A 144,179-nucleotide genomic window follows, 5' to 3' on the forward strand; every position below is an offset into this window, starting at 1 on the left:
AGCGTGATAACTATTATTATATGCAAATTCAACCAAACACAGGTGTGAATCTCATTCGCCTTTCCAATCGAGCATACAGGCTCACAACATATCCTCTAGTGTCTGAATAGTCCGTTCTGATTGACCATCAGTCTGAGGGTAAAAAGTTGTACTGAACTTCAACTTCGTACCCAAAGCAGACTGCAACTGACCCCATAGTCGCGATGTGAACCTGGGATCATGATCAGAAATAATCAATCTCGGCACACCATGCAATCGTACAATCTCTCTGACATACAGGTCAGCTAAGCTCTTAAGAGACTGACTGATCCTGATAGGTAAGAAATGAGCAGACTTGGTGAGTCTGTCGACAACTACCCAAATCGCATCATGCTTGCATCTTGTTCGCGGTAACCTACCACAAAGTCCATCGTAACATATTCCCATTTCCACTAAGGAATCTCAATCCTCTACATGGAACCACCAGGACGTTGGTGCTCCACCTTGATCTGCTAACAAGTCAAGCATCTCAAAACGTACGCTGCTATCTCGTGCTTTATACCATTCCACCAATATTTTTGTTGCAAATCCTTAAACATTTTCGTTCCACCTAGATGAATCATATATCTCGACATGTGAGCTTCATTAAGTATCTCTTTCTTCAGTTCAGGGTCGCTCGAAATCCAAAGTCGATCTCTCATATGAATACCGCCATCGTCTGACATACTGAGGAATGTATCTTCTTGCCTTGCCAAGGCTAGAAACTTACCATGATGGTCATCAAGCTTCTGAGCCTCCATAATTCTAGGCAAAAACTCTAATTGAATGGTCAGACGAGACAATCTGATCAATCCACTACCAACCGAAAAAGGCTTCCAAGCTAGAAAATCTTCAATCAGTTTCTGGATCCACACGAGACTAGTCAGAACACCACTCCTCTTGCGACTAAGTGCATCTGCCACCACGTTCGCCTTACCAGGATGGTAAGACAACGTGAAGTCGTAATCTGTGATAAACTTGAGCCAACGTCATTGTCTCATGTTCAACTCCTTATGAAAGAACAATTACTTGAGACTCTTGTCTCATGTTCAACTCATTCAGAGAGAACAATTACTTGAGACTCTTGTGGCTTAAAAAACCTCGAACGATTCTCCATACAAATAATGTTGCCAAGATTTTAAGGCAAACACAACTGCTACTAATTCCAAATCGTGTGTCGGGTAATTTCTCTCATGAATCTTCAACTACCTTGAAGCATAAGTAATCACTTTGTCGTGTTGCATTAGCATGCAACCCAAACCTGTACCAGAGGTGTCTGTATACACCATAAAATCACCTCTATCTGAAGGTAAAGCTAACATCGGCGAGGTTGTCAGCTTTGACTTCAAGATCTGGAAATTGTCTTCACAAGCGCTATTCCACTCGAACTTGATGCCTTTACATAAAAGCTTCATCAATGGCAAAGCAATCATTGAAAAGTCTTGGATGAATCGTCGGTAATATTCTGCTAACCCGAGAAAACTACGAATCTCTAAAATATTCTGAGGTTGTTTTCAGCCTAGCACTGTTTCAACCTTCTCTAGATCGACTGACACTCCATCCTTGGATATCACGTGACCCAGAAACATAACTTGCTCAAGCCAAAACTCGCACTTGAAAAACTTGGCATACAAATGATGCTCGCGAAGTATACTCAAAATGATACGCAAATGTTCTCGATGCTGCTCAAGATTCTTTAAGTAGATCAAGATGTCGTCAATAAATAGGATCACAAACGTATCCATAAATGGACAAAAAAATTGGTTCATCAAATCCATGAATGCAGTTGGTGCATTTGTGAGGCCAAAAGGCATCACCACGAACTCGTACAACTCATACCTCGTTCGAAAAGCTATCTTCGCAATATCTTCCTCTCTAATACAAAGTTGATGATAACTTGACCTGAGGTCAATCTTTGAGAAAATCTTTGCTTTCTTTAACTGATCGAAAAGGTCTTTGATCCTGAGTAACGGGTATTTGTTCTTAATCGTCGCTTGGTTGAGCATCCGGTAGTCAATGTGCAACCTCAAAGATTCATTTTTCTTCTTTACGAACAACACTGGTGCTCCCCAAGGGGATGCACTGGGTCGGATAAAACCTTGTTCCAAAAGCTCTTCCAACTGTCGCTTCAATTCTTCTAGCTTTGTCTGAGCCATATGATAAGGTGCCTTGGAAATAGGAGTAGTTCCAAGCAACAACTCGATACAAAATTTAATCTCTCGCTTCGAAGGTAAGCTGATCAATTCCTTTGGAAACACATCGGGGAACTCCCAAACTACGTCTAAGTCTTCGATCGGAACTATCTCATGCTCAACTGGGGTGATACTAACCAGAAACACAGTACTCCTGTTTCGTAAATACTTTTGGGCTTTAAAAGCAGAAATCAAACAGCTATCTCGCAATGGTCGAGGAAGCTTGATCTCCAAAACAAGATGGTCTGGCTGAAAGAGAACAACCTTGCCTTCTCGACAGAAAACTTGAGCATGATACTCAAATAACCAATCCATGCCTAAAATGACGTCAAACTCAGTCATATTTAGCAGGATTACTTTAGCTGGCAAGTTTTGCCCTGCCACTGACACCTCGATGTTCAAAATGTAGGAATCACAAAATGATTGATACGAACCTCCAACAGGTAATTCAAAGACTCTACGGTCAAAGGCAATGTTCTAGCAAATCTGATAGATATAAAGGAATATGAAGCACCACAATCAAATAACGTAAAAGTTGTATGTCCTGTAACTGGAATAGTACCTTGGACCAACTCGCCTTTGGTCACTTGTTCCACAGTTGCTGCATAGGCACGTTCTGCGATAGTCTTCTAGTTGCCTTGCTTTTGTTGATGTTGTTGTTGCGGCTGATGTGGTTGAGGTTGTCTCTGCTGCACTGGCTGAGATGTTCCTGGTGTATTCCTCCTTCGATCATCTGATTGCTTCTTCCAGCAATCCTTTATGTAGTGGCCCATCTTGCCATAATAGAGACATTCACCTGTATCACAAGGGCAAGGTCAACCCAGATGATCGACAGGACACTTTGGACAACCCGCTGCTACTATGATCTGCCTTTGAGGTTGTTGATACTGGCGCTGCTGCTGTTGGTACTGGGGTCATTGATTCTGATATTGTTGCTGCTGGTTATGGTTGTTGTTGTTTCTGTTCTTATTTGAAGGTGGATGAAATTTCTTCCCACCTTGGTGTCTCTGAAATTGATGCTTTTTAGGCCAACTCTTTTGGCCTTGTTGTTGTTGTTGTTGTCCTCTGAAAGCTGGTGTCCTCTAGGACTCTGACCAATCCTGTTCTAAAAGTGAGGTTGAGTACTGAGAGTACTGAGGAGAGTCTGGGGAACCACGCCTATCTCCCTCCTGACTGCCCACTTCAACAATTTTTGGTCCAGTGACCGAGGATACATCATCAATATTGTTGGCATTGCTCTTCCAGAGCTCATCTCAAAGCTTTGTTTAACATTCTTCTTCGATATGCCTCTGAAGACCATAGTAGGGAAAATCGCTCAACTCACGGGGACAGATCTGCCCTGCGTGATTCATAAGACACCTGGCACACGGAGGTGTCTGTTATGCCAACATGTGAACACCATGAGCTAGGTGTTGCACAGCTCTACCAAAGGACTTCCCGCCTCGGACTAAGTCTTGAAGAGCGTCCAAAATCTTCTCGTAACTTGGGTTTGTTGACATCTAGCCCATGCACATAGAATCAAGCATACAATTCTAACTAAGAAGTAAGGAACATACAAATAACAAAAATTTAAATTTAAACATACTTACAGTACAATGGACGATACACGCTGAAGTCTCGGACCACACTTAAACACTCCTTTGATACCAATCTCTATGGCACCCCAAACCCCAACCTTGAAAAAAACTTTGAATTTCTATGAAATTTTTTTTTTAAATGGTTTTACAATAAACAGTGGAAAGCAAGGAAAAGGGTAGCTACGTAACAAAGCCGCAAGTCTGAGCGGACCACAGGTAAGTAAAGCATACATGTCTATCATACTAAGGAAGGGTACAAACTCAAGTTTAAAGGGGTATACAACCCATCAGTTTTAAAATTACAAAATGAGAAAAGTACTACAAGTCTATCAATCTCTCAACAATAGGGAGAGCATCCCCTTAAAACCCAAAACCAAACAGGAGCAGGATGCAGCTAAGTGTGGGTCCCCAAGCCTCCATCAGGTGTCGTCGCATCGTTGTTGTACGTATTCATCACCTGAATCTCCATAAAACGGATTCAGCACTCTTGCGAGGTGGTGAAGAATCAACAACATATCATATATCTCAAGGAAAAACAAAAAGCAAGAATAGGAAACAGGTGAACAACAGATATATGTGTCTGTGTCAAGTAAGTGCACGTGCAACAAACGATAACAAGGTAAAGCAATGAACATAACTGAACAACTACTAAACGTGAGTAGTGTAAACACCCCAAATTTTCACCCTCATCCAGTGTTTGTCCATTTCATATGTAATTGCATATCGCTGCATACATTTTTGCATATCATTTCATCGTATTGCATAGCATTGCATGTCATTACATGTCATTACATGTCATTACATCTCATTTTCGAGATCCAGCACTCTTGTTTTCAAAACATTCAATCCAGATTTGAGTTTTAAAACTTTTCTTTCAAAAACAATTTTAAAACCTGGGTTTTTATTCAACATTTTGTCATTTTCCAACCCCCGGGATCTTATATTTTGAAATACTTTCTTAGAAAACGATCTGGATTCATTTCAAACTCAATTTCAATTTATTTTAATTCTCAGATGAGGCCCATTTAGGTGGTGTCGCTTCTGGATTCCTTCACTTATCAAAAATCTCAAAAATCTTAGAGTCCTAGTTGGATAAGGACTCTTTTTCCAGAGTCCTAGTCGGATCAAAACTCTACTTTTCACTACCTTTTTACCTGTCTTTGAAGAAAACCTTTTAAAATCTTCTGTTTTGGCCAAAATCTTAGAGTCCTAGTTGGATCAGGACTCTTCTTCAAGAGTCCAGTCGGATCAGGACTCTTCTTCAGAGTTTTAATCGGATTAGAACTCTAATCTTTCACAACCATTTTCAATCAAATCTTTCAAAATCTTTCAAAATCTTTTAAAATGAGTCAGAAACTCAGAGTTTTAGTCAAAACAGGACTCTGTTCATAGAGTCCTAGTTGGATCAGGACTCCGATCCTGATTTCAAAATTTTGAAAGAATCTTTCAAAAATCTTTTCATCTATCAAAACTGTTGCGCTTTTATCAAAGAATTTTAAAATTTTGAGGTTTTATCTCAGAGTCCTGATCAAATCAAGACTCTACCCCAAAGTCCTGATCGAAGTAGGATTCTATCCAAAATTGATTTTCTCACTTCATTTTCACTGGTTTTTAAAAGCTTTGCTTAAATTCCATCACTTACTTATCAGAAAATCCAACAATATAAGAGTCCTAGTTCAATCAGGACTCTGTTCTCGGAGTCTTAGTTGAATCAGAACTCTGGTTTATTCCAATATTTGTTATTATTTTAACTGTTTTCACAAGTTCTTTCGTCTGTTTTTCAGAAAATACCAAAAAAAATCTAGAGTTTCAGTCCGATCAGAACTCTGCCCCAGAGTCCTAGTCCAGTCAGGAGTCTGTTTTGAAGTCTGTTTTTATTTCATTTTTATTGTTTTCAAAATTTAGGTCATTTTACAGAGTCCAGTTAATTCAGGACTCTATTTCAGAGTCCTGATTGAGTTAGGAGTCTAACCCTGACAGTATTTTCTGACTTATTTCAACATTTTTGATAAAATCTTTTCAAAAACTCCCTCATTTGGATTTTAAAACCCAAAATCTCAGAGTCCTATAAATCCAGGACTGTAGCCCAGAGTTCCAGTTCGCTTAGAACTCTATTTTCAAAACTTTGAATTTCAATTGTTGATTTTAACCCTTTTTTTAAAGCCATTTTAATATTTATTTCAAGTTTTTCAAAACTTCGATGTGGGGCCCACCCCGTTGGCGCCGTATCTAGAGGAGTTCTGACTCAGTCAAGACTCTGTACCATTTCAAAACTTTCAATCTCAAAGTCTACTTTTGAATTTCTTTTCAAAAACCTCTCATTTTCAAGTTTTGAAATCATTTTTTGAAAATTCAAGTGGAGCCCACTCGGGGTGGCGCCACATTTGAATAAGTCAAGATTAGACAAGGGTTAGTCACTGTCCTAGTTAGGTTAGGGGTTTAGAGGAGTCAAAATCAATTTTAAAAATCCATTTTATTTAAGTTTTAAACCATTGGTTTTTAAAGGTTTTAAATTCAAGTTTTAAAAACCAAATGTGGGTCCATACTAGGTGGTGCCACATTTGGACTTTTTAGGGTTTAATTAGGTGTTAATTAGGGTTTAATTAGAGTTCATTTAGGGTTAGAAAACCACAAAAAATCGTTGCCCTTAGTGGATTTATTAGAAAGAGTCCTGAAAAAATGAAAAACCTCTTAATTAACCCTAATTAAGTGACTTTTTGAAAAACTATAAAAAGGGACCTAAGAGGGGCTCCTTTTCTCTCAAATTTTGGTGGCTTCTCTCTCCTCTCCAGCACCTCCACCTTCTTCCATTGCAGCTGCAGCCCCAAGGTGAGTTTATTTAATATTATTTTATTTTATTTTTATTAGTTTTTATGATTTTTCAATAGATTTCACCATGGAAACTCTTGTGTTCATGAATTTAACCATGGATTTCATCCAAAAACCCCAAAATCGACCCAAAAAGATGATCTAACTCAGTTTGAGGGTGAGTTCAAGGATTCTAATCCATTAGAATTGATGAGAGGTACGTTTTTCATGTTCTTAACCGACGAAACATGAGATTTACCCGTTAAATGGGTTAAATCCATGATTTCAAAGGTGAAAGCAAACTCCAGCCATGGATTCCCTGTATTTTATTTATTTTTTTGCTTATTCATGTTTATTACACGTTTTCCAATATAGAAATAAATTTTATTTTAGTGTTTTATGGTTTATTTTATTGTTTTTCATTAGTTAATGCATATTTTCTCAAGTTTCTTAGATTTCTGTGTGTTTTTAGTTTAGAACAGAAAAGAGCATGCTATTTGGGATTGAAATATGTGTTGTTAATTTCTGATTTTTTTATATGTGATGCATGCATATCAAAAGGAACTACTGTAAAAAACTCAGAGGTTTTAGACTTCGGAAACCTTGTCAGAAAAATCAGACATCAAGTCGGGTTTTTAAAACTTTAAAATCGTTGTTAAAATCAAGAAGGTAACTTTCTGTGATGATATTTTTCTCATCCTATATCCGATTTTAGATATGTAAAATGCCATGGATTCATATTGATTAGATCTAGCTACTGTGAAATTTTCAGAATTTTTATTACTGTTTAGTATTTTTCCTCGGTCAGAGACTCTTATTTTTAATTTAAAACTCGTTAGGGTTTACCAAAACCCTAATCAGATTTGTGTTATTCATAAATCCCAAACCACAGATCCGATTCATGATCTGTAAAAAATGAGTATTGTTATTTTTCTGTCTACTGTTTACTTATAAAATATCAGATATTTTAGATTAGTATTTATATTTATCCCAAAATTATTAATTGAAAGTATCTCTTTTAACCCCTGTTAGATTTGTTAGATTTTAGTTCAGATTGTCGGAAGGGTTTCTCCCTAACCGAAGATGCTTTTTCCGATCTGTAAATTGAAAAATCTTTGTTTTTCCTCCTAGTTTGTCTCTGTAAAATTTCATAGATTTTCATGAAATATTGACCCCTGATTCGGGTCTAATTCTGAAACTGGTTGGTGAACTAGGTCAAAATAGCATATTTTTAGGGTTTGATACAATTTTTGGGTTAATTTAATGTCAAAAAAATATTTTTATAATTCTAATTCAAAATTAGGGTTATAACAAGTGCCGGTACCAATTTTGAGGATTTTTAGAATCCGTTTGATGTTTGAATGGCTTGAATTGCAAAACAGAGTTCCTGAAAGATCCAAAAACACTGCCAAAGTCATGATATTTGGGATATTTCTTGATTTTTGTGTGTAATTTCATGTTTTTAGGGTTTAATCATGTTAATAATCATATTAGGATGCTTTAGGTTTAATTTGATGCTCATTTGATTTCATTTAGTGCATAAAACCTAAGTTTTTACCAAAATCTATTTCAGAAAACCCTGATTTCAAGGCCATAGTCTTGCTATCAGGGGAAATTTGGTCATTTGACCTCAATTTCGAAATCCCTGACCTTAGTTTTCATGTGTTTAAGTATGTCATATCATATTTTAGCCTAGTTTATTTGCATTTGAATTTCAAAACTTGCATTTACCAAATATCTTTCTGAAAACCCTAATTTCAAGGCCATAGTCTTGTTATTAGCGGTATTTTGGTCATTTTGACCCCAATTTCGAAATTTCATATCTTATATTCATGTTTATTCAATTTTATTTCATACTTTATCATTTTGATTTAAGGGAATCATGGCAAAAAGGCTTATATCTAGCAAAATCCGGTAATTTCTAGATATTACTGGATAAATCTAGAAAAGCCAACATATATTCACTAACCAAGCTTTCTAGTTTTGCAGGTACATTGAAGACTTTATTTTTCATATATTTAAATTCAATAGTGATGTAAATTAAATTAAATTTGGAATAAGAATTTCAATTCCTGCTTAGCTTAGGCAGCATTGCATATAGTTTATTTTTTTAAATAATGTTAATGTGTGATGGATGATGATTCATGCACAATTTATAAATTCACTATGGTCTACACGAATGGCACATACACTAGCTTTTATGAAGTTTATAAACTTGGTGGAATTCGTATTTATGGCCATAGTCAGAATATGAATGATACCCAGATTTATGATCTTCATATTAGCCACATTCAGCCTACACTCTTAGGCTAACTTCAAAATGCACTGCATTTCTCAAAAATACAAAGAGATTTTCTCAATTCCTCAAAATCATATTCATTCATTTCATGAATTTCCCAATGCCAATTCAAATCTCAATTTAAAGAAATTCATTTTCTCAAAATTTTCTAAGTCTTATTCAAAAATCGATTTTCTCAAAATATGGATTTGCCAATGATATTTCAAGTATTTCCCAAGTTCCAAATTCAATTTTCTAAGTTATATTTTCAATTTCAAAGTTTGAATTCAAAGAAATCAAGTTATCTAAAGTTATTTCACATTTTTGAAAATCGATTTTCACAAAAATCTCTTGTATACTTCAGAAATCAATTTTCACTTTCTCAAATACAGCATCTCAACCCTAATTCACGATTTTCCATGTGATATTCTTTCCAAGTACTTCAGTTATTCAAAGCAAACATCATGTTTTCAAATATACATTTTCAGAAAATTCATAGCACATGCCTGATTCTATGTGCATTTAGAAATTAGAATATGATTTAGATAAGTTGAATAGAGCAGAGCAGTAGATTGATCCTTGGTTCAATTACCCCTGTTAAAGGTGGCAGGAATGGTTGAACCTCGTACCGACAGGCGAGTCCCATTCTTCAGAATAATCCCGCATTTTAAAAACGGAGGCGAGTTATTTTCAAAAACTTTTTCAAAGGTCAGTTTGACTCGCAAAAGTTAAAAATTTTTGCGATGATAACAGGTTTGGCGACCGTGATGGGACCTGTCTTTGCCTGATCAATCTAATGCTCTACTTAGTTCAAATTGTCAAAATCGATTTTCATGGAATGTCAGCTTTGCTTTATGATATCATGTGAACCTAGGAGCCTAGACTTGAACCCAGCTGACATGGAATGCATATAGACTAGGTATGGTTTGGTAGGACCATATTGAGGAGAATTATTCATGCTCACATAGACTTAGGTCTAATACAACACTCCTCAATTTAGGAATTGTATGAAAACAATGTTTGCTTCTTCAAATATTTCAAAATTCTATCTCTTTAGGACTTAGAGCCCTCTGTTTTCTTGCATGTGCTCATATTTCAAAAATCACCCTATCTATATTGTCCCGGTCTTCACGTTGCTGGGATCTCTTCCAGAACCATAGTTCGGGACAGAGCCTCACAACTGGGCCACCTATTTGGGTGAAAACCCCCCTGCCACGTACCAAGGGCCATAGTCCAACGTATATCGGCAGGTGCTCAAGGATGTTGGGAAACTTGAACCTAGAACCGGAGAAATTGATTTTATGCCATGTACATCGAGCCTTGGCTTGAGTATATAGGCATAGCATGATTGGACACAGTTGATCTGAACCTTAGAGTTAGGATTAAGGTCCTACAGCTATTTCAAAATTTATGCATCTAGAGTCAGCTTTTAGGGAATGTTGTATGTGCATACTTGTTTGTGCAGGATGTGATTAAATGTGTTGTAGTCATGTCCTTTTTATTTTCCATATTTTCCCAATTTTCTAAAAAAAAAATACTGGACGATTTTTCCAAAAATCCCCAATCCATGTCTATGTACTGTCCATATTTTAAACCCTGGACGATTTTCAAAATACTTCATTTTATGAAGTACTTCCTTATATTTCATTAAACCCTGGACAATTTTCATAAAATTCCTCCATTTTTCTCAAAACTCCAGGTGATTTCTCATCTTTTCTGTCTTCTGGATCTCGAATTTCCTGTGAAGTCTTTATTTTTCATATATTTAAATTCAATAGTGATGTAAATTAAATTAAATTTGGAATAAGAATTTCAATTTCTGCTTAGCTTAGGCAGTATTGCATATAGTTTATTTTTTTAAATAATGTTAATGTGTGATGGATGATGATTCATGCACATTTTATAAATTCACTATGGTCTACATGAATGGCACATACACTAGCTTTTATGAAGTTTATAAACTTGGTGGAATTCGTATTTATGGCCATAGTCAGAATATGAATGATACCCAGATTTATGATCTTCACATTAGCCACATTCAGCCTACACTCTTAGGCTAATTTCAAAATGCACTGCATTTCTCAAAAATACAAAGAGATTTTCTCAATTCCTCAAAATCATATTCATTCATTTCATGAATTTCCCAATGCCAATTCAAATCTCAATTTAAAGAAATTCATTTTCTCAAAATTTTCTAAGTCTTATTCAAAAATCGATTTTCTCAAAATATGGATTTGCCAATGATATTTCAAGTATTTCTCAAGTTCCAAATTCGATTTTCTAAGTTATATTTTCAATTTCAAAGTTTGAATTCAAAGAAATCAAGTTCTCTAAAGTTATTTCACATTTTTGAAAATCGATTTTCACAAAAATCTTTTGTATACTTCAGAAATCAATTTTCACTTTCTCAAATACAGCATCTCAACCCTAATTCACGATTTTCCTTGTGATATCCTTTCCAAGTACTTCAGTTATTCAAAGCAAACATCATGTTTTCAAATATACATTTTCAGAAAATTCATAGCACATGCCTGATTCTATGTGCATTTAGAAATTAGAATATGATTTAGATAAGTTGAATAGAGCAGAGCAGTAGATTGATCCTTGGTTCAATTACCCCTGTTAAAGGTGGCAGGAATGGTTGAACCTCGTACCGACAGGCGAGTCCCATTCTTCGGAATAATCCCGCATTTTAAAAACGGAGGCGAGTTATTTTCAAAAACTTTTTCAAAGGTCAGTTTGACTCGCAAAAGTTAAAAAATTTTGCGATGATAACAAGTAGCTAAGGAAAAGTAAAAGAAACGTGACAGGTACTGAAGCAGTGAAACAAGTAAAACAACTACTACAGTATGTTAGTTGTGATTGGTTAGTCTTTAAGTTCTTCTGATTACTCCTTTGGTTATGCGAAGTAACCTCGCATTCTGTGAGTCATGCACCCAGTGTCTGTTATTCAAATTATAAGGTGGTAATCAGGGATGCTACAGACTGAGTAAACCTTATGTGAGCGGCACGCAGCTGAGAGAGATTCTCGCATAGGTGAGGATTGCAATACGTACTACTGCAGTAGTGAGGTCCTAAAAAGGTAACATCGACCTTCCTGACTTTGAGTGACTGGAGGTCAAAGGACGCTACAGCTCCTGTCAAAACAAGTGTCGTAGTAATGATAAGTCACTCAAAGTTGTACCATCCACCCTCTCCAAGGTGAACCATTTGTGAATGGGGCGAAGCAGGTTTATCTTTCTTAGGTTCATGAATCAGTTATACCTCCTTTCGAGGTGTTTATGCCTCGTGGTCCCCACAGGGTACGCAAATGAGAACTTTGCCTGCCCATCCACGTGCTCAGTCTCACGCGGCTATCAAGAGCACATCGCTCGCGAAAGCGATCAAAACGCCATATTATTATTTTCATATCTAGGGTATAGACATGCGTGAGTTCACTCACGAACAAGGGGCCCTCGCCCAGAGACTCCAACAGAGTCCAAGCCACAACAGTGCTACTCATACCCTATGGTGTTCAAGTTTTTGTGTGTCAATCTTTTCATTACACGAACAAGGTCTCTAGCACAAGTCTCACAATGTACCAATCGAGGTACGCACTAAGCATTATGAGTGTCAAGTTGTGCTACGTGCAGAGTGCGACTAAGTACTACATGATTTTAAGTTACTCGCACAGCATAAGCAACAGAGGCATAATACAAGTGCATAACTGAGAAACAATAATGCAATTACATGATAATGTGTGTGTGAGTGTGCAATTTCATAATTTCAAGAGGTATGCACATACTATGAATATATTTGTGAATTCATTAAGTTGGAATAGGTATTGCCAACCTTTAAATTTCACATTTCAAGTAGTTAGAACTACGATGTCATAATTTTGGCAATTCTTACCCAGAGGCCACTCACATTGAAAAGATTCATGATCTAGGTACATTCAGGTGTTGGGATGGAAATCTAAGTGATTCACATAAGTATAAGAATCACAACATCGTCTCACGGAGTGTTGCCGCTCTTGCCCGAGAACCAATGTATTTACATCACGAAAGACATGCATATGCTTTTTACCTCTCTCGGTCACGTAGTTTTGGGTGTTGCGTATGCAGAACCCGCTAATGATATAATGAAAAATTCTTAGTTTCATAACTGGCAAAAAGGGCTTTATGCATGTGTGGATGGCACAGAGCTCCCCTGATTTCTCATATTAAACTATTGAAACGGAAACCAAGGAAGGTACGAGGTTCACTACGGTCTCATGATCAAATTTGGGGCCATCCGACTGGGCAGCCACAAGGTATAACACCTACATGGCACAAACTCAAATTGGAGTCTAAGGGGTTACTGCCGAAAACTTTTGGACAAAGCACAAGGTTGCCATGTATCCGACTAGGTTCATCTAAGCAGCGGACCTTCATTGTTTGACTAACATATATATATATATATATATATATATATTCGTGTGTGTGTGTGTGTGTGCATATATATATATATATATATATATATATATATATATATATATATATATATATATATATATATATATATATATATATATATATATATATATCCAGCTGAACCACTTTCTGTCCATTACATCTGCGGTGCCCTAATCAAATGCAGCCCGATCAATAAGCAAGGGCGCAAAAATATGGAGAAAAAGGTTTCGAGTCTGGCCCTTTGGACTGGACCATGGCCAAGACAAGGTCCCGGGTCTGAACCCCAAGGTTTGGACCAGGTGGTCACCGAAAGTGACAGCAGCCCAAAAAGGGGCGCCTAGCCCACAGAGGACCCGGGTGCAGTTGGCACCCGATAGCCTATTGCAATGCCACTGCAACAGGTTGGGTGAGTGTGGGTCTGGTCCTCCGGACCAGCCCATATGGGACTGACCACCCTCTGGTCTGAACCCATGGTTCAGACTGCCAACAGTAGCAGTCGACCAAACAGTTGGGCACCTGGGTTAGCATCCGGCAGCTCACTGTTGTATAGGGGTGAACCAATAGGGCCTAGGTGCGAGTCTGGTCCTCCGGATCACACCACTAGGTCTGACAAGGGTTCTGGTCTGAACCCAAGGTTCAGATTAGATGCCTATGTTAGGTCGGGCAAGCCCAAATCGGGGCTACCAAGGCGGCTAACACCCTATTGCCATTACGGCGCCAAGGCAAGTAGGAAGAGGTGTATGTTGTGTGCTAAGGCTAAGAGAACAAGACTGGGCCATGGGACTGGTCCTTTGGACCTGACCACCTGGACCAGCAAGACGATCTGGTCTGAACCCTCGGTTCAGACCAGGCACTATCGTGTGACAATGAACAGAACTGGGCGCGTAGCCCGGCTGGACCACCCGAGTGTGTCCAACACTCGGTGACTCGTGCTGGAAGAGGAAGAGGTTGAAGGTGACTGGGTGCACCTGGCAGAGCCTTGCTTGGGCCAGGGTGCACCTAGTAGGGTTTGTCCCAACAAGTGGACAGGCCAAATCGAACCCTAAAATCTCAGAAAAAACCATAAAAACAAAACAAAACACTTAAGACAAGCTTGAATGATCCCACACTACTCCAATGGAGCAACCACCCTGAATGCATGTGAGCTCATATAACAAAACAAACAAACCAAAAGAAAAGGGGAAATCAAAGGTAAGAGTAACAGCAAAAAAAAAGGAAATACAAAAACAAAAACCTTGAATCGATTTATTTGAAACACCCACAATTTATATTTTTTTTGTTGAAATCCTACTCGAGATTTCGGTTGGTACTTTTCTTCTCCTTTCATGGGATGAAAGGGAAAGGAAACTCCAACCTTACCCCCCCCAAAAAAAAGAGAAACCTCGAATCCACCACGAGCCATGCATGCACGCAATGCATTCGGCTCTTCTTGGTTTCATGTATCACCCCGTAAGCAAAATGCCAAGAGAAGGAAAAACAAAAAAAATGAAAACATGAAGTCATTATTCTTCACCTTAATACGGTAGGGAGATGGGCTGGGATACACGAGCTCCACAAGGGTGGTGGCTGAACTACAGTCCACGACTGGAGGAGACTGGAGAGGAAGTGAGTGAGAGAGAGTGAGTGAGTCTAAAAAAAATTTGCCCTTTTGGGCTTCTCGTTTTTTCCAAAGAGGTTTAAGTAGGTAGGTGGGTTGAATGGACGGTTAGGATTTGCTTATTAGGATGAAGGGTTGGGAGTGGGTCATGACTTCCCATAGCCGCCCAGCTCTTCCACCAGGAAAACGAGTTTTGAAATGGTCTTTACAAATTGCAAGGGTGCCATGGGGTTGCCGCGCCATGCACCCAATGAGGCGTCACTACCCTCATAATGACCCTTCCCTTGGGAAGAGTCATTGGGATCTCATGAATCCCAAGACTCATGGCCCCTCCCAACGTCATGATGGTGCCCCCACTTGTGCCATCCATGAAGGGGATATTGACCTCTATTTTTTTTTTTGGGTGTGGGTAGGGCCAATTCTTGCCCTCCATTAAAAAAAATTTGGCCCCCACATATTACCAACCTGCCACTACCCCAGCTGGTCAACTTGATCAGCTGGTCTCATGGCCAAAATTGTCTCAATGTAGTCCTAAGTGGTCGACCAAGGGCTTGGTCAACCCTTGACTAACTATCTCAAAAAAAAGAAAGGAAGTTTTATAATTTATTTTATTAAGTAAGATTAAAATAAACTATGTCGTATACCTTATTTCGGTTTTAAATTTTCAATACCATTATCTTTACAAAGCCTACCCAAGAAGAAAATTTTCTCTTCTTACGAAATGGCTCCCGTATAGGCCCTCGTTAAATCGCTAGGCGATCTCCCGTAAATCACATGCACTGGCGGGGGTTTTCCATCGTTTAGGTCTCAAATTTGGGGACAACCTAAATATACGTATAATAAACTTGCACTTAAAATTTCGGAGGTTAACTCATCACAGATTTTCCTCAATTGCTATTTACATTAAACTTACGCGATTTTCAACTTCGTATATTTTCAAAGATACAAAATGAAAAGTTTGCGAATCAAATAAGAAATTTTCATTCACAACAACACTTCACATAATGTTACCTCAAAATCATCGAGGTCTTTACAGAAAAGGTAAGTGAAGAAACCTCTTGTCCAAGGTTTAGGCATAACAGTCCTAACATGATTTGTACTATCGATTTGTAAGATATTGTATCGATTTACATATATTGATTCCTACACTCTGGCAAATTGCTCAGCATTGGGTCTTATACATGATGGATTTATGGAAAAAAACTATGGTGCTATAACTCATTGGACTTTCACACTGGTGTAGAATGTGACATTATGAATTTGGTAAGTTTTCATCTATAAGTGTATCATATCTTATACAGTGTCCCGAAATTTACTTGCTTCTACATTAACCACTGGACGAATTCGTCAAAGACGTTTTGGGTGTCGACATTGGCGAATGGAGGTTTCGCTCAACACACGATGCTCCTTTACAAAATAATGGCATTGATTATGGAGTATTTGTAATGAAGTATATTGAAGCAATATACAATGGACGAGAACCTGATTTTGACGTTATATGCTCTACACTTAGATGTGTTTTATTATCCTCTATTATTGGAGATTCAATTTATGTATTGGTGTCATATTGCCTTTTTGTTGCAGGATGATATACTTAAATTCCGTAGAGAACTATGCCAAAAATTGACATAGTTTCTAATTGCGGAAGAGAAAAAAACTCAACCAGCAAGAATACCTAGAAGGCAATGAACGACGCGACCCCCCCCCCCCGCTCGGAGTAATATGATATACAGAGACTTCTAATAGATTTTGTAAACTGTATATACAAATTTTGTAAGATTGTGTATACAAATTATGTAAATCTCTCTGAGTTGAAATAAAATTTCAATTTTACTAAACATGCCAATAAGTTGGATTGTTAATGCGGAGGAGAAAAAAGAAGAAGAATAGGTTGCGCTGCAACAGAAAAGAGAAAGAGAGGTTAAATAGATTAGGGTTTTAGACCTGGACAACGGGTCGGGTGGAGTTTTACATAGAATAGGATTTTATAGAGATCTATATTAGGGTTTTACATAGATTAGGGTTTTACGCATGTGTACCACTTCTTCTTCTCTTTTGTTCTTCTTCTTATGTCATTCATTTTTCTTCTTCTTTATTATTCTTCTTCTTATGGCGTTCTATTTTTTCATCTTTTTCTTTTTCCTTCTTCTTTGTTCTTCTTTGTTTCGTCTACCTATGCATGATAGATGGGGGGTGATGCGGATAACCGAGAATAGATTTGTTTTGTCTACTTTGATATACTTCATGACAAATATGTCAGATTTGGTACCTCTTCATTGCCTTGGTCATGCTTGACCATTGGATCAATTTTAAATGGCATGTCAGGTGGAATGTTGACATATACTTCAAGGATAAAAATATCTATGTTTTCTTCAATGATGATGATGATGATGATAATGATGATGACGATGATGGCATCTTTTGTGTAAACTTCGATGATGATGGTCATGTATTGTATCTAAGTCAAACCATTTGTCATGATGTATTGTAATTGTAAAGCGATGGAGTATCTAAGCCAAACCATCTGTGTTTTCTTTGATGATGATGTTTTAACTTCGATGATGATGGTCATGTATTGTATCTAAGCCAAACCATTGGTCATGATGTATCTACGAAACGTTTATGGTTGTAAATCGCGCAGATAAACTATGATATTTGTTGCAACATCTATATCTCATAACTAGATTGGATCTATACATGCTACTTGGATTTGCAAGCGCAAGTTAGCATGTTACTTGATGACTTTAAAGTACAAGTCAAAAATGAGTTGTCCTATCGTGATTTACACAATGACTGATAAAAGGCAAAAAAAGAGAAAGAAAAAATAAATCAACACGTTGTTAATTGGTAAAGTACAAATTGAGGTAAATGAAAAGGAGCAGTATGTGAAAAGGAGGTTGTTGCTTATAAATGAATACAATTATATTTTAACAATAAGCATTTAGGATATAATTACTCTGAAAATCCAAACTATGCATTTTAGAAAGTTCTGCTGAATTTGTTGTTTTTGCATAATTGATGGATTGAATTCTGAAAATCAGTATGTGTATTGTTTCACCTTTTTGGGGGATCTTTATATTTTTTTTTTTAGTTTGATGTTGATTTTAATGGTTTTTTATTGTTCTATAGCGATTTACACAATGACTTCTTCAACAACACAAATCAACGTCCCGTTTAGAATTAGTAAAGTACAAATCGAGGTAACTTCAACTATATAAATTGAGTTAACTTATTAAATACAAATTGATTTTGTTCACAAAGACAAACAAAGACATATTGTTCTTACCGTAACTTTGTAACTACAACCACATGATTTACAATTGTAACTTTGTGATGATATTTTCTTTTTTTTTATGATGTTGGTCATGTATTTTATCTAAGCCAAACCATTATGGTCATGTAAAAAAAGACTGTTTTTTTGTAAATGATTGTGGTTGTAAATCACATCGATTTATAGTTTTGAAGTTACCACGACAACAATATGTCTTTGTTAGTCTTTGTGAACGAAATTGATTTGTATTTATAAAGTTACCTCAATTTGTATCGTTGAATTATTCTTGATTTGTACTTTACTAAGTCTATACATCGTGTGGCTTTGTTTATTGTTTTTCTTTTCGGCCATTTATTAATCAGTCATTGTGTAATTTGTTTCATGGCCAAACCATTAGTCATAATGTATTGTAACTAGATACTCATATTTTTGGTAAATGAATGTGGTTGTAAATAACATCAATTTGTATTTAAGAAGCTACCGCGACAACAATATATCTTTGTTTGTCTTTATGAATGATATCGATATATAATATCGTGATTTACTCATATCGATTTGCTATAAAATGTAAATCGGTATCATGCTGTAAATCATGTCGAATTTACCTTGATTTTTTTCATTGAATTTCATGTCGATTTGTATTTATGGGTTTAGGTGGGGGAGTGATTGGATTGGATTGTACAATGATGTGTATATTTGAAGGCTAGGTGAGACAACGATTTGTCTGTGCACTTTTGTCGTGATTTGTACTCATACACATTATGATTTTCATCCATTTATGGTCGACATAGATGTCATTGTATATATCGCAATAGGACACTACATGGTATAACGATTTATATACCAAATAAATCACTGTATGGACTATTTACTAATTATGTAAAAATTAGGCAGTTTATTTACAAAACAACTTTTTGCGTAACGATTCAACTATAGTATATGTATAACAATTTATATATGTTAAGGCTAGATGAGACAATGGTTTTCACTAATGGTATAAGCACTGAACAACGCCGATTTACCTACGATATCAAAATTATAACGTTGTAGGCTAGATAAGACAACGATTTATACATGTGAAGGATACATATTATAATGATTTATACATATGAAAGATATATTACTAAACAGAATTCACACGTGATTCTTGTGTTCCATAACTCACTTTTGAATTGATATTGAACTGAGCCTGTCATGAAACAGAACAATATAAGACACTACATTTAGTTTCATAAGAAATGCAAGCATCCTCCTAACATTAATTACATGCCAAAAGACTTGTAAAACTGAAGCTATCGTTTAGAAAAAAACTGGCTAGGAGGATTGAAGGATCCAACGTTGTAGTGCATGTCTGTAGGGTATTGCTGCATGTTAAAAATTACACAAGTTAGATATTGATAAGTTGCACGTAATGCAATTTACATGGGAAGCAATATAATGTATTACATATTTGTTCATGCGAACGGCTTGGTTGCTTTTGTTTAGAGGTTAGTTGTTTATTAGACCTTTTCTTGCGAACCAATTTTATTGCACCCATTGTCCTTCGATGCCTGCGATCAAAGGCAGGTTTTCTTTTGATACCCTTCGCTAGGTGAATTTTTTATCATAATCTACAACATTGACTCTTGACTTGTTGAAGATGATGTTTATACTCTTTGGCGCAACTTCTCATGAGTGTCAAGAGAAACATGATTTTCACCTTCATTGTTCGCTCCTATTTTCTTGGATTGATCTTCATGAGCTGCAACAGACCGATGGTGAATTAACTACACATTTTCAAGTAACTCCCTTAACACTTTTCTCATGCATACATAGGCTTCTTCACTTTTCGATGCCAAATCTGCAACATGCATAAGTGACCTACATAATTGTTGGTAATGGGAGGCTATGTCACACTTCTCATCAATACCAGATTGACTGACATTATCTGTATCCAGCAGTTCAATCTTTGCTTGTCTCGTCCATCTTCGCATTAAATATGACTCAGGTATTTCTTGTATTTTCTCTTGATTAAGTGTCTTTAATGCATGACGACATAAAATACCTTTGAATTCAAACATTTTGCGCATACATTCAAATGTTTTATTGTCAACATTATACATAACATGTGCTTCTTGACTTTTCGAATGCTCTTTGCCCTCCCATACAATATGGTATTTGTGCATATTCTCGGTTTGCATGCATCCTTCTATATTGCAATTCATGACCTGTATAACATCTTTCTTAATTCATTCAAATATAGTTAGTGTATACAGATCTACAGGTCGCATCAATATTTTCATGCCTTAAGTTATAGGGCATGTATTGAAGCATTTCACATCTTGTTCATGCTCATTATGTTTAAGATCGTCTACAAATAATTCATATTGTTCCATGAAGCGAAACATTGTTAAACATGAATACATGCTTTTCTTTAGTGTGGCATGCATAGATTCAGCTCTTTGTGTACTTATCATACCTGCACAAAAGTATTGTCTTCCATATGCCAATGCCTACTTCTCTTTTAATGCATATAAATTTTGTAACCACACACAGTCTTCAAGGTGGTACATCTGAATCATTTTCTCCCAATCAGACATAAAGGTGACCTCATCTACGCTCTTAAGTACACACCTTATAAACTTTTTGTCAAACCCTGTCTTCTAATTAAATATGTGTCCTATGTTCGCTACATTTTAAAAGATATACCATAAACATAGATGATGATGTGCATCTGGCCATACATGATATACTGCACCTATAATTGTGTGATCATCATTTGTAAGTACAGCTTCAGGATGTTTCTCATTCATTGACTGTGTAAATACTCTGAACAACCACTCAAAGCTTTTCTTGGTTTGGTCATACAAAAAAGTGTCACCTAATATATAACTCTTTGAGTGATGGTTCACTTCGACAAACTGCGCAAATGGCCATTGTTCAGTATTAGTCTTCACTGTCATATAAAAAACAAGCACATCATTGAATCATTCATAATCTGCTCTTGACTTTGAATATGCCCAAAACATATTCATAGCAGATTCATCTTCATCCAATTGCATTGCACTAAAAAAACCAGAGTCAATGCTTGATTTCTTCTGTAAGTAATCAACCAAAGAACATATTTCTCCATTCTTCATGTTATTTGTTCTCTTCCTTCTCAAGTGGTTTCTTATATCTATAGATATGAATGGCACATTCTCGCGACCATTATCTATGTGCGCGCACAAATTGTATGTCTTCTTTGGTGCAATGCCGGTGCTATCAGCTATTTCAACAATTACAGCATATGCTTCAGTTATTTTACGATGTGACCTTGACATAGGAGTCATAAATGAAGGTGCTAAATCATGGTTATGATCGTTGATTAAAGTACGAACTACATATTTCTTATTCGAAAGTCTTCTTAACATTATTCTCGTTGGACATCCACATCTTGAATTTGGCTTGCTCCTTGTTGGATTTCCACTTAATTTCTTCTAACCTTCCTTAGAACAAACATATGTCTTTCTCACCATGACACCCTGTGCATTTTTTGACCAAGAATACCTTATAACACTGAAGCTAAGTTTTAAGGCATAATCATTGTAAAATTTATATGCAGCCTCCTCATTATTAAACTGCATTCTTTCTACAGGAACAGAGTCAAGTGTACTATCATGTACATTCTCAGTGCTTGCACCTTTATCAAGTGTAATGTCATGATCGTCTACCTCATTATCGAATTGCATTTCTTTTGCTGGAACATTCAAGACAAGAGTGAATCCAATGCCTACACCCTTCTTTTCATATGCATCATTAGTGCACACGTTCAATTCTTCAGGTGCGTCATTAGTACAGAAGTTCACTTCTCCATAACTTTTCAATGGTTGAGATAGATCATCTTCACTACAACCAGATGATAAGCTCACAACTGTCATAAAATATATATCAATTTGCATTAGCCAACACATATGTTTACTATAATTTATTCAAGATGCATATAACAATAGATACCGATAAGGTTAAGCAAGTCAAAGAAGCGATTGAATAAATGATAGTATAAAAGCAACAACAATTTGTTATTTACTTATACTAAGCACCGAGTTGTTATTTATCATGCCAATAAAAGAAACGATTTATCGTATATGTGTGTTGACGATAACGATTCACGTGATAACGATTCAATTATATCTACGACGTTGTGAAGTGATTTCAATAGAAATCGCTAAATGAGAAACAATTTGAATACGAAAATCACCACCGCAAGCACGCAACAATGTATTTCCGCACGCACACGTTTTAAAATTCTTTCTACAAATATCTTACAAATCGATACTAGAAAACATATAATATCTTACAAATCGATATACATATCGCATAATATATTACAAATCGATACAACAATTCAGCATAATAGCTTACAAATTGACACTACAAAACACATAATATCTTACAAATCGATATACATATCATAAAATATATTACAAATCATTACAGAAATACAGCATAATAGCTTACAAATTGATTTAACAAACAAAACAATATCTCACAAATCGGTAATATGTTACTACAACCGTGATTTGCAATACATTACATATACTTAGTGAATGGAAGATACTGGATGGGGTAGAGGCCCTTCCTCGCATATGTACACAAGCATTCTTGTCAACAAGTCCCAACATCTTACAAATATCTTTAATTTTCAAACCGTCAAAAAGACAAGATCCACCTCCAATAACAAAACAATGCCTTAATGGCACTCACGACGACATACATTCTTCAACAATAGCATGATGACATGGAAAGGTAATCACGACGCCTTAATGAAACTTGTTGGAATGTTTGTGTCATTGCTTTTTCCATACTGTTTAACGAAAACGAAAAAGAAGAGAAGACTGTAAAAAGAGATGGCGAACAAATGCCCCTATGATGCCCACCAATGATTGAACCAGTCGATTGATTTATAGTTATCTCCACGAGGTAGGAACAAACCTGAGAATGTTTTGTAACACAAGGCAGGAATGAGAAGACGACAATGTGTTGTAACACAAGCTAAAAACCAAGGCAGAAACCTGGACTCGAGACGGCGACAAAGGTTGTTCTAGCAGTAGCAGACAACGGTAAAAAGTGCATCGTCAAAGGGAGCTCCTATTACAGTAGATGGTGTAAAAGTTTACTGCTTAGGGCAAAAACAGAACGTTTGGACTTTAAAGAGTTAACATCATCCTCGACTTTCTGGATGGAGGACATTTTTGTCCTTTTCTCGAACCATCGTTTTATGACGAGAATGGCGAGAAATGGTACTTAAGTCTTTGGAATTGCACCGGACTCCGATGCTAAGTGATGCTGACACACACGGGAATACGAGCCCCACATGCTTATATACGTGGCACTCATTCAGACCCCCGAACATGCACTGTAGCAAACAGTGCATCTTCGGGGGGAAACATGCAACACCCTCCCAAGGGGACAACGTCCATTTAATACTTAGAACATGAAGGTCATAAACAATCTGGTGCATCAAACTAGGGTCGAGTGTTTGTTTGTTTTTTATAAAAAAGATGGGGTTAGGCAGACCCCTACCATAACAACGGCCGCCCCATATGGAAGATGGATTCGATCCTGGGCCTTCAGCTTGACAAAGGACCCTGCTCACCACATCGGATACCACCTCAGTGGGTCAGTTGCCCATAAGGCCTCCGCTCATCTTTTAAGACCGACTAGTGAATGTCACCAAGTTGATCAGAGGTCACAAGTTTGAATCGTGGTGTCCCTTGCCAAAATGTCAAAGCTGGGTGTACTCCCTAGTGCGCATGAGGGACCTACCTCAAGGGTTTTACCAGCTGGAGGCCATCCAATGTGCAATCAGCGGTAGGGATTTTTCCCTTGAAATATTTATAAAACAAAAAAATCTTAAGGTCAGTTGAATAAGTCGTAGAACAGAACGGGATATAGACCAACTCGATTGGTTCCATTCATCTCCTATGTTATCTCTCTTGGAACCTCATTGATACCAGTAATTTTGATCAAATCTGATGTGATTTACATACTTCATTTATCAAGCATCGGCATTTGAAACATCGAAATCTCCCCAGTGTATGATTTTCTGGTGATTAAAAAATTAAAAAATGCCAACAGTTGTTGATTTTAAACAGTCGTATTTTTTGGTAAAAATATTTGCAATCTAAGGATGGATTCCATCTATGTAGGGATGGCAGTGGACCCGGGGAAATGGGGCCCCTCCCCACCTTACCGCATTTGGATCGGGGATGGAGGACATTAAAAGGGATGGAGGTTAAAATCAAAACCTGTGTCGGGATGGACTTATGCTTTTCTCTGCCACACCCTGTGTCGATCCTCGTCTTGTCCCGCCTCGCCCCATCCTGTCCCCAATTATTCTTTAGGGTTGGCAATAGACTGAGGGAAAACGTGGCTACACCCCACCTTGCCCCATTTGGACTGGAGACAAAGCAGGTTATATGTTCCCCACCCCCGAAGAGGGTCGTTAGCTACATCTTGTGTTCGGGGGTCCTAATGAGCACCACGTATGTAAGCATGTGTGGATCGTATCTCTATGTTTGTCAGCATCACTTAGCATTGGAGTTTGATGCGATTGCAAAGACATAAGTACCATTTCCTTCATTGGTGCCAAAAAAATGGCGATTCTAGAAAAGGAGTGGTTGCAAACACTTAAGTACCTCAAAGATGGTTATGTAAGACCCAGTCCCTGCACTGCAGGATTATCCAAGAAAGGAATCCCCCTTGAAGAAGGCCATGAACATCAACCCTCTCACTCTCTCTCTCCATTTTCTTTCTGCTTCTATAGCAGACGATCCAACATTGCTCCATCAAGCACCGACTGACCTGCACACTGACTGTAACATCATTCAACTTGATGAGTTGTGGAGCCTGATTCCGAGTTTTTGCCCTTACAGGAGGGGGGGGCGGGGGGTCCCCCCGGTGCGGGTTCCGCTGCGTGGTTAATGGGAGGGGGTTCTGGGGGGTGCCTCTGGCGGGGGGGCTCGGGGGGCAACGTCGCCCCTCCCCCGAACTAATTTTTTTGGGGGCTTTGTATAAATTTTTTCTTTTCTTTCCCTCTTGTAACTATTGAAAAAGAGCAATAAAGTGTTTTGTTTAATCGTGGTGCTCATGTTTCCTTCGATTGTTTCTTGCTCGAGGTTTTCGTAACACCCTTTCTCACAATCTTTCTGCTTTTCTTTTCGCTATGCGATTTTCGTAAATCGCTACTTAATTTTCCATTTTTTTCGTTGTGCTACTCGATTTAGCGATTTGCCATTTTTTTCGCTACGTGGTTTTCGTAAATCGCTACTCGATATAGCGATTTACGAAAATCACATAGTGATTTGCCATTTATTTATTTATTTGCTACGCGATTTTCGTAAATCGTTACTCGATATATCGATTTACGAAAATCACATAGCAATTTGCCAATTTTTTTTCTACGCGATTTTCATAAATCGCTACTCGATTTTGCGATTTGTCATTTTTTTGTGCGATACGATTTTCATAAATCGCGATGTCGAACACCACCCCATTGAGCACAATCTTCGTCGTGATCAGGTTGTAGTCGTCAGCCAGCCCGATGGTAGTCTTGAGGTTTATGATGGGGAAGCCGGAGGCTGTACTCCGTTGTAGGTGTACTGGAGGAAGATTTCGTTGTAGGTGTTCCTCGAAGGCAGAGGAGGAGCCGCCATAGTTGGTTGCCTGTTGGACGAGAGCAGCATTCCAACCATTGCTAGTAGAAAGAGGATGACGAGTTTTACAGTGTTTTACGGAGAAGGAAGAAGAAGAAGATGACGATAAAAAGTTCAAACAGACATTTTTAATGGCTCAGTTTCATTTCGCCGGATCACCATCGAATCGCTGGCTTAAGTTCGTTTCGCTGTTTAGACTTTGAAGAGTCATCATCATCCTCGACTTTCTGAATGGAGGACATGTTTGTCCTTTTTTTGAACTATTTGTTTTCTTTTTTTTTAATGAACATTTTTGTCATTTTCTTAAATCATTATTTTATGGCAAGAATAGCAAGAAAGGGTACTTAAGTCTTTGCAACTGCACCAGACTCTGATGCTAAGTGATGTCAACATAAACGAGAATACGAGCCCCATGTTCTTACATACGTGGCGCTCATTCGGACCCCCGGATACAGACGTGGGATTCAGTGAATCATCGGAGGAGAACATACACCACCCTCTCGACTGGAGATGGAGGACATGAAACGGGGATGTTAAAATCAAAACTCGTGCTAGTATGGAGGCAGGAATCAAAAGCAGGTTAAAATAAGAGCTTGTTCCCCGCCCCGATCCACTGTCATTCCTACATCTATGAGGTCAGATTCGATCAAAGCTTGCATCAATGAGATCCCAAATGAAATATGACGATACAATGGGAAGAGTGGAACTGAATATAATATAGTCAGTAGAAACACAAAAACAGTGGTACTTTCAACCAAATCTCTGTATTGAATTTTTAAACTTGCATGCATCTACATGGATACGGGACATTCACTTATTTAGTGATAGGCTACAATATTTCACTCTTAAAAATGATGAATATCCAAAATCCGTACATACTTATGCATTGAATATGATTATGCGCACAATCACTTCCAAGATTAACAACAATCTCCCGCTCAATAGTGAGTCTTATCATTTGAAGCATGTGTCTTGCAAGATATCTGAACTGCTTATTGCTTAATTTAGTAGTGGCAGCTTAAGGCTACAAATAGGGGTGTCAATGGGTCAGGTTTACCCGATTGATACCCGAGTATGGTGATAAATAAGAAAACCTGAGTCCCGACCCAATGGTCCCATTAATACATGGAGCTGGGGTACAGTTTGTGAAATTTTATAGTAGACCGGGGCCCAACCCGAGTTCCAATAAGACCTGCAAATTTTCAATGTAAAATAATAAAATTATTATTTTACCGGGTGGGTCTGGTTCATGTAGTTCTTATCGGGTCCGGGTATGGGTTTTCTTATTATGGGTCTGATTAGACTCGGGTCCAGACTCTATACCATACCCAAAAATCGGGATCAGGTCTGGTTTCACTGGGTCCAAACCAAACTTGACCCGTTTGACACCCCTACTCACAAATAGGTTGTGTCCAAAGGCACTTAGGGCTGTCAACGGGTCGGGTCTGGGTTGATATAAGTAATAACCGGGTTTGGGGGTTTATTGGATCATGATAATAAAATCCCAAGTTTGGACTCGCATATTTAAAATTTTATTTTTGTTAAAAATATGTATAAAATACTCAGGTCGAGTCAGGTACCCAGCAAAAAAATCGAGCCGGGTCAGGTACTCCAAAAAAAACAGGACCCAAATACGGCCCACATATTGATCAGGTCGACACAAATATTATTTGGGTCGGCACTTTCCCTGCTGAGACCCGAAAAAACATACCAAAATCTAAAAATTAACGGTGTCAATGGGTCGGATCTGACCCAGACCAAATCCATACCGAAATCTACAAGGCCAGATTCTAGTCATAAGGAGGTTTGATTATAATCTGGGCCTGACTCAAAAGGTCCGATTAGTATATGGAGTTTATGAAATTTCATACTAGACATGAGTACAACCAGAATACCGATTAAGACCCATGATTTTTCAATGTAAAAAAAGATACAAATATAATTTTATCAAATATAAATCAGATCAATTTTTCTCGGATCCACTTAGATCCGAACTAAGCCGACCCATTGACACCCCTACTAGAAGTGCTTGAAATGTACGTTGATGAGCATCTGCTAATCGTGATAACAAAAAGTGTGGCCTGTCACATCTGCACTCTGCAGATCAGCTTTGTCTTAGGCAAGTTTAGGATCAGCATGACAAGTTCGTAAACTGTCATAAAATGAAAAACCTCTGGGAAATGGTAGACCGAAGATTAATCTAAGTATCTTTATTTATTTATTTATTGGTCATCATCAGTAAACCCATAGCCCATGTTATATATATATATATATATATATATATATATATATATATATATATAAAGAGAAAAATGAGTCCGTGCTAAACCCAGTTGGTGGTTTACCCTGTACTAAATGGGTTTTTCAGGCTTTTTTCATTTTATTTTTAAATTCTAACCGTTGTGACTTGATTTTGATTTGATAGGGATCAGCTGTTGAAGCGTTGGATTCCAATACATGAGTGGGTTTTCATAAAGTTTGAAAAATTAACATCCAAATTCTTTGTAAAGTTTTGAGGCTCCAAACATCATTTTTTTCATCGAAAACACGTGATCCAGGTGTGGATTCTTAGTAAATCAACCATGTTCAACACATTTATGGAGCCTGAAGCCTATAAAAATCCCAGGAGAAGCCCGAAAAACCCATTTAGCATGCAGTTTAAAATCAAATGGGTTTAGCACGGACCCATTTTCTTTATATATATATATATATATATATATATATAGATAGATAGAGAGAGAGAGAGAGAGAGATTTCACTTAGGTAAACGAATTGAACAGGCTGAGTTTGAAGTGTTCAAGCTAGGCTCATTCTTGTGGCCAATCAAGCCAAGTTCAAGCTCATAATTAGTTAAATGAGCTAAGTTCAAGCTGGCTTATTTATAAAAAAATATATTTTATAGAGGAAAAAATAGGATTAAAAACCATATAAAATATATCTAAAATATGTTTTTTGCTACCTAATGAACCTATATGAGTCCATCCAAGCCAATTACCCATTGTTCATATTCAGCTTGGAGAGCCAATTTTACAAGTTTGAACAAGCTCTTTACGAGCCAAAACATGAGCTGGACCACAGGAGGCTTAGCCTGTTTACAAGCCTAATTCTAATGTTCTTCGAATCAAATGATCATGGCCAAATTTCTAAACATTAAAATAAGGAGCAAAAGGCCAAAGTTCTTAAGTTTGAAAGGTGGGAGTTTTTCTGTCTTCTTCTTGAATGATTTGAATGATGAGATACTCTCCTAGCTTGTGCCCACCCATTCCACATGCATCTCAACTGCACAACATTTCTTCCTTTTCAATCATATAAATGTGAATGCATGCATGCGCTTCAGTGTGAGTAAATGCGTTGAAATTTTGCCTGACAAAGTTGAGGCCCAACAACCGTGCATGAGATTTAAAAAAAAAAATAGGGTAGTTGCCTAGCCACCATGCATGGATGCTCGACCTTTTTTGTTCTGTATGAGTCATGCAAGTTGGTCTGCAGGAATCCACCGTTTGAAGTGATGTTTATTTGATTGCATTTTTCTTATTCATGTTTGTTATACTGGCACTAGATAAAACGTGTTAGTATAATAAACTTTTTTTAGCCCAGACAGAAAGTGTGCCAGTAAAAGTATTTTTTTCCAGCACAGTAAAAGATTATGCCAAAAAAAAAAGAGCTTTTTCTAGTGCGAATAAAATGTACATGAGAAAAAAAAGTTTTTTCCTATGCACATAGAAAGTACGTTAGAAAAAAGTTTTTTTTGACGCATATAAAAAGTGTGCCAATAAAAAACACACTTAAAAAAAAACTGGCTCGAGCCCTTTTCACTCTCTCTCTCTCTCTCTCTACAAAGTCTGACCACTAGACACCAACGACTCTCTCTCTCCACGAAGTCCAACCACCGGACACCGACGACTCTCCCTCTCTCTCATCCGACTATGCTCCCATCTCCGACATGTTGGAGTTACATACCTCACGACGTCTTTCACTGAAGGTACTCTCTCTCTCTCTCTCTCTCTCTCTCGCCCATGCTAAATTCGATTTTTTCATGTATGTTTTATATTTTAGGGGTTTTATGTTTTAATTCATATTTTTATAATTTATTGAGTCAATGAATACTAAATCCAATTTTTTTTCATGTATGATTTAGATTTTGGGGGTTTTGTATTTTATTATATATTAAATATATGTTAAATCTGATTTTTTAAATATATATATGCCTTAGATGTTAGGAGTTTTGAATTTTGATTTATATTTTTGTTATTTATTTAGTTAATAAATGCTAAATCTAATTTTCTTTCATTTATTATTTATATTTTAGAGATTTTGTATTTTAATTATTAGTTTTGTTATTTATTCTATGAATACATGTTAAATCTATTTTTTTCATATATATAATTTAGATTTTAGGAGTTTTGCATTTTAATTCTTAATTATGTAATATATTCAGTGAATGCATGCTAAAGCTATTTTTTCTTACATATAATTTAGAATTTAAACATTTTATATTTTAATTCTTAATTTTATAATATATTTAGTTAATGCATGTTAAATCTGTTTTTTTTCTTATATATGTTTTATATTTTAGGGGTTTCACAGTTTTAATTCTTAATTTTGTGTAATTTATTTAGTAAATGCATGATAATTCTTTTTTACAAATGCATGATTTTGATTTTTGGAGTTTTGTATTTTGGTTGTTAATTATGTTATAAATTTATTGAATGCATGCTAATTCTTTTTTTTCTCATATATGATTTATATTTTAGAGTTTTTATATTTTAATTTATAATTATGTAATTTATTTTGTGAATACATGTCAATTTTTTTTCTCATGTATGATTTAGATTTTAAGGCTTTATATTTTAATTATTAATTTTGTTGTTCATTCTATGAATGCATGTTAATTTTGTATTTTTTTCACATATATGATTTAGATTTTAGGAGTTTTGCATTTAAATTCATAATTTTATAATCTATTTAGTGAATGCATAATAAATCTCATTTTTTCTTATATATGATTTAGAATTTAGGGGTTTGCATTTTAATTTCTAATTTTGTTATTTATGTTGTGAATGCATGTTGATTCTATTTTTTTCTCATATATGATTTAGATTTTAAAGGTTTTGCATTTGAATTCTTAATTTCATAATCTATTTAGTGAATGCATATTAGATCTATTTTTTTATTATATATGATTTAAAATTTAGTAGTTTTTTATTTTAATTTCTTATTTTGTGTAATTTATTTTTTAAATGCATGTCAATTCTATTTGTTTTCTCATATATGATTTAGAATTTAGGAGTTTTGAATTTTAATTGTTAATTTTATTATTTATTGAGTAAATACATGCTAAATTAATTTTTTTTTAAATATGAGTTAGATTTTATGAGTTTTATACTTTAATCGCTGCTTTTATAATTTATTGAGTGAATGCATGCTAAATTTATTTTTTATAGTGTGAGTTAGATTTTAGAGGGTTTTCATCTCATATATGACTTACAGTTTAGGGGCTTTGTATTTTAATCTATATGTTTGTAATTAATTTAATATATATGTGCATATATATTGATAAAAAATTTTGAGACTTGCATTTTAAATCTCAAAAAAAAAAAAAAAAAGATATGGGGATGTTCAAACTTCGACCGTCCTTCGCCAAAGGGAAGGTAAGGTTGTAGCACGCATTTTGATTCTATAGTACAACTCACACAACAGATGATGCAAATAAACAAAAAAAATCATGTAAGTATATCTTCTAAACTAATAAAATTAATTAAATGAATAAAATAAATAAATAAAAGGATGAAAAGGGAGTAAACACATCTTTTTCATGCTCGATGTTTGCTTTTAAGCTTTAAAGTTATTTTTATCTTTTGGCAACACTTTGGCAGGAAAGTCAAGGTTTTCTGTAGTTATTCTGACAGAACCTCTGCGAAAGTAAGGAAGATCGAAGAGGTGGGTGGCTAAAGTCTTGCGTTCGTTCTTCTCAGTGTCAGTGCTCGGATGTTTTCTCTTTCTCCCCTTTTATCATACGGGCATGCTCTTATTTGTATGTATTCAAAATGAATTCAGATCATGAGACTTTTTGAGTTTGGATCTAGTCCAAATGGATATGTACTTCTCTTGGATAAAAGATTGGGAGGAATCCTTCCTAAGAGAAAGTTTATTCGAGTTTGCATGTTTTTTTTAAAATATGCAAAAGTGGTTGGAGATGAGACAAATATATCTCATTTACTTGAACTGGTTGGATGACTAAACTGGTTGGCCTGTCCGAAAAATGGATGATTAAACGGGTTTAGCCATTCTCTGAAGACATGATAAGCCAAATATTGAATAAAACTAAGATAGTCATCGAGTGTGAGATAGTAATCTATGTAAGGCCCCAATTTTGAATGAATGAATATCAAAGCAAGTTTATTATTGAATGAATGTACGAGAAAGTTATATGATAAAAATATTAAATTATCAAAAAAAAATATTGTTTTGCATTAAAAAAATATAAAAAAGAGGTCTTTTTTGGTGCTAAAATAGCACCAGAAAACAAAATTCAAAGGCCATTTTTTAGGCATAAAAAACCAAATTTTTTTTGTGCAAAAAAATGGCATTAGTAAAGGCATTACCGACAACACCACATACTGGCACCACTTTAGTGCTAATAAACGTCTTTTACTGGTACTAATGAGACCTTTACTGGCGCTATTTTAGTGTCAGTAAAGGTCTGATTTTTTGTAGTGGTAGATAAAGTAGTTAGAGACCCGTGAAACTCAATCGGACTATCCACAAACTGATCTAATTCAATCTACTTTTGGATAGAACAGTTAGAGACCTGGGTCCAATTAAGTTAATGTCGGTCAGTGTTGGACTGTAAACAGATATCATACTGGGTCAAGTCCCAGGTAGGTCTGGGCTCATCTGACTTTGAGTGACCCTTGATGGATCCAGGTGAAGGCCGACCCGAAAATGAAACTTTTTAGTGCATCGATCATCTGTTCTTTCTCACTATCTATTTGCATATGCTAGAGGAACTGGACCTAGTTCACTCACCCAAATTAGAGAGTGGAATGCTGAAACCAGGTCAAGGTCTGACACTGACTAGGAGTGGACCATACCCACCCGAGTTACCCGAGGAGAAGGTGAGAACCCCTTCGTCCCAGGTTTGAATCCCACCTGGTGTGCAGGTGTCTTTAACTGGTGGGCTCCGTAGGGCTCGACTGTCGGTGATAGGAATAGACCCACTCGGGTGAGTCAAATCCGATCATTATCATCTCTGAAAGAGTTAATCTCAGGTAAGACCCTAGCCATTGAGGAGTTTTGAGTGCAACCAATTGATTTGGTGACTCATGGAGGAATTCTAGCCAGCCATCATTCAAGGAACGGATTTGATCATTACGGGGGACAACGACCATTTAATACTTAGAACACTAAGGTCCTAAACAAACAGGTGCGTCAACTTAGGATCAGTTTTTTTTTTTTTTTTAAAGGCAAGCTGGGGTTAGGCCGACCCCTACCAGAACAACAGCCGCCCCATGTAAAAGAGGGATTTGCTTCCGGGCTTTCAGCTTGACACAGGATCCTACTTATCACATGGGATACCACCTCGGTGGGACAGTTGCCCATAAGGCCTCCCGCCATCATTTAGGGGGCGACTGGTGAATGTCACCAATTTGATGAGACGTCACAAGTTTGAACAATGGGTGTTGTCCTTTGCCAAAATGTTGAAGCTGGGTGTACTGCCTGGTGGGCATGAGGGACCTACCTCAAGGGTTTTACCCGGTGGAGGCCGGCCAATGTCGGTGGTAGGGTTTTTTCCTTGAAATATTTATAATATATATATATATATATATATATAGAGAGAGAGAGAGAGAGAGAGATCAAATTCATTTAGCGAGCATCGGATTTTGAAACACCAGAATCTGACCAGTGTATGATTTTCTGGTGATTAAAAAATTAAAAAATGCCAAGAGCTGTTGATTTAAAGAAGTCATATTTTTTGGTAAAAAGAAAAAATTGCAATACAAGGGTGGATTCCTACTATGCTGAATCCATGAATGGAGGGAGATTTGATCAAAGCAGCTTGCATTAATGAGATCCCAAATGAAATATGACGATGGGGACGAACATAGGGGAATGGTGGAACTGAATCGAATATAGTCAGAAGAAACACAAAAACAATGATACTTCCAACCAAATCTCTGTATTGAATTTTATACTAAACCTTGAAATATTTAAACTTGCATTGATCTACATGGATATGGGACATTCATTTATTTAGTGATAGGATACAATATTTCACTTTTAAAAATGATGAATATCCAAAATCCGTACGTGCTTATGTATTGATTATGATTATGCGCATAATCACTTAACTTCCAAGATTAACAACAATCTCCCGCTCAATAGTGAGTCTTATCATTTGAAGCATGTGTCTTGCTAGATATCCTAACCGCTTTTTGCTTAATTTAGTAGTGGCAGCTTAAGGCTCACAAATAGGGGTGTCAATGGGTCAGGTTTACCCGATTAATATCCGAGTATGGTGATAGATAATAAGACCCGAGTCCAGACCCAATGGTTTGATTAATACATGGAGCTGAGTACAGTTTGTGAAATTTTATACTAGATCCGGACCCAACCTGAGTTCCGATAAGACCCACAATTTTTCAATGTAAAATAATAAAAAATATTATTTTACGGGGTCTGGTACATGTAGTTTTTATCGGGTCCGGGTATAGGTTATCTTATGGTGGATCCAATTCGACTCGGGCCCAGACTCGATACCATACCTGAAAATCGGGGTCAGGTCTGGTTCCACTGGGTCCGAACCAAACCCGACCCATTGACACCCCTACTCACAAATAGGATGTGTCCAAAGGCACTTAGGGCTGTCGGGTCAGGGTTGATATAAGTAATAACCGGGTTCGGGGTTTTATCAGATCACGAGATAAAATACTCAGGTAGGGTCGGATCTAGCTGGATCCAGACCAAAATCATATCAACATTTGGATTGGGGTTGGTTTGACCGGATAATAATCTTAGGATTGGTATTTTATTCTAGTATATAGAAATTCAGATTTGGATCGGGTAAGTTTGGATTCCCTATAAAGACCTGACCCATTGACACACCTACATATATGCAAATTATTTATAGCTCAATTCCATACCCGGGACAACTCATTATGACTCGACTCCTTCATGAACAGATGAAACTGAGGCTTAGCCGAATCGCGTGTGGAGTGGCTGGCTCAATATGTGAGCCTCTCTCTCTCTCTCATGTACTCTTTTACATTTTTGTGGACCTCAAAGAATGATATTTGGATAAACCTTGTCAAAAGGTGAAGTGTTCCCTTCACTGTTGCTGTCAACAATTAATTAAGGCATTGTTGGTTGGTGCCTCTCCATATATGGTTTTATGTCGACAAGAATAGCAAAGTCAAAGCATTGCTTAATGATCTTCGTTTAATTGATGATGTTGAAAGTCACAGCACTTTAGACATTTATCAAATGATATGGAATTCACTTGAGTTAATAGTAACAAACTAGAGATGACTCCCCGGTAAAGCCCAAGCCAAATGGAAAACTATCTCCAGTGGGCAGGTGAGAATATCACTGCCGACACTGCTCCATGGTCAATGTCATGCCTCTCGGTCATAATGAGACGTCCAAACCATAGCAGTGGTCTCATCATGCTAATAAAAAAAAATAAAGAAAAAATAAATAAAGAAACCTGGACTTTAAAAACTGCTTCGATCTTGACTTGGTCCATGCGATTGTCTTGGTGTTGCATTGAAACTAGAAGATCAGCACGACTGGTATGGGTCTTGATCAAGGTGTAGGTGTGACCTAATCTCTTAAATTGGAGGCTTTTTCTTGTCAATAAGTTTGGACTTCTGTCCTATTCAGGTTAAAAGACATAAATTGTTGATGCAAGATCATGCACTTGCCGAGATCATAACCCTAGCGGGCTTATTAGCAGGTCTAGACAAGTCTTATCAAGACAGGCTCCTGTCAAGATCCTACATTGTCACAAAGACGTGAATGAGTGCGGGTAAATGATTCATGGATAGGGGTATGGATTAAAAAAAAAAATTTAACATATATATATATATATATATGAATTTTTTTTGGTGTTTTTTTCATAATTCAGAATGCTTAGATGTGTTTGGATCATAAATTTTGGATAGAAAAAATGGTATTTGGAGCCTCAAAAATTTATGAAAATTATATCGAGTTGATTTTGAAACTTATAAAACCTATTCATGAATCATAATCAAATGCTCCAAGAACTGATTCCTATTAAAACATGCATATGTATCACATCTGTACGTTCAAATTTTTTGAAAAAAACAACAAAAATCTAATAAAATGTCTATTTGAGAGAGTTTTTCATTAAGGAGGTTTTCATTTTCATATATATATGAGTAATATTTTTATATCATAGGTAAGAAACTCTTAATGAAAATATGTAATATTTTTACCTTTTTCAGTTCATTTGCACATCTGACCTTTCGCTGTGATCTACATATTAAATTTAGTAGAAATTGACCTTTGGATCATGTTTTTTGGACATGTCTGGTTTTACTAAGGCTGAAAAATCAATGGCCTACAGCCTACCAAATTTTCAAACCACAAAAAAAGATATTATTATATCAAAAAACTATGATTCAAAAATAGTTTTATGCTATTTTGACTATGTTGAACACACCAATGAGGTCAGATTTGGTCAAAATAACATCACTTATGAGTTCCAACTACAGAGTTTCTTACAAGGGTAGCAAATGTTGTTCCATATATAAACCAAGCAGTAGTTTACTTTATGAGTTTATTTATTACCATGTGGCTTCACTAAGTTAATAATATAATTTGAATTAAACATTATTGTCTAACAGGATTTATAACTTGGCCAAATCAAATTAATGTACGGATTGTGTGGTCCAGTTGAACCCTCTTTGTCGATCGATCTTGGATTAAGAGCAAAAAAACCATATTCATTTTAAAAGAAGAATAGGACCTCAAACGAGTCTCATATGCATGAGTTTTAAAACCATTTTTAAAAGACATGGTGTGTGAAGTAGGTTGGAACGTTACTGAATGGTTCCACAATCTTTTTGTTTTTCAAACATGAAAAACTAGTATGATACGAGAGGATCACTACAAAAAATCTGACCCAGTAAAACCTTTATTGATACATTTTTTTAGCGCAAAAAAGTATCACTTTTTTGACACTTTTTTTTTGTGTAAAAAAAACCACTTTTTTGTTGCTTTTTTAGAGTCATATTTTTCTTTTTGCTATTTTAATTTTTTCTCATATAACTTCATCATACATTCATTCGGTATTAAACATGCTCATATATACATTTATTTCATTCATTAAAAATGAACATACTCATTAATTTCTAAATAAACCTGTACATTCATTCTTTACATTCAATTTAAACTAACTCTTATAATCATTCATTCATCACAAAATGAGCATGCTTATATATATTTATTGTAAAATGAACATGCACATTGATATATTTATTTGATTAATTCAAAATAAACTTGCTCATTTTTTTTCCATTAAGTATGAACCAAATCTTACAATTATTCATTCACTCATTCATTACAAAATGAATATTCTTATACATACATTCATTAAAAATTGAACATGCTCATACATACATTTATTTCATTCATTTGAAATGAAACTGGTTATTCATTTCTTGCATTCACAAATAAACATGCCCATACATACATTATTTTTTGCATTCAATATAAATAAACTCTTACAATCATTCATTCATTCGTTCATTCATCCCCAAATGAATATATTTATACATACATTTATTAAAAAATAAATCTATTTATACATACATTCATTTCACTCAGTGTTGTGAGAGGCGTATGCCTCAGTACCTGAAGCGTACGCCTCAGAGGCGAGGCACACGCTCAAGGTACTGAGGCGTGCTGTGATGCGCAAATAGACCCTCATAAACCTCCAGAACCCCCTCCTTCATCCCCAAGTCTTCCTCCTCCGCCCGATTCGTCTGCTGTGCTAACCCCAAGTGTCGGTGGATCCACCGTCACGTGCCGGCCAACTGCTCCTCCACCGCTCCCTGCCTCCCCTCCCAACGCTTCACTTCCATACCAGTTGTGAGAGGCGTACACCTCAGTACCTGAGGCGTACGCCTCAGAGGCGAAGCGCAGGCTCAACGCCTCGCTTCGCCTCATCGCATTTAACAACCTTGATTTCACTCATTCGAAATGAAGACCTCATTCATTTTATTCATTCATAAATGAACTTGCTCATACATACATTCATTTTTTGCATTAATATTAAAAAAACTCTTACAATCATTCTTTCATACATTGATTAAAAAATGAACACACTTATACATACACACAAAACTATATATTTATTCATTCAACCCTCCGTAACTCCAATATTTATAGTTAAAGCATGCAATAACACAATTATATATAAATTCTTTCAACCTTACGTAACTCTAACATTTACATTTGAAATTTATCAAGAAACACAACATTTAAAGCATATATACACACAACTACATATATTTATTTATTTTGGTTCCATATATTCTTATTTTTTAAAAAATTGTGTTTTCAAAAAATCTTCACAAGTGGCATCCTAAAGAGCCTAAAATTAACCTCACTATAAAATTATACGATTTTTTAGTCGAAGCATCCGCTTCAGGATCATATACCTAGTTGCGTTGGGTTTGCCTGCGATACTTACCATCATTGTCCTGGCATCGTAAAACTTTGAGGGCTTACCTAGTGAGATGGAGCCTAGACCGTTTGATGGGCAGTCTAGGTTCAAATCCCATGAGTGTCACCCTTGCATAAGCTGAAGCTTGGCGACTTCCTTGAGTCGAGGGATAAGCGCTCAAGTTTTATGACGACATGGACAAAGACCATAACTACGATGGGCTGAGCCAGCATGGCTAGGTCTTTGCACCTGGAGCGATTTCTTTGAGTAAAAAAAAAAATTCACATCGAGATGAATAAACACACACACTTCCGTCAGGCATGCCCACTAGTAAATACCAGCGATACTTTGAAAATATCATGAAAGAAAAAATGATATTTTGGTTTGCCAATTTAAACGGCCAAAATATCGAGAAGCTTTATCATGATTTTTAATTAGTTATTTATTGGAATAAAAAGGGTTTAATATTCTCTTTGGCGTATAATTTCTGAACTTTCTTGGTTGTTTATTTTCCATATACCTTGCCAATGAAAACCCAGAAAAAAGGTTCAATTTTTCTTAAGAACTGTGCTGCCATTATTTTGCCGTTTAAAATTTGTGTCTACTTACACTCGAAGCCATCTACTGGATTCGATTTGGATTTTTTAAGATTCTGCAAAGCAGAGCCAGCGAGAGAGGAGCGGGGCTACTTGACCACCGCCGCTGCTACGGTAACAACGCTCCCGTGTTCTTCCCTTCCTTGCTGCTGCATCATGGACGCGGACAACAAGAACGTTGAAGATTGATGGTCTTCTTGGCTCAGAAGGGCCACCAAGAGTCTCACTTCAAGGAAACCACAGGAAACCAACAAAGCATCCGCAGAAGAGACCGACAAAGACACCCTGATTCGCTTCGGCATCACCGACCAATTGCAGGAATTCGTCAAGGAATTCACCTTGGACACCTTCAAGGGGCACCAACTAGACGATGGTATCCCTCCGAATCTTGGTTCTCCCTTTCGTTTCGCTTCCTTTTCTCTGCAATTTGTCACTACCACCGTCTTCTTTTTGTCTTCAATTTGTGGATTGGTAGGTGGAGTTGGTGATTCGGAGCACGCCCCGTTGGTTGGTAATGTTAGGCAGGACCTCACTGAATGGCAAGTGAATCATGCCAATCTTGTGCTCCCTAATGTCAAGGTATTCTCTTTGTTCCTGCTACCGTATTTGTGTCTTTTGGGTTTTCTATTCTTTCTATATCTTTTGTTGTTTTTATTTTGTTTTCGTTTTACTTCATCTTCTAACGGCGTTACCTTTTTGGGCATGTCTCTTTGTGTGATTAGTTTTTCTCTTTAATTGGAATTCGTCCTGTTCATTAAGAATGGACACACAACAGGATGGTTGATGCTGTTGCAGCAGCTCTGCTGTTGGGTTTGGTGGTTGGAATATTGGGGTTTTTGTTCAAGTAACCACCATTCAGCACGATGATGATGCTCTGATTTCCTATATGGTCTCAAGTTGTTTGATAGTCTGCGATCCTTTTTACGTTTACTTATCTACATTTCCTTGCTTTTATTTGGTTCACTTGTCTATGTTTCCTTGCTTCTGTTTGGGTTTACTTGTTTATGTTATGTTGCTAAACTAAAGCTCTTAGGCAAGCTGTGACCACTTCATGTTTTTGCTCATTAGCTGCGTTATGTGCATTGCTGCCTTTGCTGCAACCAAATGATTGAACCATGAAAATATTAAAACATAATGTGGTGCAAAGGCTACTCTAGAATTTGAAATGTCTGTTCTCTGAGTCAATAGTTGTTCCTCAATATCCATTTGTTGTCTAGAGCCAACAAAATGTGTAGGAAAATGAACAAGAAAGTGGAAAAAACAAAACTAACCAAGCTTAAACACACCAAATGCTCTCCCTAATAAAACCTAACAAGTCTGATGCAATTAACTAAGCTTTACCGCACCAAATACTCTCCCTAATGAAACCTAGTAAGTCTGTTGCAATTAACCCTAATTGTTTCACAAAATATGGATATTCATTGAGTTTGGATTCTGCATCAAGCTTATAAAAAATGTTTGCTCAATCAGAGAGTTGGATGGCTGGATATAAATCTTCATAGCTAAGTTTGGATTTGCAAATTAGATTCAGTGTCTCACTCTTGGTCCTCATCATTCTCTCCGAGTTAAAATAAACTTGTCCTCAAGCCTGAATCTTACTTTTGTACTTCTAAACTTAGCCACTTTTTCAAATAATTGACAAATATTTGGCACAAATTTCCATTGATATAGATCTACCAGAGGCAATTGTCAATGTTAAGATCCAATCTGAGTGAACACTATGTTATGAAATCAAGAAGCCTCAACACACCTCATACAAGAGGTACAAAGAAAATCCTCAAAGAGGTATAAACCAGGGTTACCAGAAACACTATAGGACATGGGGAAGTGCCCTTCCCCGAAACGTGTTTCGAAAGCGCAAAACACGTTGCATTCGAAACGCGCGGGGAAGCGAAGGACACTTTTTGCTCGAATATCAGGAAGTGAGTTTTTTTTGGGAGTCCTGGAGAATTATCAAATTTTTTTGCCCAATATTAGGAAAACTCGATTCCTATTCGCTTCCCACTCGAATCATAGGTCTCTTCCCTCTTCGTTTCCTCTTCGCTTTTGGTTCGCTTCCTAGATCACTTTCGGTTCGCGTCCCTTCTCGTTTCTGAGACGAATCCATGCTTGCTTTTAAGTTGTCCCGTGCTTCCTGCTTCCTAAAATTTTGGAAGTGCCTCACTTCCCGCTTTTGCTTCTCAAATTGTTTCCCGCTTCCGCTTCCTCGACTAACAACTTTGGTATAAACACAAAAGCCACTTAAGAGCTAATAAAGAACACTCAAACATAAAAAATATATTCTTTATTGATGAAAAAATGCACACAAAAATGCATTAAATACAAGGAACTCAAGGTCCTATATTTATACACAAGAGAGGGAGTGAGGAGCTCCCAATATAGTTGTTGGGGGCTCCCCAATGGCTAGAAATCTAGTCGCTGGGTGCTCCCCTATGTCACATGGGTGCGGGTGCGGGGGTGCGGCAAAAAAAATTATATATATATATATATATATAATTTTTAAGTTTTAATAGTTAACAACATTAACACTAATGAAATAAAAAACAATTATCACAATATCATCAAATCAATTCATCATCATGCATGCAATAAATCAAATTAACAATCTACAATTCTATTCTACATCATAATAACCAACACCACAATTATAAAAACAATCAAACAAGTAAAGCAGAAAAGAAGTAAATTATATAGTATACTAACAAAAGAAACAAAAAATGCATAATTACATACCAAAACTATATCTTACACAATGTATATGACGATGAGGTAATGAATCCTAATAATTTTCTTCTCCATCATCAAATGTATCGGTAGAAGGAAGACTGAGCTCAGATAAATCCATGTTTGTAATGTTGAAATCATGTTCTCCCTCTAAGTCACACTCTTCTGGGTTTACATCAAAAAATTTGGATGATCTTTGTCTGCATTACAAACCGAATTTGAAAATGTTAAATACAAGTATATTTAAATGAAAAAACTAAGAAATAGTTAAATAACTAAGTGAGCAAATTAGTACCTGTATTCATCATTGGTTCGCGAAATTAGTCGAAGATTTGAATGAACATATACTAAATCCTCTGCACACTTTCTGGTGAGTTTGTTTCTCTTCATGTTGTGGATTTGAGAATATGTGCTTCAATTTCTTTTACAACATGATGAACTTTCAGGTTGAGATAGCAATCTCAATGCAAGACATTAGACAAGAGGTGTTTCTGATCCAAATGTTGACCACCATGTAATAAAATCTATATTATCTTCCTCTCTCGCGAGTAATGCTTGTCCATATAATCTCGAAGATGCAAAATTTTCAAACTATTATGTGACTTGATTTAGAATATGTGATTCTGGATAAAGTCTTGTCATACACATATTTCTATGCCTTGATAGCTTTGGGTCTAAATTTGGAGGGACACGACCAATACCACATTTCTGCCATTTTTTTTACATAATATTTTGGATTAAGAGAATATGTTATGCAATGCAAAGGAGTGTTGCTCTTATCTCATCTTCTAACTAAAACTGAATGAATATGGTTAAAAAATTCTGAATCATCCAATGCAGGATTTTTTTCTTCATGCTTGAAAACTACAACTTATATTTTTTCAATCATATTATCCTACATTTCATAATCTTTGTGAAGCATGAACTCATCCTTATCAACTTCTCTCAACATTTAAATTGAAGGAAATATACAACCCTGTCCCAAAACTCATCATCAACAATAAATTTCTTAATTTCTTGAGCCTTGACATCATCATAAGCACGCTAAAATGTCCAATTGTCATCAGCCACCATGCTAACAAAAGCATTCTTCACTTCCTTAATCCTCTTTACCATCACAATGATGAACACAAAACGTGTTTCAACGACCTTCAATAATTTCATGTCAGAATGCCTATTAAATATAGCATTAGCATGATGATGGTTAACACCAAAATCCTTAATGCTTTTGACATTTTTTTTAATTCTTCAATCCATGAACATAGAGCACATGTTGGTGAATTTTCTTTTTCTTTGGGGTTGCAGATGCTCTTGAGGGCCAAATTCAAGCTGTGTGCTACACATGGAGTCAAAAAAATATGAGGATACTCACTCTCCAAACTCAATGTTGCACTTTTACAAACTGGAGCATTATCTGTGATGATTTGTACTACTTTCTGATTACCCACTTCTTTTATTGCTTCTATAAACAGTCCCTTCAAATACTCAACATTTTTATATACCCCCGATGCATCAACTGCTTTCAAGAATACTGGGCCACTAAGCGAAGAAGCAATGAAATTGATTAGTGAACGCCTTTGAATATCTGTCCACCCATCAAAAACAATGAAAACTCCATTTTTCTCTCATGAATATTTTTTAATTTCTAGCAATCTCTCAATATTTGCCCTCTCTTTTGCAAGAAGTGTGGTTCGTATTTTTTTTGAGCTTGGAGGTACATAGCCACTCAAATTAGAATTTTCCAAAGAAGTAACTAAATCCTTCTAATAAGGATTTTTAGCTGCATTAAATGGGAGTAAACTAGAATAAAAATACCTCGCTACTTTTCTATCCATCTCCTCCCTTCCATATGTATTGAATGATGCTTGTATCGTTCCTCTTCCGCTACCTCCTACATTCACTTTTCTTTTTTTTTTAGCGTCTTCTTGGTGGCTTAAAAATGACACACTAATTGCACAATAATCACTCATTGTCTTCCTCTTCTCATATTCTTCCTGTATTTTCTTATATTGTTTTCGCATTGCCTCATCAACTTTTTTGCATCCTGAAATGCCATGTCCTGGTATCTTCAACAAATGAGCCTTAACTCTTGTGTAAGACCCCAAAAAATCTCTTTCATAGAGCTTACATTGAAATCTCTTGTTTTCACCACCTCCTTGTCCAGTTTTTGCAAGCTTATTTACATATACCCATAGTGGCCCCACATCATCACTCACACTACAACTATCAACAACACTAGCAACAGAACTCACATGTGGGGATGAGGATGACGCAAGTCCTTTCCCTTTATCCGTCATTTTTGTCCTGAAAATACAAAAAAATTATATTAAAATCAATTATGCACACAATCAAGATTTATAATATTGAGTGCAAAGTCAATAACTTATACAATAAGTTCAAAAAAATAGAAAAAGGGAAATGAAAAATCAAGTAAGTGGATAAATAAAAGAGTAAAAGCAACGAGACAATGTGTTCTGACACCATTTTGATGGCAATAGATGAACCATCCTCAGAAGCTCAATGAAGCTAAGCTCTAACTCGTGCTTTATTGGAGAAGAAGTGGAGAACTGTGAAATTTTTATTTTTGACCATGGTTTTAAAACTCGCCGAGTCAACTCGGTGACTCGGTTGACTCGGCTCGGCTCGGCCCTCCAGCGAGTCAACCCAGCAGGGTAAACTCGGCTTGCCTTGACTCGGCCTGACTCGGTCTGACTCGGCCGAGTTCTGGGATATTTGAAATTTGATTTTTTGGGTATTTCAAAATAACAGTTTAATAATAAATAATAAATTACAAGACAAACCAGTTCAAAGATACAATAATCTATCAATCTTTATGTGTTGATTAAACATATTGGCAAAAAAAAAATGATTCAAAGATCTAACAAAAAAGCGAAGCATACACGTATCGGTGCTTGTACTTCATGTTCTGGTGTTGGGTGCCTTTGAGTGTTGTTTTATGAACACATATCATATCCTTCATTGTATATAAAAATACATTTTTGTACAAAGTCTGTATCACACCTGTGCATAACAATCTGTACCATGTCATCCTTATTTTTTGACAGAAACACCCATATCATACCAGTTGTGCTGATCTTGTACAGTATGCTTGTACATGTATCCATGTGACAACATTTCCCTTGGTCATAATTGAAATTTCTTCTGGTGATTCATTCTCTTATTGTTGTTTTACCTTGTTGCAACTAATTCAATCTGCCTTTTTATGCAAGATGATGTGTTGCTGTTCTCAATGAGGTGAGATCACTAGAAAGGAAAGCTAACAAAAGCTAGGGTGTCTTATGGAGAAGTTTAGCTGAAATTCCTAAACCATTCTATTTAGAAACTTGAGTTTAAGTATGTTTCTAGACTCAGTTACATGGGGCCTTCATTGAATACCAAAGACATGCTTGTTATAAAGAAGTTTCTTCATGTAACTTGATCTCTCCATGTGACCTTGTTATGAAGAAGTTTGTACTTTTTCTACTCTGAACTTGCAATTTTTTATTGTCAACTCTTTAGACTATATGTTTACTGAAAAACATGGTTTGAGACAAATTATATATTTTTTTTCTTTTAAAATCAAAAGTTAACAAAACCCAGTCTGAGTCACCGAGTTGACCCGCCGAGTCACAAGTCAATAAAGAACGAGTCGAGTTCCGAGTCACGGGTTTTAAAACCTTGTTTTTGACTATTACGTGAATGTGCAAATGTAATGCAGGGGAGGGGCCGAGCCCCCCTGCGCCCTCTTTGTGGAGGGGAGGGGTCGAGCCCCCTCCCTGCACTCCCTGTTGGCAGGGGAGGGGCAGAGCCCCCTCCCTGCGCTCCTTGTTCGTAGGGGAGGGGTCGAGCCCCCTCCCTGCGCCCTCTTTGTGCAGGGGAGGCATCGAAGAGGAGAGGAGGAAAGGAGAGGGAGTCAGAGAGGAGAGAGAGTACCTGAGGAGGAGAGGTCCGGCGGAGCGGTCGGTGGCGGCGTCGGGGTCCGGCAAAGAGGTCGATCAGCGTCGACTTTAGGAGGAGAGGTTGGGAGGAGAGGAAGGGAGGATTAGGGCAAATTTTTTTTCCCTAATCCTCCCCTCCGCAGCCCATTTCATCGGGCAATTTTTTTTTTAAAGTCTAAAAACTGGAAAAAATGACCCTAGGTGCGTTGACCGCACCTAGGGTCAGGTTGACAGCACCGGGTGCCGCACCCACATGCGCACCCACGTCGCGTCGCATCACGTCAACGCGGGTGCGACACCTGGTTGGCCGAATCCCTGTGACTTAGGTGCTCCCCAATGGCTAGAAATCTGGCCGCTGGGTGCTCCCAACAATTATATTGAGGTTATATTGCCAAGGACAATAATGCCATTGCTAATATAACAAAGGTAAAAAAAAACAGTTCAGCTTCTAATGGGTGATTCTTATTATAAGGGTCAAAAGGCCAAAATGCCCCTAGAGGGTAAATTATAGTAAAAAAAATATACCTATATATATATAAATATAAAGAGCACCTATATTTTAACACTCCCTTCAAACTCACACAATCACAATTGAGAGTTTGCCAAGAAGAAAGTGAAATTTGGGTGAGGGCAATGCCTTAGTGAAGAAATCGACCAGTTGATACTCAGATGGTACATATGGTGAAGTGATGATTTTCATCAGGAATTCTTCGGGGACATAATGACAATCCATTTCAATATGCTTTGTTCGCTCATTGCTTGCAATATAGACTGTGTTTTTGTTATCAGAACATAATCTTAGGGTTCAATTATGTAAACTTACAAGTCTTTAGGTAGCTGCCTCAACCACACAAATTTAGAAATCATAGTGGTCATGATACAATATTCGGCTTCTGTAGAGGATAGGGACACATTTTGTTGCTTTTTGCATCTCCAAGAGATCAAGGAATCACCTACAAAAATATAAAATCCAGTGGTTGAGTGATGATCATTTACATCTCCCCCCAATCAGAGTTTGAATATGTAAGAACATTTAATGGAGTTGAAGATGATAAAAATAAGCCATGATTAATGGCATTTTTAATATATCTAACTATCCTCATTACAATACTCATATGTACTTTAGTTGAAGAATACTGAAATTGACTAGCAGTGTAAATAACATGAGCAATAGCAGAATGAGTAATAAAAAGGTAAGTTCGGGCACCTATCATTTGGCGATATGGAATTGGATCTTTCAGAGGTTCTTCATTATCTTTATTGATTTTTGCATTGATGACCTCTGATGTGTCAACTATCTTTTCATCAGTAAGACCTGACCTTTCAATTATCTCTTCTTCATACTTAATTTGAGACAAAAAATACCCATGAGGTTAATAAGCAACTTCAATTTCAAGGAAATAACGAAGAAAACCAAGATCTGTCATATCAAAGTTGTTTTTTGAACATTTTTTATATGACTAACTCCCTGTTTATCACCTCCTGTGATAATCATATCATTCATGTAGAGGAGTAAAATACTATGCTTGCATCTGAAGACTTAACAAATTATGCAGTGTCAGTGTAACAAGATTTAAAACCATCACATTGTTAAAGCGATCATACCAAGCCTTAGGTGCTTGTTTTAGACTATACAATGCTTTTTGCAAATGAAAAACTTTTCTATGTTCCAACCATAATTTGGGAGGGGGTTTCATATAGACTTCTTCATTTAGATTCCTATTAAAAAAGACATTTTTAGCATCTATTTGAAATATGAGTCATTTTCTAATAGATGCTATAGTGATGGGAATTCTAATGGTGGTCATCCTTGCTATGGGGGCAAAGGTTTTCTTATAGTCTATCCCATACTCTTGACTAAACCCTTTCACTACTAGCCTAGCTTTGTACCTCTTTAGTTATCCATTACTTTTAGTTTTGATTTTGTAGATCCATGTACATCATACGATTTTCTTTCTTATAGGTAAAGTTTGAATTTCTTAAGTTTTAGCCTTTTCTAAAGCTTTTAATTCGTTGTTCATGGCTTTAATCCATTCACAATGATTTTTAGCCTCATTATAGGATGCTGGTTTTACATAGGAGTGAATGATCATTAGGCAAACTTTATAGTTTGGTTGAAATGATTCATATGATATGAACCTACTAGGTGTTTTAGATAACCTCATAGATCTTTTAAGACTAGTTTGATCTATGTCTTGATTTTGATAGTATCTCTCTAAGGCACATGGAAGAGGATCTTGTATCTGACGAGAATAAACTTGTAATTCATTGTGAGGTTCAACTATATTGATAGGAACATCGTTCTTGTATGCGTCATGAGTGTCATCATTGTCACTTTGTCACTCATGCACATTTTTGAATATCATCAACAACATTATGCTCAACAATATTATCATGCATCAAGTCAAACGAAAACACAAGGACTATATCCTTAGACTTAATTTTTTCAAAGCCATTTTCTTTTTCAAGAAAGATCGCATTTCATGAAACATAAAGTTTATCTTTTTCAATATCATAACATCTATATCCTTTTTGGTTTTTGTCATAGCTTATAAAAACATAAGGAATAGCTTTGGTGGAAAGTTTATCTCTTTTGTTAGAAAAAACAAAACATTTACAACCAAAGATTCTTAATCTTTTATAATCGGGAGGAGTTTTAAATATTTTTTCAATAGGAGAACTGTTACCAATAATAGTAGAGGGCATTCTATTGATTAAATAGACCGCCGTTAGAGTAGCTTCGACCTAAAAATTTTTTGGAACATTTTTAGAAATGAGAAGGGTCCTAGTGGTTTCAACAATGTACCGATGTTTTCTTTTGGCCAACCCATTTTGTTGAGGGGTATAAGGAAAAGATTTTTTATGAACTATTCCTTGTTGATAAAGGTAATTTTTGAAATTATTAGATATGAATTTTCCTCCGAAATTGGTTCTAAAGATTTTAATGAAGGCTTTAGGAAATAGTGGGACACCAACAAGGGAATTCATTTTTCTTGAAACAATATCATTTTTTGGGAGGATTTCTAAAGGGTCTTTTTAGAGAACTACTTTTCTCTACATGCAAGGGATAAAAAGAAGGTATAATTTCTCGAGTTAAGTAAAGGAAATATGAACTTAGTAGATTACACCAAGGTTTTAAAACCCGTGACTCGGAACTCGACTCGTTCTTTATTGACTTGTGACTCGGCGGGTCAACTCGGTGACTCAGACCGGGTTTTGTTAACTTTTGATTTTAAAAGAAAAACAATATATAATTTGTCTGAAACCATGTTTTTGAGTAAACATAGTCTCCAAATGTCTGTAAGAATATAAAAACAACTGCAAAGAGCTATAGAGGTTTGCTTGAATAACTGAATTTGATATCTATACAAGCACTTTGACTAATTCAGGACTTGAATTAGAGGATTTGGTCACAATGAGTTCAGTCTGCTACTACCTAAGGTTCCTAAAATGGCCAATCATATATGCTAGCTTGTTTTTAAAGTTTTAATTCCCTCTCTAACAAATCCATAAATGTAAAATAGGGATATATGTGCATATTGAAAGTTTACAGAATGCCCAATATCAACATAAATAAGCAATTTTCTCATGTATAAAACTATGCAGGAAATATATTAATGGCACAACTATAAAAAGACTACTAATATTTGAATATGTACAATGCTTGTTCACATAACAAATGGATGATGAAACCTAAATGTGACTTCCCATAGGCACTGTTGACCCTCCATATATAGTGAGAATCATTTCTTTAAAATATTTTGCTAGAATAAGTTGATAACACAGGGTGAACAGTAGTTCAAACAACATGGCGATTCTATTCTATGGATTTAAATGCTTTTTTATCTTTAAATGATTTTTATTTTCTTTTTTATACAAAATCTGGGGGTAACCCTTGTTAAAATATATGTACTTATATATTTCGAAACTGTAATTTGAAACTCAAAAAACAAATTTCAAACATCCCAAAACTCGCCCGAGTCAGGCCGAGTCAAGCCGAGTCAGGCCGAGTCAAGCCGAGTCAAGCCGAGTCAAGCCCGAGTTTTGGCAAACCGAGTTTGCTTTGCCGGGTTGACTCGCTGGAGGGCCGAGCCGAGCCGAGTCAGCCGAGTCAACGAGTTGACTCGGCGAGTTTTAAAACACTGGATTACACCACTAGGTACCATAATTTGGAGAGGTATTATCCTAACGTATTTGCCGACGATTGTGAGAGAGCGAACAAGTATGTCAGGGGACATAAGGAAGGGCTTCACTTCAGAGTCTTGACAAGTATGTCACAAACTTTTCCTGCAGTCGTGGCTGCCTGCCTTATTGAATGAAGAATATGAGCGGTTGAAGGGAAGTTTGAAGAAAAAAAAGACAACAAAACAAGGAGGAAATGGCATGAGGCCGTTTCCTGTTTTTGACATAGCTATGAAATTTTTGAAAACAACCAAATACTTCGGATTTGATTCTAATAAAATAAATCCATGCATGTCTAGTAAAGTTATCCACAAATATCACATAGTAGGATATACTTCCTTTAGATATGATTGGTGCCAGTCCCCGTACAACTGAATGTATCAATTCAAATGGTTCTTTAGAAATAAAATGACTAGTTCCAAAAGGTAGTGATTTTAATTTGCCAAGAATACAATCCTCACAAAACAGTTCTTTTTTATTACAATTTTTAAGAAATGAAAACAAATACAATTTTGACATTCTTGGATGTCCTAATCTCCGATGCCAATTTTTAATATCATTCTTTTCAACAAAATTACAAAAAGTTTGAATTGATAGTTCTAATTTGTCCATGTAGTAGAGATCGCCTCTTCTATGGCCACACCCAATCGACTTTTCAGATCGGAGATCCTAAACTAAGCAACCATTAGATGAAAAGGTAATTCTAAATTCATGGTCAGTTATTTGAAAAACGGATAGGAGATTTAAATTTAGTTTTGGTACAACTCTAATGTTTGAAACAAAAAAATTTTGGTCATTTTTCAAAGTACCAAAACTTTTGAATTTTAAAGCGGTTCCATCGGCAATTGAGACATTAGAATCTTTTGAATTATTTTGACATTTGTATAATATGGACTTATTAGGAGTCATATGAAACGAAATGTTGGAATAAAAAATCCAAGAAGTCTTACCAAGATCCACACAAGCGGAGATGACTAGATCGAAAAGGGAAGATGATTGGCTCTTGATTAGTTGTGTTAGAGTCTCCATAAGTTGAGCAAGGGGCATGTCTCCAATGTTTTTGGAGCTTTGATCAACACCACTTCTATCGAATGATGACCCCATAGAGGCCACTCTCTTGTCTTTTCTTTTATCTTCTCTTTTTCTTTTAGGGCAAAAGGCTTTATGCGTCCTGGTTCATTACAAAAGTGACATGATTTTCTTTTTGAAATCAGTCATTTTAATTCTTTCCAAATTATGGAGGTTTGTATATCTTTGTATGATATTCGAGCCTTGACATAGCAAGCACATATTCTTCATCTTTGGAGGAAGAATATTTCTTTAATCTATTCTCTTCTATAGTCAATTATTCTAGAGCTTCAACTATGGTAGAAACACCTCCTTTATGAAAGAGAGTCGATTTGATTTTCTTAAATTCGGGTCTAAGCTCATTAACAAATTAGTAAAAATGCTCTGTTTTGATTTGATTTTCATGGAGTTCTAAGTCTAGAGGGTAATGCCACTTAGGCTTTAAAAGAGCCAATTCATCCCAAAGAAGAGAAAGGACATTATAATATTGCCTAATGCTAATTTCTCCTTGGGTTATGGTTTTAACTTTATTTTGCAAATTACATACATGAGCTATGTCTTTTAGACAATACATATCCTTAAGATACTACCATGCATCACTAGCAAAATCAAACTTTTCCAAACTCGAGCACTTCTTGATGTCAACACTATTGATGAGCCATCCAATGATCTTGAAATGACTCATCCTTCCTTCTTTCCATCTTTCGTAATATCCTTAAGATACTACCATGCATCACTAGCAAAATCAAACTTTTCCAAACTCGAGCACTTCTTGATGTCAACACTATTGATGAGCCATCCAATGATCTTGAAATGACTCATGCTTCCTTCTTTCCATCTTTCATATTTGGCAACGACTTTAGACATTTCTTTTCCTTGAAGAGCTACTTGCTTGCCATTTTTTATCTTGGTAAGCATAAGCTTAGGTTCTCTTTCGGTGCCTTTAACTAAACCCTTCTCCCATATTTTATGTTTTACTATGGATGCCCACATCACATAGTTTGTATCATTGAGTCTCACGAGAACGAAGATAACAACTTCTCAATCATTCTTCATTTTTACAAAGAAGATAGAGAGAGAAGGTATAACGAAAGCGAAGTACTCTTTGGACACTATGAGCCCACGATCACACAATCCACACCCTCATGTCCACACGCACAAGTTCTTAATCGATGGCTCTGATATCATGTAATGAAATCAAGAAGCCTCCACACACCTCATACAAGAGGTACAAAGTAAATCCTCTAAGAGGCATAAACCCAAAAGCCACTTAAGGGCTAATCAAGAACACTCAAATAAAAAAAAATTCTTTATTGATAAACAAATGCACACAAAAATGCATTGAATACAAGGGACTCAAGGTCCTAATTTATAAACAAAAGAGGGAGTGAGGAGCTCCCAATATAGCTCTTGGGGGCTCCCCAACGGCTAGAAATCTAGTCGTTGGGAGCTCCCAACAGCTATATTGAGGTTATATTGTCAAGGACAATAATGCCCTTGACAATATAACAAAGGTCAAAAATAAAGAAAAATAAAAATAAAAAAATAGTTCAGCCCCTAAAGGGTGATTCCTATTACAAGGGTCAAAAGACCAAAATACCCATGAAGGGTAAATTATATTACAGTTGCAAAAATATACCTATATATAAAGAGCACCCATATTCTAACACACTAAGCGTTTTAAGCTTGTTGATCTTCTCAAAGATTGATATATTGCTTTTCTTATCTCAGGTAGTCTCAAGTAGAGAAATAGATCACAATTGGCCATAACCTTTATGGGATGTAGATGGAATCAATCACAATTCAGAGGATGAGTTAGGTTCCACTTTTACAGGGCGTGTTTAAGATACCATGTATCTTGATACTATGGCCAAGATTGCAATATGTGCAGTAAAAGTGATCTATTTTCTAAAGTGGATCTTATTCTGAAACCCATAGTCAAAACTGATGAAAGCTGTTGTATGTAGATTGCTCAGGCACAATAAAGGACAAACAAAGCATGCATCATAGCCCATCAATCTCTAGCCTGAATTTGATCCTGATCAATATTCATGTGAATTTAATATTTTAGGCACACAAGTCAAATATTTCTCACTGTAATTAGAAAGGAACTAGGATTCTGAATCTGGTCTTTAAACATATTGGAGCCCTAGTTATTTATGTTTTTGATGCATGCCTCGGCCCACGGGTTCATAATGGGTTCAACTAAGGGACAAGGTGGGTTTGACTCGGGTAAAAGCAAGGTTTGATTTAGTTTGGATCTCACAGAGTTTGGGAGAAAAATTAGTTCTCTCAATCTACCGCACAGAAAATTACCAAATTTTAGGACAAGGTTCAGGATACGTGGAAGGAGATCCTGTTAAATTTTCAGGGCAAACTCCACGGGGTTTGGGAGATATGAGCTTAGGAACAGGCGATTGGATTTAGGGTTTAATTGGGTCAGGACTATGTTTTGTCTCTCAGAGGTTCGGGTATAAAATCTGGTTCTCTCAACTGGGTTGGTTAAATTTTTTGATTATGGGAGGGAAGGCAGGGGACACGTGGGAGAGCCTAGGGTTAAAATTTCAGCCCTAAATTCCCTATGGTTTCTGGTCGAGGTGGGTGCCGAGTCCCCGTGACCGCGTAAAATCATGCTTGTGAATGACACACAAAGCCATTTTAAAATATTTAACAATATTAAAAAAACAAAACAAAGTTCAATATAACAAAAAAACACAACTTTGAAGTCATACATAAGAACATGTTTTGACATTTATAACCATGAAGCTCTCAAATAGAGCATCTAAGTGCCAAAAAACACATGCTCAAGAATGCTGGATCATATACATACATAATGAATCCAAGCCATACATCGATCACGATTCTTTTGTGAAGCACAAACTCGAACCAAAGAATCCTAAGACCCTAAAAGGAAAAAAGTACCAAGAAAAATTTCTTTGCTCTGATACTATGTGATGAAATATGCAGAAAAACAAATACAAAGTGCACATGCACTATTACAAGCCCAATAAATAACAAAACAAAGTCACTAAGGCACTACACAAGTACAAAGTCCATATACAAGACTTCAAAAAGTCAAAACAATAATACAAGAACATAAAAAATATCATCTCTATTGAGTAGAATGCTTAGGAAAAACATTAGAAACAAATGGAGGTTTTTAGAGGTAGTCTCATAGTCACCTGTATCGTTCAAGATAATTTTTCGGCGAGAGTATTTCTCGAAGAGATTTTCAAAAGTTGATAAATCTCGGAAAAATCTTGGGTTTAAAAAATTGAAAAAAATAAAAGTAACAAAAAAAGCTTAAAAAATAATAAGTTTTTTGCATTATTTTTCTTTTAAAAATATAAAGAAACATGTTTTAAAGGTTTTAAAATATAAAAGAAACAAAAAAATAGGAAATGCAAACTTAAAATATATATATATATATATTTAAAAAATATCGTGATATTATCGGGATATTTTGTTCTTGGCGATATTTTGAAAATATCGCTATATATTCCCGATATTATTGGCTACCTTGAAATAGCGGATAATATCGTGATATTTTTAAAATATTGTCGATATCGGTGACAGTGGTATATATACATATTAACATGTATGAAATGATGCAAATGCCCCTACATGAGCAAAACCTATTACAATAATAAAACAGTTAAAAAACATATAATATATAAATTTATTATTTACAATGGACCAGATTATAAGCAATATATCAGTCAAACTAAGCACCAAGGGTTGCACGTGTGGCCTCATCCAAGCAAGAACCTGTTGCCGACCCTTCCGAACCAGCCTTCGGTGGTGTCAACCCCATCCAGCCCTGCAGACCAGTTGTTGGCGTCATCCATCAAGTATCCTTGACCCCAGTAAGTTAGCCCAGTCATCTACCTTAACCCAAGCCCCTTTGTGCGTGAATCACACAAAGCGGCTTGGGTTAAGGTAGATGACTGGGCTAACTTACTGGGGTCAAGGAGACTTGATGGATGATGCCTACAACTGGTCTGCAGGGCTGGATGGGGTTGACACCACCGAAAGCTGGTTCAAAAGGGTCGGCAACCAGTTCTTGCTTGGATGAGGCCACACGTGCAACCCTTGGTGCTTAGTTTGACTGATATATTGCTTATAATCTGGTCCATTGTAAATAATAAATTTCTATAATATCTTTCTGTGTATTTTCTTTAGACATGATTTAATTTAAATTTCTATGATCTCTTACTGGAAGTTTTCTTTAACATAATTTAATGTTATTAATAATTTTATGGCTCTTTAAATTTATCTTCAATATGCCCTGACATTGTAAGGTGCTACAAGGGTAACTCTCTCTGTTTTTTCAGGAAATTGCACACCTTAGATATGTTTTGTGTCCTCGTCATCTGAAGGAGAGGCAGTTCTGGCATATATATTTTAAACTAGTCAAGAAATATGTGGCACAGTAAGTTTCTCTCTCTCTCTCTCTATATATATATATATACATACAATAAACTTTTAATTTAATTAGAAAAAATAATAAAAGAGTTGCTTTATGTTAAGATGTCACCCTAAAACAAGGATTAGATGAAAACTATGTCACATAGGTGCGGGTGGGGATGTGTCACTTTAAAAAAAACTTTGGGTGCGGGGAGGGTATATATATATATATAATTTTTAACAGTTTTAAGTTAACACTGTGTATGTGTGTACATTTATGTATTTATATATAATATATATAAAACTAGATTTGGTTAGGGCAAACTGAATCTACTTTTGGACAGAATTGGACCTCAGTGTGGTTGACTTCACCTGACGCAAAGGAAGCCATGTCCAAGTGCCTGCACCCTCATGGGTGCGGGTGAGACACGCCCTGTTAGAAGAGTTCGTGTTATATAGGATGGAAGTATGAAAAGGAATTTTTTAAATGACTGTTGTGCTATGTCACAGGGATTCAGCTAGCAGGGTGCCACACCCGCGTCGACTCGACGCGGGAGCGGGTGCGGGTGCGGCACCGGGTGCGGTCAACCCGATCCTGGGTGCGTTGACCGCACCCAAGATCATTTAAGTCCATTTTTTTTTGGATTTTTTTTTTTTTAAAATTTGCCCTATGAAATGGGCTGCGGATTTTTTTTTTAAAAAAATTCTGCTGACAGCTACTGACAGCTGCTGCTGCTCCTGCCTTTTCAAAATCCTTCTTTTTCGTAAAGGATTTTCTCTCTCCATAATAAATGATAATGATGGTGGTAGCCTTCGTAAAGGATTTTCTCTCTCCATAATAAATGATAATATGATGGTGGTAGCCTTGCTGGCTATTAGCATTCACTGTTCTCCTGACGAACTCTTCTCCTGACGAGATAGAAGCCACAGTAACCAAGATCTGCTCTTAAGCATGAACTTGTTACGGATCGACGTGGCCTATGAAGACTAATAAACTTGTGAAATAAAATCTCACAAACCAGCATCCAATGCTAGGGCTGCAAATGGATTGGATTTGTTTAGATCTCTGATCCAAATCTGACATATTATTCTTAGACATGGATTTCAAATAACATCATATTGGGGTTGTACTCAGATCTTCATGACCTGGTGCGCTATCATGCAACTGTATATAAAATGAAATTTGAAAAAACCCGCGTCGGGGGAACCCCCGACCCCCTTATATATATATATATTACATTTTTGCCCCTGCCGCACCCCCGCACCCGGGTTTTTTGGAAGTGCCGAATCCCCGCACCCGCACCCGCACCTGCGCCCGCGCCCGCGCCCGCACCCGCACCCGCACCCGCACCCGCACCCGCACCCGCACCCATGTGACATAGCTGTTGTGCCAAATAATGGTTGTCCCTCACCGTTGCTGTTTATAACTGTTCAATTGGTCATCAACTCTTATCCATCTGATGTCATGAAGTTCTAGAGGTGGCTGTGAATGCATCTATGAAGATCAATATGTACATTCTTACTCTAAGGACCTTTTTTGCAACCAAATAAAGATCAATCTGAAGACCCCTCATAGAGGAAAAGTATTTCGCAAAGCTAACATTCCACAATTCTAAAGAGGTTCATTTCATCTACCCTGCCAAAGAGGCAAAGACAGCAATATGGATCATGTGGACTGCTGACGTGGTTAGTTCTGTCTCAATGTGTGAGATTCCTTTGAAGTGCTTTGAATAAAAGTCTTAATTCTATGTGCTCTTTTTAAAATAAAATTAATAACTTTACCAAACCAGTCCCAGTAAGCCAAGTTTGCAGCTTTCCATGTCTCCAAATGATCATATAGTTAACTGAAAGTAACAAATGTAAGCATCCCAAACACAACAGGCTAGCTAATAAAGCCTCTAACAATTTCATATTCCAGGCTAACCTACTTGCATCTGAGCAAACTGCTGTACCACCTGACATGCTCCCAGGATCAACAGTCATGGTTAATGAGGCTTCACCGTGGAAGCTTGAGCAGCAGAAGTTAAGAGACTAACTGACTAAGTTGAAGAAGGTGGCCCTATTTCATCCATTAATGTGGATGCATCAAAATGCCCAGTGCGTCGGTGTTGGTACTAGTGCCAGTGCAACTGTTTATTGCAAGCTTTTGCATATCCTAAAAGTTAATTTTACCATATGCATTTTTTAGAAGTGGGAAGCTAGGCGCTTCTGATGCTCCCTTCTCATGTTACGGGAAGAACACTTTTCAAACATGGAATTTGGGATATGATATTTGTATTTTCATTAAAAAATTATTTGAATGATAACTCATTTTATAAAGTTAAAACCTAAGTTGGATGTATTCATCTTTAATAAATTCTAAGGTCCTTTTAAACAATTTATTTAAAATTTTAAGTCAAGAGAAAAGTATGGACACCTGCCTATCTATCTTCTTTATCTATGATTCAAGTTGGTTTCATCTCCTACCTATGAAAGGGATGTATTTATTGTAGTGAAATACAAAAGTGCACAAGCAGATGCCACTAAGGCTTTACACAATTACAAATATGTGCACAAGTACAACAAGCCTCTTTTGGGCCAATACGAATCAAGAGCACAAGACACTTAAAGGCAAGAACACATAAAAATAAATAAATATATTAATAAAATGCTTAAGAAAAGCATAAAGAAAACAATGGGAGAGATCCCATATTTATAGAGTTACAAGAGGTAGCAGGCTAGTCCCAATGACTAGAAAGCTAATAAAAAAATAAAAAAATAAAAAAATAAAAATAAAAAAGATGTTTTACAAAACTACCCCTAATGGGCAGGTCCTATTACATAAATAGAAAAAGACAAAAATGCCTCTAAGGGCATTACCTATTACATGCATACTGTTGAGAATAGATGGTTATTTGTTTAAGTTATTTTATATTAAAGGTTTTATGCTCATAAGGACTTAGATGTAATTTTCTCTTTTTGCCTCTCTCTATTTAATATAGAGAGAAGCCCTAATTAATGATGTTAACGAGTTCTATTCTCACAGTCGTCTCTTTCTCTTTTTTCTCTCTCTCTCTACCTAGGGTTCGGGTCAGCTCTTCTCTTCTTGAACATGGTATCAGAGCTGACGATCTAAGGAGCGTGATCGATCTGATCTCTGGAACGTGATCTACACCAAACATCAAGTACTCGAACCAGGTGTGGATTAATTTTTTTTTTTGATCTGATGACAGATCTGGCCTAGATCTGTTATCAGACCTAACGAGCATCGTGGGAGTGAGCCCTCAGGTCTGGCAGTCGTAATTTTTTTTTCTCTTGGGTTTTCACATGCCGTGACTTTTGGGTGTGGCAGCTGATAACAGATCCTATCTTCGTATGGCTATGTCTGCTGCCATGATGTGTTTATCGTATCCCTATCGTGACTGTTTTTTTGTCCTTTGAAGAAAGGAACTTCCTGTTTGTGGCTGTCGTGATTTACAACATCTGTCAACATGATTTCAACAACTGCTGTCGTGATTTTAAGCCTCTGTCGTGATTTCAGCATCTGCCGTGATTCTTCATGCTGTCGTTATTATTTTGTTGTCGTGATTGCAACTGTTGTCGTGACTTCAGCATCAAACCCACATCTGCCGTGACTCTTCATGATGTAGTTATTGTTTTTCTTGTTGCTGTCGTGATTAGTTTCAGCATCTGAAGCTCTGTAGTGGAAACAACACGTTTGTTTTTCTCTGCTGTGCTGAAAATCATGTTTATGTGAATTTTTTTTTTTGAGGGAGTCTGTGTTGAGTATAAGTGCTGTCGTTGGTTCTAGCTGATGCGTGATTGTTATGTGCGTGGGCTGCTGTTCAAGATTCATGTGTGTGGGCTGCTGTCCACTACTGTCGTGGAAATTGCAGACTTGATTCCTACGGTGCTGGGGAAAATTCTCCTTTTGTGGCCTGTTGTTCCTTACTGACGTGGTTTCTTTTTGTGAACAACTGCTAGGTTGCTTGAAATCTGTCCAGATTTTTATCTCTGTTGGAACAGAAATATTTTGTTAGTATGGCTGAAACTTCAAAATGTGATTCCAAATTAGAACATATTGGAGAATATAAAGCATTTGCCAACCCCTTCTCGTATGGCTCTTCCGTAAGGTTGAATGAAACCAACTATGCCAGGTGGTCCAGAACTTTTATGATGTCGGTATCTGGACATCGTCGAAAACATATTTTGTTGGAAGGCGAACCTACTGAGAAATTGAGAAAATATGTTACTTGGGATGAAGATAATGACATAGTTATGTCATGGATCATGAATAGTGTCGAACCCCATATTGCAGATGGATTGATCTACTATAATACAGCCAAACTGACGTGGGACAATCTTCGTGATACATACTCACAAGAAACGAATGTGAGTCGTATCCTGCAAGTCGAACAAGAAATATATAATTTGCAACAGGGAGATCAAACCTTGGCCCAGTACTATGCCTCTGTCAAAGCTGCGTTTGAAAGACTTAATGCTCACAGGCCCCTGTGTTGCTCGAAGCAAAAGGATCATCAAGAACAAACCATGGTTGCTCGTTTTCTTACAGGTCTTTCTTCAGATTTTTCTGTTGCAAAAGTTCAAATGTTGACTGGATCAGATGTTCCCACTCTTGCTGATGCTTACAATCGTCTGAGTAGACTTGCGATCTCTCTGCCACAATCTCAGCCTGTGACTCAGTCATCTGCTCTTGTTGTTCCATCTAGTTATGGGCGTGGAAATATTCAAAATATCAGAGGACGAGGACGTGGACGTGGACGTGGTATGGGAGGCAGAGGAAAGCTTCAATGTACATTCTGTGGAAAATCTAGACACTTAGAAGATCGTTGCTGGGATAAGCATGGTCGGCCAACCTCTACTTCATCAAAGTCATATACTCCTAAAGCAAATGTTACTACTATCGAGGCAACAAATGTACAAGAAAATATCATTGCAAATGAAAGCAGTATCACCCTTAGTCGTGCGGAATATGATGAATTGATCGCTCTTCGACCTTTGAGTTCCACCCCTCCTGTAGCTGGTGTTGCCTATTCAACCGAAAATTATCTTCATCCGACCGATAGTAAGTGGGTTATTGACTCTGGTGCATCCAGACATTTGTGTGAAAATTCACATGTTTTTTCAGATCTAAAGGATATTAAGGCTCAGCTTGGAGTCTCCTTAGCCGATGGGAGCTCCTCCCCGGTTGTTGGTCAGAGAAATATTTCTATATCCTTCTCATTACAGTTGAAAAATGCTCTTCATGCTCCAAACTTTCCTCAAAGTTTACTTTCTGTTAGTTGCCTTATAAAAGAACAAAACTGTAGAGTCATATTTGATCCAATGGGTTGTCATTTTCAGGATTTGCTGACGGGGAAGAAGATTGGTGGAGGCTACGAAGAAAATGGAATTTACTACCTACATCATCCAATGGGTTCTGTTCATGCTGCAGTGGAACATTCATTCAGTCCTGTTCAGTGGCATCGTCGTCTTGGTCATCCTTCATTGTCAAAGCTTCGGTCGGTATTTCCTCAGATTCCTTCCACCACATCATTTCAGTGTGAAGCATGTCAGTTGGGCAAGCATCATCGAAGTTCGTTCCCTTCGAGTCAGAGTCAGTCTAGTAATAAAGTTTTTGAACTTCTTCATGCAGATGTATGGGGTCCTAGTAAGATTCCTACTAGGACTCAGTGTCGTTATTATCTTGTTATTGTTGATGATTTCTCTAAGTTATCATGGGTATTTTTAATAAAAGAACGATCTGAAGTTCCAAGTATTATAAAATCCCTAATTCTTGAAATAAAAACTCAGTTTGAATCTATTGTCAAGATTGTTCGCACTGATAATGCTCTTGAGTTTAAATCAAAAGGTCTGTTACAATTTTACCAAGATCATGGCATCCAACCCCAAACTTCCTGTGCCTATTCATCTCAACAAAATGGGGTGGCTGAGCGAAAACATCGGCACCTCCTTGATGTTGCCAGGACCATTATGATTCAATCCAATGTTCCTGCGTTATACTGGGGTGATGCGATTACCACTGCTTGCTATCTGATCAACCACATGCCTTCGTCTTCTGTGGGTGATCAAATTCCATTACATATCCTAAAACCTAATGCCCCACTTTTTTCTTTCACACCAAAAATATTTGAATGTGTTTGTTTTGTACACAAACTTGACCCTGATCGTGATAAATTAGCCGTTCAAGCTACAAAATGCATATTTATCGGTTATCCAAAAAATCAAAAGGGCTATCGATGTTATGATCCTATCTCTCGCCGAGAGTATGTCAGTACGGATGTATCTTTCCTGGAATCCTCTCCATATTACTCTAGTTCCGGTTCCCCGTTGCAGGTTGATCCAGCTGAATCTTTTCCATTACATATACCTCCTTTTCCTTTGGAATCTGTGCCTACATTACCGAACCAAACTTCATCCTCTTCCAGATTTAATAATCCTCCATTGGTATCTGTGCGTAGAGCTCCACTTCCGCAAGAGCCTTCATCTTCTTCTTCTTCTCCTGAGGTAAGTTCTACTGACAATAGTGATCTTCAGGATGATGATAACAGGCCTATTGCTCTATGAAAGGGGACAAGACAATGTACCTTATATCCCATATCTCATTTTGTCTCCCATGCCAGAATTGGACATCAGATGAAGTCTTTTATTTCAGCCTTGTCTGCTGAAACTATTCCTCTGAACTATCAACAGGCAACACTTGATAATCGCTGGAAGTTGGCTATGCAAGAAGAAATGACAGCTTTAATGTCTCAGCATACCTGGGATCTAGTTGATTCCCTAGTAGATGCTGACATTGTTGGATGTAAATGGGTATATACAATAAAGTACAAATCTGATGGTTCTATTGAAAGGTACAAGGCCAAATTAGTCGCGAAAGGGTATACTCAGACATATGGAATTGACTTCTTTGAAACTTTTTCTCCTGTTGCACGGATGGGTACCATCCGTCTTGTTCTCTCAGTAGCTGTTCAGCATGGTTGGAGCTTATGCCAATTAGATGTGAAAAATGCATTTCTCTATGGGGATCTATCTGAGACCGTTTACATGCAACAACCTCCAGGCTTCGAGGTTGAGGGGGAGTGTCAGAAGGTGTGTAGATTGAGAAAAGCGATTTATGGCTTGAAACAAAGTCCTCGTGCATGGTTTCAAAAGTTGTTTGAAGTAATGTCAAGCTTTGGCTTTAATAGATCAACAGCAGATCATACACTTTTTATAAAGAAAACTAGCTCTGACATAGTTGTTATGGTGGTATATGTGGATGACATCATTCTTACAGGAGACGATGTGAAAGCTATTGCTGCCACAAAGGCTCATCTTCAAAAACACTTTGTTACAAAAGATCTTGGTTCACTCAGGTATTTTCTGGGTATAGAAGTTGCTAGGAGCCGTGAAGGGATGGTTTTGTCTCAACGGAAGTATGTTCTTGACTTATTAAAAGAAACATGCATGTTGGGAGCTAAACCAACAAATATTCCCATGGACCATAAAGTTCAGTTGTTTGAAGAAGGGTCAAAACCGGTTGATAGCAAAAGCTATCGCTCCCTAGTAGGAAAGTTATTATATGTAACTGTGACCAGGCCAGATATTGCTTTAGCAGTAAGCAAAGTTAGCCAGTTTATGGACAAACCGACTGAGGTACACTGGAATGCAGCCATAATGATTCCTCTGAACTATCAACAGGCAACACTTGATAATCGCTGGAAGTTGGCTATGCAAGAAGAAATGACAGCTTTAATGTCTCAGCATACCTGGGATCTAGTTGATTCCCTAGTAGATGCTGACATTGTTGGATGTAAATGGGTATATACAATAAAGTACAAATCTGATGGTTCTATTGAAAGGTACAAGGCCAAATTAGTCGCGAAAGGGTATACTCAGACATATGGAATTGACTTCTTTGAAACTTTTTCTCCTGTTGCACGGATGGGTACCATCCGTCTTGTTCTCTCAGTAGCTGTTCAGCATGGTTGGAGCTTATGCCAATTAGATGTGAAAAATGCATTTCTCTATGGGGATCTATCTGAGACCGTTTACATGCAACAACCTCCAGGCTTCGAGGTTGAGGGGGAGTGTCAGAAGGTGTGTAGATTGAGAAAAGCGATTTATGGCTTGAAACAAAGTCCTCGTGCATGGTTTCAAAAGTTGTTTGAAGTAATGTCAAGCTTTGGCTTTAATAGATCAACAGCAGATCATACACTTTTTATAAAGAAAACTAGCTCTGACATAGTTGTTATGGTGGTATATGTGGATGACATCATTCTTACAGGAGACGATGTGAAAGCTATTGCTGCCACAAAGGCTCATCTTCAAAAACACTTTGTTACAAAAGATCTTGGTTCACTCAGGTATTTTCTGGGTATAGAAGTTGCTAGGAGCCGTGAAGGGATGGTTTTGTCTCAACGGAAGTATGTTCTTGACTTATTAAAAGAAACATGCATGTTGGGAGCTAAACCAACAAATATTCCCATGGACCATAAAGTTCAGTTGTTTGAAGAAGGGTCAAAACCGGTTGATAGCAAAAGCTATCGCTCCCTAGTAGGAAAGTTATTATATGTAACTGTGACCAGGCCAGATATTGCTTTAGCAGTAAGCAAAGTTAGCCAGTTTATGGACAAACCGACTGAGGTACACTGGAATGCAGCCATAATGATTCTCAGATATCTAAAATCATCCCCTGGAAAAGGGTTATTGTTCAGGAAAGGTGGAACTCTGGAGATAGTAGCCTATTCTGATGCTGACTATGCTGGATCTGTAGTAGATAGAAAATCTACCACAGGATTCTGTGTGTTTTTTGGGAGACAACTTGATTTCATGGAGAAGTAAGAAACAAAATGTGGTTTCCAGGTCGAGTGTAGAATCAGAATATCGGGCTATGACCCAAACAGCTGCTGAATTGATGTGGGTTTGCACTGTTCTTCATGACCTCCAGGTGAAGGTTCTCTCTCTAATGACCATGATGTGCGATAACAAAGCAGAAACATATATAGCAAACAATCCTGTATTTCATGAGAGAACAAAGCACATTGAGGTTGATTGCCACTATGTAAGAGATATGATTCAAGCTGGTCATATCACTACCAAATACCTAAAGTCGGAAGACCAAGTTGCAAATATGTTTACAAAGCCTCTTGCAAGGCCAAATTTTTCAAAGTGTTGTGACAAGCTGAGCATGATTGATATCTATGCTCCAGCTTGAGGGGGAGTGTTGAGAATAGATGGTTATTTGTTTAAGTTATTTTGTATTAAAGGTTTTCTGAAATTTTGTCCTCATAAGGACTTAGATGTAATTTTCTCTTTTTGCCTCTCTATTTAATATAGAGAGAAGCCCTAATTAATGATGTTAACGAGTTCTATTCTCACATCCGTCTCTCTCTCTTTTCTCTCTCTCTCTCTCTCCCTCTCTCTCTTTCTCTACCTAGGGTTCGGGTCAGCTCTTCTCTTCTTGAACACATACAAAACACAAATGAACACACACACACATATCATACAAGTTAACACTTCCCCTCAAACTTCCAGTATGATCACCGAAAGTTTGTTGAAACTAAGGTGATAGAAGCACCTTGTTGAAGAAATCAACCAACTAATATTCTGAAGTGACATAAGGTAGAGTAATAGACTTCTTAAAAAATTCTTCACGCACATTGTGGCAATCCATTTCGATATGTTTAGTCTTTTTGTGAAATGTGTGATTGTCAACTATGAATATTGCATTCTTGTTGTCACAACATAGTCTTGAGAGTATCTGCAAGTAAACACCCATATCTTCAAGTAACCTTCTTAGATATGCGATCTCTGATGTTATGATAGTCGTAACATGATATTCTACTTCAATACATGACAAAGATACTTTGTTGCTTTTTGAACTTCTAAGATACCAAAGAGTTGCTTAAAACAATACAAAAACAGGTAGTTGGATGTCTGTCATTAGGATCTCCTTCCCAATTTGAATTGGAATATGCAATTAATTCAAGTGGGGAGGATGAAAATAATGAAAGACCCTTAGAAATAGAACACAACACTCATGTTCATAGTAGTAGGAGAGTGTTGAAACTAGCTTGCGGTATGCACTGCATGGGATATGCCTGGTCAGGTAATTGTCAAATAGGTGAGTGCTCCAATCATCTGATGGAATTGAATGGGATCTTTCAGCGGTGATCCATTATTTATCTTCATTTTGGCATTAATTACTTTTGGAGTATCCACCCTCTTTTTATCAGTAATTTCAGACCTGTCAATGATCTAAGTAGCAAACTTGAATTGAGTCAGTAAATAACCACAAAGGGAATAAGCTACATCAATTCCAAAAAAAGAATCTAAGAAACCTAGATCAATCATTTCAAAATTTTGTTTAAGAATACTTTTAATATAATTAAGTACTTGTTTGTCTTCAATAATGATCATGTCATCAATGTAGAGGTAAAACAATAATACATGTATCAGACTTATTAACAAACATTTTAGTGTTAGCTAAGTTTGATCATAACATAACAAAACCTATAATACCAGGCTTTAGGAGCTCGTTTCAAACCATACATTGCTTTTCTTACATGAACTTTTTCATACGGAACCTTATATACAGTTTGTGGGTCCATGTAGATTTTTTCTTTTAATTCCCTATTCAAAAATGCATTTTTGATATCCATTTGATAAATGGGCCAACCGTTAACAACAACTATGGTCATGAGGGTTCTAACATAGGTCATTCTGACTACTGGTGCAAAGGTTTCATCGTAATTTATACCATACTCTTGGAAATAGCCTTTAACTACTAATCTAGTTTTGTATCTTTTTGAGGTTTCACTACTCTTGGTTTTTACTTTGCAAAGTCATCTACAACCTATGGTCTTTTTCCCTTTAGTAAAGTCTTCTATTTTTCAAGCACCTCTAATTTATCATTCATGATACTTATTCCATTCAATATAATTTTTGGCTTGGTTATATGAGGTAGGTTCAAAAGAGTATCTTAGCTAAACATTCTCTATATTGGGGAGAGAATGATTCATATGATACAAATCTATCAGGTGTTCAAGAATATCAGATCTTTTAAGAATACTTGGTTCTTGAATTTCTAGATTGGAATACCTTTATAGTGCACTAGGTTGGCTATCATCCATTTTTCTATTATATTGGAAAGCCATAAGTTCACTTCTGTCTATGTCATCACTTACACCACTTTGAATATTGAGTTGAGGTTCTTCATCAATAATATCTTTACTCAAAGATTCATCATTGCTCTTAGGAATCCATTCCAACAAAAATCAATAATCATTAGCTTTCTTAGGCACATTTTGATCAAATAAGCTTTTCTTTTTCTATAAATGAGACATTCCTTGAAATATAAAGTTTATTATTTTTGAAATCATAACATCTAAATCCTTTTTGGTTTTCACAATATTCAAGAAAAACACAAGGTATTTTCCTAGGTGATAGTTTATCATTTTTGTTTGTAAGAATAAGACATCTACATCCAAAAGTCCTTAATCTTGAATAATCATATGAAATTTTATAAAGTTTTTTTGAAAGGAGAGATATTTTGAAGTTTAGCAGATGAGATCCTTTTTATGAGATATACGACAATAAGAGAGGCCTCGATCCAAAATTCTTTTGGAGCATGTTTTGAAATAAGTAGAGTCGTAGTGGTTTCTATTATATGTTTATGTTTTCTCTCAACCAATCCATTTTGTTGAAGTGTATTGGTGCAAGATCTTTGGTGCAAAACACCATTAGTCTCTAAATATTTTTTGAAATCATTTGACATCATTTCTTTCCTTGAATCCGAGCGAAAAATAGATATATTTTGTTTTGAATAAGTTCTTAACAAGCTTGTAAATTTTTTTGAAAATTTCAAAAACTTTGTATTTTTACATAAGAAAATAGATCCAAGTATATCGAGCGTAATCATCCACAAAAATTACATAATAAACATAACTACCTTTTGAGACAATAAGAGCTGGACCCCAAACATCTACGTGTACTAATTCAAGTGGTTTAGTAGAGAAAAAAGTCCTCTTTAAAAGGAATAACTTTCACGTTTCCAAGAATGCAATTAGTGCAACAAATGTAACGAAGTATGTGAAAAAATAAATACAAAGTGCACAATCACCAATACAAGTCCAATAAAGAACAATACAGAAGCACAAAGTGCATATAAAAGACTTCCAAGAGTCAATACAATAACACAAGAGCATAACAAATATAATGCTATGTCACATGGGTGCGGGTGCGGCGCAATTTCAAAAATTTTGGACACGGGGACTCGACTATATTTAAAATATATATATATATATATATATATATATATATATATATATATATATATATATATATATATATATATATATAAAAGACTCGGTCAAAGTTGTGCCCATTAGGAGACAAGTGATGAGTTGTGAAGCCTGATTCAGGGTTTTTTTCCTTACAGGAGGGTGGGGGGGGGGGGGGGGGGTTCCTCCGACGCGGGTCCCGCTGCACGGTCAGCGGGCGGGGGTCCAGGGGGGGCCGTCCCTGCTGGGGGGTTATAGGGGGGGCATCCCCCCCTCCCCCCTCAAGATTTTTTTTTTAAATTCTGTAGCACAAAAAATTCTAAAAAATGGACCAAAATGACCCTAGGTGCGTTGACTGCACCCAGGGTCAGGATGACCGAGTCTGAGCTGCACCCGTGTCGACGCAGGTACGTTGACCTTGGACCCGAGTCCGTGTGACATAGATATAATGTTTATTGAGTAGAATGCTTAGAATAACAACAAATGAGAGGGCGATCCCCTTTTATACACAACAAGAGGCTCAAAGATCCCCTTTATATATATACATATACATGTATACATATACAACTTAACTCTAACGACCCCAACTCATCCCTATTGAAAAGTGATTTTTTTAAAACAATTGTGGAAACCAAAACCCAAGGATCTGGGGCTTCACAGACTTAACAACTTCCAAATCACAAGGGATCTTTACATTGAACCATCCAACAAAATAACTAACTTTATTAATCAATAATAAAAGTCTGAGAATGAAAGTAAATTAAAATTTAAAACCATTGAGCCACACTGTTCAAAAATAGTAGAAGTAAGTCACGCAGACTCGTAAGCTCCCTGTAGCAGTCCTCCTCCTCACTGAGCTTCAAATCCTGTGAAAAACACAGGAAGTACAGGGTAAGAATCATATATCCTTGTACAAATTCCTCTAAAAATTTAAATAGGTAAGAAAGAGCATAAATCAAATCCATACAAGTTTTCTGAGGAAATATAAGTACAACAATCATATACTTCAATTACCATTCAAGCATTTAAAAGTAATTATCATGCGATAATAATATCTCACATGATACAGAACAAGTAAGAATGTATGAACTAATGCAAAACAATAAATATGCATGATTCCAATGTACATGCATGAATAAATTATTAAGTTATTATCAAAGTTCTTTTTTGCATGCATGCACCTATTAAATGCACACAAGTTTAGTTTCACTTTTCATTAAAACCCGTGGATACTCAAAGCATGCACAACAAATATCATTGTTTTCAGAATTTTAAGGCGCATCTAATGGCATATAACATGAATTTCACCTCTGAATTTTGCTTGAATTTAGCTCAAATTTTGCTCGAATTTCACTTGTTTTTAAAGGTCAAAAATAAAAGGTTTTACCACTTCTTGTTTGGCTCGTTTAGGTCTTGTCAATGAGACCTGAGCCAAACCCAAACTCAATTGACACCACCTAGAATCGAGGATTTACCGATTTTACTATGACACTTTGCCAATTTTTCTGAAATCTCAGAATTTAATATAGTATAAAAATACACGATATTACATTAGCACCCTTTTTCATACTTTCGGTATGATTACCGAAAGTTTGAAAATACCAAAAAAGAACAAAGGGAAGAATCAAGTCTTCATTGATAATCTTCACCAAATGTCTTCATCGGCTATCTCCACCTTTTTAATGTATCATAATTTATTTCTCAACCCATATAATCTTTAAGAACTTGCAGAGAGAACAAAACAGAGGTTTCAACTACACAAAGAAAGATATGTTAACTAAAGCGGATTGGCGAAGTGGCATATCGTGTGGCATTGCCGCCGCAGTATGCCCAGATTCATAACATCTTTCATGTATCCATCTTGCAGAAGTACGTGCCTGATCTTTCACATGTCATTCAATATGAAGATGTAGAAGTGCATGAGGACTTGACTGTGTCAGAGAGGTCGTAAAATAATTTTAAAAGTGAGTAAGATATGCACATGTTAACAAAAATTTTTGAATAGGAAAATTAGGGACTTACCCCAATTCACTGAAATCCTTTTTGAAATTGTGGGGACGCATACGAGCCTCAATCATCCTTCGCCTGATGGGAAGGTAGGATCCAGGAAAGTTCTATGATTTTCGTAGCCCTAATTGCACGTGTGAGATACTCGAATATGCAATAAAGATTAAAGTGTATTAGTATCCATTCTTTAAAATAATAAAAATCAAAATAAAAGAACAAATATGAGTGTAATTTGAAAATTTATCTTTTTCAGACTCGAGGGTTCATTAGGCTTTTAGATTCTTCCTTGATCCTGGCAACACTCCTGAGTAGGGATGGAAATGATTGTAGCTTTGGAAATATCTCAGTGCAGGTAGGCTAGTTCGAGAGAAGATGGTGGGAAGAGACTTAGACTCGTTCTCTCTAGGATAAAATCTTGGGCAGGGAAATTCCAAATGATTTGATTATAAGGGAGGGCCCCTATTTATAGTTTTTCGAGTGCAATACAGATCGCTAGGTTTTTCGGGTTCAGATCCAGTCCAAATTGGTCAATCTTCCAATTGGGGATAAGACTCATTCAAAAGAGTCTTGCTTTCATAAAAAAACAAGCAGATAGGGGAAGAATCATTTGAAACTAGCTAGGGATAAACCCCGAAGCTTATCTCCACATTCGGAGTACCGGACGACAAACGACTTTTACAACAAATCTATTTTGCCATCCCCAAATTTGGCCAACACTAGATGTGCTGTCCCCAAAGCTAGACAACATTACTTTAATGCCATCCCACCTAGATAGGAAAAATGGAAACCAGATAGAACAGGGACATCAAAACGTTCTGCCATCCCAAAATAGTGATGACAAAACCTTCAGTCGTCCCCTAGGGTGGGATGTGTAATGAAATATGCGGAAGAATCCAAGAATGCTAAAGCATTCACTATGTCCCACACGGACAAATGCAACAAGCATAAGAGAGGAAATCCACTAAGGGATATACAAAGGGCCTTATAAAAAGGCTACACACATGAAAAATAATATCACTATTATTGAAGAGGAGCTCTCAAGAGCAATACCACATACAAGGGGGTTTCCCCCTATTTATAAGAAAAGGAGACCAAAGGGGCTCCCAATAGAGTCGTTGGGAGCCCCCAACGGTCACAATTGTGACCGTTGGGGGCCCCAACGACTCCATTGTGGGGCCCCTTTTCGGTATCCAAAAATACATTTAAAAAAATAAAAAACAAAAATAAAAAACAGTGAAATAAAACAAGTACCCCTATTGGGTACTTGTGAAAAGACCATAATACTCCTATCGGGTATTATGGTGAATATACATCTATATTTATATATATATAGATGTATTATTACATATTATTACATATGTTTTAACACCCCCCCTCAAACTTTACAGGGGAATGACCGAAAGTTTGCCAAGAAGAAACAAGAAGCGAGGAGCAGGCAGGGCTTTGGTAAAGAAATCTGCAAGTTGATATTCTGAAGTGACATATGGCAGTGTAACTGTCCCACGAAGATATTCATCACGTACATAATGACAGTCCATTTCAATATGTTTAGTTCTCTCATGAAATGTGTGGTTGCTGGCAATGTAGATGGCACTTTTGTTGTCGCAACAAAGCTTCGAAGCACCAGTAATTTCGACTCCCATATCTTGAAGAAGACTTCGAAGCCACACAAGCTTCATTGTAGTAGTTGCCATAGCCCTGTATTCTGCTTCAGTAGAAGACAATGAGACTTTCTGCTGTTTCTTGCACCTCCAAGCAATTAGCGAATCTCCTAGAAAAACACAAAAGCCAGTAGTTGAGATTCGATCATTTGGGTTTGCTCCCCAGTCAGCATCAGTATAAGCCAGTAAGTCTAAAGAAGAGAGTGAGGATAGGAATAGCCCTTTAGTCAAAGTATTTTTGACGTATCGAATGATCCGGAGCACAACACTCATATGCACAGATGTAAGAGCATGCTGAAATTGGCTTGCAGAGTGCATAGCATGAGCAATATCCGGCCTGGTGATAGTCAGATTGGTGAGGGAGCCTATGAGTTGCCTGTAGGGCGTAGGATCATCCAGCAGAACTCCATCCTCCAGTCGTAGTTTAACATTGATAACCTCGGGAGTCTCCACCTTTTTGTCATCTGAAATCCCAGATTTGGAACATATGTCTGCAGCAAGCTTCATCTGTGACAATATATACCCTCGAGGAGAGTATGCTACTTCTATACCAAGAAAGTACCTGAGAAAACCCAGATCAGACATATCAAAATTATGTTTTAACATATTTTTAACATTAAGAATACCACTTTCATCATTGCCAGTGATGATTATATCATCAACATAAAGCAGAAGGATGATGATACTATTACCTGCACGTTTAACAAAAAGAGCAGTGTCAGTATAACATGAGCGAAATCCCAATTGTAACATGATAGCACTAAATCTATCATACCAAGCTTTAGGGGCTTGTTTAAGACCATATAAAGCTTTTAATAACCGAAGAGTTTGACCTTGGTTAACGCTAATTCCCGGCGGAGGGTCCATATATACTTCTTCATTCAACTGACCATTAAGAAAGGCATTTTTAACATCTAATTGGAATATAGGCCATTTCTTAGATGATGCTACCGCTATTAAAGTTCTAACGCTTGTCATGCGAGCCACGGGAGCAAAAGTCTCCTCATAATCGATGCCATACTCTTGTGAGTATCCCTTAGCAACTAATCTAGCTTTATAACGTTCTAGGGAACCATCACTTTTAGTTTTGACTTTGTAGACCCATCGACATCCTATAGCTTTCTTATTTGGAGGAAGGAGAACTATTTCCCACGTTTTAGCCTTATTTAAAGCATCTAGTTCAACTTTCATTGCTTCAACCCAATGAGGTATATTTTTTGTTTGATTATAATGGGAAGGTTCATAGTAAGAATGCAAGGCTATTAGACAAGCTCTATAGTTAGGTGAGAGAGTTTCATATGAGACAAACCTATTAGGTGGAATTGATGTTCTAGAAGAACGCCTAAGAGAGGTTTCTTCTAGGGGTTCATTAAGCCGCAAGAATTTTTCTAAAGCACTAATAGGTTGGGCTTCCTCACGCCGAGTGTAAACTTGGAGATTGTCACCATTAGTTGGTGATACATTACTATTATGAGAATCATGAGTATTTTCTAAAACTTCCGGATGACTCAAAGAGTCATCATTTGAATCTGTTTAAAGATCATTGATAAACATATAATCAATTTCATTTGGTTTTTCCAATATTTCAAATCCATTTTCATCTTCTAAAAAGGTCACATGTTTGGAGACAAATAATTTATTGTTTTTATGGTCAAAGCATCTATAGCCCTTTTGATTTTCACCATATCCTAAAAATACACATTCTATTGCTTTAGGTGACAATTTATCTCTTTTATGTAAAAGAACAAAGCATTTACACCCAAAGATATGAAGACGATTGTAGTCGGGTGTCATATTGAAAAGTTTTTCATAAGGAGAGATATTGTTCAATTTTGAAGATGGCATCCTATTGATTAAATAGGTGGAGGTTAACACGGCTTCGGCCCAAAAACTTTTAGTAATATTTTTAGAAATGAGTAAGGATCTAGTGGTTTCCAAAATATGTCTATGTTTTCTTTCCGCTAGACCGTTTTGTTGAGGAATTCTTGGACAAGATTTTTGATGACAAATGCCATGTTGTTTTAGATATGATTGAAAATCATTTGATAAGTACTCTCCACCGAATCGGATCTAAGAATGAATATTTGACTTTGAAATTGATTTTGAACTTTTGCATGAAATTCTTTAAAGAAGTTAAAAACTTCCAATTTAAAGTTAAGAAAATAAATCCATACATATCTAGTATAATCATCAATAAAAGTAACATAATACGAATAACCACCTTTGGATAGAACCAGAGATGGTCCCCAAACATCGGAATGCACCAATTCAAAAGGTCTTGTTGTCACAAAGGTTCTAATAGGAAAAGGAGTAGACTTCATTTTTCCAAAAATGCAATCTTTGCAATTGATATCTTTTTCTTTACAAAACTTGTGACCAAAAGGAAAAAGATACATTTTAGAGTAACTTGGATGTCCAAGCCTTTTATGCCAAGTTTCAATATTTTTGTCTTGGACATAAGTACAAAATGAGGTATTTGGAAGCATTAAGTTATCCATAAAATAAAGGTCTCCCTTCCTATGGCCTTGCCCAATCCGCTTCCCGGACCGGAGATCCTGCACAAAGCACCCTTGGGATGAGAAAGATATTTCACATCCATGGTCGGCTATTTGAGAAACGGAAAAGAGGTTAAGATTTAATTTTGGAACTATTCTAACTTTTGGAACAAGGAAATTTTGAACATTTTTAGAATCAAGAGTTCCAACACCATTTATTTTGAGAAAAGTTCCATCGGCCGTAGATACACAAGATATTTTTGAATTGGTGTGCACATTGGTTAATGCATTTTCATGAGGAGTCATGTGAAAAGAAGCTCCGGAATCTAAAATCCAAGAGTACGTACCGGGAGGTGATGATGAGGCAATGGCGGCACCGGAGGTGGAAGAAGTAGCCTTTAGAATTTGTTGGAGAGCCAAGGAAATTTGTCCAAGAGTATCTTTGAGATCCCCGTTCTTGCCGTCATCTTCTTTGGTGGATGATTCTTCAACGGAAGCCACCTTTGGCTTGAATGCTCCATTTAACTTTGGGCAAACGGGTTTAATATTCCCCGGCTCATAACAATGATGACATATAATCATTTTTCTTCCACCACTCCCTTGCTTACCAAAATGAGGTGGTTTGTATGTTTTGACATGATTGCCGGGTTTAGATACGACAAGAACTTCATCAATGCTTTTACCCATATTATGCCTAGTCTCTTCTTGAGTAATCTCGGCAATAGCCTCTTCTAAGGGAGGAAATGTAGATCTATGGAGAAGTGAGGATCTCACTTGTTCAAATTCGGGACGAAGCCCAAATAAAAATTGAAACAATCTATTTTGTTCCACTTGTTTTTGTCTTAGTACCACATCCTCCATAGACACCCATTTAGGCTCTAAAAGAGCCAATTCATCCCACAAAGGATTTAGAGCACTATAATAGTCTTGTATGCTCATGTCACCTTGCTTTGTGGTTCTCACTTTTTCTTGCAAAAAATAAGCTCTTGCAAGATCCTTTTGGGTAAACATACCCTTCATAAAAAACCAAGCTTCATTTGCCCGACGGAATTTTGCAATATTTGCACATACCTTAAGTTCAACATTATTCATAAACCATGCTAGGATTTTTGCATGGTTGCTCTCCCAATCTTCCATTTGGTGATGATAATCTTCAATAGCCTTGAGACGAGCATCGCCTTCAAGTGCTTTCTCTTGATCTTCTTCCATCTTTGTGAGCTTAAGTTGGGGTTCCGGAACGGTTCCCATTACATAACCCCAAAGCTTCTTGCCTTTGAGATTATTCTCCATTGCGGATGCCCACATCATGTAATTTTTCCCATTGAGCTTGAATGATAGATCGATCTTGATTTTCATTGCTACAAAATGTAGGTGAGAGAAAAAAAAGGAAGTAGAGAGATACACGATTTACCTTAGAAGATCATATGGCTCTGATACCATGTAATGAAATATGCGGAAGAATCCAAGAATGCTAAAGCATTCACTATGTCCCACACGGACAAATGCAACAAGCATAAGAGAGGAAATCCACTAAGGGATATACGAAGGGCCTTATAAAAAGGCTACACACATGAAAAATAATATCACTATTATTGAAGAGGAGCTCTCAAGAGCAATACCACATACAAAGGGGTTTCCCCCTATTTATAAGAAAAGAAGACCAAAGGGGCTCCCAATAGAGTCGTTGGGAGCCCCCAACGGTCACAATTATGACCGTTGGGGGCCCCAACGACTCCATTGTGGGGCCCCTTTTCGGTATCCAAAAATACATTTAAAAAAAAAACAAAAAAAAAGTGAAATAAAAGAAATAAAACAATTACCCCTATTGGGTACTTGTGAAAAGACCATAATACCCCTATCGGGTTTTATGGTGAATATACATCTATATTTATATATATATATAGATGTATTATTACATATTATTACATATGTTTTAACAGGATGGCTAAGCCAGGGCCATCCCCCAAGGTGGGACGACCAAGTTAGGGCCAACCCCAGGGTGGGATGGCTAAGCTAAGGCCGTCCCCCAAGGGTAGGACGTCATAACAGTTCTGTCATCTCGAAAACCTACGACAATCAGTTTTGCCATCTAGGACACTTGGGACATGACCGAACAAGGAGGATGAACCAGAGACAAGGGTAAGACAGGGAAGTCAGGGTGAATGGCACACGAGCAGGACGACACCCTGGGGTGCCATCCCAGGGTCAGGATGGCAACTTAGGGTGCCATTTTAGGAGCATGATGACAATTTAAGATGTCATCCTAGGAGAGCAGGATGGCAACTTGGGATGCCATCTTAGGAAAATGGTGGCAACTTGGGATGCCATCCCAAACAAACCTTAGAGAGTTTGCGCAAAGGGAGATAAAAGAGAGGTAGGGACGACCCTATTTGTGCCGTCCCCAAGGATGGGATGACACATACAAGGTCGTCTAATATCAGGACGACAAAACTGGTTCTGCCATCCCGGCCAGGAGAGATAGGGGCAAAAAAACCTCTTTTTCCATTTAGGACAGGGAGAGAGGGGCGAAACGAACGACAATGACATTTGTCATCCCATGGTCAAAACGAGTGGACTTCTTAGGGTTTTGGGCATTCTGAAAATTTGGGTGTTTATAGATACTCCTCTTTATTATTAATCTATGTGATTCGATTTATGATAAAAAAATAAACACTCCCAGTTTTAGACACAATCGGGTTGTCGAGACCGTGCTTAGTCCTGCTGAACGAGGTCAGGCTAGTGTTTTTGAAAACCACTAAGTTGTGGGGACCATTTGGGTCCTGCCGAACGAGGCTGGGCTAGTGTTTTTGAGGAAAAAACTGGGTTGTTGAGACTGTACTTGGTCTCGTCGAATGAAGTTGGGCCAGTTTGAAAACCACTGGATTTTGAGGATTGTTTGGGTCCCGCTGAACGAGGTCGGATATCAACATAGTTGCATCTATACACCCCAACAAAATGGAGTGGAAGAATCGTTAATTCTCATTAGGTCTAATCTCACTTAAATAGAGAGATTAGACTAAAACATTGTTTATAATAATACCCCTGACCTCTTAAGTAGTTACCAAACTACCCATATGCATATGTACGGTGACGGCTTCTCAACACTCTCAACAACAAGCATAATCAAAATGGTCATATATGGACCTAATACACTGGATAAACCACACACAAGCACCTTTAGAGAGCAACAATGTAAAAAAAATGGTATTAATCATAAAATGCTTAGAAAAGCATTACAAAACAATGGGGAAGAACCCCCTTTAAATAGGCAAAAGGAAGCTACAAGGGCTAGTCCCACTTGTCGTTGGACTATCCCTAATGATTCCTAAATACAAAATTTTATAAAAATAAAAAACTTAAAACAGAATTATAATGTAACCCCTACTAGGCTGACCCTATTATAAGATTGAAATGACTGAAATACCCCTAATGGGTATTTTAGTTTAAATTACTGAAAAATCTATAAATATTATATATATATATACATATAATATGCACATGTTAACAATATATATATATATATATATATATATATATATATATATATATATATATATATATATATATTAACACTCTCTCTTGAACTTACGGTGTAAAAATCAAATGTTTATTAAGGAGAAAGTAAAACCGAGGTGACGAAAGCGCCTTGATGAAGAAGTCAACTAGTTGATATTCTGAGGTGACGTAGGGCAAGGTGATAGTCTTTTTCAAAATTTCTTCATGTACATAATGGCAATCAATTTCAATATATTTTCATGAAATGTATGGTTATTAGCTATGTATATGACACTCTTGTTTCACAACATAATCCGGAAGGTGTCTTCAAATGAACCCTCATATCTTCAAGTAGTCTACGTAGACAAAGAATCTCTGATGTTGTAGTAGTCATCACACGGTATTCAGCTTGAGTAGATGACAACGATACTTTTTCTTGCTTCTTGCATTTTCAAGACACCAGAGATGACCACCTTCTACTTACAAGAGAGCAGGGCTTCCACGAAATCCATGGATATGTCTTGTCATGCTCACTCAGGGACCGACAAGGGCCATAGCAACCCGGGCTGTTTTATGGCATGATACTTGTTGGCCTGACAGACCAAGCATTTACGCACATACTCGCATACATATCCCTTCATGCCCGGCTAATATAAGAGTGCCTTCACCCTCTGATAGGTCTTGGACACACCCCCGCTCATCCACTTGGAGCATCGTGCACCTCGTGCAAAAGATTCCGAATCACATTGCTCTCCTACGATAAATAGAAACTACCCTTTATAGAATCGGAACCCATCTCTAACCGTGTGGTTAGGGTGACTTCGGACCTTTACCCAACTCACATAATCTTTTGTATTCTACTATGGCCTTTTGGGTGTTACATGCATGGCTCCATACATTACCTTCAACAATGGTCAGTGTGTGCAAGTTCGATGGCTCATTGAATCGCCAAGAAAGTGCATCGATGGCCTTGTTTTCCATGTCCTTATATTGGATCTCGAAGTCATATTTCATGAGCTTCGCAACCCACTTTTGTTGGCTGACAGTGAGCGTCTATCATTTGGATTTCCGCCCTAATTTGAGTAAGAATAAGCTATTAACTCTAAAGAGGAAGAAGACAATAAAATACCCTTAGAAGTAGAATTTTGTAAATATCTAACAATTCTCGACACAACACTCATGTGAGTTGTGGTATGAGAATGTAAGAACTGTTCACAGTATGAACTGCATGAGCAATATCAGGTCAGATAATGGTCAGGTAGGTCAATGGGAAAATCATTTGGCGATATAGAGTAGGATCTTTCAGAGGCGATCCATCGCCTTTCTTTATTTTGACGTTTATAACTTCTAGAGTATTTACTCTCTTTTCGTCAGTAATCCTAGACCTGCCAATAATATCATTAGCAAACTTGGTTTGAGTGAGTAAATATCCTCTAGGAGAATAAGCAATCTCGATCCCTAGAAAAAAATCTAAGACAACTAAGGTCGATCATTTCAAAATATTTTTTAAGAATAGCTTTAATACTATCAACTCTCTGTTTATCTTCACATGCGATGATCATATCATCAACATAAAGGAGCAAAATGCACACCCTGCATTTGATTTCTTAACAAATATAACAGTTTCAGTATACAACAACAACAACAACAACAACAACTACGCCTTCATCCCAAAACAATTGGGGTCAGCGATATGAACCAAAAAAGAAATTCATTTTGGGTCTTCCACATGAATCCTTTTCCTCCAATCATTTCTATCCAACGCCATGTCCTCGGTGAGGTTCAAAGCATTCATATCCTTTCCTATCATCTCCATCCAAGTCTTCCTAGGCCTACCCCTACCTCTTTTAACTAATATATTTTCCCATTTCTCCAACCTTCTAACTGGAGCATCATTAGGCCTTCGCCGAATATGTCCAAACCACCGTAAACGATTCTCTCGCATCTTATTCTCAATGGGTGCAACACCTACCTTCTTACGTATCTCTTCGTTCCGAATCTTATCTTTTATTGTATTTCCACACATCCATCTAAGCATCCGCATCTCAGCTACACTCATTTTTTGAATATGATGTCTCTTGGCAGCCCAACATTCCGTACCATATAGTAAAGCGGGTCTAATAGTCGTCCTATAAAACTTTCCCTTCAACCGCAATGGCATTCTACGATCGCACAGCACTCCAGTAGCACTTTTCCATTTCATCCACCCAACCTTTATCCTATGATTTACATCTCCATCAATTTCTCCATACTTTTGAATGATAGATCCCAAATATTTGAAATAATCATTCACCGGTATATCTTGCTCACCAAGCTTCACTACACTCCCATCACTACTTTGTTGCTTACTAAACCGACATTCCATATATTCAGTCTTACTCTTACTCAACTTAAAACCTCTAGCTTCCAATGTCTGTCTCCATAATTCTAACTTAGCATTAACCCCAACTCTAGACTCATCAATCAAAACAATATCATCAGCAAACAACATACACCACGGTACATTTTCTTGAATTGATCTCGTAAGCTCATCCATCACTATCGCAAATAGGAAAGGGCTTAAAGCAGATCCTTGATGTAACCCAACCGTTATCGGAAAATTGGTTGTCACCCCTCCACAAGTGCGGACATTGGTTACTACTCCTTCATACATATCTTTAATTATACTAATGTACTTGAGAGAAACACCTTTCTTCATCATTGTCCACCAGAGAACGTCCCTAGGTACTCTATCGTATGCCTTCTCTAAATCAATAAAAACCATATGCAAATCTTTGTTCCTCTCTCTATATCTTTCAATAAGTTGTCTAAGAAGATGTATAGCTTCCATAGTTGATCTTCCAAGCATAAAACCAAATTGATTCTCCGATATCATGACAACCTTCCTCAACCTAGACTCAATCACCCTCTCCCAAAGTTTCATAGTATGACTCATGAGTTTTATACCACGATAGTTTGTGCAATCTTGTATATCACCCTTATTCTTATATAAAGGCACCAAAGTACTCTTCCTCCACTCATTAGGCATCTTATTTGTTCGCCAAATCAAGTTAAAAAGATTTGTCAACCATTCTAAACCTTTCTCTCCCAAGCATTTCCAAGCCTCGATAGGTATACCATCTGGGCCAACTGCCCTTCTTGACTTCATTTTCTTCAAAGCCTCTGCAATTTCTTTCTTTTGAATCTTGCGCATGAAGTCACGATTTATCTCATGAAAAGGAATGGAGAATTCTCCAAGATCTTGAGCATGACTATCATTAAATAGCTTATCAAAATAATCTTTCCATCTCTCCTTAATCTCCTCATCTTTGACTAAAACCCTTTGCGTTTCATCTTTGATACATCTAACCATACCCAAATCCTTCGATTTCCTATCTCTCATCTTTGCAAGCCTATAAATATCCTTCTCGCCTTCTTTGGTATCCAACTTGTCATAAACCTCCTTATATACCTTAGCCCTCGCGTTTCGAACAACTTTTTTAGCTTCCTTCTTTGCTATCATATACTTCTCCAAATTCTCATTATCACGACTCTTACTTAGATTTCTATAACACTCTCTTTTAACCTTAATAGCTAATTTGACATCCTCGTTCCACCATGATGTATCCTTACCTAGTGGTGCACCGCCTTTAGACTCACCCAATACCTCCTTAGCTACTTTTCTCATACCACCCGCTATCTTATTCCACATTGATTCTGAATCCTCCTCGAGACACCAATCAACTTCCTTAACTACCTGCTCTACAAACATTCCTTGTTTAGCTCCTTTCAGTGCCCACCACTTAATTCTAGGATCTATCCTATGTCTATCCCTTTTGCGGCATTGTCTAATTCTAAGATCTAAAATTAAGACTCTATGTTGTGTAGCTACACTTTCTCCTGGTATAACCTTACAATCGATGCAACAACCCCTATCTCTCTTTCTAAGTAGGAAAAAATCTATCTGACTCGTATTAACCCCACTTTTAAATGTTACTAGGTGAGACTCCCTCTTCCTAAACCAAGTGTTTGCTAAGATCATATCATAGGACAAACAAAAATCTAAAATCCTTTCTCCACTTTCATTTCTTTCTCCTATACCATAGCCTCCATGGATATTCTCAAATCCATCCCTACTAATGCCTACATGTCCATTAAGGTCACCGCCGATGAAAAGCTTTTCTCCATAAGATGTCTCTTGTACTACTCCATCTAAATCTTCCCAAAATTGATGCTTAATGGAATCATCTAAACCTACTTGAGGTGCATAAACACTAATAATATTAATAATATCCGTACCTAATACTAATTTAATAAGTAAAATTCTATCACCCTTCCTACGGACCTCAACTACATTATCTATAAACTGACGACTCATAACAATCCCTACTCCATTCCTATTCCTATTTATTCCTGTATACCAAATCTTATATCCCCAAGGTTCTATCACTTTAGCTTTCTCACCTACCCATTTGGTCTCTTGAAGACATAAAATATCAATATTTCTCCTACACATAACATCTACTAACTCTACCAACTTACCAGTTAAAGACCCTATATTCCAAGTGGCTAACCTAATTTTATGGTCTTGGACTAACTTCTTTACCCCCACCCGTCCAACAAAGTGAGGGAACCCTTGCCTATTTGACACCACACCCGGGCGCCGGTGTGACGCGTCGCTTCTGGGCGACGACCTAGCAACCCTTGCACATTTATCACTGCCTCCGGGCCTAGAGAGTACAGCGCGTCGCTCAGTAGGGAACGCCCCAACGAAATTCTCATATTGGTTCATTTTCATAGGATATGACAAAGTTTTTATGCTATAACAGTTTCAGTATAGCATGATTTAAATCTAAGGTAAGCATAATAGAGCTAAATATATATTATCAAGCCTTAGGTGCTTGTTTTAAACCATATAAGGCCTTTTTAAAATGAAGAACCTTTCTCGGAGGAATCTCATATTCAGGAGGTGAATCCATATAAACTTCCTTTAACTCCCCATTTAGGAAAGCATTTTTCACATCCATTTAGTATATAGCCCAACCCTTGACGACAACTATAACAATAAGAGTCCTAACATAAATCATCCTATCTACGAGTGCAAAGGTCTATTCATAGTCTTATGTCATATTTCTGATAATAACCTTTTGCTACTAATCTAACCTTGTATCTTTCTGAAGCCCCATCACTCTTGGTCTTTACTTTGTAGAGCCATCTACGTTCTATGGTTTACAGATTGCTTCGATAGGTATATCATTTAACTAATTATATACTTGATTACTTTAAATGAGCGTTGTGTGAATTTATAACTCATTTTTCTACAGATAATGTTTTGCCTGCACATGACCCACCTACACCAGTTGTTCATACAAGTCACGAGACAACGCTGGATGCATGGTCTTCTCAGTCTGACACAAGAAGACCCATTCAAATAGTGTATATCGATAATCGACCGTAAGTATTTCATTTTTACTTATCCTATACTTATCTTATAAATATTGTATATTGATAGTTAATGTGTACCAATTCATGTGTAGTGCGAGGTTCGAGCCACAAGAAGTAATACGAGAGATTAAGAATTCACTAGTTCAACATCTACGCTGATTATCTTCAGCATCCTACAAGAGAAAAGAAAGGTTAGTATTGATAAAAAAAATATAATGAGATAAATTATATGCAATGCACCTAAGTTAAGGCAATCAAAGTAACATGAGTGAATTACACATAATCTAGCTAGCAATAAAGTGAAGGATAAATCTTTTATCTCTCAAGTTTTTGATTTTTCAAGTGCTTCTATTTCGTCATTCATGGCTCCTTTCCATTCAGGGTATTTTTTTGCTTGGTTGTAGGTAGTTGGTTCAAAATAAGACATTGTTTTTGCTAAACATGCTCTATATTGGGGATAAAAAGATTCATATAAAACAAATCTATTAGGAAGTCTATAAGCTCTATCAGATCTTCTAGGTTCTACTAACTGTTGTCTATCTAAGTTAGAATGGTTTTCCAAGACACTGTGTTGGCTGTTATTTCCACATCTACTATATTGAATTAGTATGGGCTCAATGTGATCAAGATTTACATCATCATGGATATTGAGATGCGGTTCTTCATGATTAGCCATCAATTAAGCAATCATTATTGTTCTTAGGTAATAACTCAAGCAATAAATAATATTCATTTTTCTTAGGCATACTTTGATCAAAGAAACTTTTCTTTTCTAAGAAATAGACATTTCTAGAAATATAAAGTTTATCATTTTTAATATCATAATACCTAAAACCTTTTTGGATTTCTCCATACCCAAAAATATACAAGGTATGGCTTTTGGAAAAAATTTGTTGATTGGAATAAAACATTTACATCCATAAGGCCTTAATCTAAGATATTCAAGGGATATTTTAAAATGTTTTTCATAAGGAGAAATGTTTTGAAATTTGGTGGAAGCAAGTCTTATTAGAAAGTTAAGGAAACTTCAGCCCAAAACCCTTTTGAAACATGTTTTGAAATTAGAAGTGTTCTAGTAGTCTCAATTATACGTGCTTATGTTTTTTTTCAACCAAACCATTATGTTGCCATTATGTTGTTGCGTATAAGCACAAGATTTTTTATGTAAAATCCCATTTAATTCAAGATAGTTTTTGAAATCATTTGACATAAATTCTCCCCCTGAATCAGAGCAAAAGATAGAGATGTTAGTTTTAAATTGATTTTTGACATGGTTATGAAAATTTTTGAAAAATTCAAAAACTTTATATTTATGCTTAAGAAGGTATTGGTTTGATGAGAATGAGACACTACATCCATGATCAACAATTTGAGAAACAGAAAGGAGTTTCAAATTTAATTTAGGAACAAATCTAGTTTTTTGAATGAAATTTTTTGAAAGATTTTTAAAATTCTCAATACTTTTTATATCAAGAGAGGACCCATCGGCAGTAAAAACATGAGTTTTTGTAGTGCAACAATCAGAGAGAAAAGATTCATTTGGGGTCATATGAAAGGAGACTTCGGAATCCAAAAACCAAGAAACCTTACTGGAAGACGGTGAACTAGAGATTGCGGCTCTAAAAAAAGAGAAAGTGTAGGTTTTGAAGAGTGGTTATAGGGCCTCTACAAGTTAGGACAAGGTTATGGTTCCAACGGATGGCACCTTTTTGTCTTCTATTTCTTTGAACATGGGACAATAGGACTTAATATACCCCCATTCTCCATAATTGTGACATATGATCTTTTTGTTGTCACCATAACGAGGTTTCCTGTAATAAGGCTTGGAAAAATGTGGTGGTTTATATATATTGGTGTTGGTACCCAGTCTAGATATGGCCAACACATTATCCTTAATTTATTTAGAGTTGGACATGGATCTCAACTCATGCAAAGGAAGAAATTTTTCCGTATGAATAATATTAACCCGAATTTGTTCAAATTCGAGTCAAAGTCATTTCATAAATTGAAATAATTGCTCCTCAAGTATTTGTTTCTTTCTTTGAAGAGCATCATTTGGGGTTTCTCATATTGGCTCTAACTTAGCCATTTGGTTCAAAAACCTCTTAAGGGCACTATGATATTATCTAACGTCTTGTCATTTTGCTTACAATTATGGATCCAGTCCCTTAGATCTCATTTGTGAGCGGCATCTTTATTAGTATAAGTTTGTCTAACAAACTCCCAAGCTTCGTTCGCCCTCTCAAATTCAAGAATATTGAAGAGTGCATACTTCCCATAAAAAAGGACAGTCCCTATATATATATAGTTACGAGCTCCTATTCTAATCTTAATTCAAACAAACAGCCGAATTAGTTAGACATTAAAATATAACTTTGGTGTAGATGTTCATATCGAATTAGTGAGTGAAGTGTATGATGCATTTTCAATTGTATTTGATTGCAAGGATGGCTTTAGGATTGTTTGTTTAGTGCAAATCATGTTTCTCTAACAACAATGTAGATGTGGAAAGCCCTCTTTTTTATAGTTACATTCTGGTGCAATCTGCACCTTACATTTTTATTTGTATTTAAAATAGCTTTGAATATTTAATTATTTGTCAAATAGGTTCTATGCTAAAAAGCCCTTTTTTTATAGTTACATTCTGGTACAATCTGCACCTTACATTTTTATTTTTATTTAAAATAGCTTTGAATATTTAAATTATTTGTCAAATAGGTTCTATGCTATGTAACATGGACACTTCCGGAAGGCCAACACACCCATGTGTCAGGTGCAGTTGGACACAGCTTCCGCAGTGTCAGGTGCAGTCAACTGCACCGGGATTCATTTCTGTCCAAAACTAGACTTAGTTAACCCTAACCAAGTCCAGTTTTGTCCATAGTATATACATAAATACATATACACACATATACACGATATATATGTATGTATGTATACCTGCACCCAAGTTTTTTAAAACTGCCATGTCGCACCCTTCACACCTGCATCTGCACCACCCTTATTTGACATAGGTTCTTTGCTAAATGAACCGTGATAAATCTATTTGTGGGGTTAGATTTACTTAATAATGCATGAGTATTGAGATAGTACTCATTGATACCAAATTTATGGTGCACATATACTGATACAAGAATAGAAAATATAAAACATATATGAAAATAGAACACGGAAACAAGTAAAAACATGCATGCAATGTACAAAGCCAATGAAGAAGCGGAAAAAAAAGGAAATTAATAGAAGGAAGAGGAACCAGAATAAGAAAAGAAAGAAGAACAAGTAGGTAGCTGGTGGTCACTGGTAGTTAGAAGGGAGGGGGGAGGGGTTTAGCCTTTGTCAACTGGCATGCAGCCATTTGTCAGTAACTGAGAGAGAGAGAGAGAGAGAGAGAGAGAGAGAGAGAGAGAGAGAGAGAGAGAGAGAGAGAGAGAGAGGAACAACCTGTTCTCATCTTCTTGATTTTTTGTGAATCAACTGTGAAAGTATCTCCAACAAGATACTACGAACAATATTACAATATTCTTGGAAATAAATGCGTATACAAACACCCAACAAGAACACTTGAAACACTTGTGCACACAATGCACAACACAAACTCACAAATGCACAAATACGAACCCAAAAGTCATAAGTTCCACTAACACGAGCTTGCGCTATAATCCCAAAGCCTTAAAAAATACAATGGAGGAGTGCCCTTTATATAGGGCTTTGAGAGAACCTTGGAGGGGCTCCCACATAGTCGTTGGAGGGGCCCAACGACTAGTGGTGGGCCCCCCAAGGTACAAGGTACAAAGGGTACAAAAAAAGAAAAAGAGAAAAAAGGAGAAAAATAAAAAGGGAAAAAATACAATACATATTCAAGACTACCCCTACGGCTAAATAATAGAAATATATATTTTATATATATAATCAGTAGATACATATACACATATATTAATATATGTATATGTATTACCTTATATATATAAAATATATATATATATATATATATATATATAACATTACATGATTTGATTACATAATTTAACATCAACCCCTGTGGGATATGATATATATGATTTGTTTAGTTAAAAACATGCTTTAGATCATCCTATTGTGTTGTATAAACTGAATTTTTGTGGGCTATGAATTCAATGGCCATTATGTGCCAAATTTTCATGATTAACAAAATCACACATTTGTATCTAAATTGCTCAGTCCAAAGGATGTCCCTTAATAAATGAACCATGCTGAACGCATCTGTTGAGTTAGATTCATCAAATAAATCTCGCATCTATGAGATTTAGCTAAAGAGTATGGTACTATAGAGCGTAGCCAATGTTTTTTCCATATATATATATATGAAAACAGAAACCTACAAAATGAGCACAGTGCTAAATGAAACATGCTATTGGATTTTCGGTATTTTTTTGAAATTCTGACCGTACAGATGTGATATATGTGCTTGTTTTTATCGGAATCACTTCTTGGAGCATTTGATTCTGATGCATGGTTAGGTTTTTATAAGGTTTCAAAAATCAACGGCCTACAATTTTCATAATTTTTTGAAGCTCCAAATACCATTTTTTCCATTCAAAATACATTATCCAAGTGTCGATTTCTAGTAAATCAATCATGCTGAACACATCTATAGGGTTGTAATTTTGAGAAAAAAACACTGGAAGTCCAATAGAATGTTTCATTTAGCACTATGCCCATTTTCCTATATATATATATATATATATAGTAATGAGCCGGTGTTAAACCCATTGGTGCTAAAGTGTGTGCTAAATGGGTTTTTCAGGCTTTTTTCATTTTATTTTTAAATTCTAATTATACAGATGTGATCTATTTACTTGATTTTATAGGGATCAACTCTTAAAGCCTTTGATTCCAACACGAGTGTATTTTTATAAAGTTCGAAAAATCAACAGTCCAAAATCTTTGTAAAATTTTGAGGCTCCAAACATCATTTTTTTCATCGAAAACACATGATCGAGGTGCAAATTCTTAGTAAATCGACCATGCCCAACACATTTATCGGGCCAGAACCGCATAAAAAGCACTGCAAAAACCCATTTAGCATGCGGTTTAGCACGGACCCATTTTCGTATATATATATATATATATAAGCAAGGTTTTTTAAGGCTTTAAAATCAACGGCTTAGATTCTTCACAAGTATTCATGCATCTAAAAATTGTATTTTTTTATTGAAAATACATGATCCAACAGTCAGATTCCTAGCAAATGAACCATGCCAAACATGTCTGCATGGTTGGATTTGCAAAAAGTGCTGGTAATTCTCAGTTTGCACAGTAGTAATGTTGTTGTATGATATGTGAAGTGCTTGCTAAACTTAAATCTCTCATCTTTGCTTCACAGTTTTGGGCAATGTGTTTTTATTATGCATTTTTCGTGTGGTTTTCTGTTCTAATCTCCTGCATGATCTTTTTCTATTTTAATGAATATGAGGCCTAATGAGTGAGTTATTTGAGTATATGCTTGATTTTAAGTGCATTGGTTTGATGATGAAGGCTTGAAAGGTTGAGCTGCTTTTACTATAACCATCTATAACAGGAACTTTTATGTTTCTCCATGTTAGTCTGCTCTCTCTGACTAAAGCTAAGTCCGGTTACTTATTAGAATTGTAGCAGTTTTTCGTCCCTAATGATACTGTGCAACTTTGCTTTTGGATGTGTTGCTTTGTAATGACTATTTTGATTGTTAATGGACCAGATACGAACTACAAGCTATACAAGAATCCAAACTCGAGTCAATGGGGCTTGAGAAGGGGAGTTCAAGAAATGAAGCAGTGTGTGAAGTGGAAATGATGGAAACAAGTAACAAACATGCATCAAATTAATCAAAGGATGTTTGTTGATAATGTGCTTCTCTTGGTTGTGGAAATCATCAAGCATTTTGGCCTGGATAAATATTTGACATTGCAATATGGAATAACCAAAGAAAGCCACATTGATTATGGTTTTGAGGATCGTCTTGCATCAAGCACTTGCCCCAAGTTGGCCAAATCCAACAAGTGTACATGACTAGTGTGGGGAAGCTGGTATCCAATCTAAATGGTTGAGTTTCATGTAGACATGAGTGAAAATGATGAACTGAACCTCCATTAGGATGAAGTACTGAAGGATTGCTGATAAATCCTTAAGTTTCTGGGGTACCAAACATGTCGCTGCTCTTACTAGTGAACACGGTAGTGATAATGATAGTAGCAAGAGTATCGGCTGCAATTTAGCTGTGTAACCGATGATGAGTGTCCTCATAACCTGGGAAAAGATATGTTGGAACCTGTGTTTTAAGAAGATGTCATGTTATGGTTCATGGCAATGCTTTTGTAGTGTGTGTATAATGGTTGGTGCTACAAATTCTAGCATTGAGATCCAAGTTTCTAATTGGGAATGTTACACGAACCAAGTCTTGACTGTTACCACATCCCTTCTGTTGATACCAAACTACCCTCTTATTTTGAGCAGCATGACATGATGGGTAATTGATTTGGTTGTGTGGTGAGAGTTACCATGTCACTACTCTTGTTATGATGTTGATGATGTTTATCATGTTAGTTGATTATGGTGGTAGTGGTGGTTGTAATGTTGAGCACCTGAATGAATTAGGTGATGCAGCGATTCCAGGTTCTCCATGGCAAACTGTTATCAATTGTATATCATAACTAGTCAATCCAACGCCTGCAGATGTGCTAAATTTTCAGGTACAAACATTACTCTTGATTGTGTAAACCGTTATCTGTTCTGCTCTATGGACCAGGCTTGTGCACTGTCATGGGTCTTTTTTTTCATGAGTGGTCTAAAATTGGCTTCATCCATGGAACAAATTTCATCGTGTTCTGTGATAGAGGATATTTGTTTTTTCAATTCTCAGGTCATTTTATACTGCCAATTCAAGCACCCCTTGAAAGTGATACACAACCTTTTCCATTTTTGGGGACTACTACTCAACTGGTCAACATTGCTGAGCTGCTTTTAGTGTGCGTGGAAAAGCAGCATGAGCTGCTTAGTCTTTCTAGATGGAAATCAACTCCACAGCAATAACTTCCCACCTAGGATATTGTTCATCTGTTTGATTTCAAGTCGTATTCAGGGATCCTACTCTAGGGCAAAGTGTGTCAAAAATAATTAGGTGAACCTAATGTTAAATAAACAATATATCATTCACCGTCAATTTCTCAGCCAATGAAAGTATTGCTGAGATTTTAGAGACTTCTAATTTTTTCATGTTTTATCACAAGAACTTGAGAAATATAAACAAATGCAAAAGCTAAACAAAAATAATTGTAAATATAAAAGGATGCAACAGAAAAAATTTAAGCATTAATAAAATATGTTGTACAAATGATAAAGCATTGAACTACAGTCACAAATTAGCTTTTTATTGTAATAAATAATAAAATTTTCCAATTTATAAATAGTAAATATTCTTGGCCTATAACTTCTGGCATTAATGGGTAAATAGCATAATAAATTCAATTTCAAGTGAATCATGATATATTCAATCTTAATCAAGACCTTGTCAGAATTATTGCTGACTTCCAGCTTTAATATTATAGCAATGCTGTGGGAAAAAAACGGAGAAATGTGTCAATGTGCTATGGACCATGTCCCTGTGAAAGATTGCCAGTATTCGTCTCTTTTCTTGTAGGTATATTTTGTAGCTTTGTAAGATTTGAAGCTTGAAAAGTGCTTACAAACAGCAGTATACAACAGGATTGAGTACTAAGTTGCTGTTTCATAAAGAATCTTTCATCATTGATAAGAGAAACGGTTCATGATCTGGGTGTTAACTCTTCTACTTGTGGGGTTTCAAGTTTCAACCTCCATTTTCCATGTAGGGCTAACTGGCTTAAGAAAGGGTTGGTGATATGCAACATGGAACTACCCATGTTGCTGGGCCCAGCTTGACTGGTTCAATCTCTTGTGGAAGACTACTTGATTGACATAGTGAGCACCCACTCCACTGATAACCCCACTAGAAAAGAATGTCACTAGTGCCATTTCGTTTTTGTTGTGAAACTTTCAACTTTGTTCCTTGGGACTATTTAGTGCAATGCTTTGGTTACGGAGAGAGAGAGAGAGAGAGAGAGAGAGAGAGAGAGAGAGAGAGAGAGAGAGAGAGAGGGCTTAGCTACCACTGCTTTCTACATGCAGTGTTTAACATTCATCTGCACGTGGTAGTGCATTGAAAGCACTGACTGCAGAACCAGGTCCGGGATGGATGGATGATCTTAACAGACTTTCTTTATTCTGCAGTGCTGCATGCTAAAGTCTTCAATTTGCTTGTAGGTGAGCAGGGGCGTAGCTAGGATTCATGTGAGGGGGGAGGGGGGGGTGGTGTGGCAAACAGGGGTGTAGCAAAAAAAAAAAAAATTTGGTGTGATAGTCTGGGGTTCGGGAGCAGCGCCCTCAATTTTTTTTTTTGAGATAAAATAAAAAATGACTACAATTATTAATAAAAATCTATTTCATATGGACAAATCAAACTATTTGCTGCAGTCAGGGCTGGGCTAGGACTGGGCTACAAAAATGGATAAAAATCTATTTCATATGGAATCAGGGCTGGGCTAGGACTGGGCTTTAAAAAAAAAAAATTAACTGGGCCGGGAGGCAGGACTAGGCTATAGCCTAGTTCTGCCCCCCCCCCCCCCAGCTCCGCCTATGTAGGTGAGGCTCCTGTAACATCTTTCCTTTTTTTTTGGTGGTGGTGGTGGTGGTGGGGGGGTTGAGAGAGAGACCAATAAAATGACAAGACTGGAGGGCAGAACTAGTTCTGTCCTTAATGAAGAGAGGTGGTTGGGCTGTCTTAATAAGGAAGAAAGAAATCATCCTCTTGATTGAAATCTATACCTTAAGGGGCCAGCTCCTTATAAATAAAATCCAAAGCATGACAGCACCATGCTTTATACTCTACCAGACAATCTTGGATATCAATGGCACTGTTTGAGTGATAATTAGTGGTCTAATTATGGTTGAGGTTTTATTAATTGGTCAGTTAAATTTTGTGGGGCATCTATCAAATCGTCCCACACACAGACACTCACGCACAAATTTTCTGGTTGCTGTCTGGAATGTAAACGGGTCAGATTCGTGTCTGTATAGTCAGAAATAAGGGATTCAGAGTCGGATCAGACTCAGATGCATAGAGTCTATATCGAGCCTAGGATTAGACTATATACCCTAATGTATCCACCACATACATATAATTTGGTCAGATCTTGTTGGACTTTAAGCCATAATTCGGACTCAGATTCAAGAATGATACCACCAAACCCGTCTGATTATCATTTGGATCTGAATTTGCATACCAAATCTGACTAAACAGATTTGGATTCGACCGGATATCCAACAATAATCTGAACCGTTCATGTATTGATCAAACAGCAGATTTTGACGGTGGTGGGCCTGGGTGACTGTGTCAGCTGGCCTGGTGAGAAGTTGCTGAGTGCTTCGTCCCAGGTTTGACTACCACCGGGTGTGCAGATGCCTTTAACTGGTGGCTCCATAAGGGCTTGGGTGTCAGTGACCTCACCTGGGGTTTACCTCACAAAAGGGTCAGCCCAGAAGTAACCCGGTTTCGCGATGGTTCCTCATCAAAAAAGTGATGGAACAATAAATCAAAGAACTCACTGTTGTTGATGAGGTTGCAGGAAGATAGGGATGAATCTACAGTTTTCCATCCTCACCACGCTAAAAGCCAAGTTTGTTAATCATCAATGCTAAAGTCTACTAAATACGGCCTCTCAAGTTATGGGTTCTTTTGAATTTAATATGAAAACTGAAGTAGATCTTGGGAGGATAAAAAAAAACGTAATGTACGGGGAATTTGACATGTTTTTTTGAAATGCCTTATAATTATATTCTTCTCATTTTCAAAATTATAAATATTTAAATTTAAAAAGATTTTTTTTACCTTTCTCACATGTGAACTTCCTCCTATATATGCAAACTTATTTCCAAATATATGACTGTTTTAGATCTGTATCTCTCTGATCTCATGTAAAAAAACCTCTACGTTCATTAAAAAGCTGAGACATAAGCTTATAACTTTTATGTTTTGAGTGAGCATCAAAAACCCCATTAGGGTTTTTGTTTTTAAGTTTTAAAACCAGAATAAAAATATGCTACGTAGACTAGAACAACCGAATAATCTATCTTCTAGAGAACATTTTGACAAAAAAAATTAAAGGATTTAAAAAAAAAACTAGACAAATATATTTTCACTGCTACTAAGATCATCTTGATTTGATGAGTAGTTGGAGAGAAATGTCAACTGAAGGATAAATTGTTTCTCTTAAACATGAGAACAACAAACAATATAGATGAGGATAAGGAAGTCCGCATAAAATATATGCAGACTTGAGAAAGTTTGCATAAAATATCGGTAAACTCAATGAAGTCCGCATAATATTTAGTTTTAAAAAGACCTTTTTACCCTTTATATATGAGAACTTTCTCCTATGTATGTGAACTTCCCAAATATATGACTATTTTTTGTAGAACAATCTCTATTATTATATTTGTATCTCTTCGATTAAATGTCAAAAGCTTTTACTTATATAGTCGTTAGAAAGCTGAGTTATAACTTTCATGTTTTGAGTTAGAACCAAAAACCTCTCTAGGGTTTTTGTTTATGAGTTAAAAAACTAGAATAGAAACATATTGAAGTCCACATAAAATATGTGTGAACTTCCTCAAGTCCACATAAAATATACAAAAAAATGATATTACTTTTTAAGTAGTTTGACATGTTTTCTTAAAACCCCCACAATTTGTGATATTCTCTTCATGCCCAAAATCACAAATAGCTAGCATTGAAATGTCCATTTTACCTTTTGCAGGATATATCGCTCCACTTCTTGGGTGCAGCATACGCCCACTTAAAATGAGCTTCACACATTTTTTTCCAGACTTTATGAAGTTTATATAAAATTATATGCGAACTTTTTGTTAAACTTGAACAAAATGAGGAAGTCCACATATATTTTATGCGAACTTCTTCAAGTCCTCATATATTTTATGTGGACTTGAGGAAGTTCGCACATATTTTATGCAGACTTGAGGAAGTTCACACATTTTATAAGGACTTCCTGAAGTCCGCATAAAATATATGACAACTTAAGGAAGTTTGCATAAAATATATGTGGACTTCCTCAAGTCTCCATAAAATATATGAGGACCTGAGGAAATCTGCATAAAATATAAAAGAACTTCCTCATTTTGTTTAAGTTTAACAGGAAGTTCGCATAAAATTTTATGCAAATTTTGTGAAATCCACAAAAAAAATGTGCTGACCTCATTTTAGGTGGACTTCCTCATCCTTGTCTATATTCATTGTTTATATGTTTAGGAGGAACAATCTATCTTTCATATGATGCTTCTCTTCAATCACTCATCAGATCAAGGTGATCTTGGTGGTAGTGGAAAGCTAACGTCCTGATCTATCTCTTTTCTTTTTCAATTTTTTAGATTTTTGATGTAAGAGGTCAGAAAATAGTATAGAACAAATAAAAATATACAACTTAGTTTTGGAACTTAGAAATGAAAATCCTAAAGGAGTTTTCGGTTCTTAGTTAAAACATGAAAGTTATAAGCCTGTGTATTAACTTTCCAACGACTATAAAAACATAAGTTTTCAACATCTGATCGAAGAAATACAAATATGAAGAATAAATTATTCTGTAAAAAACAATCACATATTTGGGAGGAAGTTTACATGTATATGAGAAGTTTGCATGTATGAAAGGTAAAAGGGTCTTTTATATCCAGATATTTATGATATTGGACATGAGAAGAATATAAAAATTATAGGGTTTTTAAGAAAACATGTCTAATAATCTGCATAATACAGTCAAATTTCATAAAATATATGAAGACTTGAGGAAGTCCACATAAAATATATGCGGATTTCCTTAAGTCCTCATAAAATATGACTTGAGGAAATCTGCATAAAACAAATGCGGACTTCCTCATTTTGTTTGAGTTTGATAGGTTGTTTGCAAATATTATTGCATGAACTTCACAAAGTCTGCAAAAAAATTGAACGGACCTCATTTTAAGTGGGAGCATGCGGCATTCTACGAACAAAACAATATTTTGTGCAACTTCATGAGTTTTGCTCATGCAAAGGGTAAAAAGGATATTCTAAAGCTAGCTATTTCAGATTTTGGACATGGAAAGAATATCAATAATTGTAGAGCATTTCATGAAACATGTCAAATTACATGTACAATATGATTATTTTTTATAAAATATATGCGGACTTTCACTTTTTGTTTGAGTTTGACAGGATGTTTACAAATATTATTACGCGAATTGATCATACATATATTTTGTATTTTATTCATACTATTCTATTTATGATTTTTCAAAAAATCACATTTAAAACCCATTCTTGTCAATATTTTTAAGAAGCTGCCTTAAATTGAAAATAAAGAAAAAATTGTGTATTCAAGCTTTTTCGTGCATTTTTCAGTGTTTTGATTAGTTAGGACTTTTTAATTTATAGTTTAATTAGATTAATAGTTGAAATACTTATTTTAATTAGTTTAGAAGTGTCCTCTCATTGGAAACATGTTTTTCTAGAGGTGGCCTTTTAGAAATTTTGAAAATTAATTGGACCTCTTATGAAAAAATTGTGTGACCTAATTTCTCATTATAAATTCTATTTTTCCAGCTATGAGAGGTGTCTTCTCTCTTGGAAAATGCAGACCTCTGCCTCTCCCCTCTCTTTTCTTCTTTCTCCATTTAACTCTTGGCCGGTTCCTCCTTCGGTTCTTCCTTTCCCTCTTGTTTCGTCGTGCTCCTAATCTCTGCTATCGTCGACTTCTTGTCCCCATCATCGGAGGTACGTGCAGTCCGGAGGAAATACCACATTCTTCTTATCAACCCCTCCATCGGAGGTAAATCATACGGTTTTCTTCTTCTCTCCCATCTCCGTAGTTATTTAGGATCATTGCATGCATCGTAAGGTTATTTTAGCATTATTATCGCATATAGGAGAGTCCGATTTTTTATTTGTGTGGCTGTTGCATATTAAAATAGTTCATGTGAATCATAAATAGAAATTTCATGGTTTTTTTTTGTTATATTTGATTTTTCATTAGTCGTTTAGATAGCATAGTTAAAAATACAATATTTTTGTTTTTTGTTTTGCTTAGTTAATCGATAGATCACATTGTGTTGCTATTACCATTTCTTTTGTTATAGTTGATATTTTTTAGTTGAGATCACATATAGAGTGAAACATCAGCACCATCAAATGAATCTGTGTGAGTCGCTATTCACGTAGAACTGTGTGATCTAGCACACGATCAGGCTTGCTGAACGTATTATAAAGAATATATATATATATATTTTATACAACAACCCATTTTATGCTCTAACCAAAACAACGTGAGGCGCTATTTCTGGTTCATGCATCCAACGTCAAACACGCAGACCTGTGTGATTGACACTAAGCCCAGATCAAATTATTTTTTTTTGGCCTTTATACATGATCTGCGTTAATTATTTATTTTGATTGATTCAAATTAGTTTAGAATAATAATATTTTTTTAGCCATATGATAGTATTTCATGAGTCTTTTAAGAGGTTCTTTAGTACTTCGCAAGGTCTATCTTGTTTTTTTTATTAGCAGTTAAAACAGATATGTGTTTTGAAGTAGTAAACTAGATGCACATTTTTTTTGCTATTTCTGAATTAAGAAAGTTGTGAATTAGTTATAAAATTTACTTGATATTTTCTTTTCGTTTAATAGTTAGCTCCCATTCATGTTTTGATGGAATTACTTTTTAGTCTATGCTCTCATTAGTTAGATTATCTTTCATTATTTAGATTCATAGCATTCTTTATTAATTAGTCAGCTCTTTCCTATTCAATTTAGTTAGATGTTATAAAATATGTTAATAGTTTATTTTACTATTTTGCCTTTTAGTTAGTTTATTAGTAGTCTATTAGAGTCTTGTTTTGCTGATTTTTGATTCGACTAACCATGAGTTTTTGTCTAGTTTTACGTTGTTTTGTTTTGTGTTTATGTTTTTGCAGGAAAGTGGTTGATCATGCGGCGAGCCCTCAAAAGGCCCTTTGAGCCCCTCGGGGAGCCCTCAATAATAAGTGAGAAGCAGAAGATGATAAGAACAGATTAGAAGCTCAGAGCACTAAAGACTCTTTTATTTTCTTTATAGCTTAGGGTTTATTTTATTTATTTAATTCATTAAGTTTGTAATAAGGCCATTTAATTATTTTTATTTGTTTAAGCCCTCCACAGAGGGTCATACTCTTAGTTAATTAATTAATTAATTCTTTTATTTTTCAAGGCAATAAAGAGTAAATTAGTTTTCTGTGGAATACAAAGTGTTTCTCACATTCCCTAAGATCGACCCAGACTCCACTCTAGTATGAGCCAATTTTTAGTATTTGGTGTCTAGCTTGCATAAATTGTTTTTATAAAAAATATCATTTAAAAATTTATTTCATAAAACTTACACCAAATTTTTGGTGCCATTGTCGGGTAATGGTGATAGAAATACGAGTATTCACTTTATTTCCCATTATGTGTTCTCGTTTTACTTAGGATTGCTAGTATCATTTTTGTTACTTATTTAGGGCTGCTAGTTTATTTTACTGCTTATTACTTAGGATTGTTAGTTTATTTCAGTACTTAGAATTATAGAACCACGTGCTTGTGAGCCCTAGAGACCAAATTACTATTCTTACATGGCCCACCTATTAGACTACCTCTAGGAGGTGACTGCGCATGATTGGTACTATGCTCATAGTTTGCTTTTTGCATAATATCTATTTGGGTGCAAGTGTGTGGTGCGTGTTTACTGCTTTCTCTCCTTATTTTATTTTGCCCGCTTCGTGGTTTGCTGTGGTTTGATCATGCTGTGCGTTAGGTAGATAGAAAGCTCTGCTTTAGGATAGTTGCTACACTGGTCTACCCTGAAGTGTATGCAAGGACGACGCTCGCTTGACCCTGAGCTTATTGAGCCAGTTGAGGACCCCAAGTCTATTATTAGGAGAGCCCGTCGATCTGGCCCCATGGCTGAGGATCAGCAGTTGACCCGTCCTCTGAGGGAGTATTTTATTTTCAATGAATATACTCCTTCATCCTGCATCACTAGACCCGTTGTAGGAGAAACACAGTTTAAGATCAAGGACAATATCATCCAAATGTTACCATCCTTTTATGGCCTTAGCAACGAAGACCCCTACCATCATCGCGATGAGATCCTCGAGATCTGCTCTACAATGCAGATCAACAATTTTGGGGATGATGCATTGAGGTTGATGTTGTTCCTATTTTTCCTCAAGGACAAAGCTAATCACTCGCTAAAGGTCTTAGATACAGTTTAAATTACCACTTGAGAACGCATGCAAAGAGAGTTTCTCAAGAAATACTTCTCAATTGGTAACACGAACCAGTTTTGAAAAGCCGTTACTAGCCTTTCATAGATTGAGGGGGAATAGTTTCATGAGACGTGGGAGAGGATGAAAGATCTTCTCCAAAACTGTCTCACCATCAGGTGCCCCATTGACAACTGGTGCAGTACTTTTACGAACCGAGAAGAATCGTCAGATGGTTGATGCACCTTGTGAGGGCACTTTCATGCTGAAGAGTGAGGATGAGGCGTAGGACCTGTTTAAGATCGTAAGCAAGAATTCGATGCACCACGCTTCGGCCTCACGATCTAAGAGGGTTGCACCTGCACAAGATGGAGCAAAGAAGGTTGGCATTTACAAGATAGGGACACACCTTGAGTTGCAAAATAAGGTTGACATGCTGCCCAAAAATTGGATCAATTGTTATCAAATCCCTCCTCAGCCGTGCAAGTGTGTGCGTTGTGTGTTAGACCAGTACACCATGTGTTTAACTGCTCCGTGGTGACATAATACCATGAGTTTGTCCAGAAGCAAGCTCAGATGATGTAAGGTTTCACTAAACCCGTGCCCAACCCATATTCCCGTACTTATAACTTGGGTTGATGAAACCATCCCAATTTCTCGTGGAGAAATCCACAACACCTCCCTGTACCTTCCCAAAACCCACCTAGGTAAGGCAGTTATGCATCTGGTTTCTAGCGATCTAGTTTTCCTTCAGCTCAACCTTTATTTAGTCAACCTCTATCCTAGGAGCCTACATCCAGTCAGTCTTTCGAGGACAAGATATTGCAGGCCTTCTTAGATATCAAGGCAAATATGAGCTCCCACACACAGTTGATTGCCAAACTAGAAACGTAGACAGAACAACTCACCGAGGTGCTAAGCAAGCAGAGCGAGGGGACACTGCCTAGTCAGTCAGTGGTTAACCCTACGGGTAAGGAACTGATTCATGGCCTGCATAAAATAGATGCCCATCACGAGCAAGCTCAAGCGATTATAACCCTTAGGAGTAGGAAGTAGTACCAATCGAGATAGGTTGCAGAAGAAAGAGAGAGATCTAATGTTGAGCAGCCGGTCCCTACTGTCATATCTTAGGAAAGCGAGAGGGCTCCCCTACCTGAGCCTTCTAAGTCTTATATACCCAAAGCCTCTTTTTTTGAGGTGTTAGAGAAGCCAAAGTCGTTTGGCAAGCAGGGAGTGAAGATGCAGATGATGCTTGAGATATTTAAGCACATTCAGATAAACCGCCCCCTGTTTGACACCATCCAACATGTCTCTGCATATGCAAAGTTCTTGAAAGAGCTTTGTACGCAGAAATGAAAGTTGTGGTCCAATGTGTCAAAGAGGATTTATCTGACTAAGCAGGTGAGTGCAGTGCACCAGCACCAAACTCCGCCAAAGCTCAAGGACTCGGGGCTCCTATTGTCTCTTGTGCCATAGGATATATTACAGTTGAGTGTGCTTTGCTTGACCTCCGAGTAAGTGTGAACATCTTGTCGGGTTTCTTTTATGACGCGTTTGGATTAAGGGAGATGAAGCTAACATCGATGACCCTACAACTGGCAGATCACTTCGACAAGGTTCTACGATGGATTCTTGAGGACGTGTTGGTCAAGGTGGAGGATTTCTATTTCGTTGTAGATTTTATCATTTTGGATATGAAAGGAGTGGATGATGTAAGTCAGATACCCATTATTCTTGGTCGCCCCTTCCTGGCTACTGCCAACGCGTGCATCAATTGTCGCACTGGTGAATGAATATTTTGTTTGGCAATAGAAAGATGAGGTTGAACATTTTCAACACTTTAATGGGCCTTGCAGGAGTGGATGCTCCTTTGCAGGTCGATTTCATTCAAGACCTGGTAGAAGCAAACTTAGTATAAACATTGAGTGATCCACCTCAGGACGAGGATGATGCTTCACTCATGGGAGAGGACTACAGTCTGCTTGATAGATTGATAAGAGAGGTGTAATGGACCTGGTAGTTTGACCCACTCCCTGATTTGGCAGAGAAGCCTGCCCTACCTTCTATTGAGAGTCTGCCCAAACTTGAGTTGAAGCACTTACCAGCTTCGCTTAACTATGCTTTTTTAGGCAATGATTGGAATCTCCTCCTCATCATTTCTGCAGACCTGACTGACACTCAAGAGTGTCAGCTTCTTTAGGTTCTGTATGAGCATAAAGAGGCAATTGGATGGTCGGTGGCGAATATGAAGGGGATAGACCCCTCCTTTTGCATGCATTAGATCATCATGGCTGAGGGTGACAAGCCATCAAGAAAGATGCAAAAGAGGTTGAATCTCCATATGAAAGAAGTAGTAAAGAAGGGGGTAGTCAATTGGCTGGACGCATGGATCATTTATCCCATCTCCGATAGTCAGTGGGTGAGCCCCACTCAGGTTATCCCCAAGAAGTCTGGGCTCACCGTTGCGTTGAATAAGAAGAAAAAGAGTGTCTCCATGAGAACTACCATGGGGTGGCGAGTGTGCATTGATTATAAAAAGTTGAAAAGTATCACGTAGAAGGATTATTTTCCGTTACCATTCATCGATCGGATTTTGCAAAGACTCGCAGACCAACATTATTTCTGCTTTCTGGATGATTTTTTAAGATACAATCAAGTGATTGTTCACCCCGAAGACCAAGAGAAGACTACCTTCACCTGTCCCTATGGCACCTTTGTATTTAGAAGAATGTCGTTCAGGCTCTGCAATGCCCTGACAACATTTCAGTGGTGCAAGATGGCTATTTTCTTTCACATGGTTGATATGACATGATTGAGATATTCATAGGCGACTTTTCGATGTATGGTTCTTCGTTTGATGATTGTCTCCAAAAGTTAGCAAGAGTGCTAAAACGAAGCATGAAGACAAATATTGTGCTCAACTGATAGGAGCCACTTCATGGTTCAACAGAGGTTCTTAAACATATTGTGTTCGAGAAAAGGATTGAGATCGATAAGGCCAAAGTGGAGTTGATTGCCAAATTATCTCCACCAACCTCTGTGCGGCAGATACATTTATTTTTAGGGCATGCAGGTTTCTATCGGCAGTTTATCAAGGATTTTGGCAAGATTTCTAGATGTTATGAAACCTACTCTCTAAAGATCAGCCATTTTATTTTGATGATGTTTGTTTGAAGGCATTTTTATCTCTGAAGAAGGCCCTGCCCACTGCCTCTATTCTTCGATATTATGATTGGTCAGTACCTTTTGAAATCATGTGCGATGCTTCAGATTACGCGATAGGAGCTATTTTGAGCCAAAAGATAGAACAAAGGTCTCATGTCATTTATTACGCTAGCAGGACCCTCTTCGATGCTCAGATGAATTATACGACTACTGAGAAGGAACTACTTGCTGTTGTATTTGCCCTCGAGAAGTTTCATTCATATTTATTGAACTCTAAGGTTGTTGTTTACTCTAATCATGCCACTTTGTGGTATCTGATGAGTAAAAAGGATACCAAATAGTGTCTTATCTGGTGGATCCTTCTGCTATAAGAATTTGATCTCAGGATTCGAGATAAGAGTGGATGCATATTCTTGCTAACCCTGTCTACCATGAGCACACTAAACACATCGAAATTGATTGTCATCTTATTCGAGAGAAAATTCAAAATAGGTTAATCTGTACTCTCAGTTTATTCCTACTCATTCACTGTGCGTCGATGTTTTCACAAAGGCCATGGACAGTGCACAACTCTCACTTCTAAAGACCAAGTTGGGCATGCTCGATCCACATACTCCAACTTGAGGGGGCATATTAGTTGATTTAGATAACTCGTTATCTATTGATAACTCGTTATCACCTATATATGTGGATATTAGTTGATTTAGTTATCACCTATATTTGTGTATTAGTTAATTCTGATAACTCGTTATCTGTTGATAATGAGTTATTAATTCTATGTTCGTGGGCTCAATTGATAACAATTATCTTGTTCTGGTTGTGGCCCACATTCGAGGAATAAGAGTCGACCACTCTGGCCGACCTATATAAGTTGTATTCTATGTCCTTTTTGTAATTGTTGTAGTTAAAAAAAATTAATGAGATTATAGTCTCTTTTTTTATCTTCTCCTATTCTTCGTTTTTTCTTCATACTCGGATGTGAGAATGCCACAACCAAATCCCAAGTCCCATCTTAATATGACAACTAGAGATCCCGATTATTTTGGATTTATTATCAAAAGCGAAGTAGCCCACAAGGGCTCCACTCATCTTATAGGGACAACTTGTGAATGTCACCGAGTTGATGAAACATCATAAGTTCAAAAACCATGGGTGGCGGCTTCCATTGCTGAAAGGTGAGTGCTTCCCGATGGGTAGGGGGACCTCAGGGGTTTTACCAACCGGATAGAAAAAGTGGTAGTTGCCTACCACTTTTCTAGCCTACCATGAGCGAACAAGCATTTTCAATTTTTTTTCACAAATATGACCCTTCTGATGTGTTTGGCTTAGTCAATTTGCTAGGTAACGACACTTGGATCATGTTTTTTTGATAAAAAATATTATTTTCAAGTCTTAAATATTTATAAAATTTTTATATCGTTAATTTTTGAATATTATAAAACCTATCTGCGTGTTGGCATTGGACGATCCAAGAATCTATTAGTATAAAATGAAGCATGTAAATCACATTTGTACATTCAGATTCAAGAAAACATGAAAAAACCCTATCAAAAGCCCAGTAAATTGGTGGTATGCTAGAAAAGTCGTAAGCAGTTGTCGGCTGTCTAGGCAAGAAAAGTGGTGGATGGCGAGAAAACATATCAATAGGCATTCTCTTTCTTTCTTTCTCTCTCTCTATATATTATAAATTTTAAAAAGTACAATTCCTTTAACATGAAACGACACAGTTTAAAAAAGTTCTTTCTCGAAAATCTAGCTTTCCACTTTTCAAAAGTGAATTTATCATAAAGTTTCACAAACATGTAAGTGTATAGTTTCACGCTCCAAGGCAAGCTTCCTATAATTACTGCTAGCCAACGAGTAGAACACAGAGCTCAAGATGTTTGGGCTTAGCTCGTTAAAGGTACACTCCTGCTCGGGATCAGCTCATGAGCTTCTCATATGCTGAGCCGAGCCAGAGCTCATTATGAGATCACAAGCTGCCCCTATATATAACATGCATATTATGTATATAATATAAGTATAAAATATATAATATGCAAACAATGCTTTTACGAGCTGAACTGAGCTGAGCTTGCCATGTTCGCACTGAGCTCATCTACCTAAATGAGCTGGCTCGTAGCTTGGCTCATCGAGTTCAATTTCTTGAGCTGAGCCGAACGAGAGTTGCTAATCTCGTTACCCAGCCATACCTGTAATTAATGACTTGTGCTGCTCTTAAAGACTAGCACTCAAGTTGACTCGTGTAAAGCAAAACCATTGGTATATGAAGCCTGATCCAATACTCAAGCCGAGTACTTTGCTAAGTACTCGGTCCACAGGATCAGGCCTCTCCCCCTAGCCCCAAGTCCATGAGTCAGCCACATAGAGGATGGTGGAACCTCAACCCTAGGTCATGTGTCTGCCATTTAAGGAGGGTGGGCCCAGCCTCTTAGGATGCATGGCATTAGCAACTTGTGAGCTCATTTGGGTCAAATATTTATTGACCGACTTTGGAATCTTTCATCCTCAGACTCTATTTTGTGAAAATCAAGCAGTCTTGCATATTGCTGCTAACCCTGTCTATCGTGAGCACACTAAACACATCGAAATTGATTGTTGTCTTATTCGAGAGAAAATTCAAAATAGGTTATCCCATTCACTTTGCGTCAATGTTTTCACAAAGGCCTTGGGCAGTGCACAACTCTCACTTCTAAAGACCAAGATGGGCATGCTCGATCCATATACTCCAACTTGAAGGGGCATATTAGTTGATTTAGATAACTCGTTATCTATTGATAACGAGTTATCACCTATATATGTGGATATTAGTTGATTTAGATAACTCGTTATCTATTTGATAACGAGTTATGACCTATACGTTCGTGGGCTCAATATTTGATAACAATTATCTTGTTCTGGTTGTTGCCCACATTCGAGGAATAAGAGTCGACTACTCTGGCCGACCTATATAAGTTGTATTCTATGTCCCTTTTGTAATTGTTGTAGTTAAAAAAAAATTGATGAGATTATAGTATCTTTTTTTATCTTCTCCTAAGAATGCTGCAACCAAATCCAATGTCCCATCTTAATATGGCAGCTACAGAGAGCCTGATTATTTTGGATTTATTATCAAAAGCAAAGTAGCCCACAAGGGCTCCGCTCATCTTATAGGGGCAACTTGTGAATGTCACCGAGTTGATGAAACATCATAAGTTCAAAAACCATGGGTGGCGGCTTCCCTTGCTGAAAGGTCAGTACTTCTCGATGGGTAGGGGGACCTCAGGGGTTTTACCAACCGGATAGAAAAAGTGGCAGTTGCCTACCACTTTTCTAGCCTACCATGAGCGAACAGGCATTTTCATTTTTTTTTCTCACAAATATGACCCTTCTGGTGTGTTTGGCTTAGTCAATTTGCTACACTTGAATCATGTTTTTTTTGATAAAAAATATCATTTTTCAAGTCTTGTATATTTATGAATTTTTTTAAATATTATAAAAACCTATCTGCGTACTGGCATTGGACGATCCAAGAATCTATCCGTATAAAATCTAGCATCTAAATCACATTTGTACAGTCAGATTCAAGAAAACATGAAAAAACCCTATCAAAAGCCCAGTAAATTGGTGGTAGGCTAGAAAAGTAGTAAGCAGTTATCACCTGTATAGGCCAGAAAAGTGGTGGATGGCGAGAAAACCAATCAATAGGCATTCTCTTTCTTTCTCTCTCTCTCTCTATATATATATATATTATGAATTTTAAAAAAGTACAATTCCTTTAACATGAAACGACACAGTTTAAAAAAAGTTCATTCTCACAAAGCAAGCTTTCCACTTTCAAAAGTGAATTTATCGTAAAATTTCACAAACATGTAAGAAGTGTATAGTTTCACGCTCCAAGGCCAGCTTCCTATAATTACTGCTAGCCAACGAGTCGAACACATCGAGCTCAAGATGTTTGGGCTTAGCTCGTTAAGGGCACACTCCTGCTCGGGATCAGCTCATGAGCTTGTCATATGCTGAGCCGAGCCGAGCCAGAGCTCATTATGAGATCACAAGTTGCCCCTATATATATATAACATGCATATTATGTACATAATATAAGTATAAAATATATAATATGCAAACAATGCTTCTGCGAGCTGAACTGAGCTGAGCTTGCTCGAGTTCAATTTCTTGAGCTGAGCCGAACGATGAGTTGCTCATCTCGTTTCCCAGCCATACCTGTAATTAATGATTTGTGCCATCCATTTGTGCTGCTCTTAAAGACTAGCACTCAAGTTGACTCGTGTAAAGCAAAACCATTGGTATATGAAGCCTGATCCAATACTCGAGCCGAGTACTTTGCTAAGTACTCGGTCCACTGGATCAGGCCTCTCCCCTTGGCCCCAAGTCCATGCGTCAGCCATGTAGAGGATGGTGGGGCCTCAACCCTAGGTCATGTGGCAGCCACTTAAGGAGGGTGGGCCCAATTTCAGCGCACATGGTAGGGTGGGCACAAGCTCTCTAGCACACGTGGCAGCTACCAATCGGGGTCAAGCTAGCACTGAATCTACTCCCTTCTCTTGATACATACTATCTCTTGTTATATACTTTTAAACCTCACTTTACGTCCATGGACCAACAAAACCACTCAAAAAGCAAGTCTTTACCACCATTTCACGTGCCATCATTCTGTGAAGAAAAAAGCAGCAATGATTACCTACCAATACATAATTGATACATGAATCCTAGATCTAGAGGCCCGAATCCGATGCTCATGACTAAGTCTCCCATTGTGCTTGGTAAACCCACCTAGACCTTATTAGACAAATGGACATATTTGACATAAAGCTCTAAAATTCTCATTTGATAAATATCCACAGCAGATTGCATGATTTTTTTTCCTAGATCAAACAAGAGTAGCCATCCATGTCCACGTCAAGAAATGCCATATCCAAAAAGTACTATCTCATTATTACTTGCATACCTAACTATACCCATTCACATTCCTACCTACTAAACATAAGGCCACCTCACACGATGCAGACATATCCCATATCCGAAATTCTAAGTGCACGCGTGTGATAAGGCCACCTCACACGATTCACACATATCCAATATCCCAAATTCTAAGTGTACGCCCGTGTGCCTCTCTCTCTCTCTCTCTCTCTCTCTATATATATATATATATATATATATATATATATATATATATATATATATATATATTACTAATGGAGCTATAAAACTGTCATATTTTTAATGTACATTATAGGCGTGATCTACAAGTTGGTTTTGTACAAAAAATGGCAATAATGTAGGATAAAAATAATGCATTTTTGAAAAAATCTTATAATTTTCAAAAATCCGCAAGATATCCGAAAGTCAAAATGTCCGTCATTAAAAAGATCATTTTCACCTTTGCATAATGGACCTCTTAAGGTTTGCACAATATATCGGTACGCTCTTCGAGTATTGCACTCTCTCACTTAAAGGTAGATTCATATGAATTTTTTTGCGGACCTTACGAAGTTCGCATAAATATATTTGTGAACCTCATGTTCAACTAAAACCTTGAAACGTCACAAATATCATATTAAATTCATATATATCACATGAAATTCATGAGATATAGTGTGAACCTCATGTTAAACTAAAACCTTGAAACGTCACAAATATCATACTAAATTCGTATATATAACATGAAATTCACGAGATATAGTGTGAACCTCATATTAATATATTGTCACTTTGCAAATATTTTACTAAATTCACATAGTATACCCATATCTGCAAACTTTCTCATCGAAACATCATAAACTAACTTTATATATAGTATAAAGTTCTCATAAAAAGGTGTGGATCTCAATTAATCAACTCAAGAAGATCCATAAATAATCCACTAAATCTCAAAACTTGCATAAGGTCTTACTTTGCAGGCAACAATTTCTTATTTAGTTTTGCTAGCAATTAAGTAAACATCACTACTGCATACTATCGAGCTTATATTATCATCGTTCAAAACATTTATCAATAAATCTTGGCTACCTACTTTAGGAGAATAATATATCGGATGCTCAATATATAACTCTTTCACATATCTGGTTTTATGAGATATCAAAACTATAAATTTCTTAAAGCTAATATTTTTTTTCACCATTATAGATCTTTAAATAGGGTCATCAATGAGACGTTAATATACTTTAACTATTTCAGAAGTCATTATTAACTATCTACAACAATCACACAATACTTTAACCATTTCAGAAGTCATTATTAAGTGTATACAATAATCACACAATACTTTAACCATTTTAGAAGTCATTATTAATTGTTTATAATAACTACATAATATATCATTCATCTAATAAAAATAATATGTGAGAAAAGACCATATATATACTTCATATATTCAATTAATATAACTATCTACAAAAACTAGTCTGAAAACCTCTATTCAATGCTTGTGCACAGTAAACCATCACTACAAGAAATCTGTGGATTAGCGACAATCGTAATCCATCACTAATCTATCGCAAATCCATCGCTGAATAGTTTAGCGACATATAACTTTCATCATAATTTCCTAGTCGCTAATTAGCGATAGAAAATATTTGTCGCTACTTCCATCGCTAATTTGTGACGAATTAGCGAATTCCATGATTCATCGCAAGGCCATCGTTAATCCGCAGAGATTTGGTTTTGCGACATATATACATCCGTCGGTAATTTCGTCGCTAATGTAGCGACAAAATTGCAACGGATTATAATCCATCGCAAAACATCGGCCGATTCAGTTTTCTGACGGATAAATATCTGTCCCTAATCCAATGCTAAATTGAAGACCGATACTAATTAGCGATGGATAATATCCGTCACAAAAAATAAAATAAATTTAAAAAATTTGTTTAAAATATAAATATCGAGAAAAAATTTCTCGTTATACAATTTATATATCCTGTGTATAAAAAACAAACTACATATACAAAGCAGCTGAAACAATTTATCGATCCACTATAATCCTCGCCAAGTTCTAATTATTTACAAGTGAACATTTACAAAGAGTTTCTTTTGAAACAATAAGAAGGTTCAATAAATTCAACACATGAATCTAATCATTGCCAAGATTCTGAGCATCATCTTCTTCATTATCTCGATTTGCCCCTTCATTCATGCCTCCATCAACTTCTCTACGCTGATTATCTCCAGCATCCTATAAGAGAAAAGAAAGGTTAGTATTGATAAACAAAATATAGTGAAATAAATTATATGCAATGCACCTAATCTAAGGCAGTCAAAGTAACATGAATGAATTACAGATAGACTATCTAGCAATAAAGTGAAGGACATTAACAGAATTCAGATATGTGTTCTAAGGCTGACAGAAAAAAATTCATAGTGATTCAATCATGCAGATATGTGTTATAAGGTTGTCAAAAAAATATCATAGTGATTCAAGCATGCATATATGTGTTATAAGGCTGTCAAATAAATGTCTTTTGTATCACAATCATGCTTATATGTGTTCTAATGTTGTCAAAAAACTCTCATAGTGATTCAATTATGTATATATATGTTCTAAGGTTGTCAAAAAACTTTTATAGTGATTCAAGCATGGATATATGTATTCTAAGGCAGTCAAACAATTTTATAGTGATGAAATCATGCTTATATATGTGTTATAAGGGAGTCAAAAAACTTTTATAGTGATGAAATCATGCTTATATGTGTTCTAATATTGTCAAAAAAATTCCATAGTGATTCAATCATACATATATGTTTTATAAGGCAGTAAAAAACTTTCAGTGATGAAATCATGCTTATATGTGTTCTAATGTTGTCAAAAAACTCTCATAGGGCTTCAAGCATGCATATTTGCGTTATAAGGTTGTCAAAAAGTTTCATAGAGATGAAATCATGCTTATATGTGTTCTAATGTTGTAAAAAACTCTCATAGTGCTTCAAGCATGCATATATGTGTTTAAAGGTTGTCAAAAACTTTCATAGTGATGAAATCATGCATATATGTGTTATAAGGCAGTCAAAAAACTTTTATAATGATGGAATCATGCTTATATGTGTTCTAATGTTATGAAAAAACTTTCATAGTGATTCAATCATGCATATATGTGTTATAAGGCAGTCAAAAACTTTCATAGTGATGAAATCATGCTTATATGTGTTCTAATGTTGTCAAAAAACTCCCATAGTGCTTCAAGCATTCATATTTGTGTTCTAAGGTTGTCAAAAAACTCTCATAGTGATTCATAGCATACATGTGTTCTGATGTTGTCAAAAAACTTTCATAGTGATTTAATCATGCATATATGTGTTATAAGGCAATAAAAAACTTTCATAGTGATGAAATTATGCTCATATGTGATGAAATCATGCTTATACTATCTTGAAATCTAACGACATGAAACAAATGACATGAAACTTTCATCTCTGACAGGCAACTGCAGACGAAGATCCCCTATCCCGAAAAAAGTTGCACAACTAATTACGGATAACGTCGGAAATTGCTTCATGTAAATAGTCACACATTGTGTCCTTAACAAGCTGGCGGACACCATCCCAAGAATTAGCCGGGTCAATCAGACGTTTGGAGTTGATGCTGGTGGGAGAACTCTGAGAGCCCTGAGTGGAGAAGGCAACGACTGGTGTGATGTTCATCTTACTCCCAAACCCGAACACACGACCCTTTTTGGGTTCACTGGTTGCACTCACCCATGCTGTAGGATCAAAAGGCAGATGCTGAGTGGAGTCATCATTATATCACCCTACCATCTGTTGCTTGTATGACTCCTACAAAATAATGATTACAGTATGGATTAATAATTAAGAATTACAATGTTCATAGTAACTTGTATATTATAATGTTTATTAATACAATAAATACATACTATTGTCGTTTTCGCCTTCTCTGATATGAACCCTTCCGTGCTCTTACATTTATGTGTTTTAACAAACACATTCTTATAAGGCATAATGCCTCCTTTTTCTGTTTTTTAAGTGGTTAAATGATAAAAAATTTAATTAAAAAGTATGCAACAATACTTATAAATTTGACAATATATATATTGATGAGTTATCATTTTCTTCAGGTGGCTCTCAAAAGTCCTAGATCCACCTGTGTGTAGATGAACATCGGTCATCTTCGCTTAGTTTTGTGCAGCCTTTGCTGAGTAATTTCAAAATTCATGCATCGCCCACTTGTCGCACATTACATCCCAAAAATTTGACCTGATAGTAGGAGGGTCATGACCCTTCCACTATAGTGGATCATCTATCCTACTAGATGTTTTTATCGCTGCAGTCTTCATATTGTGTAGTATGTCTGCAAATCGACTGGCAACTACCTTTTGCCACACCCGCCTCGCGTGCTGCTCCTCCATCACAGTCGCGAAGCGATTTAAAGCCTACAAATAATTTTAGAAAGTTAGTATACATGACTATAACAAAAAATTAAATATGAAACACATTAACTATGATAAACGATTGTATACCATGAATGAGGGCCACAATCTGTCCAACACCTCTTTTGGGTACTCTTTCCATTGAGTGATCGATCCTGGTAGATGTTGAACTAGTGATTGCCTAATCTCTCGTATTACTTCTTGTGGCTCGAACCTCGCACTGCACATGAATTAATATATATTAACTATCGATATACACTATTTATAAGATAAGTATTGGATAAGTGAAAATGAAATACTTACGGTCGATTATCGATATACACTATTTGAATGAGTCATCATGTGTCAGACTGAGAAGACTCTGCATCCAGCATTGTCTCGTGACGTGTATGAATAGCTGGTGTAGGTGGGTCATGTGTAGGCGAAATATCATTTATAGAAAAATGAGTTAGAAATTCAAACAATGTGCATTTAAACTAATCAAGTATACAATTAGTTAAATGATATACCTATCGAAGTAGCCCTGAAGATTAAGGCCGAGATTGGGTACCACTGGGTGCTCAACCACTGTGACCTCTACAAACCATATTTTAACAAATAAAAATTTTATTTGGATCAGTTACACAACTCTATATCTTCATGGATATATAATCAAATAAAAAATAACTTCATGCAATACATTCAAATCATTGCAATACATTCAAATCATTCACATCAAACATTCTAATACATTAAAACATAAGATATGACATCACTTGCTAATCATGAATAACTTATCCTTAACTTGCAACACAATTGGATCAGTTACACAACTCTAAAAGATTGCAATACATTCAAACATAAGGTATGTATTATAAGATGTATTTCAGTAGCTCGAGTATGCTTCCTTATCACTTGTTTGACTTTCATATTCTTCTTCTTCTTCCTCCTTCTCTTCATCCTCTTCTTCTTCATTGGGCGCCCATCCACTTAGTATATCATTTGGATCACATTTTTTCATACGTATGTCATCGGACAATGAAGATATGGCATGCATACCATGTGTGACATCGTGACCATAAGAGAAGTCATACATATCATATGATTGATAGTAACCACCCTTTTCAGCAATCTTGTCTTCCTGTAACTGATCATACTCGGGGTATAATTTAGACTTCACCTTGCAAATTGCCCACCATTTATTTCTATATGGCTTCATTGTATTCAGATATGAAGTATAGTAAACTTGTTGAGCTTGCGAGGCTAATATGAATGGTTCATATGTTTCAAACCTTGATTTATGATTCACCTCTATAATGCCTGAGGCTTTGTCGACTCTTGTTGCTGTTGGATCAAACCAATGACACTTGAATAAAGTTACCCTATTATTTATGCCTAAGTAAGTCAACTCCATTATTTCCTCTATAACACCGTAGTAGTCATGTTCATTTTCACCGTAGCTGCTACACCACAACAAAGCACTGGAATAGCGATGACCTCATTCCGTCGCTAACCGGGTTAGCAATGGATTAGCGACGAAGAGGCGATGGACAACTTACGTCACGAATTTTTCGACGTTAACTGGCGACAGAATAAATCTGTCGCCAGTTCCATTGCTAATTGCGACAGAATAACGAACGACGGATTCCATCACAAATCCGACAGTACTAAACGACGACCTCAACTTGACGACGAATTTACATCTGTCGCTAAGTCGTCGCTAGATTTAAATGTATAGCGACGGAAAAATCCGTCGCTAATATGTTGCAAACACGAAAAAAAATAAAAAAATTATTTGAAAATTAAATATCGAGAACGCTACAATTTATATTTCCTGTATAATTTATATTTCCTGTAAATAAAAAACAAAGTACACATAAAATTTCATATAAAAGGAATCTACAACAATTAATTGTTCCACTTTAAAATTAACAAGTTTAATTATTTACAATTCAACAATTACAATTTCGAAAAAAAAACAGAACTTCTTCAACACATTAATCTAATCATTGCCAAGATTTTGTGCATCTTCTTGTTCATTGCCTTGATCTGTCCCTTCAGCTCCGCTACGCTGATTATCGCTAGCAACCTACACAAGAAAAGAACAGTCAGTATTGATAAACAAAATATATTGAAATAAATTGTATACTACATGTGATTCTATCATGTACTCATATGTGTTCTAAGGCAGTAAAAAAACTTTATATGTGATTTTATCATGCTCATATGTACTCTAAGGCAGGCAAAAAACTCTATATGTGATTCTATCATGAATGATATGTGTTCTAAGGCAGTAAAAAAACTCTATATGTGACTATATCATGCTCATATGTTTTCTAAGGCAGCTAGAAAAACTCTATATGTGATTCTACCATGCTCATATGTGTTCTAAGGCAGGCAAAAAGTTATATATGTGATTCGATCATGCTCATATGTGTGCTAAGACAGTCAAAAAATTGAATATGTGATTATAGCATGCTCATATGTGTTCTAAGGCAGTCAGAAAAACTCTATATGTGATTCTATCATGCTCATATGTGCTCTAATGCAGGCAAAACAAAAAACTTTATATGTGATTCTATCATGAATGATATGTGTTCTAAGGCAGTAAAAAAACTAAATGTGTGATTCTAGCATGCTCATATGTGTTTTAAGGTAGTCAAAAAACTGAATATGTGATTATAGCATGCTCATATGTGTTCTAAGGCAGTCAAAAAACTGAATATGTGATTATAGCATGCTCATATGTGTTCTAAGGCAGTCAAAAAAACTTTATATGTGATTTTATCATGCTCATATGTGCTCTAAGGCAGACAAAAAACTTTATATGTGATTATAGCATGCTCATATGTGCTCTAAAGCAAGCAAAAAGTTATATATGTGATTTGATTATGCTCATATGTGTTTTAAGGCAGTCAAAAAACTGAATATGTGATTATACCTGAGAGGGACCTGCAATCAAAGTTCCCCTGTTCAGCAAAAAACTGTTGAACTCAGCTCGAAGAACATCGACAACAGTTTCATGGAAGTACACGCATTGTGTCCTTAACGATCTGACGTACATCTTCACCGGAAAGAATAGGTTGCTGCTTGAAGCTTATGTCGGCGGAAGAAGTCTGTGAGCCGTAATTGGAAGAAGCAATAACAGGTGAAATGTTCATATTACTCCCAAACCCGAACACACGACCTTTTTTGGGTTCACCTGTTACAGTCACTCATGTTGCAGGATCAAATAATGAATGCTGAGTAGCGTCATCGCCATATCACTCTACCATCTGTTGCTCATATGCTTCCTACAAAATAACGTTTAAAGTATGCATTAATAATTAATGATAACATTATGATAACTTGCATATTGCAATGATTATTAATAGAATAAATACATACCGTTGTCGTTCTCGCCTTCTCTGATACAAAGTCTCCCGTGGTCTTCCGTTTATGTGTTTCAACAAACACATCCTTATATGGTACAATGCCTCATTTTTCTGCTTCCTGCGAAGTTAAATGATAAAAGATTTAGTTAACAAGTTTGCAACAATACTTATAAAATTAATATTATATATTGATGAGTTACCATTTTCTTCAGGTGGCTACCAAATGTCTTAGATCCACCTGTGTGTAGATGGGCTTCGGGCATTTTCGCTTGATTTTGTGCAGCCTTCGCAGAGCGATTTTGAAATGCATCTCCCGCCCACTTATCACATATTCCATCACAATAATCTCTCCTGATAGTAATAGAGCCATGGCCCTTCCACTGTTGTGGATCATCTATTCCGCCAGATGCTTTTTTTACTGCAGTCTTTATATTGTGCAACATGTCTGTAAATCGATTGACAACCACCTTCTGTCACACCTTCCTTGCATCATTTTCTTCCACCGTAGTTGCGAAGCGATTCAAAGCTTACAAATATTTTCAGAAAGTTAGTAGACATGACTAAAAAAAATTAAATATGAAACACATTAACTATGAGAAACAACTGTTTACCGTGAATGAGGACCACAATCTATCTAACACCTCATTTGGGTACTCTTTCCATTGAGCAACCGGTTCTGGTAGATGTTGAAGAAGTGAATTCCTAATCTCGCGTAGTACTTCTTGTGGCTCAAACCTCGTGATGCACATGAATTGGTACACAGTAAATATCAATATAAAATATTTATAAGATATGCAATAATTGAAAATAAAATACTTACGGTCGATTATCAATATACACTATTCAAATGAGTCTTCTTGTGCCAGACTGAGAAGACCCTGCTTCCTGTGTTGTCTCCTAACTTGTGTGATCAACTGGTGTAGGTGGGTCGTGTACAGGAGAAACATCATCTGTAAAAAAATACGTTAGAAATTCTCAGAATGCGCATTTGAACTAATCAAGCATCTAATTAGTTAAATGATATACCTATCACAGGAGCCCGTGAAGATGAAGGCTGGGCCTGGCTACTACTGAATGAGCTACCATTGTAACCTCCACGAACCATATTCTAACAAATAACATATGTCATACAATACATTCAAATAATTTGCATCAAGTATTACAATACATTCAAGTCATTCTCATTAAGTATTGCAATACATTCAAATGATTCGCAACAAGTATTACAATACATTCAAATAATTCAAATCATTCACATCAAGTATAATACAACCCATTCATTCACATCAAGTATTACAATACATTCAAGTCATTCACATCAAGTATTACAATGCATTCAAGTCATTCACATCAAGTATTACAATACATTTAAGTCATTCACATCAAGTACTGCAATGCATTCAAATCATTCATATCAGGTACTGCAATGCATTCAAATCATTCACATCAAGCATTGCAATACATTCAAATCATTCGCATCAAGTATTACAATGCATTCAAATAATTCAAATCATCCACATCAAGTATTGCAATGCATTCAAATAATTCAAATCATTCACATCAAGTATTGCAATGCATTCGAATCATTCGTATCAAGTATTACAATACATTCAAATAATTCAAATCATTCACATCAAGTATTGTAATACAACTCATTCATTCGCATCAAGTATTACAATACATTCAAATAATTCAAATCATTCACATCAAGTATTGCAATGCATTCAAATAGAGGTTTGTATTACAAGATTTTGCTCACTAGCTTGAGAATTCTTCCTCGTCACTTGTTTGACTTTCTTCTTCTTCTTCTTCTTCATTGTTTACCCATCCACTTGGTATATCATTTGGATCACATTCTTCTATGAATGTTTCATCGGCCAATGGAGATATGACATGCATATCATGCGCAACATCGTGACCATAAGCGAAGTCATAGATATCATCTGATTGAAAGTAATCACTGTCTTCAACTAACTTGTCTTCCTGTAACTGATCATACTGAGGGTATAGTTTAGACTTCACCTTGCAAACTACCCACCATTCATTTCTATCTGACTTTTTATACTCGGATATGAAGTATAATAAACTTGTTGAGCTTGCGAGACTAATATGAATGGTTCATATGTTCCAAACCTGGATTTATGATTCACCTCCACAATGTCTGAAGCTTTGTCGAGTCTTGTTGCAGTTGGATCAAACCAATGACACTTGAATAAAGTTACCCTGTTATTTATGCCTAAGTAAGTCAACTCCATTATTTCCTCTATAACACCGTAGTAATCATGTTCATTTTCACTGTAGCTGCTACCCTTGACACACACGCCACTATTCATCATTGATTTGTTTATACCGTAATCTTTTGTATGGAATCGATAACCATTTACGATATACCCGTTGTAGCATTGCGCAACTTTGGTCGGGCCATTTTCTAAATTACATATTCCTTGATCTGTAACATCACCATGGCGGACCTACGCACAGACATAAACAATGATTGTGATCACGACCAATTAAGTAACTTAGTGTTGTTTACAAGTACAAAATTTATGTTAGCTTCTTTACCAACTGTTTCAACCACTTCACAAACTTAGTTTCACGTTCTTTTTGTACTTATGCATCAGTGAGATGTGAAACTTCTCTTTGCAACTCCAGATCAAATCGTCTGCAAACCACAAATACTTATATTACCGAACCATGTATGCACGTATAGAACATAAAAGGATTTATAATTATGTTGCGTCTACATATACTTACTCGATGTATGGGTCGATCGCTGAGCAATTAAAAAGAATATAGATGTGTGTTGCATCTTGCTCTCGATCTGTCAAGAGCCTTGATCGGCAACTACCAAATGCATGCCCAAGTGGTTGAAATATTGACAGCTTTTCAGCTACAGTTACTTGTTCTCCATCATCGTTACGGGGCTGGCATGTGTAACGTGTTGGAATGTGAGGTTCAAAGTACATAGATGAGAAATTTGAAATCTCTTCTAAAGTGTATGCCTCACAAATAGAGCCTTCTACTCTTGCTTTATTACGAACCTTTTTTTTGAGATCGAACATGCATCTGGCAAAAATATATATTTCAAATTTTAAATATTTGTCATTAAAGAGACAAATATAAAAAAACATATATCTTTCAAATGGGTACATCCATCGATATTGCATAGGGCCACCAACCCTTAGTTCATATGGCAAATGTATGATCAAATGTTCTATAACATCGAAAAATGCTGACAGAAATGTCTTTTCTAGCAGACAAACAATAGTGATGACAGAGTCCTCAAGATTCTTTACATCAGATACTACGACTTCTTATGCACACAATGTTCTAAAAAATCCACTCAACTCAGACAATACCCCCATATAGGTTTGTCTAACATATCATGGAATGCTAGGGGTATCAATCGTTGCATAAAGTTATGACAATCATGGCTCTTCAACCCATATAACTGTCCATCGTCAATCTTCACAGCCCGAGCAATGTTAGAGACATATCCATCTGAAAATCTCAATTGTCTCAACCATTGACATACATGTTTTATTTGATCAGGTCCAAGCACGTACTTTGCCTTTTGTTTTCAGTACTTTGCCATTATACTCTTTGAGTTTCAATTCTGGTCTTTTACATATTACTTTTAAATCCATACGGGCTCATCAACATCTTTAAGTAAATCATAAAATCTACTAGCTGCATCATTTGGTGATTCTTCATCTACGACAGTTCTTACATTACTAGAACTCATAGCAGAACCCAGTTCTGTTCCTGCGGCATCAAATATCAAATCCATATATGGATTATCGTGCACCACATTCACCCGTGCATCAAGATTGTTTCTAAATTCTTCTCCATGAAACGTCTAGTTCTGATAATCACTCACAAAACCCTTCCTGTATAGGTGATGTCTAACGCCATGAGGTTCTACACATCGATTATTCTTACAAATCTTGCAGAGACACCTAATCCGACCTGTGGGATCCACTGTACTGACACTTGTCGTTGCAAATTCAATAAAACTTTCAACATCATCCATATATTCATGTGATAACTCATTGTCCACTATCCTACGGTACATCTATTTACGGTTTGCAGTCATTTTCTTATGATGTTACAAATAATAACCTAACCAATTAAAAGAGAATCATCAGAATGCTATGATGAAGAAAATATCAAATTTATCATGCAATATATGATGTCATACAATAACAAAAAATATGATGCATGCATTGATAGCTTAATATTTTCATGTGCAAACTATTAATGACACGATACAATCATTTGAAGCATGCTTTTATTATATAATTTCACATGGAAGTCATAATCAAATTAAAAGTAACTACATTCAAGCATGAATATAATTACATCAAACATTGCAATACATCGTAATCATTCATATTAAACAAATGGTAAACATGTACTTGCAGCAAACACACTTCAATATTCCACTAACTACTATCATGCCTAGCATAGACTCCGTACTCCAAAAATAAGAACACTTCCATATTCATATATTAAGCAACCCTAAATATTAACAATTAAGTGAGTGTGTGAAAAATAAAGTGTTACATCTAATAAATTAAATAACATGTGATACGCTTGCATCACTTACTCACCATGGGTATTTACCCGATTTGCATTGTTTTTGTCACTTACCACGGGTGGCTGAGCACAAGCGGGTTCCGTTGAAAAAACTGCAAAAAATAATGTTTTAAAATAAATAAATAAATAAATTATACATCATAATTTATTAAATTTGTTGTTCTGACAGGGGGTCGACCCCCTGCCTGTTTCGGCAGGGGGTTAACCTCCTGCCGGAACGGGGGTTGACCCCTTGCCTTTTCGGCAGGAGGTTAACCCCTTGTCGGAACAGGCAGGGGGTTAACCCCCTGCCTGAACGGGGGTCGACCCTCTGCCTTTCCGACAGGGGGTTAACCCACTGCCGAAACAGGCAGAGGGTTAACCCCTTGCCAGAACAGGGGGTTAACCCACTGCCGGTGCTCGCGATACCCGTAATACCTGAACGGCGGGAGCGACCGGATGGCGAACGGTGGGAGTGGGCGAACGGCAGGAGCGGCGGGAGCGGGCGAACGACGGAAGCAGAAGTAGCGAAAGAAGAAAAGGAAAAAAAGTCTGGGATTAGGTTTATCGACAATTAGTAACGAATTAATTTCGTCGCTAAGCCGCCGTAAATCAAATTTACGAACATAGCGACGAAATATATTCTGTCGCCAAGTCCGTCGCTACATAGCGACGAAAAAATGTCCGTCGTAAAATCCGTCGCTAACTGGTGCGCCCATTACGACAAAATGTTCCATGGGAACATCCGTCGCTAAGTAGCGACGGAGTTTGCGACGGGATAACATCCGTTGCTATTTTCGTAAATTTCATTGATTATAGCGACGAATGTGTTTCTCTCGTTAATCCATCACTAACTTTCGTCGCTAAGCACTTATTTTCTTGTAGTGCTACCCTTAACACACACGCCACTATTCATCTTTGACTTATTTACACTGTAGTTTTTTGTATGGAATCGATAACCACTTATGATGTATCCGTTGTAACATTACACAACTTTGGTCGGACCATTTTGTAAATCACATATTTCTTAGTCATTAACATCACCGTGGCAGACCTATAAGCATAAACAATGACAGTGATCATGAGTAATTAAGTAACTTATCGTTGTTTACACAAAAAGAATGTATGTCATCGTCCTTACCAACTCTTTCAACCATGCCATAAACTTATTTTCACATTCTTTCTGTACTTCTGAATCAGTGAGATGTGGAAGTTTTCTTCACAACTTCAGATCAAATCGTATGCACTTAACAAATATTCATATTATCGAACCATATACGCACTAATAGAACTTAGTGTTACATATTAAGTATACTTACTTGATGTAAGGGTCGATCGCTAAGCAATTAAAAAAGATATAGATTTATGTTGCGTCTTGCTCTCGATCTTCCAAGAGTCTTGACCGACAACTACCAAAGGCATGCCCAAGTTGTTGAAATATCGACAGTTTGTCAGCTATAGTAAATTATTCTCCATCATTATTACAAAGTGGGCAAGTGTAATGTGTTGAAATGTGAGGTTCAAAGTACATAGATGATAAATTTGAAATCTCTTCTAAAGTATACGCCTCACAAATAGAACCCTTCACTCTTGCTTTATTTTGAATCTTTTTTTTGAGGTCAAACATGCATCAGTCATTGATGATAAATTAATTATGCATAAATACAATATATTTTTATTGCATAAATACATCATTTATAGGGTTAGAACCCACACTTAGATTCATATTGATGTCATTGAGCTACGGTTCGAATTTCATTCGAATCAGACTTAAAACAAGAAAGTTATCATATTTTTAGTGAAACGGATCAGACCTCGGGGCAAACCGGGTCATTTCGGATAACAAAAGGGCCATTTCGGCCTCAAATCTAGGCCAAAAAGGACCCAATCCACCCCATAGTAGCCCCATTCACAATTTTGTAAAATAATTGCTAAAACCCCCTCCAGAATAGGCGCCCAGCAAATAGTTTGTTTTTAATCTTTTTTATGGAAATAACAAAAAATCGAGCTTTGCCTTTAAAAATGAGTTTTGAAGAAACCCTAGGCATCTTTGTTTTGAGAAGTGCGCCCCCTTCAACCTGATTCTCACTCCAGCACCTTCTTCCTCATCAGCCAAATTGCCCCACCTTCTTCCCTTAGGTTTGCTTGGCTTTGCCAAGCACCTCCATTAACGCCACCTCCTATTCTTCCGTTTCTTCTTCCACACCTCCTTTTCTTTACCCCTTGCTGAAACTAATCTTTCATATTGTTGTTTGCAGGTAGTTACAGCCATGGAGTGCGCCAACCATGGACGGGGTGTTGTCTGCCCCTCCATGGCTAGCCGGCCCTTCCTCCGTCGGCTCTTTGTATCATCCGCACCACGAGTTCTTCACGCCACCTTCAGAGCATCACCACCTACGATTTCCAGCAACCTACAGCAAAGCAAGGTTAGCCAGCACCATTGAAGGTGGATTAGGTGTCTCCTGGGTAGATTCCAACTCCTTCCTACCCCTTCATTCGTTAGACGACTAGATTAAGGTGTGTCTTCTTCTTTTCCCCTTTCTTTTAGATAAAACCCCTTATGCGTGTGTTGGATTTTCGGTTGTTTGCATGTTTACGGTTTTTCCAGCCTTAGTGTGCATGTGTCAAACAACACTGTAGATCGAGTCTAGGGTTAGGTTATTGCATTATTTTGGTGTTACTTGCATTTTTTATTTCGTTGGAATAAGTTTTCTCTATTTGCGCCTAAACCGGCTGGATTGCTTCCAACCGGCTGAGGTTGTTTAGTATAAGGTTTAGTTTGGTTAATAACAGAAATCAAATATGTTATTTTTGTGTTTAATTAGTTGCTAATACTGTTTAATTACTAGTTGCTGTGTTTGTTTTAGACAAAATACAAAAAGCCCAAAATCGGGTGGACTTTTTCCATCTGATTTAAGCATCATAGTGTAAGTAGTTCTAAAGTGTGATTTTATGTGTTAATAGCATTTAGGTAGTTGTTTAATAGTTAATTAGTGAGCTTAATTAGGTTGTACAACATAGTTCAATACTAGATTCGATTGATTTCAATTTTGATAGATTTTTGATGTATTTGGATTTATGTGTTGGAATGTAAGTAGTTCTTTAGTTAGTTGTTTTCTGTGTTAGAATTAGAAGCAAATGCTATAACTATAATTTAGTAGGTTTTAATTTGCCTTAGATTTCCCAAAATTGAGTTTAGCAATTTAGGTAAGTATTATATGTCTTCATTAGTGTTAGCTTGAATTCCAGGTATTAAATCGATTTAGGTAGACTAATTACATTTTGATTCTTTCATTTTTGTTTTTAGGAAGTAACCATCGTTCATTAGGTGTCTTGATATAGTGTTCTAGCAAGTATTGACTGCACCTTAGATAGTCAAACCGTGTAGGTGTCCATTTTAAGTTAATCCAAGTCTCACTAATCGTATTTAGATCACTAACCCTGGCCAAGTAGATTAATCATAGTTAGATGTGAGTTCGTGTTAACTTTGAGTTAGATTTAGACTGAATGTTTGTATTCTTCATGATTAGTTAGCGGATGTTAGTTCAGTTGTTTTAGATTAGTTGAGTTCATTAGTTTAATATATTAGCTGTTAATTGTATGATTAATCTAATCTAATTAGCACTTGAATGTCTTCTAGAACTTTAGCCTAGAATTATTTCATATTTCGTGTGAATAACTTAAGTAGTTACTTTAGATTTCAATTCCTTAGCATAGTTAAGTTTGTTTACTGTTAGGTAAGTAGTTTTGATACTGTAGATGACTGCTATTGCATGTATTTTAAGAAAAAGTGCAAACATTGCATTCGTTCTAGTGAATAGTGTATTGAAGTAAAACCCAATTTTTGCATCGATTTTCGCTCATTACTTTATATGCAAATTTTCTAAGTTTTTCCCAAAGTTTTATTCTAGTCTATTCATTAGAATGTTTACAGTTTGAAAACCAAAATTCATCTTATTCGAGTTGATTTGGTTTGTCTTTTAAGCGTTTTACAAAATTAGGTTTTTCGCGATTTTGGATTTCAGGTCAAACGATTCTAGAATTTTTATTGAACTTGAAACACTTGTATCTGGAGTTTCCGGATGGGTTTTTCAATTCCGTAAAATCCAACAGACTCTTGAGTCTATCAGAAAGAGAACAAAAGAAAAATCTTAAAAATTGGATTCAGTTTGCCCCTTCAAATTTACTATTTGCAAAAACCTATCAGAATCCAAGTTTGTGCTATTTAGAGGCAAAACTGTCATTTCCTCCCTTATTTGATTTTCCATAGTTTTTAATGTTTTCTAGCATGTAATTAATATACTAACAGTGGTTAGACTAGTTAGAGTGTATTTAATTAGTTAGTCTAGTTAGAAATTATAGTTTTAGTTTTCTTTGTTTTTAATTATAGTTTAATATAGTAGTTAGTTCAGAAATAGTTATAGATGTAACTTAGAAGTAATCATGGACTCCATACTGACTCTTTATTTTTGTTGTTTTAGGTTGATAAGTTAGCAACAGATCTACATGTGTATTTAAAATGCGAGTGCAGATGCACGTGTGGTGAAAAGATAGAATTACCCCTGACGATCTGGAGAAGACTTAGCAATCTATTTCAGTTCATCTCCATTTGTAGTTTGTAATTCATTTAGAAGTATATTGCTAACTCAGTTGTAAACATTTGTTTGATTAATAAATTGATATTTTTAGAAGTAATTGTGAATGTATCCCGTTCCCTGAGGATTCGACCCGTATTTACCATATTCGTGGAAAGATAATTTTTATTATTACTTGATTGGTGATTTTTCAAAACGCTTTCAACGATAAAATAATATTTTAAAATAGCACTTCCAAAAAGAACCATTAGTCAACAATATACATCTCGTAATATAATAATTTTCCAATAGCATTGAAGAGAAAAATATAAAAAAATTATACCTTTTAAATGGGTACATCCACCAATATTGCATAAGACCACCAACCCTATGTTCATATGGAAAATGTATAGACCCTCTATGTTTGGATGGTCTATGTTTGGTAGTATCCATCACTTCAGCAATGCCCAAAATCCTGTCCATGACTCTGAAAGTCGAGACCCTCTACCTTGCTTTAGCATTACCCCCCCCCCCCCCCCCCACAAAAAAAAAAAAAGAAATGAGGTAATAGGGTACAATCTCCATTCCAACACACCAGAAAGAACAACAATAGTTCTATATGACATCACCTGGGGAATCTATAATCCTTTCCTTGGAATTCAGAGAATGGTGGGGTCTAAATCGTAGAGCATAGGAATGTGACATGATACATCAAGCATGAGATGACAATGTATTGAGGGGAAAAATGCAAATCAAAACGACTATTATCGCAACAGGGAAAGTAACAAAGAAGACAACTAAATCAATAAATCATAAAATCTAAAAAAAAAATTGTGTGGAATACTTCCACAGAAATACAGGGATGATGTTAATGATGAGTTCACATAAGATGCATAAATTGAAAATATTATGGAAAATAAAATCAAGGGTCGACAAAGTGAAAGCTAATGAAATGAAAATACGAATTCCAGCCAAGCCCAAAACATTGATCAAAGATCATATAAATGTTAAACTGCTGAAGTAAAAACCAAAGAGATAGTATGATGTAAAAGAGACACAGACGCAGAAACAATCTGACAAATTATGCTAAAATATATATAAAGAGTAATTAAGGAGATTCTGAGAGGAATTGTAAAGAACATAAGATAAATGTCGGAACATAAATGTTCCATTAATGTTGCATTAGGTGGGTCGGTCCTGCTAAATGCAGGTCGACCCTACCGTTGATGCTTTAAAAAAAATGCAGCAATAGGGAAGAAAGCCTTTACAAATAATCAAACTAAGGGAGGGATGGTTACTCACCTGCGATTCTGCTGAAGCTCTGTAGTTTGAAGGCAATCGGATGGGGCTTCAGCTGTAGGACTTCTTTCAGTAAGAATGAAGAAGGAGGCTGAGAAGAAGGGACAAGAGAAAACTGAGGGAGGGAGAAGGAGGGGAAAGCGAGGATGATCGAGATGAGAGAAAACAGAAGGGGAAGAAGAAGATGAAATGGGAAGTAGAAAGAAGGAGAGGAAGAAGAGAAGGTCGGGTGGAGGGGTGAAGGCGATCGATTGAGAAGAGGAGAAGAAGAACCTGGTGGGGTGAAGCTGGATGAGGAGAGCTTCTCCTGCATGCCTCTTTTAAAGAGGGGGAAGAAGGTTCGGGAGATCGTTCGTTGAGGATCGAAGGTGGAGAGGAAAACAAAGGCAGATGGGCGGATGGCCCTCGAGCGAGAGAGAGAAAGAGAGTTCGAGAACGGGAGGGGGCGTTACAACTTTCCCCGATTTTCAAAAAGGGGGCTCCCTCAAAAAGGGTTTTTCATAAAATGGTTTTCAAACGAGGTTTTTAGCAAAACAAGTTTCAAAAGAGTTTAAACTGCATATTTTCTTATTTTTTTGTTGTTTTCTTTTGGCATTTTCTACATTTTGGTGTTTTTAAGATAAAACTCTGAAACTTACGAGAAAACAAAAAAAAATTGAAATATTTTGTAAAATTTGAAAATATTTACAAAAGAAGGGTTTTTTCGAGAGTTTTAATGTTGTTCTTTGGAAAACCCTTCAAAAAATGGGTTATAAATGAAAATTGAGTCTGGATTCCAATGAATCTGAAAAATGAATGGAAATTTTATCAAAAATTGACCTGATTATTCAAAAGATGGACCCAGGGGCAAAAAAGGAATTTTTTAGATTCTTTGGAAAATTTGGGGTGTTCACAGATGCCCCACTTTGCTGCTAAGCTGGTTATAAGCTGAGCTTAGCGGCAAAGAAGACACGCCAAATTTTCTTTAAAAATGCCCTAGTCAGAAGGTCTGAGCTGGGTGTGGAAGAATTTGTTTTGCAAAGCTTTATTTTTCAGGTTTTATACCTTATCCTGAAAGGTTTTGGGAAGAAAATGAAATCCTCAAGAAGAAAATAATCAGATAAAGGAAAAGGAGAGAATTTTGTGATGGGACTTTCGGATGAAGATCCCGACATGGTGAAAAAGAAGTTTTATGGATAAGACAAAGATAAGAAATTTTGAAAAAACACTGGCTTAGCCCTTAACCTGGATGAGACATTTTTGAAAAACACCTTATGAGAGGAGGTTCAGGTAAAATCTTTATTTGAATGGATATACAAAGCATGGATTCCTTGATGGGAAGACCATGATGAGACTGGGATAAACACTTCATCGGAATGAAGCAATTCTCTTTGAAAAATATGCACAACGCTAGGTTGCATCAAAATGAATATTGAGCATTTATTTCATTTTTGGATAACTAGAAAATTTTGCAAATAAGATGAAATTGTAGTTGATTCAAATGCTTGAAAGTGTGCACGTATGTGCGAAAGATATTCCCTCTTTTTACCTAGAGTATTTCCTCCAAAATGAGGTTAACTCCCCGGATTTTAGAGTCAGATTCAAATTTTAAAGTTGTTGAGTTTCTTTAAGGAAGTTATTCATTTCTTCGACATGAATAGAGAAGAAATACTCTTAAGTTCATAAAAGCAAGTAGTGAAAAGACCTTGATGAAAGGATTTTGCATAAGAAAAGATGATTTCTGGCAATTTGATATCATGAGGCTTTTCCCATAATGATCTTTCTGGCACTCTTTTTGAGATATTGAACTTTTTGGGTTTCGGGAAAGTTTATTACATCATCCTTCATTTTGGAGATGTCCTGGCTTTTCCTTTTTTTACTTCGGGGAAGGGTACGTCACAAACTCCATCTTGGAGATGTTTCGATCCTTCTTTTTGTCAGGAATTATACTGGTGATATGGGCTCATTGGTTAAAATTCTCTTGATGATAGCGGCAATCAAATATCTTTTAGGGTTTGTCGGGAGGCTCAGCGCAGTCGCCTTCATCTTGACGGTGATCTGAACGTTCTCTGAAAGGATCCGTCACAAACTCCTTCATCTCGGAGATGATCCAAATCTTTTTTGGCCCCGAGGGTCAAACTCGCATATTTGTTTTCATCTTGACGACAATTGAGAGATCCCCTTTGCGGATATTTGATTGTAGCTTAAATAAATGAGGAGATATGGATTGAGTGGATTCTTTTTATCGCTCGGGATATTTTCACTGCCTGATTGCCAGAAAGTCATCTTTAAATGTGCGTCATAGCTATGATCAATATCGATTCGCTTCTAGCCTTTCAACATCATTGAATATTTCTTTCGCTAACCATACCAAGGATATTTCTTACATCCTTTTGGTTGATCAACAGAGAGAAGATTTGAATTTTACTCTTTTTCGCAAAAAGCTTTACCTTTTTGGAAGAAAAATACTAGAAGTAATCCGAGGTGATTCTTTTGTACAATAAAATATTAGAATCAACACATTTTTAGCAGATTGGCAGAATTTTCGAGAATCTTTTGTAAAATAATCACTAAATATAGATTTTGATATGACCTTTAACCGAATTTTGGAAGAAATAACATAAAAACATTGGTTTTATCAGACAACATTGGCTTAACAGAGACTCAGCCTAAGAGCCGTAAAGAATATTGGATCTGTAGGGATTCATCCTACAGACTGAATTTTTGAAAAAATGAAGTTAATTTAATAGGAATTCAACATAAGAATTGCAAAAGAATTTTTGACCAGTAAGAATTTATCCTACAAACTGATTTTTTCAAAGAATGAATTTGGTTCAATAGGAATTCAACCTGAGAACCGCAAAAGAATATAGATCAGTAGGAATTCAACATATGGATTGATTTTTTGAATAATGAATTTGGTTCAATAGGAATTCAACTTGAGGACCACAAAAGAATATAGATCGGTAGGAATTCAACCTACAGACTGAAATTTTGAAAAATGAATTTTGGTTCAATAGGAATTCAACCTAAGAACCGCCAAAGAATATAGACTAGTAGGAATTCAACCTACAAATTTACTTTTTGAAAAATGAATTTGGTTCGTAAAAGAATATGGATCAGTAGGAATTCAACCTACAGATTGAATTTTTGAAAAATGGATTTGGTTCGTAAAAGAATATGGACCAGTAGGAATTCAACCCACAGATTGAATTTTTGAAAAATGGATTTGGTTCGTAAAAGAATATGGATCAGTAGGAATTCAACCTACAGATTGAATTTTTGAAAAATGGATTTGGTTCAATAGGAATTCTACCTAAGAACCGCGAAAGAATATAGATCGGTAGGAATTCAACCTATAGATTGAATTTTTGAAGGATGAATTTGGTTCAATAGGAATTCAACCTAAGAACCGCAAAAGAATATAGATCAGTAAGAATTCAACCTACAGATTTATTTTTGAAGAAATGAATTTGGTTCGATAGGAATTCAACCTCAGAACCGCAAAAGAATATTGATCAGTAGGAATTCAACCTACAGATGGATTTTTGAAGAAATAAATGGGTTCGATAGGAATTCAGCCTAAGAACCATGAAAGAATATAGATCAGTAGGAATTCAACCTACAGATGGAATTTTTGAAAAAATGAATTTGGTTCAATAGGAATTCGACCTAAGAACCGCAAAAGAATATGAATAAGTAGGAATTCAACCTACAGACTGAAATTTTGAAAAATGAATTTTGGTTCAATAGGAATTCAACCTATGAACCGCCAAAGAATATGGATCAGTAGGAATTCAACCTACAGATGGAATTTTTGAAAATGAGATGGGTACAGAAGGAGTTCAACCTAAAGATTGATTGAAAGAAAATTGGTTCAAAAAGAGTTCAACCTAAGGGTCGTGATTGTTAGGAATTCAACCTAAAGATAGACTTTTTGAAGGAAAATTGGTCCACAAGGGGGTTCAAAATGAGGACTGTGAATCAGTAGGAGTTTAACCTAAAGATCACTGATCAGTAGGAGTTCAACCTAGAGATCGGCCAAAGGAATGGGTCCTAAAGGGGTTCAACCTAAGGACTGCGGATCCATAGGAGTTCAACCTAAATATCGCGGATCAGTAGGGGTTCAACCTAGAGATCGACAGAAGGAAAGGGTCCTAAAGGGATTCAACCTAAGGACTGCGGATCGGTAGGAGTTCAACCTAAAGATCACTGATCAGTAGGAGTTCAACCTAAAGATTGATGGAAGGAAAGGGTCCTAAAGGGGTTCAACCTAAGGACTGCAGATCAGTAGGAGTTCAACCTAAAGATCGCGGATTAATAGGGGTTCAACCTAGAGATCTACGGGAGGAAAGAGTCCTAAAGGGGTTCAACCTAAGGACTGCGGATCAGTAAGAGTTCAACCTAATGATCGCGGATCAGTAGGGGTTCAACCTAAAGATCGATGGAAGGAAAGGATCCTAAAGGGGTTCAACCTAAGGATTGCGGATCATTAGGGGTTCAACCTAAAGATCGCGGATCAGTAGGGGTTCAACCTAAAAATCGATGGAAGGAAAGGATCCTAAAGGGGTTCAACCTAAGGATTGCGAATCAGTAGGAGTTCAACCTAAAGATCGTGGATAAATAGGAGTTCAACCTAAAGATCGACTGAAGGAATGGTCCTAAATGGGTTCAACCTAAGGACTGCGGATCCGTAGGAGTTCAACCTAAAGAGCCACTAGGTTAAGAAGAAATTTTGGTTCACAAAGAGATTCAACCGGTGAGCCATATTGGTTTGACAGGGGTTCAACTTACGAACTATCGACTCTATAGGGGTTCAACCTAAAGATCACAATTTAAGAAGGGAGGGTTTAACTCGTGGGTTGAATCGACCATCATAGTTAGCTGTATGTGGTCTAATTTTCAGGATTAACCCCTTATCCTGAATGGAGAAGAAGGAATTTTGAAGAAAATAAACCTGAAGCTTGAAAAAGGAGTCTGAGTCGGAACTCAGATATTTAAAAAGAAAGATGGACCAACCTGAGAGTTGGTTTTTTGAAAAAGAGAAGACTCCGAGTCAGAACTCGGATATTTAAAGGGAAGATGAAACATATAAGGGGGAAAACCCGAGTCAGAACCTGGATCTTCAAAATAAATGATAAAAGGGGAAAATTGAGTTTGAAAACTTGAATTTTTGATGCAACGATTGGTTCCAACACGAGCATTAGATCCAAAAAGAAGTCCGAGTCGGGACTCGGAACTTCAAACAAAAGATAAAGGGGGAAAACCCGAGTCGGAACTCAGATCTTTAAAACAAAAGATAAAAGAAAAACCCGAGTTTTTGAAAACTCAAATTTTTGAAGCAACGATTGGTTCCAACACGAGCATTGGATCCAAAAGAAAGTCTGAGTCGGAACTCGAAACTTCAAACGAAAAAAAAGGAAGACCCGAGTCGGAACCCGAATCTTAAAAGGAAAAGATAAAAGAAAACCTGAGTTTTGGAACTCGATTTTCTTTTAAAGGAAATGATTGGTCCAATGCGAGCATTAGAACCAAAGGGGAGCCCAAGTCGGAACTCAAAACTTCAAAATAAAAGATAAAAAGGAAGACTCGAGTCGGAACCCGAATCTTTAAAAGGAAAAGATAAAAGAAAACCCGAGTTTTGGAACTCGAAGTTTTAAAGAAAACGATTGGTCCAATGCGAGCATTAGAACCAAATGGAAGCCTGAGTCGGAACTCGAAACTTCAAAAGAAAAGATAAAAAGGAAGACCCGAGTCGGAACCCGAATCTTTAAAGAGAAAGATAAAAAAAAGTTTAAGAATTGATGAAAATTAAAGAAATTATAGAAGATGATTCAGGTTTATCCCTTAACCTGAAAGGGAAAAGAAGGAATTTTGAGAAATTTGGCAAAATTGATAAAAGGTTTGAAAGAATTGATAAAGAATGATAAAAAATCAATAAAATTGATAAAAATTAAGAATTAATAGAGAATTGACAAAGATCTGGTAAGAATTGATTAAAATTGATGGAGAATTGATAACGCTTGAAAGATGATAAAAGACTTCAGAACTATCCCTTATTCTGAAGGAAGAAGGACCTCGTAGGACGAGGTTCAGGTTTATCCCTTAACCTGAAAGGGAAGAGAATATGATAGACAAATTTGACCAAATTGATAAAAGGTTGATAAAGAATCAAAAGAATTTGATAACAAAAATGATGAAGAATCAATAAAATTGATAAAAATTGATAGAAATAAGAACTAATAAAGAATTGACAAAGATCTGGTAGAAATTGGTAAAATTTGGTAAAAAAATTGAGGATACTTGGAGGACGATGAAAGACTTCAGGAGTATCGCTTATCTTGAAGGAAGAAGGACCTCGTAGGACGAGGTTCAGGTTTATCCCTTAACATGAGCGAGAAATTCAGGTTTGTCCCTTAACCTGAGTGGCAAAAAGAAGAAAAGGAATACCTCATGGAAAAGAGGCATCAGGTTTATCCCTTAACTTGAAAGGGTAATTCAGGTTTGTTCATTAACCTGAGTGGGAAAAAGAAGAAAAGAAATACCTCATGGGAAAGAGGCATCAGGTTTATCCCTTAACCTGAAAGGGTAATAAGAATTTGACAAGAAAATTAATAAAATCAATGAAGAATCAATAAAATGGACAAAATCGATAAAGATGAACAAAAATTGATAAGACTGATAAAAATTGATAAGACTGATAAAAATTGACAAATGAAAAGAGTTGATTGAGGAAAATAATTTGTTTGATCCTGCCTGCACATGAGATCTTTAAAGTGAGAGGAGAATATTCATGAGAAAACCATTTTTAGAAAGAGGATCAACTGTGAGGTTGATCTTGAAGAATGATCAACATGAGAGTTGATCTTTAAAGAAGAATCAACATGAGGGTTGATTTTGAGGAGATATCATCATGAGGGTCGATTCTTTGAAAATAATGGTTTGAAACCGATTTTCGAAAAGGAGGATTAACACGCTGGTTGATTTTGGAAAAGATTGGATCAAAATTTTGAACTTTTGGTGATCATGACGAAGATTTTGTAGATTTTTTTTTAGATTTTAAAAACCCTCATAAGTAATATCATTTCTCTCATGGATGATGTCGGGATTGTCCCTCATCCTAAAAAGAATAGGAATTTGATGGAAAAGAAAATTTTGAAGTGTAAATGAAATAAAAAGGTGCCCAATATGGCGAAATAAGTAAGAATTGAACATAAAGGTATGAAGAAAATTGACATTCTCATTGATAAGCAAAAACTGAAAAACAGGACTCGAATATTTACAAGTACGTGATAAAAGGATCACAGAAGACTGGGGCTTACTTACCCCTACAATATGATTGCTAGAAGAGAGAAAAAATAGAGAAACTTTGGTATCATTTAGTTCTTGGAGTGGTCCGGGAAAGGCTTGGTCAGAACGACAGGTTGCTCTTCGTCTTCGTCCTCTATCAGAAGGTTTTTATCAATGCAATCCTGGATGATGTTCTTTAGGATAAAACAATGCTCTGTGTCATGCCCCACTTCTCAGTGAAACTTGCTGAACTATTCCTTGAATTTTCCCAAGATTACTGGAGGATCGACAACTTTCGGTAGACGAATCATATTCTTTGTGAGCATATATTCCAGAACCTCCTCGAGCGTCTGCTCTAAAGGGGTGAACTCGCGGTCAGGACTCCAGTCCTTGCGCTTTGGTTTTTCCTGATCCTTTTCCTGCTGCTGAGGATTGGATTGGGAAGGCTTATTATTGTTGAAAAACCTCCCTTTTTGACCTCTGAATCCTTTTGAATTGTTGACATGATCATCTTTGCTACCCTTGTTGTCGGATGAGGAACTAGCAGAAAGAGTGAAATAGGCTTTCTTCTTCGCCTCTTGATTGCCCCTTGCCAGGGTGATACCGTCATAGACTCCGTTATCCATTCTCATCTCGAGCCATTCAGCTCGTTCAATGAGTTCGATGAATGATTTTGATGGGAAGGTGAAAATAAGGCTCCTGAGAGGTTGAGAAAAGTTGTTTAGGATAACTTGGAGTGCGTGCTCCTCTGAGATAGGGGTTTTCATTTTGTTGCAGGTATCTCTCCACCTCCGAATGAAATCTATGGCCTTTTCCTTGTCCTCCTGCTTCAGATTATATAAGTGATTGAGGGTTGGCAGTGCCTCAGTATTGAACATGAATCTCTCTACAAACAGATTAACGACCTTGTCAAAATCTCGCAGCTCAACAGGGTTGATATGATCTGCGTACCATTTTGCTGCTATGCCTTCTAAACTGCGAGGGAAGCACAAGAAAAGAGCACGGTTGTCTTCACTGAACCTGGCACACTCTGCGAAAAACATGGTGAGATGAGCCTTTGGATTGTCGGACCCATCGAACTTAATAAACTTTTTGGGGAGGTCTTCCAAGCTATTGTCCCCATCTAGGATGAGGTAAAAGTCTTGCCTAGTATATAATTTCTTTCCCTTATCTCGGATTTGCAGGTCCTTGACCATCTTAGTCAGTGCCTGAATTGAATCTTCCGCCAGGATCCTCTCTCTAGGCTTGTTCACTGACTCAGACTCTTCTGCCACTTTCTTGGGTTGTTGCAGATGTCTTGGGACGAATACAAATTGTTCTTCCTCAGAATCCTCCTCTGCTGATTCTGTACCTTCAGAGGCGTTGTCCTGCTAAACCTTCTTCTTGTTGATCCTGACATGTTTCTTTACTGGCTTTCTTTTGATCTTATTTTTGGAGGATGTTTTCTTTGAACCTGCCCCAGCTTGTTCGGACATCATTTTTGCCATCATCTTTTAGAATATCTTGTACATTGCTGGGTCAACATCATCCTCTTCTGAATCATGTCTTCAGGACAATCGGAGAGAGTTCACTTCCTCCACTTCACTGTCATCGTGCTGCTGAGCAACCCTCCTTCCTGCTCTCATCTGAACCATGATGAAATGTTGATGCTTTCTATGATTCTGTTGGAGCTCTGGAGTTTGAAGGCAATCAGATGGGGCTTCAGCTGTAGGACTTCTTTCAGTAAGAATGAAGAAGGAGGCTGAGAAGAAGGGAAAAGAGAAAACTGAGGGAGGGAGAAGAAGGAGGGGAAAGCGAGGATGATCGAGATGAGAGAAAACAAAAGGGGAAGAAGAAGATGAAAGGGGAAGTAGAAAGAAGGAGAGGAAGAAGAGAAGGCCGGGTGGAGGGTTGAAGGCGATCGATTGAGAAGAAGAGAAGAAGAACCTGGTGGGGACTTTCCCCGATTTTCAAAAAAGGGGTCTCCCTCAAAAAGGTTTTTTCATAAAATGGTTTTCAAACGAGTTTTTTAGCAAAACAAGTTTCAAAGAGTTTAAACTGCATATTTTATGATTTTTTTGGATTTTTTTGTTGTTTTCTTTTGGCATTTTCTACATTTTTGATGTTTTTAAGATAAAACTCTGAAACGTATGAGAAAACAAAAGGATTTTTGAAATATTTTGTAAAATTTGAAAATATTTACAAAAGAAGGGTTTTTCGAGAGTTTTAACGTTGTTCTTTTGAAAATCCTTCAGAAAATGGGTTATAAATGAAAATCGAGTCTGCATTTCAACGAATCCGAAAAATGAATGGAAATTTTATAAAAAATTGACCTGATTATTCAAAAGATGGACCCAGGGGCAAAAAAGGAATTTTTTATATTCTTTGAAAAATTTAGGGTGTTCACAAAACGTTGGACTACGGGCATATGTCAGTCCATATGGAAAGTATTACAATTGACTTAAAATCTCTATGCCAGACAACCTTGTAGATGGACCTTCCATTTCAGTTGTACCTACTCAGAACACATTCCTTTGTCGTCGAAACAGATGGTCGCTGGATAGAAATCGACGGTGACAATCAAACCAGCACGACTTCCTTCCATGCGTCGATTTAAAATATTTTGTATCTTCCATGCAATACGAACATGTCAACCTCCCATGTGTGCTCCAACCAGATAACATACCATATGCAGGGAAGTCACTAGTTGTCTATAGAACAACAACCTTCATATTGAAGTTTTATTTTTTGTGGGCATTGTACGTGATAACACTGTCATCCTACAATATTTTCAGTTCATCAATCAATGACCTTAAATATACATCAAGATTTTGGCCCGGAGATGTCGGAGTAGGGATCAATAGAGATAAGAAAAGATTTTGATGCTTCATACACAAGCTTGGAGGAAGGTTGTATGGGGTGAGAAATACTGACCAACACGAGTATGGAATTGATCTACCCCCAAATGGATTAAATTCATCTGTACATAAACCTAACCTAACATTTCTCACTTCCATTGCGAAGGTCTGATGAATACAATCAAAGTGCTTTCAAGCTTTCGCGTCAACATGATGCGTGATTTTGTCTTCATCATGTTGAACTTTATTTGTATGTCATCTCATGTGTTTAGCTGTCCTCGAAGACATATACAATCGTTGCAATCTAGGGGTGAGAGGTAAGTAGCAGAGCGACTTGTATGACACTTCTTTTGACCTCGTGCTACCATTGTCTCTTGTCTTTGACTTGGACCGAGGATGCCCACAAGACGAACATGATCTGCTATTTTCTTGATCTTTAAAATACAACATGCAGTGATTTGGACAAGCATCTATCTTTTGATACCCCATACCTAAACCGTTGACCATAACCTTCACACGATAAAAAATTTATGGCAATTTCTCATCTTTGAGCAACATACTCTTCACAATAGAGCACAAACGGTCAAAACATGATTGACTCAAATTATACTCAGACTTCAAATTCATTAGTTGAAGAACTGTAGACAAGATAATGTGACTCTCGCAACCATTCCAAAGTGGCTCATCAGCATCTCTAAGTAAATCATAAAATCTACTAGCTGCATCGTTTGTTGCTTCTTCTTCTACCTCAGTTGGTACATTACTAGGACTCATAGCAGAACCCAGTTCTGATCTTGCGGCATCAAATATCAAATCCATATATGGATTATCGTGCATCACATCCAACCGTGCATCAAAATTATTTTAAAAATTTTCACTGTGAAGCGCCAATTCTGATAATCATTCACAAAACTCTTCCTATATGGGTGATGTCTAACGCCATGATGTTCTACAAATCGATTGTTCTTACACATCGTGCAGGGGCACCTGATCTGACATGTGGGATCCACTGTACTGACACTTACCATTGTAAATTCAATAAAACTGTCAACACCATCCATATATTCAAGCAATACCTCATTGTTAACTATTCTATGATACATCTATTCACGGTTTGCAGTCATTTTGGGCGACGGATGTTACGGATAATATCCTAATCGGTTAAAAGAGAATAATAAGAATGCTATAATAAAAAAATATCTAATAAATTATACAATCATGGTGGATGTAATGATTTGATATATATATATCACACACACACACATATATATATGCATATATGATGTCATTCAATCATAAGAACTATAATGCATGCATTGATAACTTAATATTTTCATGTGCAAAACCATTCATTTGAAGCATGTCTAAAGCATTGATAACTTATCATTCATTTTCGTGTGCAAACACATTCATAACACGATACATTCATTTGAAGCATATTTTCATGATACAATTTCACATGAAAGGCATAATGAAATTGAAAATAACTTCATGCAAGCATGAATACAGTCACATCAAACATTGCAATATATTCAAATCATTCATATCAAAATAATGTCAAACATGTACCTGCAACAAATATACTCTAATATCTTGCTAACTACTACCATGACTAGCATGAAATCCGAACTCCAAAAATAAGAGCACTTCTATTTTCATACATTCAAATCATGCTCAGCATGATCTCTAAACTCCATCAAATCAGTCCTAGATATCCACAACCAAGTGAGTGTGTGAATAGAAAAATGTTGCATCCAAGAAATTAATAACCTGTGATTCGCTTGCATCACTTAATCACCACGAGTATTTACTCGATTTACATGCTATTGTCTTTGCATTTGTTTCTTATTTCTTTTTGCATTGCAATTTTAGCCACATGCGATGCTTATCACTAATTATCGCGTAATTAGCTCAACTACGCACTTGCAAAGCACATTTATATATGATCGCGGGTCGACTGCGGAGCGAGGCTACTGGAACAGTAGGATGACAAGGTCACCAGCGTGGGTCAGTTACCAGGCCGAGCCCAACCCCAACCTTGACCAAGAGGGAGGTGGGCTCGGCTACCTGATCGAGCCTGAGCCCATCGAAACAGAGAGAGAGAGAGCGGGGAGCAGGGAGGGCCCAAAGGAAAGGGAGAGGGGCGGCACGGAGCCACCTGCCAGACCCTTCTCGCACAGAGAGAGAGGGAGGAAGGCACGACAAGGGGACTGTCGACCGCCCATCGGCCCTTCAATAACCAACAGAAGGGGGAGGGTGCCACAGGGGCCACCGCCCCCCTGTCGACTATCCAACAAACCACAATAGAGAGAGGGAGACAACAGGGGGGGGTCGGCCATCTGTCGGCCCTCCAACAGGCACAGAGAGAGCGGGAGGGTGCGACAGGGGCTGTCGACCTTCTGTCATCCTCCCAACGACATAACAGAGGGAGCGGGAGGGCGTGGCAGATGGCCGTTAGCCTCCTGCCGAAGAGCTCAAAGAGATAGAGTGAGGGAGGGTGCGGCAGGGGTCGTGGGGCTCCCGACGAGCCAACAAAAAAAAGGGGGGAAGAGGGAGGGCACAGTAGGGGCCATCGGCCTCCTGCCAACCTCCCATCAAAACAACAAAGAGAGGGAAGAGGGAGAGAAGAACCAAAAGACGGGGGAGAGGAGGAGAAGGGAGAGGTGTGGCAGGGGGCCGACGACATCTTGTCGACCATCCGACAACAGAAGAGGAAAAAGTGTGTACCTGGGAGGGGATGGGTGTCGGTCGGTGTGGCCGGAGAGAGAGGTGATCATTGGAAGGGGGAGAAGGGAAAGGAGGAGGTCGCCGAAGAGGGAGGAGGTCGCCGGAAGGGAGGGAAGGGAGGGCGAGCAACATGGTGAGAGAAAGGGATGAATGAAACAGAAAGGGAAAAGAAAGGGGGCTTGCATTAGGGTTTTACGGAAAATTTAGCGACGAATTAATGATGGCCAAATTTTGTCGCAAAGTAGCAACAAATTGTGAGATCAAATTCTTTTGTCGCTAATCCATCGTAAATTTACAATGGCCTTTGCGATATAATTTTTTCATCGCAAATTTCGCAACTAATTTCAATTTTAGGGACGGATAGTTTTTTCTCGCTGATCCATCGCAACTTTACGATAGATTATTTTTGTCACAAATTTTCGTTGCTAAATAACACTTTTCTTATAGTGCATAACCCCATTACACCAACACAAAACATACTTAATATTAATTCAAAGATAAGCAAACAAACACAAATATGCATGGAGCTATTAAATGCTCACCTTTCGACCTAACCTGAAAATTTGATGCGAAGGATATTGAAACCTACTCGAAATGCAACAAAAAAATTACAAAAATCACCATAATTTTATGGGAATCGCTACATGAAGAAAAAAATGGTGAGGGTTTTAGAGAGAAAAAGGTTTAGGATTCTTCTAAAAACAAACGAGAAAATAAAATAAAATGAATAAAAATAACTTTATATATTATTCAGCAAGCATGCAAATGTAAAAATCTTCATGTTTCTATGTGAACTCCATACTATATGTGCAAAGTTAGTTTGTGATGTTTCAACTAAGAAGTTCATATATATGGGTATGCAAACTTTATATTATGTATGCGAATTCAGTGAAATATATATAATGTTCCCACTATATCTCACGAATTTAGTATGATATTTGAGATGTTTTGAGGTTTTAGTTTAAAAGAAGATTCACAAATTCGGTTACGTGAACTTCATGTGGTTTGTTCTATAAATCGTGTGAATCTACCTTTAAGTGAGAGGATGTGATACCCGAAGAATGTATCGATATATCATGTGAACCTCATGAAGTCTGTTATGCAAAGGTTAAAATAGTATTTTCTAAAATGAAACATTGGTAATTTTGGATATCGCGCAAATTTTAAAAAATTATAATTTTTTTCAAAAAGTACATCATTTTTGTCATACAGTACCATTATTTTTAGTTTTTATAATGGGTTGGATGTGAACATGAGAGCAATTGACGGATGTAGGCATTAAAAATTAATGTGCACGAATTATGTATTCTGCCCATCTGGGTTCCTTCATATAAATATAAATATTTTGTTTCGCATAGTCCCAGTTTTAACTAATAAGGATGACGCAATTCCTGAACAATGCGACCAAGCTCTTACATATAGCATCGAATATGCAGCAACCTTTCACACCTATTCCCTATCAAATAAAAGTACAATGCATTTCTTTCAACATAATTATGATGGGTAGTGCATGAATCACGGTGGTTGTTACTCTCTCTCTCTCTCTCTCTCTCTATATATATATATATATATATATAGAGAGAGAGAGAGAGAGAGAGATTGTTCCTACATTTCAGTAAATGATGTGAGTTGTTTGGTCAAGGTTCACCCAAACATGCTCATATAACTAATAACGGGGTTCAGGTTTTGTCGGCTCACAAAAATAAAATTCTAAACTCAGACCCACATAATTTTATCAATTTATTTTTATTAAAAACATATATAAAATACTCAGATCAGGTCAAGTACCCGGCAAAAAAGCTGGATCAGGTTAGTTACTATGCAAAAATCATGACCCAAACTTGGCCTGCATATTGTGGGGTTCGGGTCAACCCGAATATTATTTGGGTCAACATTTTCCTGCCCATACCCAAGAATTCAGGTTTGGTTCAGGTCAAGTATCCAATACAAACTGGACACGTTGACAGCCCTAATTTAACCCCATAGATGTGTTCAGCATGTCCGAATTAGAAGGAATCAATTCTAAGGTATGTTTTTCTGAGTTGTAAAAAATCAATACATTCATAGCCATTGATTCTTTGATCGCCAAAAAAATTTGTATACAAGTCAGATTCCGGCAATCCGATCCAAAGGTCTGTTCTCACTGCATAAAACAAATAGACCACATCTTTGGTGTTAGATGTGAAAAAAAAAACACAAAAAAGGGGGCCCGCCAAGTTGATTGTATTTACAATGTAACTAATATATATCTATATATATATATATATATATATATATATATATATATATATATATATATATATATATATATATATATATATATATATATATAAACACGGATATGCTGATGTGAAAGACCGAAGCGAATGTGGATCCCGAATCATTGGACCTTGGTTTATAAATAGGTAAACAGGAATGCCAATAGATCCATTGTCATGACATCCGACCCAAATCAGGCTCTGATTAGTTGGATTTGATAAGCTAAATCAAATCCAAATAATAATGGGATTCAGTTTGGGTTTGAGATTTTGTTACCAAATCTGATGGATATCCGGATATGGATCTGACAGATATCCAAATCTAGTTACTTGTGTTCCTTTCCTCCAAATCAAAATAGCCAATATCCGATTAGACGGATTCAGTAAATTTGTACATCCAACCCAATTCCTAACCGTTTACATTCTGAACTGTAATCTTATTTATGCAATAAATTTGCATGCCCCCATTAAAAGATATAATAATCAGTAATAAGAAACAGTTGGAGAAGAATAGTATGAATAATCAGCTTTCGTGATTGTTTGAGCATCCGATCGACAAACTAAGTGTCTTCACTGTTGTGGGACTCACTCTCCAAAGAGAAACGTGGCCCTTAAAAGAGAGACAAATGCAAGCGGTCAGGTTTACATGATCAACGGTTCACATCATTGGAATCTAGACGGACGAATCCTGTAACACGTGGCAGGCTGATAAGTTAGGTTTGGTTTGGATCAATGTTGTCAGTATAGGTATCGGCGCTGTATCGTTTGTCCAACGATTCGGGTGAATCGACCGATTACCCACACTCAAGGTGAATCGTTCTGAATCAGCCAAAATATAATTTACAAAAATATTACGTGTCAATCAGAACGTGACAGGTGTAAAGCCATTGAAAAAATATTAAACTAATATTTAAAAATAATTTTTAAACAAACTATTCAGGGGTAAAGCTTAACAAATTTTTGCGATACATACACACTGATACTGACAACATTGGTTAGGATTAAGGCTGACCTGGACATGAGCAACCTAACCAGAGTGTGTGGGTCAACAGATCATGACTGGACCAGACCACCTCTGAGTATCTAGATTTGTACCATGTCCGCACCTCACCAGTTGAAGCTGGACCAATTAGTACGGGTACGGGTCCAATATATTTCAGACATGGATTCAATTTGCAGATGAATGACATGGACCAAGGGTGCATTGTCACACTGTCCTTTTCAAATCTAGCAAGACTATCATTGACTTCAATACTTATATTAAATGGAAACCCATTAGATAGAAAACGTACCATGCCAACCCACTAATATGGGGGTAATTAGCTCAGTTACGCACCCGTAAAACATATTTATATACGATCGCGGGTCGGCTGCGGAGCGAGGCTACTAGATCAGCAGGATGACAAAGTCACCGGCGTGGGTCAGTTGCTAGGCCAAGCCCGGCCCCAACCTCGACCGAGAGGGAGGTGGGCTCAGCTACCTGATCGAGCCTGACCCCATCGAAACAGAGAGAGAGAGAGCAGGGGCAAGGAGGGCCCAAAAGAGAAGGAGAGGAGCGGCACGGGGCACGCATAGTAGGACTGTCGACCTCCCATCGACCCTTCGATAACCAACAGAAGGGAGAGGGTGCCGCAGGGGCCACCGGCTATCCGACAAACCATAATAAAGAGGAGGAGACAACAAGGGGGAGGGAGCGTCGGCCACCTGTCGGCCCTTCGACGGGCACAGAGAGTGCGACATGGCGCGGCAGGGGCTGTCGGCCTCCTGCCATCCTCCCAACGACATAACAAAGGGAGCGGGAGGGCACGAAAGGGGGCCATCAGCCTCCTACCACCCTCCCAACGACATAACAGAAGGAGAGGCAGGGGGCCGTCGGCCTCCTACAGACCTCTTGACGAGCCCAAAGAGATAGGGGTGTGAGGGAGGGTGTGGCAAGGGCCGTGGGCCTCCCAACGAGCCAACAAAAAAAAGGGGGAAGAGGGAGGGCACGACGGGGGCCATTGGCTTACTGCCGGCCTTCCATCGAAACAACAGAGAGAGGGAAGAGGGGGAGAAGAACCAGAAGACGGGAGAGAGGAGGAGAAGGGAGAGGTGCAGCAAGGGGCCGATGGCATCTTGCCGGCCTTCCGACAACAGAAGAAGAAGAGAAGAGCGGAAAGAGTGTACCGGGGAGGGGATGAGTGTCGGTCGGTGTGGCCGGAGAGGGAGGTGATCATCAAAAGGGGGAGAAGGGAAAGGAGGAGGTCGCCGGAGAGGGAGAGAAGGGAGGGCGAGCAACGGGGCGGGAGAAAGGGATGAATGAAACAGAAAGGAAGCTCGCATTAGGGGTTTACGAAAAATTTAGCGATGAATTAATGATGGCCAAATTCTGTCTCCAACACCTCATCCATCGCGAAGTAGCGACGGAGTGTGATGCGAAATTCTTCCGTCGTTAATCCATCGCAAATTTGCGATGGCCTTTGCGACAAATTTTTTTCGTCGCAAATTCTACAACTAATTTCAATTTTAGAGACAGATAGTTTTCTCTCGCTAATCCGTCGCAACTTTACGATGGATTAGTTTCCTCGCAAATTTTTGTCACTAAATAACATTTTTCTTCTAGTGCATAATCCCATTACACAAACACAAAAATACTTAATATTAATTAAAAGACAAGCAAAAAAACACGAATATGCGTGGAGCTATTAAATGCTCACCTTTCGACCTAACTTGAAAAGTTGATGCAAATGATATTGAAACCTAGTCGAAATGCAACAAAAAAATTACAAAAATCACCATAATTTTATGGGAATCGCTACATGAAGAAAAAAAATGGTGAGGGTTTTAGAGAGAAAAAGGTTTAGGATTCTTCTAAAAACAATTGAGAAAATAAAATAAAATGAATAAAAATAACATTATATATTATTCAGCAAGCATGCAAATGTAAAAATCTGCACGTTTCTAGGCAAACTCCATACTATATATGCAAAGTTAGTTTGTGATGTTTCAACCAAGAAGTTCATATATATGGGTATGCAAACTTTATATTATGTATGCGAATTTAGTGAAATATTTGTGAAGTTACGATATATATGATGTTCTCACTATATCTCACAAATTTAGTATGATATTTGAGATGTTTGGAGGTTTCAGTTTAAAAGAAGATTCACAAATTTGGTTACGTGAGCTTCATGTGGTTTGTTCTAAAAATCATGTAAATCTATCTTTAAGTGAGAGGATGTGAAACCCGAATAATGTATCGATATATTATGTGAACCTCGTGAAGTCTGCTATGCAAAGGTTAAAATCGTATTTTTTAAAAATAAAACATTAGCGATTTTGGATATCGAGCAAATTTTAAAAAATTATAATTTTTTTCAAAAAGTACATCATTTTTGTTTTTATAGTGAGTTGCATGTGAACATCAGAGCAATTGACGGATGTCGGCATTAAAAATTAATGTGCACGAATAATGTATTCTGCCCTTATGGGTTCCTTCATATACATATAAATATAAATATTTTGTTTCGCATAGTCCCAGTTTTACCTAATCAGGATGACGAAATTTCTGAACAATGCGACCAAGCTCTTACATATAGCATCGAATATTCAGCAACCTTTCACACCTATTCCCTATCAAATAAAAGGACAATGCATTTCTTTCAACATAATTATGATGGGTAGTGCATGAATCACAGTGGTTGTTACTCTCTCTCTCTCTCTCTCTCTCTCTCTCTATATATATATATATATATAGAGAGAGAGAGAGAGAGAGAGAGATTGTTCCTACATTTCAGTAAAAATTGCATGATGTGAGTTGTTTGGTCAAGGTTGACCCAAACCTACTCATATAACTAACAACGGGGTTCAGGTTTTGTCGGCTCACAAAAATAAAATTCTAAACTCAGACCCACATAATTTTATCAATTTATTTTTATTAAAAACATATATAAAATACTCAGATCAGGTCAGGTACCCGGCTAAAAAAGCTGGGTCAGGCTAGTTACTACGCAAAAATCATGACCCAAACTTGGCCCGCATATTGTCGGGTTCGGGTCAACCCGAATATTATTCGGGTCGGCATTTTCATGCCCATACCCAAGAATTCAGGTTTGGTTTAGGTCAAGTATCCAATACAAACTGGACCTGTTGACAGCCCTAATTTAATCTCATAGATGTGTTCAGCCTGTCCTAATTAGTAAGAATCCATTCTAGGGTTATGTTTTTTCACGAAAAAATATGTTTTTCTGAGTTGTAAAAAATCAATACATTCATAGCCATTGATTATGTGATCGCCAAAAAAATTTGTATACAAGTCAGATTCCGGCAATCCGATCCAAAGGTCTGTTCTCACTACATAAAACATGTAGACCACATGTAGGGTGTTAGATGTGGAGAAAAACACAAAAAAGGGGCCCGCCAATTTGATTGTATTTACAATGTAACTAATATATATATATATATATATATATATATATATATATATATATATATATATATATATATATATATATATATGCTGATGTGAAAGACAGAAGCGAATGTCGATCCCGAATCATTGGACCTTGTTTTATAAATAGGTAAACAGGAATGCCAATA

General features: G+C 36.8%; 1 long non-coding RNA gene across 1 annotated transcript; it reads left to right on the forward strand.

Annotated features, from left to right (window-relative positions):
- The first annotated feature begins 39,254 nt into the window (after positions 1 to 39,254).
- Positions 39,255 to 88,769, forward strand: LOC149842858 (uncharacterized). Its single transcript, XR_016431095.1, has 4 exons — positions 39,255 to 39,510; positions 39,613 to 39,716; positions 55,384 to 55,481; positions 88,521 to 88,769. It is a non-coding gene; the product is annotated as an uncharacterized LOC149842858 (long non-coding RNA).
- Positions 88,770 to 144,179: the final 55,410 nt, after the last annotated feature.

This window comes from Nuphar pumila, chromosome 3 (assembly GCF_984573655.1).
Source record: "Nuphar pumila chromosome 3, dmNupPumi1.hap1.1, whole genome shotgun sequence".
Lineage (NCBI taxonomy): Eukaryota > Viridiplantae > Streptophyta > Magnoliopsida > Nymphaeales > Nymphaeaceae > Nuphar > Nuphar pumila.